Below are 121,896 nucleotides of genomic sequence, written 5' to 3' on the forward strand. Positions count from 1 at the left end.
ACTTGATTTTTTTTTGTTATACATTGTATATGTGTTGTTCATGTTGTTCGTGATTTAGCTTCATCGTGTTATATATTTTTAAGAAGTGTCCGTTAAAGTTATTCTCTTCCCCATTACTTGTCATATTTTCAGTCAAATAAATAAATGCATTAAGGGAAAATGATATGTACATTATAATAAAATCAAGAAAGACAACACTGAGATATCACCAAGTCGAAGATTCAACACTAACTTTGCATGCTGTTGAACATTTTTTTTTTCATTTATCAAAAGGATCATGCTTATGATAAGGTACACCAGACGCGCATTTTCTCTAAGTAAGACTCACTATATAACCAGACATTTAAGGGGTTTATCTTAAAGTTTCAGATGTGTAAATGTATCAGTAAACGATATCATTTCAGTTGATACTGAATGGAAAAATGTTTAAAAAGGCACTTTTTTAAATGTGAACTAAAATTTAGGAAGTGTTCCTTTTCTTAAGGACATAGTTCAGAACAATATTTATCCAATGTAAGTACATTGTCTGAAATAGACGTATTGCAGAATACATTGTTATAGTATATGCACATTTAGACATTTTACAAGAAACAAATCTTAAGTTGCTACAATAATTTTAAAAAGGAAAAGATCATGGAATACATTGAAGGAAACTATGGTAGAATGAAGGTCAGATTTTGTTACAATTAGATTAGTTTTTTAATCCAAAAAGAGTACTTGTTTTAACATTCTAAAAATATTGCTTAAGAAACGGCTTAACCGACATTAAAATTTTAAGAAAGGTTGTTTCACTTTCACTTTCGTTTCAAAATATCATGTAATATATTGATAGTACATATATAACAGAACTTAAAAATAGGATGGTCCTTGCTCTCGTGTTTGAGATAAAAGTCAATGAAAAGATTAGATTTTCCTAAATTTAACGTTAACACCTTTCTTTTCTTTTTAAAAACTTTTACAAACAAGGGCATGGATTGAATAAATTTTCAAATGGCTTTTTTTTCAGAAAAAAAAACATAAAATTAGAAGAAAAACTATGGTTTACCGGCAAATATTATTTCTTCATTCACATGGATAAACTAGATATTCAAAATATCTGACAAAATGTAAAAAAACATGAGAGGAGAACTCTTTGATATGAAAATTACAGAATATGTTATTTTGCGTTTTTTTACGTTGCATTTTTAAGTTATGAAGAGACAAGGAGAAAAGGTAACATCCAGAGTTTCAAAGATGGGAGATAAGAAATCCACAAAAAATAAAACAATCGTAATTTTTAGGGCAAACACTACAAAAAGCTCGAATAAGATCAAAGTCTCAATAAACTACGAAGAAGATAATTGAAGATCCCAAATTTCGAAACTTTTTACGAAATAAAGTAATAGGGCAGTAAGAACGCTTACGATTCTTTAATTTCTCTTATATTTTCCCTATTCATACAATATAATACACTAGCAAATGAATAATTCTTCATCGAAGGTTTTTTGGGGCATATGTACAAATATGTTGCATCAATAATAATCTTTTGATGTCAAATTAATCATATTCTGAATATGATTATATAAATGTTCTTTTTGTGTGTGTGTTTTAGTGAAGTGATCACTGACACTGATATGTTAAAATTATGAAATATGTATTATATTTTTCTATAATAGAAAAAAGCATGTAATTATTGAACACAAAATAAAAGAATATAAAAAAATATTTCTACATGTTATTCTTTATGCCTGGTTCAGAATGTCATTGCATTTATTATGTCAAATGTGTCCTGCAAAAACACAACCATAGAGTTAAAAGCCATATTGCTGTTCTCGTCTGAGTTTGTGTCATGTTGTACATGTTGATGGAACAGTTCTTTCCATCCGTTATCAGCCTATGGTCGGTTCTGAGTGTTTCTGATCTGATACCTTACATGATGACAAAAGTATGGTATGCCGAACTAATGAAATCGTTGTGTTTTGTATGATATATATTTGTAATCAAACTTTTTTATATAGGAATATGAGTTAAAACGATAACTGTGTTTGTGTCGGTAAATATTTGTTTAATTTGTTTTTGAGTTAGTATTGGCTTCCGTAAATACCAAATTGTCAAAAGTCAATCGATACACATATTAGACAATAACAATCAAAACACAGAAATAGTTTATAGTATCCACCTATGGGTGATAATTAAACAGTATGTACAACGTTAAGTTCCCGAATAATAATAATCCAATACAATCGGAAATATATTCAAAACATTTCTTAAAATATAGAGTTTAAAAGATATGCAGGTGTTTTATTCAAATCACATCGAACGAACGCGGAAGTGATTAAGTCATGAAGTATAACCGTTTGTTGTTTTATTGGAAAGGTCAGAAAAGACACCACACATTGGATAAATGATCCAAAAATTGAAAGTGACTCATGTTGTATAAATCTTAAAATCAATATTAATTTTGTAACTACATAAAGGATTCTGTAATAGTTCCACTAGAACTTCCTTGAAATTTAGCATATGTTTTATGCTTACGTCAACATTAAGAATTTTAAAAGGACACTATATTCAAATATTCGTTTTAAGATTCGTTGTCACTAACCAATGATCTATTATTTTACTAACATAAATACCAGAGCGGTTTAATGTGCTGCAGAGATGAAGATATTCAACATGGAATTGAAAAGAGAAGCAATAGTTATTTTTGTGTTTTCCATATTTTCTATTTGTTCTTCAAATGATGACAGTAAGTACTTGAGATAATAATAATTTAATATTTGCAATTATGCAATAGGAAAGAACGTTATAACTACAGTTATTATAGTCTCCCCTGTGTAAGATAGTCGCTGGCCATAACACTCTTAGTTGCAGTGTCAGACAGTCGATGACCACATTGTAAACTGGAGGCTAAGGCCGTCGCTAGACACACTGGAAATCGCTGTTTAATATTGTTTTCAAATAACTTTGACTATATTCTTTAAGGAGAAAGTCAAGGGTTACTTTAGTAAACATCAAACAGAAACACAACTTGTAGAGTATTGAATGAAACAATGTGAACCTAATAGCAAAGCGAGCCTTTTAAAAGAGAGTATTTACAAGAGATAAAAAAAAGGTTATCAAAGGTACCAGACTTATAATTTAATACACCAGACGCGCGATTCGTCTACATAAGACTCGCTCTTGACACTCAGATCAAATCAAAATAGTTATAAAGCAAAACAAGTACAAAGCTGAAGGCATTGAGGACCCAAAATTCCAACACCGACTCAAGGTGACATGTCTTCTATAGACTGTTACATTGTGAATTACTTGAGGTATGTTGCAAATGACAATAACAATCAAAACTAAGCAGAAAACAAAAACTCAAAAATTCAAAGGACATTTACATCAACAGTTATAAAGAAGAAATTAAAAACAACACGAACTCCACTAAAGACTGGGAGTGAAATCCGGAATGCTCCGGAAGGGTAAGCATTTCTTGTACCGTATACGGTACCCGTCCTGTTATTTCTTTATTCAGTTCGGTAAATATGGAAGGTTATTATGACTGAGAAAGGAAATAAGTGTCGGCGTATCGGACTTGTACAAAGCAGGGTAAATATTAATATTAGATTTACATGTTCTCGTCAGCCGTACGACGTTAAGCAGTCATCCATCTTCATCATCAATTGGAGCATGATCGTGTATTATCATACAAAAGCTTTATAGTATATAAAGATGCATAAAAACGTTTTTTAAATAAAAACATTCTATTATTTAACACATTGTAGATTAAAACATGATTACGCTAACCATTCTCAACTTAAATTTGTTTAAAACGAACCACAACATTTGTTTTTATTTTTTGGGATTCAGCAGAAACGCCTATAAAAGTTTGTGACCTTACAGCAGATATCTGTTCAAATAAGTGTGGTGAAGGAAATCAAACGTTTCTTGGAAAATGTGGTTCAGATGAGCAAAGCTGGCGAAGATTTACAATCAATTGCACAGACTATTCCGAATGTAAAGGTAGATAAATACAATATTTAAGTTTAGGCGTAGTGTATGTTATGTGTATGAATATACTGCTGTATCCTGATGAATTGTTGATTCGGTTGGAAGTGACCGGCTATTATCCTGTCCTTATTTTATCACTTGATTTCTACGACGCTCCAGATCATACATTTCCTATCATAATTTCCTTGCCAATGAAGCGATTCAATCAGAGTTCCAAGTGGTGAAATTGAAATCATGCCTTCAACTCACGGACGCCATCAGGGACTGGTTGACTGTTATGGAAGGTTTAATAAAAATAAATCAAATAAATTTTACACTTTTAAAGGTATATGACAATGAAGTCAAGGTCAGATAAATCCTTCTTAACAGACATGTACACAATACAATTATTCCATTCACCAAATATGGATGATCTATTTATAATAGTATTTGAAAGACAGACCAACACACAAAAATCAACATTGAACAATGCAAAAAACCATGAAAATGAAAACCTGCCAGACAGATATGAACACCTTGCATGTGCAATCGTAAGTTGAGAAACAGACCAAATCGTGTAACTTTAACTTTGATCATTGATTAATGAAATTAGGTTAGGTGAATCCCATCTATAGGACATGTAGATGTTTCAAGGAACATAGATACCAAATATAGTTTTCCTACTACTCACATTAAATGAGAAGTTAACTTGAAAATAAAAAAATTTAAGTTGAGAAGTCGCTGAACTTTAAAAATGATGTCAATGGCCATAGAATTATGACAGACTGAAATTTCATAACATAAGGTATCTGCATACAAGGTACGAATAATCTAGGTATTGTTCCTTCTGAAATAAAAGCTTTATACAAATATTTACATCTACAAAACCGTATAGTAACTTATTTTTAGTAAGCCTTGCAATTTTAATACTGCCACAAAACCATTCTAGACAAATGATCAGCCGGAAAATATATGTTACCTAATACAACATAGTATGACCATACCCCTCAAATGATTGAAAATCAATCAAATCAGAACATTAGTACAACATCTCAGGATAAAAATATTTAGAAAGCAGCTGGAAATTGTTCTTTGCTTGTGTGCTTTTTTTTCATTTATGCTTTTGTTTGAAGTTGAACTACCAAAGAACAATGTATACATACATAGACTGCATGTTAGTTCCTAGTCTTTTTATTTAAGCTTATTTATTTTTCTGTTTTAGTTTAAACCATAAATACATGTGTTACTTATCATCTTTCTTTGGTACATACATGAAGACCTGAATAAGAAAGAAAACGCCTTATTTACTGAGTTCATTATAAAAACCGATGTTTCAAAAAAGGAAAAAAGGGAAAATATAATGTAATAGTGCTTTCATATATGACCAATACTGTGAGATTTGAACTACAGGGACAACAACCCAACAACACACCGTAAGTCAAACAAACACAAAGTGTTAAACCTGTAGTTTTTTGGACTTTGAAAGGGATGTATTCTTTGGACTTTACTTTTGATATTTCATTCTTAAAATTTTCTTAACCTAGTATGTTTTACATCAGCATCTGCACCCTTTGATCTAAATTAAGACTCCATAGTACTGTATGTACTAACCATATTCCTCTTGTTACATGTATGTTCAAAAATATACTGTTAAAATTATTAGTTTTAACAGGATTTTTGAAATGCTATTCATTGCTCTAAAATAAATTAATGCTTCCTTATGCTGTATGTTTAGCTTTCACTTTAACTGTTTTGTGCTATTTTGCTGTACTTAGGTTTAACATGTGCATAACAAAAGCCACTACTTTACAAGTTTCTTTACTACATATATACATGCACTATTTGTAGTCTGGTCAAAATCAAACTATTTATTGTTCAAAGATAAGAAATATTAACACAAATGGTTAAACAAACTATGAACCTAAATGCATAAAGTACCAAATTTCTTTCTCTATAAAACATATACAGCTGGGCAAAAGAGTAAAATCTCTATGCACACAAATCATACATACATAGCTGATTTTTTTATTTAAAAAAGAAATAAATTGTTTTTCTTCACTATCTCTAACTTGTTGAACAAACCTCCCTACAATGTATTTGGATATATATTTGGATGAATTAATATAATAAATATATTAAAATGACTGAGTTAACAATCATATCAATCAATGACTCTCACAAATCTTTCTATTGATTTATGATGTAAGGGAGATAATCATCTCTATTTTTAATAACAAAGATATCACACATAGAGAACATCATTTCTGTTATTTGAAAGAAAATAGAACACTAGTGGATATGTCATTTTTTTAACAACATAATTTGTTTTTTACTATTTGATTTTTTTGCTTTGTCTCTTTTTGATTATATATGATCTCTTTTTTTTCTTCTTTCTTTTTTTACATTTTACAAATTGTATGTCTTTTTTCTCTATTTCATTGTTATTTTTGTTAATTACACAGTAATTTATAATGACATGACAGATGAGATCAGACATCTCAAAGATATTTTCACATTCACACATTTTTTAAAGTACACAGCTGAATGGCTTTGTTATTTTTTTATGCATTTAACACAATACATATTTTTGTTTTTTTAAATAGAAATATCACATGAAAATGAGTAATAATAGTATAAAATTTCTTTCATACAACTGCCAAGGATTTAATTCAATTGAGAAGCGAAGAAATGTTTTTGATTATCATAAACCAAAAAACTGTAATATATATTGCTTAGAAGACACACATTTTTCAGAAAATAATGAAATATCATTAAAAAATCTATGGAGAGGAGAGTGCATTTTTAATTATTCATTTTCTACAAATCAAAGAGGGGTAGCAATTTTATTGCCAGCAAACTTTAAGTATATAATTCAAAAAGTAAAAAAAGACGATCAAGGAAATTTGTTGGGAATCGATATGGAAATCGAAGGAGAGAGAATGACCCTGATAACCTTATATATTCCAAACAAAGATACACCAGATTTTTATATAAAACTTAGTGAAATGATAGAAACTTTTAACAATCCATCAGTTGTTATAACTGGAGACTATAATTTAGTACAAAACCAAAGTCTTGATACATATAACTATCAAAATATTAATAACCCAAAAGCTAAGGAGAAAGTTCTAGATTTAAAAAGATCTTTATAATTTAGCAGACCCCTTAAGGGAAATTAATCCACATTTTAAAACAGTTCACATGGAGAAAAGCTAATCCCAGAAAACAAGCAAGAGTAGACTTCATTTTTATATCCCAAGACCTTAATCAAAATGTAGTTGATGTACAAAATCACAACAGCTATAGATCAGATCACTCCCCAATAATATTAAATCTGAAGATGAATGATTTCATACTTGGAAAAGGATTATGGAAATTTACCAACGCACTTTTACAAGATATTGAATACTCCAAAACTATAAAATACATTATACTTAAAGTAAAAGACCAATATGCATCATTAATATATAAACGAGAAACGTTAGAACAAATTAATGATTTAGACTTTAACATAAATGACCTTACAGAAATCAGAGGAGAACTATTTCCTACGCATCTTATAAAAAAAAAGGAAAGATATAAAGAGGAAAATATATTTTCAGAAAAAAATCAGAAATTAGAGGAAAGCATCTTAACAGAGGAAATATTAAATGAAATGGACCACCATAAATCTAATCTTCAAATAATATGAAAAGAAAAATGAGGGGATACTAATTCAGGTCAAAAATAAAATGAATTGAAGAAGGGGAAAAGCCATCTAGGTTTTTTTAATATGGAAACTAAACATTTTATAAATAAAACCATCCCTAAACTAGTTAATGAAAAGGGAGACAATTTGTACACAAGATTAATTATAAGAAGAGGCCAAAAATAACTATAAAAAACTGTATACTTAAACAGAAAGCTTGAGTAAAAAAATTAAATCTTAATATTGAAATACCTGATTCTGATATTAAAAATTTAAATGATACTTTAAAAGAATCTTTAGGGGGAGATAACTTATAATGAATTGACAACAGATATACATAGAATGAAAAATGAGAAAAGTCCAGGGTGAGGTGGCTTTACAAATGAATTCTTTAAATTCTTTTGGACAGATGTAGGAAAATTTGTTTTCAGATCTATAATTTATGGTTACAAAAGGGGGGAATCATCAATTACTCAAAAACAGAGCGTTATGAGTTGTTAAACAAACGGTGATAAACCCAGGCAGTTCATTACAAATTGGCGACCAATAAGTCTTTTAAACACAACATATAAACTAGCATCAAGTTGTATAGCAGAGCGTATCAAATCTGGTCTACCCATTATTATTAGAAGTGATCAAATAAGTTTTATTTCTGGAAGATATATTGGAGAAAACACTCGTCTTATATATCATGTGTATATGACATTTTATTCTATACAAGGTAAATGATCTGCCAGGTCTCTTCCTTCTTATAGATTTTTAAAAAGCTTTTGATTCGTTATCATGGCAATTCATAAATGAAGAATTAGACTTTTTCAATCTTTTAAATTTTGGATCAGATTTCTTTTAGATTCAAAGAGGCTGTAGACAAGGGGGTCCTTTATCACCTCATATTTTTCTTTAATGTGCTTAAATTTTAGGAATTTTAATCAGAAAGAACAAAGAAAATAAAGGAATTAAAATTGATGACACAGAATATCTTATCTCCCAATGCGCAGATGACACATCAATAATACTTGACTGTACACCTAAATCTCTAGATGCATCTCTTAGCTTACTGCAAAAATATGCTGAAATGTCTGGTCTCCATATAAATTTGGACAAAACAAAGGAGGTGTGGATAGGCATAAGAAAGTATAGTCAAGACACAATGTGTGTAAAATGGGGATTGGAATGAAGTTCCAGTAGGTTTACATTACTATGAATATACTTTTCTGTTAAAAATTGATAATATAATAAAAATGTGGTCTAAACAAACATTTCTACATTGGCTAGAGGTATAGGGGGAGGGTTGAGATCGTATAAACATGTTTAAACCCGCCACATTTTTTAGCTTGTCCCAAGTCAGGAGCCTCTTGCCTTTGTAAGTCTTCTAATATTTTACTTTGAGTTTCTTGTGTACAATTTGGAAATAAGTACGGCGGTCATTATCTCTGAAATTGTATATATTTGTTTAGGGGCCAGCTGAAGGACGCCTCCGGGTGCAGGAATTTCTCGCTACATTGAAGACCTGTTGGTGACCTTCTACTGTTGTTTTTCTATGGTTGGGTTGTTGTCTCTTCTACACATTCCCATTTCCATTCTAAATTTTATTAACACCAGTTGGAAAAATAATTATCATTAAGAACCTAAATAATCAAAATTGAACCATCTGTTTTTACATTACAAGCACAATGCAAAAATACTTTAAAACAACTTACTGACAAAATTTATTCATTTATGTTTTGGGAAAAAAAAACTGACAAGATAAAAAAAAGAAACATTATGTTCTGAACACAAATTAGGAGATAACCAAACACAAAGAATTATTTCATTAACATGGATATAATTTTATTCGGAATTTTAGAAAAAATAGAAAACAATAAAATAAAAAACTTAATAATACTTTTATCAAAATTCTTCATCTATGGAACAAAACTGTGTGAAATAAAGTATTTTTTTTCAGGGCTAAAAAAACTATCTAAAAGAAAATCTAATACCAGAAAAGAATGTATTTTTAAAACAAAGCCTCTTCCCATTGCCATCCTCTACTGGGACCCCTGGCTTCAATTATTAGAATAAATTAAACTTAAGCAACTTAGCTTTACCCTATGTTAGGTTATTGTGTATATTGTTTTCGGTCTTCTCAACACCATCATATATGTTTTTATATAATATACTGTTATATGTTGTTTATTGATTTTTGTTTTTGTTTTGAGCCTAAAATGCATAATGGTTAAACTGTTCAGTTATATAACAAAAATCTTGATAATTTATTATATAAATCAAAATATTTATAAAAAAAAAATTAAAAAAAAAAAAAAAAAAAATTTGTCTTTAGAATCATTTTTTCAAATGAGCCATTTAAGGTGAGATAACTCTTTTATTAAAGCAAAATGAACTGGACTAAAAGGGAATGTTTTGTTTTTACTTGTGGCAAGAAAAATGAGTTCGGTGAAACCTCATAGAATTATAAGACAATTATGTCTCCAAAAGTGTTTATACTAATGCATTTCTCATTGGAAAATAGAAATTAACATGATGGTCACTGCTGTTTTCCATAGCCTTCCTACTCACTTTTAAAAAAAGACATAGCTACAAATGATAATAATTTTGTTTTGTAAATGCTATGAAATGCTATCAACCTAGTAATTCTTTTCCTCAGTATTGTTCTTTTGTAGTTGTTAACTGTGAGTAATGTTATACTCTATCTCATGTTAACCCTTGTATCTCAATAAATTTTAAATTAATCATATTGTATTATATTCTAATATATAAAGAATAAAGCAATAGTGACTAGAAAAAATATCATTATCATATCAAATAAAAACAATCAACCCATTCAATCTTGCCATGCTGAAAAAAACTGTATTACTTTTCGAAAATTTCAAAATCGGTTTACATTTTACTAACTACTTTTTTTTCTGGATAACTTTTATGTGCCTGACTGAAAAAAATATGATATGCATTGTCCGATCAACTTCTATTAACTACTACACACTCTGCCTTCCCTTTGCATTTATGTGTCAATCTTAATTACAATTATTGAGCAAAAAAAACAAATAAAGTTTGAAATGCCTTCATTTAAACTCTTGATAAACATGATATATTATTTTAATTTTATTGTATACGATTTAAAAGTGAAACTTTTGATTGCTGAAATAAAGCAACATATATATATTATAAGTAAACAAGTCTTCATAAACAATAAATACACATCATAGTTTCAAACCGATCCGAAGTTCAAATATCAGTCTTTGGCGAGTGTAAATAAAATTTAAAAAAAATACGACAGGCAACTGCAATTGTTCTTTTAAACAAGCATTTAAAAAATACAAAAATTGTTAGCTGCTAAAACGTACATATTATAAAGAACAACTATACTGACTATTTCGTCTCGTGAATAATTGACCCATAAAAATAACATCTGTGCTGATTATTTAGTCGCTTGACTGATTACTTCATACAACACAAGAACTGTACTCAACTGACTATTTTGTCTCTCGGCGTATCAAAACAAAAATAATGACAAATGGAACAAGTATTACGTTATAATTGATGTAGTAGTGGATTTTTATCTATTCATAATTTGGGTCGAATCTATCGATTCAGGCTTTACAGAAAGTTAAAACTTTGGAGACTTAGGTTTCTAGTCAATGGAACCATATTTAGATCTGAAATGTCTATATGATATGACTTTTCTCCCCGATATCTCAATACCTACTTTCGGAATTACAGGGAAAAGACGGAAAACTCATATTGTTTTTAAGAACTTTTGACGAAGATACATGTATTATAAATGTTACGAAGCTGAAACTTTATCTGTAACTTCTTATAAAATACTATATGTACATGTACATGGAAAACTAGTAAGTGACTAAAAAGTAAAACTAAGAGACACGATATTGATATTTGTGAGAACAGAAATATCAATTTAATAAATTCAGGTGGATGGGGAAACTGGAACTCTTTTGGTCAATGTTTTTCCACATGTAACGAATGCATTCAACTTTACACAAGAAAGTGTGATAATCCAGTACCAGGGAGTAATTCCACTTATTGTGAAGGTGACTCCATGAAAAACGAATCATGCACCCTTCGTGGATGTCCAGGTATGAAGCTAAATTGTTATCAGAATTGCTAGTGTCAATATCTAATCAATATGTCTACGTCATCAGAATTATTGTAGATCGTTCATATGAAAAAGGAATACAATTTCTTTTCTATGTGCAGGTTTAATGTAAATTTCTAGAATTGACTGGGTTTGCTCGCAAAGTAAACTAAAGGCATCTTTGTTAAAATATCATACTATTTTCCATCGGTTCGATTGTTAAAGGTGTTGTTCTGTGGACAGAACACCATAACTGAAACATAAAAGTAAAACCACTGTGGATTTTATCTAAATGACCGTCACCTTACTTTTCGATTTTTATACCTTTGAAAACAATTCTACGTTGGATAGAAAATGAAAAATAGGAAAAATAGAAAATATGAAAAACAAACTCACATTTGCCAAAAAAAACTTTTTTCAGTTGATAGTCATCTACGATAACATCACTTGTATATATTTAGCTTGAAATCCTTGTAGGATCATGGAGTTGTTGGGAGTATGATGATCACTGCTCAAATACTTGTGGCAATGGGACACAAATAAGGCGCCGGCGCTGCGATAATCCAGCGCCAACAAATAATGGAGATGAATGTCCTGGTGACAATGTTACTTACGTTCACTGTAACATCAAAGATTGTCCAGGTATATTAAAACTGTAAAACTAAGATAAAGTTTTATATAAAGTAAAAGTCAAGTAATAATTTGATTTCAATATTAACTTATTATTGAACTTTAACTAGCTTATCAATCAACAAAAAAGAAGAAAATAAACACTAACACAAACCTTTAACCTCAAGTGTAAGCCATTGACAATTTGATGAAAATTATTTGGTAGTTAAATCGTTCTTTTAAGTAGCATTATTTTTTAAATTAACATAACTTTTGTTACCGAAGTTTATAGTATAGAAAAAAATCCGTCGGGTATTTTTAAAACGTTTATGTGAAAGCCACATATAACTTATTCACATTATTGTTCACGAAAATAAGTCAATTTTGAACTTTTCATTGTAAAAGGTTATCCTCTTGATAACATCTGACATTTTGTCTTTTAATCTACAAAGAATATGACTCTGTCTTAATGTATTGTATTTAACATAATAGTTATATTTCTATGGGAATAACATGCATTGTATTTAACAAAACAAAATCTAAATTGGAATTCTTACTGCGCTATACATTCACAAGCTGAAATTTATATTGTTTTCGGCTGTGCGATGTGTATAGATACATTATCACATAGGACGTCAGAAGATGAAATATAATACCCGTTTCTGGGAGCACTGAGAGTTGGAATGTTGAATTTCGTAGAGGTTTGGTGGTCATCTAACGTATATTTTGCATTTATTTACATAATCTTGAAATAACTGGCATATATTTAAACTACTTAACTAGCTGATTTTGAGTTATTGAGATTAATCATAGTTTCATCTGGATTTTTTTCTTTGTGTTTTAGCTTTTGTTACGGGTTTTTTTTCTGTTCGACTGATATGATTTTCGAAATTTACAGTCCATTTTTGCACCATAATACTTCCTTTTAAAAATGAATGGCTTGAGTAAAGTAATATTAACTGCCTATCAAGTCGTGCGTATATCAGTTCCTCATCATTTGCTCCATCAGTTGTTTTGTAATGTATAGTACCTTTACCTTTTCAAAGAGTATTACATTTTTTGTATGGATGCACGAATTCAATGTCCCTCTAACAAATAGATTTTAATGATATAGACTATTTTCTTGAATAAAGACTAGAAATATTATATTGTTCATTACGAATATTAGGAAATGCCTGTACCAAGTCATATATTTAACAGTTGCTTTGAGCATTCATGATGAAGGTAAATCCAGAAATCAGCTTCGAACGCATAAAATTATTAAACTCGATGTTTTCACTTTTGTACATCCCTGGGTCGATACCTCTATTGATGGACTATTACCCCTCCTTCCTCCCGAGGATATCATCAACTCAGTAGTCAGTACGTCGGTACTGAAATGATTAAACAATCGTTTCTAAAAATTGTCGTTTTTAAATTTGAAATTATTAAGAAACTATGGTTTCAACTACCGCAGGCAAAGTTGACTTTAGCTGAATTTGACTATTTATTTAAGGTATTTTTTCATATAGCTCCTTAATGGCTTCGGTACTTATATATGTTCGGATTTCAAATGTTTGGCTTTGAGCGTACCTGCAGGTAAATCCATAAAAGCGCTTCGGACACATGCAATTTTTAAACGTGTTGTTTTCACTTTTATGTCGACCATTCATTTAATGTGTCTGATCTTTTGATGTTGTCAGTTGACCCTTTATTTTTGACATTTGTTCCTATTATATATAAAAAAAGAAGATGTGGTATGATTGCCAATCAGACAACTCTGTCTATATGATGTAACTGTATGCCATTCCAACGAAAGGTTAAGATAGCTTTAAAAATAGGGTTACTCCATAATTTACTATATAAAAAAAGTCCTGTACCAAAACAGGAATATGACAGTTGCTTTATATTTGTTTAATATGTTTGAGCTTTTGAATATGCTATTTGATAAGGGCCTGTCTAATAACAATTCACCAAACACTTCGGTCGTCTTGGTATGTAACATTTTTTTATGTTTACTACGATCTTTATCAGCTTAAAATTAATCTACAAGATACATTTAATTATATATTTAGTTTATAAATGGGGACATCTGAAAGAGCTAAACCTAACAAAAGACGATCTTAAAGAAATTATGAAGGAAGAGCTGAATGAAATGAAGAGCAACTTAACTATCGACTCGACAAACATATCTGCTACAATCAGGAAACACATATCAGCACGTGACGACAGACCGTCGGCTGCATCTGTAGGTTATGTAGGTGTCGCTCTGCTGTTGGTTCCATTGATGATGATTGTTTGTTTTGACGCTTCAAAGTTTTTCGCCACAATAGCAAAATATTTTAAAAAAGTGTTTTCAAGGAAGTCGGCGCAAATAACAAATGCTGACTATGAAACGGATGAACCAAATGGTGCATCCTCTGACCGGTTATGACCACAAAAACGTGAGAAATATGAGCAAATAAATACTTTTATTGTGACAAAATAAGAGCAAATAAATACTTTTATTGTGACAAAATATGATCAAATAAATATGTTTATTGTTTGAAGACGACGGACCTTTTAAATGTTTTTGCATGCACGATTCTAGAAAGATAGTTAAAAATATTTGTTTTCATATCAATGATTATTTGAAATAAGACTTAATTGTACAATTTAACTGATGAACCTTACTAACACTGCATAATGAATGCACTGGAGTGATATATTCACAGCAATATCATCACTAGGTTGGCGGAATACGAATTTTATTGATATAAAACGACAAAACTTAATTTGTCTTAGTAAAGTAACTATCATGTCTTCTTTCCTCGATTATAACTGGTGTCGAATGCAGTTTTATCACAGTGTTTTGTCTTTAGCTACAAGTACCAGTAAGAGGTACCAGTCAAGATAAATTTTTAAATTAAATTGCTGTTTCGTATGATGTGATATTGATTAATGTGATACCCATGTTATCACTTTTAACAATTTGAATTATATTGGTGTTTTTTTATATTCATATTATTATAATTTCAATCATACTAAACGCCAGGTAGATTGTACCTTCATGGATTATGATGTTTGTGAATGATATGAAAAATAGTCAAACTTATGACTCAAGATGATTTTTTTCTTAAATTCGTTACTTCTCTTCTTTGATTTCATTTCAATAAACTCATCATAGATACAATGACTATATTTTGTATATACGCCAGACGCGCGTTTCGTCTACAAAAGACTCGTTAATGACGCTCGAATCCAAAAAGTTAAAAAGGCCAAATAAAGTACGAAATTGAGGCGTATTGAGGACCAAAATTCCTTAAAGTTTTGCCAACTTCAGCGTAGGTAATCTATGGCTGAGGTAGAAGAGCCTTAGTATTTCAAAAATTCAATATTTTGTAAACCGTTAATTTATAAAGGTAACCATATCAATGATAATTCATGTCAGCACAAAAAGTGCTGACTAATGGGATTGTGATACTCTCGGGGAATATGCGTCAAAAATTCGAAACAAATACGATATTGTTCGTTGAGCACTTTGTTTTAATTTTTCATATGTTGAATTTTGAAAAAGAAAGTTTTCTGTTTAAGCATTGATACTTCAATTTTTTATATACATCTCAAGGGTTTGTCGTGATTTACCACGCAAAAAAGAATAAATGCAAATTATCTGATGGCCCTCCTATAACAAAGCACAATCACTTATAGTTATCAGAGGTACCAGAATTATAATTCAATACGCCAGACGCGCGTTTCGTCTACAAAAGACTCATCAAATAAAGTACGAAGTTGAAGAGCATTGAGGACCAAATTTCCTAAACGTTTTGCCAAATACAGCTAAGGTAATCTATGCCTGAAGTAAAAAAAAACTTTAGTATTTCAAAAAATTAAAAATTGTGTAAACAGTTAATTTATAAATTTAACCATATCAATGATAACTAATGTCAGCACACAAAGTGCTGACTACTGGGCTTGTGATACCCTCGGGGAAAATAATCTCCATAAGCAGTGTCATTCACCCAGTGGTTGTATATAAACTCATCATAGATACCAGTACTAAATTATATATACGCCAGACGCGCGTTTCGTCTACAAAGGACTCATCAGTGACCCTTGAATCCAAAAAAGTTAAAGAGGCAAAATAAAGTACGAAGTTGAAGAGCATTGAGGATCAAAATTCCTAAAAGTTATGCCAAATACAAAGTTGAAGAGCATTTAGGACCCAAACATTCAAAAAGTTGAAACACAATTTTATATTGATATTCTTGTACTCGTTATAAGAAAATTCAAATAACATAATTACAAACCTTAACCTTTACTTTTTGTGGCGTTGATGCATTCGTGTGACACAATTTGTAATTATATTATGCTGTTTTGGAGTATTGGCCTAAATCAATTCTAGGTTTTCGTTGTTATGCATGTCAAAATGTACAATTATATTATCTATTTGTGCATTTATTTGTATTGTATTCTTGTCATGTAATAATGTCATTTTAGATGTATATTTCACATTGCCATAAAGCGTGGGATTTTGATAGCCACAACACAAGGTTTCAAAATCAGGAATATGGAAATTGTTATCTAATAGTTCGTTTCTATGTTTTTTTGCATTGTCGGTTTTTTTGTGTGTGTTTTATGTTTTATGTTTCGATGTTTCCCTTTTATAACTAATGTGTATCCCTCGGTTTTAGTTTGTTACCCTGGTTGTTTTCTCTCTCAATTAATTTATGACTTTCAAATAGCAGTATACTACTGTTTTATTTATAAAGGAATAATAGTGCACTTCCTGCAATGGATATATATAGTGATTAAGGTTCAATTGTAATTTTTGATCGCCATTACCATAAAGTAGAAAAGGAAAAATACAAATTGAAGAAACTATTATAAAATAACAACAGGGTTTTATCTTACTAGTGAGGACGTACATTGTCATCAAAAAGCAACATCACAACGATATGGAAAAAATAAAGAAAAAATCTTATGCAATATTAAACGAAAAGCATGCAAAAGCATACTTAAATGCTTAAGGAAGAGATCTGAATATGAACGTAGTTGTTTCTGATCCAATTGATCCATGTGTGTAAATTGCCGTCTACGTGGTCACAAGGCTGATGAAAGTGTTCTCTCTCCCTATGTATAGATTGGAGAAAATGCAACTAGAATGACTGACATGCTGACGACATAAAGGAGTCGAAGCAGATAGACATAGACATTAAAAGTGTTGGCAAAGACAATGAGGACCTTAAAACAGATTAAGTCAGAACATTATCATTTGAGAAAAACACAGGAGCATCTCTAATAAGTGTACTGAAGAAACGTTTAAGGGCTTCGGACAAATTGAAATACCTAAACACAAACATCTTGATAAGGAATGTTATAGCCGTTAAATGTCATTTTAAGAAAGAATGAAAAGTAAAAACACAAAAATACCATTCCATCCACTTTCGTGTTTTCTATGATTCTAAGTAATCAGGTTTATAAATCAACTTCTAAATACCAGGTGCCTAAGAGTCCTCTATCTGAAACTGATGAATCTCCTCTGAAAAAGTCTAAAAAATGATCATTTATCTGCCACTATCACATGTTCATCACCTTTTAGTATGTAAGATCCACATTCCGTTTCCCAGTAATCAGCAAATTGCACAACTTGTTTTCTTGTCCACTTCAACAGCAAATCAAAATCAGAGTGTAAATTCAACAAAGTCAAAGATTTTATCCATGTTGTTATGGATTGAATCTATCTTATTATTCGTATGCATACTAGCAAAATATGCATGTTAAGCAACCAGGGTTAATATGAAATTTTAAGGTAGATATAAAATTTGTTTCATGGTGTTTTTGATTCATGATAATATGTTGGCAATTTTCATAACGATAAATTGCATATTTTTCAAATGAATGTTTTTGTAGGCCACGTCATTGTGATTATGTTTTCTAATGGGATATCTTTTCCTTTTACGATTCCAAAAATGGAATAAATAACAGTATTTTACCGCTGTCTAGAAGTCATAAATCGATTGAGAGGAGGGACATTCAGGTAACAAACTAAAACCGAGGAAACACGTCAATTCTTATGAAAAAAAACAACGGAACATCAGAAACAGTGAAAAGTTATAATAGTTTTCTCTTATAATTAGGATCTACTTCAATTAGAATATACATCAGCACAATATCACAATGAAGGGATGTATAAGTAAATAGGTAAATCATATGTTACAAGGGAAATTAACCCTGTCTGTGTAGATAAAATAAAATTAAGGCATATCATCTACTATCTAAATGCAAAATAAAAATATTTAAGGTTTAGGAAAGATATATTCTTTTTGAATTTGCTAGGCATTTTTATTTGTGTGTTACTATGCGTTAGATTCACCCTCTAATGTTGTATTGATTGACATGGACAATACTAGACAATAAATGCCATACACAAGTATTGGTAATTTAGAAAAAGGAGTAATCATGGTAATTGATCGGACAATATGCAATGTAATTTGTTTTCTTTATTCTAACATTATCTGCTGTGATAAAATAAATGCCCGGAAAAGAAAGATTATACTTTTACTTTTTAGAAAAAACAAAATGTATTTAACGTCAATTCTAACTGTACACATTTATCTGGCCTTAATGTGATTTTTACGTGTAAAAGCATCCATATTTGTTTATTTGGTTTTGATAACACGTAGGACATAAACAAATGCAAGTTAGCATACTGCCTTCGACAATGTGCATTGTGTTTAAACGGAATGTTCGGTAACTGTCTAATTCGTTAATAGTCTTCATCCAGTTATACTCATTCACTACATTTAAAATAAATGGTATAATACAATTTTTATGTTTTGTGAAGTTGTACTGAGGAAAACACATTTTCAATGAACAAGTGAATAATGATCTTAAATATACACCAACTTGTATAATCATCATCTCTGTACCTTTGGTATATTATACGTATACAGCTTGAGAAGCTATTAAAAAAGAAAATTAAACATTTACAGTAACTTCAATGATATATAAAACTAATATGTGTATAAAAAGTTCATCTAGATTTTATTCCATTAAAATATAAGCCGGTAATTCTACAAATATATTTCATTAACTGAATAACAGTTGCTATATATATAATAAAAAAAGTAAAATCACGAAAAATATAGAATTCCAAGGAAAAGTTAAAACGGAAGATCTCTAATCAAATGACAAAACCAAAAGCTACGTTCCCATTATATTGATAAAGATCTGAACAAAACAAACAGACACAATAGGTAAAAAAAATTAATAAATGTGTCAGTCAACATTGTGTGATTATTTTAATCACTATAAAAACAAACAAATATGCAACAAAAAACACAAAATGGCATGTAGATAAAGCACATAAGAAATAATGAAAGACAAGATTACTTAATTTTACTTCGCACAATAACACATTGATGGGATTAAATTACAGAGCCACGTTAGATATATCAAAAAGACACAAAAAGACATATGGGCAAAGCATATCAGCAAAAAACGAAAGACAACAATACAAAAATTTACAAAAGCAACATTAAACACCAAAAATAAACCGAAGAGTAAAAGTTAAATTCGAAAAGACAAATAAATGAATACTTTAACACGTCATTAAGATGATAAAAACGTCAGTACACATAATAAATATTTCAAAGACCCTCTGGTATTATCAATGAAGTTGATACGGAATATTTATCGACCAGGTCCAATTATCTTAATGAAAATCAATTGGGAATAAAAACTTTGACTTCAGACACAGATATTTTAGTTCCGATTTAAACAGTTTTACATTAAACCTTTTGTTCCTGTGCCATTTTCTTTATCAATTGCTATTAGCAACATGTCATATAAGACAACATGTCATTAAAGTAGGAGGATAAAAAAAGTTTCATCTTATATTGCACTTGCTATATATTTATAACTTTAAAAGTAATCTCCTGCTATTCAATTATTTCTCTTATTTTATTCCATTAGAAAGGATTCAAACTGCAAGCTTGACATGAAGAAGTTGTTTGTCAATTAGTATTGTTAAATCCGCACAGGATGTGAAATAATTTGAATTTTTATCTTTTTCTTTTCAATTTCCTATATGGAATTTTTCATCATCCAATATTGCCGAATGTAAACTGCACGTACATTTTAAACAAGCAGGTGTGGACACTATTACTTGTAAATGGACTTACATCTACACAACTTTTATTTTAAAAAACACAAGCATTTAAAACTTAACATCGCGTAGTATAAAACAGAAAACAGAAAGCATTATTTACATTTATCAAATAAACAATTTCCTACTCCTTTTAGATTATACATATTGAAGGCCGTACCCTGACCTATAATGGTTTACTTTTATAAATTGTTAATTGGATGGAGAGTTGTCTCATTGGAACTCATACCACATCTTCTTATATCTCTATAAAGAGTATAGACTACAAACCATTATAAATTGGCTTATCGATTAAGAGTGATTTTGAATCTAAAAATTTCAGTGCCACGCATACAGCTCTGTTTAAACTCCATATATATATATATATATAAGTAAATATGGTAAGATCACTCGTGATACATATATCCATCAAAAACCCAACACCAAAACAAAGATTCAATCAACTACACAGCATTGTCTCCAAAAGTGAACCCATAAAATAAATCAAAGGCTGAAAAAACTGCAGGGATGTGAAATAATACAACAAAATACCAATAATCTTTCACAATATGCACATCATTATTAGTAAACATAAACAATAACAAATGACAGCGACTATCAACAAATAGTTGTGTGCAGACTACTGGTTCGTCCTTTACATAGAAAATAGTAATTTTGTAGAGTTGAACATATTTGTCAATACTTTACATGAATCATCCTGTTACAGTACAAAATAAACACATACTGCTGTTTAAAAAAGCTTGACGGGATTTGACTTATCAAAAGGATATCAGATTACCTGCAAAAATAATCAAATTGAAAAGAAGATAAGAATAGTGAAAATATTGAGAATTTTACAATTGATTGCTGAATTTAAACTTATAAATAAACTATATTGTACATACTTAAATATTAATCAGATATCATACTTAAACCACTAGGTCGATGCCACAACTGGTGGACGGTGCGTCCCCGAGAGTATCACTAGCCAGTGGTACGCACTTCGATGTTGACATGAATATCAATTATATGGTCATTCTTATAAATTTGCTGTTTACAAAAGTATGAATTATTCAAAATACTAAAGATTTTCTTATTCCAGCTATAGATAACCATAGCCGTATTTGACACATCTTTTTGGAATTTTGTGTCATCAATCAATGCTCATCAATTTTGCAGTTGTTTTGTTTTCTAACTATTTTCATCTGAGCGTCATTGGTGAGTCATGAGTAGACGAAACGCGCGTCTGGTGCATTATTAAAATCATTAGTCTGGTACTTTTGATAACTATTATATAAAAATCAGGAGATGTAATATTATTAACTATGAGACAACCATAATCCACAAAAGTTCAAACGAAGTGGATGATAGCAATAATTGGCAACCGTTATACATTTTACAATGTGAAATTTCATATTGTACTGTCGGTTATGAAAGACCCTGAAATGAAAATTATGGAACAATTCAATTGAGAAACCTAATAGCATAAGTTATAACAAACCAATTTACAAAAACATATATGACTGACATGAGCAAAGTCAACCAATTAACTACACACTCCTTACTTCCGACAGGCAAAAAGAATATGGCAGGATTAATCATGTTTATGCACGCTTAATCCTCCCCTATCCTATGAGATTGGTTCTGCAGCACAAAATCTTGATAATTTTTCATCTGGGTAAAACAAAAGATATCACACAAATATAAGGATAAGATAAGGACAGTAACATGCTAACTTTTTGGACGGTTCAGTGTGTTTCCGACAACATGATACCTATCATAATGACAAAAGTATATCATGCTAAACTAATTTTAATCGTTTGGTTTTGCATGATATATATTTGTTATGAAACCTTCTATCTATCGGAATATAAAAAAAAACAAAAAAAAACTATGTGTTTGCTTCGATTGATATGTTGTTCAATTGACTTTATGGTTTCCAACAGCCACCGTGAATATAAGTTTATCAAAAGTCAATCAATTTACATATGACTTGATCAAACACAGTAATTGTATAAAGTTTCAACCTGTTAGTTATAATTAAAACATGGTGTTCAACGCGTAATTTTCTAGATAATTATTATCAGATACGCTTGAAAATGAAATTTAAAAAGTTTATTTTCATTACAGAGTACATAAAGATGCAGGCGCATTATTTAAATCAAATCAGACGAACGCGGAAGTAATTAAGTCATCAAGTATAACTTTATGTTTTGAGAGAAAAGGGCGGAAAAGACCCAACATATTGAATAAATAATCCAAAAACTGTAAAGTAGCTCATGATGTAGGATTGTTAAAATCAATATATACCTTGCATTCTAATAAAGGATTCCTTTAATGTTTCAGTAGAAATTCCTTGAAATCAAGCTTATGTTAATGCTAAAGTCAACATTTAGATTTTCAAAAGGACACTGTATTGAATTATTCATTTTAAGATTCATTGAACGTTGAATCATTTGATATATAAATAAGTGTAACTAACCAACGAACTATAACATTTTGCTAACAAACTTATTAATCAAATGTGCTTTAGTATACTGCAGAAATGCATCAATTCAGAATGGAATTTAGAATAGAAGGAACACTTGTTTTCATTTTTTCTATATATTTTGGTAATTCTGCAGCAGCAAACTGTAAGTATTAAAGATTTATTTTTAATATTTTGTATAATTCAATTGAAAATAAAGTCATCATAGATACCAGGATTAAGCACATATCCAATTAAGATATAGCAACTTCGATAATCGCAGTGTAAGATATATTGTCGCTTGCCACACTGTAAATCACGATGTATAAAATCCGCTTGTCACACGGTAATTAGCATTTTGAAATTGTTGCCAGTCACACTGTAAATCGTAGTGTAAATACGTTGCTACCCACACTGTTAAACCAAGTGCAAGATAGTTGCTGGTCAAACTGTTTATTGCACTTTGAAATAGTTGATAAACTAACTGATAACACTGGAAATATCTTTGAACGAAAGTCGCCACCTACATATTTTAAATAACTGATTAAGATAATCGTTGATACCACTTTGAATTACTCTGAAAGATATTCGCTCACCACTTTATAAATGGATGTGTAAGACAGACCACTCTGTAAATCACAGTTTGAGGTAGTCACTGTCCACACTATACAACACAGTGTAAAATTTCCGCTGACCACACCGTAAAACAGATAGATTGTCACTGTCTACACCAAAAATCGCAGTGTAAGAACGTCGTTCACCACAATGTTAGGATGGTCACTTGTCGATCTATATATTGCAGTGTAAGACAATTACCGACCACTATCTTCATTGGAGTGTAAAATAGTCGCCAATCACTCTATTATTCATAGTGCAAGGTAGTCGCTGATCACATTGTAAATCACTGTGTAATTACTGGCCACACCATAATTCGTGGTGTAGGATAGTCGATCCCCACACTTAAAATAAAGGTGTAAGTTATCTATCCCATCGAATTGGACATAAAGAATACTACAGATACAGTTAAGGCGACTTCATATCTTGACTTACATCTATCCCATCGAATTGGACATAACGGATACTACAGATACAGTTAAGTCGACTTCTTATCTTGACTTTCATCTAGAAATTGACAATGAGGGTCGGTTGAAGACAAAACTTTACGACAAAAGAATTGATTTCAGCTTTCCAATTGTGAACTTTCCATTTCTAAGTTGCAACATTCCAGCAGCACCTGCATACGGGGTATATATCTCCCAATCAATTGATACGATATTCCCGTGCTTGCATTTCCTATCATGATTTTCTTGATAGAGGGTTACTGCTCACAAGAAAGCTATTAAACCAAGAGTTCCAAATGGTGAAGTTGAAATCATCCCTTCGTAAATTTTACGGACGCCATCACGAGTTGGTTGACCGTTATGGAATAACCGTTTCACAAATGATATCGGATATGTTCCTTACGTCGTAACTACAATCCCCTTCCCTTTCATGAATGTGACCTACCGAATTAGACTATTTACTGGATTTGTAATCACATAGGCAACACGACGGGTACCACATGTGGAGCAGGATCTGCTTACCCTTCCGGAGCACCTTAGATCACCCCTAGTTTTTGCTGGGGTTCGTTTTGTTTATTCTTTAGTTTTCTATATTGTGTCATGTGTACTATTGTTTTTCTTTTTGTCTTTTTCATTTTTTGCCATGGCGTTGTCAGTTTGTTTAAGATTTATGAGTTTGACTGTCCCTTTGGTATCTTTCGTCCCTCTTTTAGTCGCTGGCCATACTTAAATTAAAAGTGTAAGATTACCACATTATAAATCGCAATGCAAAACAGTCACTGACCCCACTATATTTATATAGCTACTTATCGCTGCGCAAGAGAGTCTCTGGCTAAACCGATGATCGCTGTGTATGTTAATTAACGTTTACACTATCAGCATAATATTTATATGTTGTTACTGACCACACTGAATATCAATTGCTGAGTAAAATAATCACTAAACACACTTGTTATATCGATGTGTAAGGTAATCTCTGACCACTCCATAAATCTTAGTATAAGGTATGAACTAACCACACTGTAAATTGTTGAGTAAGATATTTTCTTAACATAATCTAATATTTATTTCAATTAATGGGTTGTTACAATATCCGTCAGGTGTCCAGGCGCCTCTTGATGTTCCCTTTAACATTCCACTAATCACTCAGGGAAGTGATTAGTCTTTAAAATCATATTACATCAAATATTCATAATACATAATTTCCCTTATAATGATTAACCATATGTTTTCTTATGGTTGCAAAAAAAACTTTATATTGTCAAACATACTCTTCTGAGAAATAGTTGAAGTCAAAAGATTTTTTTATCAGAAGTTTTATAACCAAGTACCAAATGTCTTAATTTTATCTTAATAGAACTTTTTTTTAAATCATTTATTTTTCAACAAACGTTCTAAATGCGGACAAAGTATTAAGAAGTGTTCATAGTCTCCTTGTTGTGTACAAATGTCCCAAAAACGATTGTTTACAATTTTCCACCTGAATAAAAGTTTGTTTGTAGGTAGAAAATGTTTTAGTAATTTTCATCTAAATATTTTAAATTTATAAATGTGAAAGATAGTTGCTGACCACACATTAAAACTCAGTGTCAAGTAGTCATTGGGTACGGGATATTACAAAATGGTAAGTTAAACCTGGTTTTAAGGCTAGACAAATCTCGGACTTTTACGAAAATATCAGAAATACTACTAAATTGACAAAATTACAAGACATATGAAATAAATGAAAGACAAATACACTACAGAGTAATTACGAGCACGTAAAACAACCTAAGGCAGCAAACTAAATATTGATCGGTGTGTAAGATATCTTGCCACGCATTTCTTTAGGAATTTATAAAATCAATGTAATTAATGCCAAGATTGTGGACCTAAACGACAGGTAATTGATATTAAGTCAAACATGTTAAATACTAGTACTAGACACTTTGTATGAAAGAATGCTGCTGTTAAACGAGATAACGAAGAAAAAAAATAGCTGGCGATCATCAATCCACAACTTTTACCTTATAAATTCTAGAAGTATTTAGTTATAACGTAAATTGAATAAATAAGGGAGGAATTACCAAATTACGGCAAACAAAAACAAACGTATAGTAAATTAAAAGAGACAGAAACAATAAACTTAATATTAATAATTTCACTAGATAAGATTTTAGACGACTTCTGGCGAAGTGGATATTGCTTAACTTAAAGGAAAAGTAGACTTCCGTACATAAATAGTAAAAGGAAATAAGGAAATCAAGACGTCGAAGATGTATGCCCTGCTGACTGCAAATTTTGAGGTCGATTGTACTTGTAGTATCAGAGTACATGTGGACTTTTTTTTTCAGAAGTGACGCAAGAACAATATTAAATTTCAATTTTTCATGAAACATGGTTGATTGAATATGATCATAATTGATTGATTGATTGATTAATTGATTGATTGATTGATTGATTGATTGATTGATTGATTGATTAGTTGGTTGGTTGGTTGGTTGGTTGGCAAACACACATAAAACTCTTCAAGAAGTGCCCCAAATCACATATATACATGACCTTGACCTTTGACCTTGTGACCTTTGTCAAGGTCATTGCTTCACAATGTCATTGCAAAAGACCCTATGGGTCAAGGTCGTTTTGTTTTAGAGTTTTGCCTAATAATGGCTTTATATAAACCATCTATGGGGATCATGTCCCTTACACAATGGTAAAACCAATACAGCCGAAATGTAACAAAGTTGCCCCTTGAGGTACCAAACATTTTTCACTATGTAAATTTTCTGTTTCTATAACCATTCCAAAGTGATAGGGAAATCAAAGACCAATAAAAATCTAAAATACGACCTTGACCTTTGACCTTGACCTAATTTTCATTTTTTTGGACCAAAATCAAAAGACCCTAGGTCTCTATCACATATGGTTTTCCAGTTTAAAATACATTTCAAAATTAAAAAAAAAGGGGAAAATAACTCTCATATGGAATCTCTATACGGCTTCTGTCAAAATAAAACAGAACATCCTGAGGATGTAACGTGCCATTTGGAAATATAAATTTGTCAGTTTCTTACACGGTTGTGAAGATTAAGTGATAACAAGAAAAATAGTGTTCGGGGAGATAACTGTTACATGGGAAAGTATTCGGTTTAGCAGGGTCAGTCTCAAAAGCGCATTAACTGTTCGATATCATATTTTATTTATCTAAGCGACATCTTGCGAAACAAAAAACAGCGAAGGAAAAAAAAGTTGGCAGAAGAAAAAAAATAATAATTAAAAACCAATTGTTCTTTGAAGGTCTTTCCACCAATAAGGATCTATTTTAATATGAAAATATTAAAATTCAGTTGAAATTGTCAGTTCCTATGGCTAAATGATATATAAATATGAATTTCAATCAAAGGTCGAAATCTAGAACGTCCAATTAACCTATGACCTTGACCTCAATTTCAAGGTCATAAACCAATGATCCCAAATTAAAAGACTATAGGTCTGTATTATGTATGGTTCATGAGTAATATCACTTTACGCATAATTCTAAATATAACAGGGGCAAAAATCCCATTTATTCTCTTCGCACCCTTCCAATCAAAATTTATAAGTTACGACATGTCGCAACTTACAATTTAGTAAAAATAATTTGTTGAAATCTTATAAGGTTAATGAAAAAGAGTGAAAATAAGCCAAAATCAAAATTTAGAATTTGACATTGACCTTGGACCTTGACCTAATTTTCATTTTTTTGGACCAAGGATCTTAAGTCAAAAGACCCTAAGCCTTTACTTTATAATGGTTATGAGTTATATTACCATACAACTAATATAAGATATAAAAGGGGGAAAAGTCGCATCAAATGTTTACGTACCCTTTTAACTAAAATTTACGTGTTACGCCATGTCATAACACACATTTTGTGAAAATATTTTGTCGATATCTTATAGGATTTCTGAAAATAAGAGATAACAAGCCAAAACCATATTTTTGAACCTGACCTTGACCTTTGACCTTGACCTCATTTTCATTTTTTTTGGACCAAGGACCTCAAATCAAAAGACCCTAGGCCTCTATCACTAATGGTTTTCCAGTAACAAATTTATTTCAAATATTTCATTACAAAAGGGGGAATAACTCTCATATGGAGTCTTCGTAAAGCTTCGGTGAAAATAAAACGTAACATCCTGAGGATGTAAGGAGCAATTTGAAAAAATAAATTTGTCGCTTTCTTTTACGGTTGCGGAGGAGATCTGATAACAAGAAAAACAGTGTTTGGGGAGATAACTCTTAAAAAGAAAAGTGTTCGGTTAAACAGGGTCAGTTTCAAAAGCGTATAGACTGAATGATATCATATACAAAAAAACTAAGCGACATCTTTTGAAACATTTTTACACCGCAAAAAAAAATTAGTCGGAAGAAGAAAAAAAAAATCAGAACAAATTCAATAGGTCTTTCCACAAGAAAGGTGGAAAGACCTTATAAAAAACAATTCTTCAGAGAACAATTGAATGTCTTTCCACCTCGATAATAAGAATGAAATTTAAAAAACGATGTTAGAAAATGTCACTCCTTGTTGTTGTAATTTGGTATCTCAAACTGATATAAAACAATAAGATTAAGAGGTATATTCAGAAGACTTAATATTTTTATAATGAACAAGAAAGAATTTTTAGCAAAGGTCAAAATCTAGAAATCAAATGTACCTTTGAGCTTGACCTCAATTTCAAGGTCATATGTCAGTGATCTCAAATCAAAAGACCTCAGGTCAATCACTTCTATGGTTGTGGAGAAATACCGATTTCAAATACAAAAGGGAAGAAAACTCCTATAAGGGTTGACCAAAACACTTGGACTGAAATCGGTTAAAGTTGCGCCTTATCGTAAACAGTTATTTGGAAAACACATCATTATCTGTTACAGTTTCTTTTGAATATAGATTGCAAGCAAAATTCAAAATTCAAAATTTAGAATATGACCTTGACCTGCAACCTTGACCTAAATTTCAAGGTCATAGGTCAGTGAACTCATATCGAAAGACCCGAGGTCAATCACTTGTGTGGTTGTGGAGAAATACGGATTTCAAATACATATTGGGAGAAAACTCCTATAAGGGTTAACCAGAACGCTTCGACTGAAATAGGTTGAAGTTGCGCCTTATTGTGAACAGTTGTTTGGCAAACACTTCATATCATTAACTGTTACAGTTTCTTTGGAATAACGATAACAAGCAAAATTCAAAATTTTGAACATGACCTTGACCTTTGACCTTGATCCTAATTTCCTTCAAATGGACCAAGGATTTCATATCAAAAGACTGTAGGCCTCTACGACTTATAACGTATGAATTTATCCAACATATCGCCTATCTTAAATTTTCAAAGGGAAATAACTCCCATAAGATGTCTTCCGATCACTCCAGTCAAATTAAACCAAATCATTCTTAAGAGTAGATGAACAATTTTGTGAAAACAGTTTGTTAACATATTTTACGGTTTTAGAGATATAGCGATAACAAGAAAAAGGGGACGCGGAGAGATAACTCCTATAAGAATAGGTGTTCGGTCACACAGGGCGAGTTTTGAAACCTCCATTACTGTACAACATCACTGCCCAAAAATCCATTCGATATGTTGTAAAACAAAAAAGCATCTCAGACGGCAGAAGAAAAAAAAATAATCAGAAGAAAAACAAGAGGTCTTTCCACGAAAAGTGGAAATACCTAATAATCAGAACAAATCCAATAGGTCTTTCCACAGAAAAGTGGAAAGACCTAATAACCATATGGTGTAGATATAAAGACTTTTACTTGATTTGCAGATGGTTGTGAACTAACAGCAGACGTTTGTACAAATGATTGTGGTCAAGGAAATCAAACGTTTCATGGAATATGTGGGCAATTAGAGCAGAGTTTTACATTTCCATGCGCAAACTATTCAGGATGTTCAGGTACAAATGTATATGAATACAATGTTTATTTGAATACGTTACTGATATAATTTGTACGAATTTACTGGTTAATCCTCGTGATTTTTAATCTCCATTGTTTTTAAAGAAAATATCTTATACCATAAGATTATAAGATGGTGTCACCGGCTGTAAAATGGACAATACATCACATCTCAGATAAATATGTATAATGTATCACTACAAAAATATTTAACTCCCAGGAAAATTCAAAACGAAAAGTTCATAAGCAAATAGCAAAATCAAAAGTTTAAAGACACCATACTAATGGGAACTGTCATATATCTGACTTGGTATAGGTTTTTTCGTATGTAGAAAATGATTGATCAAACCTGGTTTTATAGCTAGCTTAGCGATGTGTACAAAAAACGAACAAACATAAGAGGTAAAATATATCTAATAGGCTTTATTCAGACATTTGTATTCAGATATCGCAGATCAAATTTATTCGTTTATTGTGTAATCATACTTTTTTTTGATTGAGTTAAGTCTGCCAATTGATATTTTATCGTGTGTTTTTCTATCTTGTGATGTTATGCTATTGTTTCAGAAAAAGGGAGAAGGTTTGGATCCATTAAAATATTTAATCCCGCTGCAAATGTTTGCACCTGTCCTAAGTCAGGAATCTGATGTACAGTAGTTGTCGTTTGTTTATGTACTATATACGTGTTTCTCGTTTCTCGTTTTGTTTATATAGATTAGACCGTTGATTTTCCCGTTTGAATGGTTTTACACTAGTAATTTTTGGCTCTTTATAGCTTGTTGTTCGGTGTGAGCCAAGTCTCCGTGTTGAAGACCGTACTTTAAGCTATGATGGTTTACTTTTTAAATTGTTATTTGGATGGAGAGTTGTCTCATTGACACTCACACCACATCTTCCTATATCTAAATAGCGTTATTATCTTAGAAAACATATAAGAAAAAGGCATATAGACAAAGCAATTTGCAATTCGAACCTTTAACGAACTTTTTTCTTTTTGTTTTACTGTTTATACCACTGTCCCAGGTTATGGGAGGATTGGGATCCCACTAACATGGTAAACCCCACCACATTATTTATGTATGTGCCGGACCCATGCGAGGAGCATGTAGTTCAGTGGTAGTCGTTTGTTTATGTGTTACATATTTTTTTTTCGTTATTTTTTTATTTAAGTAAGGACGTTAGTTTCTCGTTTGAATTGTTTTACATTGTCATATCGGGCCTTTCCTAGCTGACAATGTGGTATGTGCTTTGCTCATTGTTGAAGACCGTTTTTGAACCAACCAATTTATCTGAAAAAATACACTGCTTATATAGAAGTTTGACAAACACTCATTTTGATCATTGAAAACTTTAATATTCCTTTAACATCGCAAAGTAATTAAAACGTTTAGCTGACTTTACAGAGTTATCTCCCTGTAGTGGTAGGTACCACCTTAATGTACTATATGGAAGAACTGTTGCTCTTTGTTGAAGACCACATGTGCTTATCTTGTTTTACGTTATTGTAGTACAGTTACATTCGCTTCTGATTTGTGGTTTTCCATTTGGTGGATACGACCTCTTCAAAATGAAAATTGGTTTTGCCGTATTGGTATCAAACTATAACCATCTAAGCGTATTTCCGTATGATTTTACTCCCCAAAATATCTAACAAATTTATTAAATAGTTCATTTGGCTACTAGTTATTATTTGAAAATGGATGTTTGATTATCAACTAGGGTGTGATGAGAGGGGAATAGAGGGGTCAGAAACGAGTCTTAGACCTACTGTTAGGAGAAGTAGCGCAGAAGAAAAACTGAAATAATGGTTCATTATTTTGCCCAAAATTACTGGAAATTTAAAAGTTATCATACAAATTCTTAAATAACTGAAAACTAGATAAGGTACAAATTATTCAAAAGCACATAACAAATTTGTCATTGAACAAGTTTCCATAGCAACAAAACATGACTTAATTTGCATATTTTGTAAAATTTCATGATTTTCCTTGTTTTTCATCATATTTTGAGTATATTTTAGATTGAAAAAATATATGCACACCCAAGAACCAACTTTATATGTGGTGAGATTATGTCAATTAACATAGTAAAGCTTCAGTTAAGTTATTTTGTTTGTTGTTTGTATTTTTCTTTAATATTTCTTGACCTTATGCATTTCTAAACATTATGTGCAAGTTTGAAATAGTTATCAAATATTTTATTTTCTTGGGCCATAACCAGGCCTTAATGCTCCTTTAACGTTTGGTTATAACAAGGTTAGTTTTTTTTTGCATAAAACATCATTGATGAATTTATAAGTAATAATTAGATTTAAAACAATAGATGAAAATGAATGTTTAATATATTCAAGATGAATGGAGTACCTGGGAACCTTTTGGCACATGTTCTACAACATGTGACGACGGTCAACAAGTGTTACAAAGATGGTGTAATGCTACGAAACCGAAACCTGTTTTAACTAGTTGTGTTGGCAGCCACGTCAAATATGAAGTTTGCAATCTAGGTAGATGTCCAGGTATGAAGCTTCATTATACCAAAATCAGAAGTGTTATCATCTAATGAAACTGTCTAACTTTACAAAATTTAGGATCCCAAGAGCGGTGTTTTATACTATCTGAAAGTGAAACTAATATTTTTTCAAATACTTTTAACCAATATCTTTTGTAAAATGGTAGTTATAAACCCTATACACATATTTAAACGATTTGTGTGTTTTAATGTTGAAATGTTAATGTTGTGTATTACACTTAAGTATATGAGATAAAAACTGATGTAGAAGGGAATTTGCGTTTTATTTTTAGTTAAGCCAGAATATGTGTTAAAACAATAACTTACCTTTCATAAAAAATCATTCAACTGAAAATTATTTAAATCTGGTCTTCAACTTTTTAAATCATGATAGTATACGGAAAATCTGCTTTAATAATCTATTGATTCATGTATATATGTTACAGTGAATTTGTATAATCAAGGATTATGTAGAATCCCTGATTTTGCAGGGAATATGTAGAATCACTGAAATCATTAGTAATTATTTTTAATCCCTGAAAATGACCACTGATTTTACATAATCACTGAACATTTAAATAATTGTTCTACATATTCCCTAATATGATTTCAGAGATTATCAATACTTTAAGGATCCTTTGTTTGTCAAATTAATATGCATGTTTTATTTGTAAATCCACAGAGCTTGGTATTTGTGGTAAAGAAGATTATCTGTTTTGTGTTTTTTTTTTGGTTTTTTTTGTCAAATGAACAAGAAAATTCAAACTGAGAGAACTTACGCATCTAGATGTCATAAGGCAGAACTAAGGATTGATACATAGAACAAAATTTTAAAAGAAGCTGGAATTTTGTGTATTATTCTAATAACAATTCCGCAGGGAAACCCAAAAAGGTTAATCATGGGTAATTGTTCACAAAAAATCTGAAAAAGAATTTTGCCTGGCCACAAACCATGGTAATTTGCTCGAACAAGTTTAAGGTTGCTAATTCCCTTTTTGTCGGGATACCTTGATATGGTTTTACTGAACACTTTATTTTTCTTAGGTGTGTCGAAAAATCTATGTGTGAAGGAAAGTTTTTTTTTTAATGTGGATATTGTGATAGAAACAAATGTAAAGCATATTATTTTAATATATTGTGTTAATCATTTTAATATATTCTGCCTAACATTTTTTTTAAATGGGGTTATCATTTTGTTATATTGTGCTTAACATTTTACGATTTATGTTTATAATGATGTTTTAAGATTCATAGAATAAAACTTTTTTTATAAATAAAACAATTTTTTCACTTCAATTATTATGTATAATCTCTAACGTTTTTTCTAGTGATTATACATAATCCCTGAAAATTTTAGTGATTATATATAATCCCTAAACAAGCCATTGATGCTACATAATCCCTGAAAATTTCAGGGATTCTACATAATCACTGATTATACAAATTCACTGTAACATATATATAACATAAACAAGTATGAATTACTGAGATTTTTAACAAGGGCAATAACTTCGCAAAAATACGCTTAACGGAATTAAAAATCTAACTCGATCTGTAACTTTTTCATGAAATTACGTGTTTCATAGTATCTCAGTTATTGATCTTCGTATTACAGAATAAATGCAGAAAACGTTTTGTATTTAATACATTTCTCATGATCAAAACCTCGGTAAAAAGTAGGTCAACTGTAACAAAGCGCTTTTCTGGATTTACCTTCTTCAGGAACGCTCAAAGCCAAACATTTGAAATTCGAAGATGTATAAGTACCGAAACCGTTGAAGAGCTATATGTCAAAATATCTAAAATAAATAGTCAAATTCTTCTGGAGCCAACTTTGAATGAGGGAGGTGAAACCTTAGTTTCTTGATAATTTCAAAATTTAAAAACGGGCAAATTTAGTAAAGTTTGTAAAGCCATGTCAGTTATAAAGTACTGACTACTGGGCTGATAATATCCTAGGTGACTGATAGTCCATATCAGAGGTATCGACCCAGTAATGTAAAAAATTGAAAACAACACCTTTGATAACTTCTTGCGACCATAGCGCTTTTCTAGATTTACCTTCATCATTAACGCTAAAAATCAAACATTTAAAATCTGAAGATGTATAAGTACCGAAACCGTTCAAGAGCAATATGTCAAAAATACCTAAAATAAACAACCAAATTCATCTATAGACAACTTTGCATGAAGGAGTTGAAACCTTAGTTTCTAGATAGTTGCAAAATTTATGAAAGGCAAATTTAATGAAGTTTAAAAATTCATGTCAGTCATAAAGGACTGACTACTGAGCTGATGATATCCTAGGGAACGGATAGTCCGCCAGCAGAGGAATCGACCCAATCATGTAAAAAATTGAAAACAACACCTTTGATAATTTCTTGCGTTCGAAGCGCTTTTCTAGATTTACCTTCATCAGGACGCTAAAAGCCATACATCTGAAATCTGAGGATGTATAAGTACCGAAACGGTTGAAGAGCAATATGTCAAAAATATCTCAATAAATGGCCAAACTCATCTAAAGATAACTTTGCATAATGGAGTTGAAACCTTAGTTTCAAGATAATTTCAAAATTCATCAATGGGTAAATTTATTACAGTTTGTTAAATCATGTCAGTACCAAAGTACTGACTACTGAGCTGATGATACCCTCAGGGACTGATAGTCCACCAGCAGAGGTATCGACCTAGTGATGTAAAACATTGAAAACAACACGAGTAATAGTCTCTTGCGTCCAAAGGGCTTTTCTTGGTTTACCTTCATCAGAAACGCTCACATCCAATTATTTGAAATCCGAATATGTATAAGCACCGAAATCGTTGAAGAGCTTTATGTAACTTATATTGTCATTATTTGTTCCATCATTTTTGGGGGGAAAAAACATTACAACTTTCATAGATTACGTGCTTGTATTGGTGCATCAAAACGTTACGAAAATTGCTTCCATAGAAATTTATGTTTACGATTTATAGCAGATGCTTGAATGAATGAAAAAAGATTATAATAGTGTACATTTTATTGAATGCATGACATAAAATTGTTAACTATTATTCCAACCAGCCCAAACTCACTTTAACAAGATTTCTATTTTAATTCAGCTTATAAATGGGGACATTTAAAAGAGCTTAACCTAACAAGGGCTGATCTTAAAGAACTTATGAAGGAAGAGTTGGATGAACTGAAAAACAACTTAACCATCGACTCGAAAAACATATCTGCTACTATCAGAAAACGCATATGTGCACGTGATGACAGGCCGTCTGCTGTATCCGTAGGTTATGTAGGTGTCGCTCTGTTGATGGTTCCATTGGTTATTATTATTAGTTTTGACGTGCCAAAATTTGTGGTCGTAGTAACAAATATTTGCAAGAGAGTTTCTAAAAGAAAGGATGTCAACAACGCAAAAAATCAGATGGAAAACAATTAGTCGAACGTTCTCCTTTTGTCAATTTTGACCACAACAATCGCGTGAATAAATGTTTTAGATACATCATCCTAAAAATGGTGGCTTGCAGAAATTTATCACAATTAGAAAGAAATTTTCAAACATAGATTAAGTGATATTGAAAAAGAATTATGTATGAATTTATTTAGTAATGTATGATTTGGAAATAACAAAGATAGTTTTGTACAAACATTTCATGCGTATAATTTGAACTATATGTAAATGTATTTCTTTGTACCATTAACTTGGTTTTAAAAAGAATCTGAGTCTATCTAATCTCTTTAAATAAGCAATAAAAATTAAAGAATTTAGTTAATTTCACATGTCTCTATCATTTATTTGGTTGAGTAATATCACTTAGAAAAACTTATCACATTTTGAGGCATGAAACTGCATAAAAACAATATTACAAAGAATTACCTTTCCAAACAAACAAATCATGTGTTTACCTATCTATTAAAAATATTCGAGTCAAATATGCCAAATGAAAAAAATAGAAACAGTGTCAATGATCTTTAAATTGAAATAGATAGTCACAAACATATGTATATGTATATATATATGTAATCAGAATAGTGACTCACATTGGAATCAGACTATATATGTTACAAATATTATAAAGGATATATATTATCTATATCATTTTTTTGTACTTTTATTTACTTGTATTTTTATTACTATTGTTGCCGTATTATACACTTTTATGCATATTCATAATGTACTATTGTGCACAGTACCGTTTTCATACAGACCCATTGCCCTAATATATAGACGTTTATATTGTTTATATAGGTTCACTTATCACAATATTTTTGAACTTTTTTCTTTAAAAAAGTTATATAGTCTTTATAGTGTAACCTTTTTATTACCAATATTGAAATGTATGTAGTTGTCACTGGTCATAATTGGAATGATAAATTAATAATATTTCGTTGTCTATGTACATGTCTGTTGTGATTTGTTATATTTCAATAATCGTAACCTGTTCATAAATTCATATCCCTAGACCGGAACTTTGTTTCCACAGATAAACATTTTTTAATGTGTTCGTAAATAAGATGCTCTGATTTTAGTTTTTCACATATGGGATATTATATCCTCAAAAAGGCTCTATGGATAAACCAAAAAGGCAAAACATAAAAGGAAGCAATATAGATCGTAATCATACCCAGCAGTGCAAGCTAGTAACCTGTTAAATATTTGTTTTTGATGTACGACAAAAAATGTTCTCATCTATACGCTTGGATTTTCTTTTCCGAGGAGTAGAAAGTAAAATTACAAAAATACTGAACTTAGAGGAAACTCAATTCGGAATGTCCATAATCACATGGCAAACTCAAATAACAAAACGCATAAAAAACGAATGGACAAGAACTTTCATATTCCAGACTTGGTACAGGCATTTTAAAATGTAGAAAATGGTGAATTAAACCTGGTTTGATAGCGTAGATTACCTTAGCCGTATTTGGCACAACGTTTTGGAATTTTGGGTACTCTATGCTGTTCAACTTTGTACTTGTTTGGCTTTTTAAGTGTTTTGATAAGAGCGTCATTGATGAGTCTTATGAAGACGAAACGCGCGTCTGGCGAATTTAATTATAATCATGTTTGCCATGTAATTATAATCATGGTACCTTTTTTTATGTACACATCAGAACACGAAAAAAATATAGTGGTAATTTAAATGAACATTAGATAGGTTTTAACCGAAATATTTCTTCTTCAACTTCTGCTGCAATTACATGACTTCCTATTTGTTTAAAATATTTTTGTTTCAAATCAGAGTTTTTATTACAATATTCTTTTTCGGAAGAAAAGTGATTAATCGTATATTTCGATCACTGATGAGTCTTATGTAGACGACCTATTATTATGAACACATCAGAACACGAAACAAATAGTGGTAATTTAAATGAACATTAGATGGGTTTTAACCTAAAAATTTCTTCGTCAACCTCTGATGCAATTAAATAATTTTCTATTTGTTTGAAATATTTCAAAAAAAAAAAAAAAAAAAAAAAAAAATACTGGTTTTATTACAATATTCTTTTTCGGAAGAAAAGTGATAAATCGTATATTTCGATTGAAAATAAGGACAAAAATAATTTAGATTCTTGTTCCCTGTATGTTGTGGGAAAACTTGCCTGCTTTTGAAAGGTAACAATTGTAAAAACAACTTGCACTCTCCTTACACTCAAAGATAAACACTAGAATCACTACAGAACTAACCATGTGTATTTGATTATAAATTGTGATCTGCACATGTATGAATGTTTAGATTTGATGAAGATCAATCTTGAACAGCGTATCAAAAGCCAAGAGTTCATAAAGGTTTTTTTCGTTTATTAACAATTATTATATGAAATAGTTTACAAATTTGTACACATACAGGACTTATATTTCGAATTTCATATAGGCGATAATTTCAATACAAGAATTTGTGAAAAGCGAGACGATTTAATTTTGAAACTTTAAATGTTCCTCTCATTATCAGCAATATACCAACTGTACTTACATATGGGATGTACATTTCAATACCCATTCGGTATTCAAGATATAAAAGCTGCAACTCAGACTTTATAAAACATCTAGTGTCTTAGCAAAAATTTATGACCAATCAAGTTTATGTCAATGCACATCTCGTCTTGTTTCTAAAAGGCTCATTGGAAGACACCAAGATGTTGTCGATAAATATTCCGTATAACTTCACAAAGAATACACGATGGTCTCTAAATTATAGTCTAGGTACTGCTGTTTTTTTTATCATCTTGATAACGTGTAAGTTATTGGTGACCTTCTGCTGGTGTATGCTCTATGCTCGAGTTCTTGTCTCTTTGACACATTCCCAATTTCCATTCTCAATTTAAAAGTATTCTCTTTAGTCCTTGTATATTTGTAACCTTTACTTTTGATTATATCCTAGCGGCGTGGATCAATACTTTTACATCATTCTTTTTGTTTTATCAGTTCACAAACAAAACGAGAGGGAATACATGTTGTCTTAATCTATAAAAATAAATAACGGATTGGCCATATAAAGGCAACAGCAGTATACCGTTGTTCGAAATTCATAAATCGATTGAGATCAAATTCAAATCTGGGTTACAAACCAAAACTGAGGGACACACACCAGATATAAGAGGAAAACTACGACACAACAGAAACACAACATTAAAATATAACACACACAGAAACGAACTATAATTCAACAACGGCCATTTTCCTGACTTGGTACATGATATTTCAAATGGTGGGTTCAACCTGGTTTTGTGGCATGCCATACCTCCTGCATTAATGGCAATGTTAAATATACGATTAAAATGACAACATAAATTGACAGGATTACAATACACATAAATGGGGGGAAATATTGGACAGAGAAACACATTTCAAAATTATGTATTCATATTGATATAGGAATATGAGGTATGATTGCCAATGAGACAACTCTCCATCCAAGTAACAAGTTATTCAAGCAAACCATGAAAGGTCAACGTACGGCCTTCACCACGGACAACAAACTTTTTAGGCCCCTGAGATTACTAATGTTTACTCAATGCTATACATCAACTCCATACTCATACTCATATGAAACTTTAATGTTACAATTTTGATACTAGTATACCAAACAGCAGTTAGGAATATACACATGATTCACATTCTTTTCTAATTGTATTTTCAGAAAATGCAAAATTTTCTGGTTTTTATAGGAATATGAACAAACCACATAAATTGAATTTATGTTCAATACCACAAGATTTCTATTTTAACACAATTTGGAAGAAATGTACATTCACAGTTTTACGGCACTGATACTAGTATACCAAATAGCAATAAGGGATATCCACATGCTTCACGTATTTTGTTAATTGTATTCTCAGAAAATGCTAAATTTTCCATTTTTTTATAAGAATATGAACAAACCACATAAGATGAATATAGGTTCGATATCACAAATTTATCATTTTAACACAATTTGGAAGACATAAACATAATTATATAGTTTTTACGGCACTGAAATTCAAAAATTAGTTATAATTGATTAAAGTAATATTGATTTTTAAAGACAGCTAGATACCATAAACATACGATGTATACAAAGTCTGAGCTTAATTTGTATTATGATGAGAAAACAAAACTGACGAAAAAAGGTCATTTATTCAAAATCATACAAATAAAACATTTAACGATTTATATGAAATAATAATACATAAGTGATACGAAATTAAATAAACTAATATCATAGCAATTGAATATACGACATAAAAAAGCAAATATAAGGAGAAGGATCTGCCCCACAAATTGACATAAATACATATCTATTTTTACAGATAACGTTAAGGGATGTTTATTTGTATTAATTTTTCACAACACGTGCAGATTAAAGTGTCTTTCTTGAATTTCGAATACTGACGTAAGCAATTCCTAATTGTTTAACCTAAAAAGTCTCCTAAATTCTTGACGAATTTCTGGTATTCTCCAAGCATAAATAAATGGATTAGATAACGAATTGATGAGAAATAAGATAAAGGTAATTAATCTTGCTTGGTACCCTAAGGTGGAACCTTGGAACACTTCTACCCAAATAGAACACACGACAGGTCCCGTACAAATGATTGTATGTAATGAAATAATAATACAAGTAATAAATGCCTGGATTTCCCACGACTGTTTTAAGTGACCGTTTGTTGTTTTTGTAGTGATGGTGGTATTTCTCCTGGTTTTAGAGTCGCATTTCAAATCTGTCATGGTGCTTTTAGATGTGCTAGGCGTTTGTGTCTGGTGATTGATATCTTGGGTTTTTTTCTTTGAACTTTCTACTGAGACTTGTCTATATATAGTAGTATTGTCAGTATCTTTCGAACCTTTGTTGCCGTTGTTATGATGTTGTCTGGTGTCAATAACTTGAACGTAAACATCTACATTGGATACATAAGGACTATTGTTGTCATTGCTTTCACTGTTCATGCTTCCATTTTGTTTTCTTCCAGACGAGTCTGCATCTACCTGGAATTGTTGTTCAGTGAATTTGTTTTTGAGTGTATGCTTATTCTTATCATTTTCATTGTAATACTTTACTTTGAAATCCCTTCTTGCCTTAGATAACGGTTTTGGTTCTTGTGTCAATTCATGTAACTCTGTCTGTGAACTGATTCTTTTTGGTGTATTTTTGTCCTGGGAAGGTCCAACTTTCCTGTTAGCAAAAAATATTTTCCATAAATTCACTCCTGTAACTATAGACATAAACACTAAAAGGGTAATAATCACTGTTACTGGAAAAAATACAAGAGTAGCATACACAGGATAATTATTTCTATACAAAATAAATCCTCTGCATTCTGATATTTTCTCTTCGTGAGGTATTGATAAACTTGTGCAAAGCACAAATATAAACGATGAGAGTACAGTTCCTCCAATATAATAACACTTTTTCCTGTCAAATCTTTCAACCATTCCAAAGTTGTACGTCCTTACTGTCAAATACCTTTGTAGACATAGAAGAAATATTAGGCTGAAGTTCAAGAATATTGAATAGGAAAGGATAAATAATTTGAAGTGACAGAACTCGATTTCTGAATTTCCTGTGGACAATATGGCAGTGAATGTTGATGGACCTGCCAAAAATGCGTTGCTAAAACACAGAACCAGGATTGTAAGGTTTTGGAATGTATTCTTCAGAGCTTTGAAACAAACAATTATGTAGCTGATGTTGATCACGACAGAAATAGCAGCAACACTAATAGAAATTACAGTGGTGACGTAACTTGAATCTGTTGTCTGTGTTTCTGTTTCTGTTACCTGTAAACAAAAAAAAGTAAACTTCCAATCTTCTTTTTCTAAACACCTGCATTTTTTCATTTAACTTCGATATTGATTTTTAAAAGGTTTTTTTTAACTTTTGTTAAAAAATTAATGTTACAGTACTAGTGGATGAATAAAATAATAGACGGTTTGTTTAGTATTTGAAAACAAAAATGATAAGTAGAAGTCGATGAAGACAGGACTTGTAACATTATTCGTTCAAAAAGTACAATTTTCTAAATACACACCTCACATCACAGTTACCAAGTAGCTAAGTCAATTCTGAGTATGACTGTTATATGAATGTTTATTTTCTGAAAATTATCAAAGTAATAAATTTTACTGTTATATATTTAAACAAATTACAATTAGTAACAATATTTCTCTTTTACTTATTGTTTTACAAAAACTATAGACGTCATGTATTATTTATAACTATACTGTATGATTTAAGGTAAAATCAATTGAGTATCATTATACTATTTAAAATATTGCAAATCAAGGGTTTCTATTCTTTTATAAATAATCTCGCGTAATGTAAGGTACTAACACGTGGTAGAGATACTTGCCTGTTGTTGAAACCCCTGCGCGAGCCTCAAGATAATATGTGTTGTAACATTGAAAATTTCCTCATATTATTTTCACTAGAATATATCAATTTGTCATCTTCCTTACGTTTTTAAGTATTTTTTTGTACATTAATTCCAAGTAAATAATGCTAAAGAATTAACGGTGCATAGATATTTCATGTGACAGTACCTTTATATTGAGATTTATTTTATATATTAAGACTTTGTTATTAAAGTTAAACGAGATGCCTTTACCGTTTCGAATGGTGGAATGTCATGCTTTTTTATCATTGAAAGTTTATCAATGTCTTAGAGAACGGACATAAACTTATGACCAGGATTATTTATAAAATTGACAAATGATGTTCTAAGCCAATTCAAATTTATATATATTTCAGATGACAACCGTTGTATGAAAAATTATCTCATATTTTAAGTACATGACTATGTAAATAAAAAGAAACGAGTAGCCTTTACAGTTTTCGAATGGTGGAATGTTATGCTTTTTCATCATTGAATGTTTTATCAATGTCTTAGAGAACATGCATACACTTATAACCAGGATTATTTACAAAATTGAAAATTGATGTCTTAGGTCAATAAATATATATATATACATGTCAAGCAGTTATTTTTTTGCCCATCAAAAATTTTCAGTTGTTTCAAGTTGTCTTGCATAAACCAGGTATTTTTTTTAATATGGATATTTTTACTTAGATGGTACGTTCTCGAACAAAGCTTAAACAAGGAAGCTACTTAACCAAGAGTTCTAAATGGTGAAGTTGAAATAGTATCCCTTCGTAAATTTGACGGACATCATCGTGAGTTGGTTGAACGTTATGGAATAACCGTTTCACAGATGATATCGGATATGTCCCTTACGTCGAACTACAGTTACCTTCCCTTTCATGAATTTGATCTACCGAATCAGACTATTTACCGGATTTGTTATAACATGAGCCATACGATGGGTGCCACATTTGGAGCAGGATCTGCTTACCCTTCCGGAGCACCTGAATCATCTCTAGTTTTTGGTGAGGTTCGTGTTGCTTATTCCTAAGTTTTTTATGTTCTGCCATGTGTACTATTGTTTGTCTGTTGGTCTTTTTAATTTTTAACCATGGCTTTGTCAGGTTTGTTTTTCGATTTATGAGTTTGACTTTCCCTCTGGTATCTTTCGTCCATCTTTTTCAAATGGAATATTCTTATTTTTTTAATTTATGCGTTCCTATGCAAATAATACGAATCATATTAAGGCAACAAAAACATAATGCAATCAACTAGACTAGGTGCTTGTCCAAATAATCATGCAGGTTTTGACAAGTGAATCTCCACTAAATAATAGTTATCAAAGGTACCAGGATTATAATTTAGTACGCCAGATGCGCGGTTCGTCTACATACGACTCATCAGTGACGCTCATATCGAAATAGTTATAAACCAAACAAATACAAAGTTGAAGAGCATTGAGGATCCAAAATTGCAAATTGTAGTGCCAAATACGGCTAAGGTAATCTCAATAAAACTTTCATAATTTCGAATAAGACAAAAATGATAAATGTAGCAATAAGACGGTGTCGTAAAGTTATTTTAGCACACAATAATTGATCAAATATGTTTAATGTGAACACACAATATTGGTAACGTATTATATAAGAAATGTAAAGGCCAAACGATGGTGAAGAGGGTATGTTGGAAGATGGAAATTGAAGAGTTGAAAACTTCACGTGTATCAACTTCTAGTTTGAAGATGTGTATTGGTGTCGATATCGAGTAAAAGATAGAATAGAAATAAGAAAATCTTACTAATTCAATATTTTACTATATAGCGAACCATTGTGAAAGATCTTTTGTTAAAATGAGTATTGCTATGTTCATAAAAAAATGTATGATATGAAAATTATACAAAAGACTGCGGAACTTGTAAAGAAAAGTGAAAAAATATACCTGTACTGTTATATAAACATAATTCTCATTAGAAAAGCACATGTTACACAATTTAAATGTACAGCAATGTTTATTATTTTTTATTATGATTGATACGATTTTTAACAAGACTAGTTTTCGTCAACGTCTAGCATACAATATTTTAATCCTGGTTTTTTTATGAGCTAAAATGGTTTTTTTTATAAGTTTGTATATGCTTTGGTATCTTTTCTCTCCTTATCACTGTTGTACTCTTCGCATATTGATTAGCTAGCCAAGCGTTTTGAAATGCACTATTCACAGCTTGCACTCATACATTAATTGATTAATTTTGTTATGTGCTTGCAACTGAACAATTTATTGTAATTTATAGTTCTACATCTCACATTCCTGGATAATTTTCTAAACAAACTGCATTATTTGAGTATTTCACTCATCAATATTATTTCAACTTACATTCATCGTCTGTTCTTTACACTGTACAGTTATGTCTTCACCTAAAATGTTAATGTAAAATATGATCACATTCTATATACTTTCTATGTCACAAATGATTTTTTTTATCATAATTGACCCTACTTGACTAAAAGCGCTATATTCACAAACCAACAAGTGTTAAAAAAAATCAAGGATGGTCAGCCATTTCTACTTTGATTTCTTTCACCCAATAATCATAGGTACCAAGCTTATATATTAATACACCAGAAACGCGTTTCGACTACAAAAGACACATCAGTGACGCCATAATAAAAAAAATTATAAAGCCATACAAGTACAAAGTTGCAGAGCATTGAGTATCCCAATTTCACAAAAGATGTGCTAAATACGACTTAGGTTATCTATCCCTGGCACTTCGAAAATATATATTTGTGAACAGAAAATCCATTAAAAATACCATAAAATTGATATGCATGTCAACACTGATGTGCTGGCTATTTGGCTGGCGATACCTTCGGGACCACCAGCAGTCACATTAACATTGGGTTTCCACACACAAAGTCAAGTGTCGTCAACAAGCATATGTCCCTAATCCAAATTTAGAACATTGATTTTAGTTGTATTTTTGTTATTATCTTGTACCAACATATAATTTCATTCATACTGAAAATAACTGATTAACCAATGTATTAAATTCAATAAATCTCATTTAAAGTAATGATTAAATCGTATTGATACATTATGTATATTCAAATAAACATGACGTGAAACAAGTAATGTATCAACAATAATCTGTTATGTTAACTTATTTATAAGCATCAGTTCATATAATGACTTAGAATTCCAACTTCATCCAAGGTTAACAAAATGTCATTTATATATTTCGTTTTCTTATAACTGAGTTTGATTTCAATTTTTACAAAACATAAGATAGAGACAATGTTTAAGTAGCTTGAAAAAAGACTGCGTTCCATTTCAACGCAATCTTATTGAAGGACGTGATGTGTTTAGTGCATAAATTGTTTAGAAGTTGCATTTGATAACCACTTTTCTAAATCCCCATTTTTAAAAATACCATAATTCATGATTTTTGTAGTACGTAACTTATTTATAAGCATCAGTTCATATAATGACTTAGACTTCCAATTTCATCCAAGGTAAACAAAATGTCATTTATATATTTCGTTTTCTTATAACTGAGTTTGATTTCAATTTTTACAAAACATAAAATAGAGACAATGTTTAAGTAGCTTGAAAACGAGACTGTGTTCCATTTCAACGCAATTTTATTGAAAGACATGATGTGTTTAGTGCGTAAATTGTTTAGAAGTTGCATTTGATAACCACTTTTCTAAATCCTCATTTTTAAAAATACCATAATTCATGATTTTTGTAGTACGTAACTTATTTATAAGCATCAGTTCATATAATGACTTAGACTTTCATTTCATCCAAGGTAAACGAAATGTCATTTATATTTTATATATTTCGTTTTCTTATAACTGAGTTTGATTTCAATTTTTACAAAATATAAGATAGAGACAATGTTTAAGTAGCTTGAAAAAGAGACTGTGTTCCATTTCAACGCAATCTTATTGAAGGACGTGATGTGTTTAGTGCGTAAATTGTTTAGAAGTTTAATTAGGTTACCATTTTTCTAAATCCGCATTTTTTGAAAATACCATAATTCCTTTTCATCAAAATTGATTGCCTAGCTTTAGATGGGCGATGTCACGTTTTTAGTAAAATTTGCAAACAACTTTTTGTATTTAAATCAAATGTAATTTCATTAAGTGGTTTAATTAACAAAAGTTTAGATATATTTATATATTTCCATAGAATACCTTTTTATAAAACTCGAATTGTATTGGAATATTTAAAAAAAAATCTTTTCTTACCAAATGCAGATCTAATAGATTTAAATCTTGTGAGAGTTTTAAATTAAGTTTAATTTATATATAAATTAAGGTGGTTTTTGTTTTACTTTCTTTCTGTACGTTTACATTGCTTTGATAAGCTTAACATGCAATATGTTCGTAATTGTTTTATGTAGATTTCATGTAAAATTAGATGGATATAAAAAATCAAATACATATTGGTAAATTTCTATGAGTATAAATTGTCATGTTTCTCGAATAAGCTTTCTCTTTATAAAATGTAGTAACATACATTGTAAATAAACTTAGAAGCTACTTCGAAAATGCCTTATTTTGAGAAAAAAAAATATACGGATAATATTTCAGATTCATAATAATTCAATTGAAATTTTAGTACACTTTATTAAAAGTGTGTGTAAAACAAATTCATGATTCAAATTTACTACCTGTATACTTCTACTAAATGGTTCTTTACTATGAATCATATCAGATAATTGTGTAGTTATTTTAACTCATTGAGAATATGACCTAATTTATGAAAGACCTGTTATTTGAAAAGGTGTCATAATAATAGTACAAATTTAGGACACAATGGATAAGTGTTGAATCGTAAAAAGCAATCTCCGGTTCTTGGTATCTTTTTAATGAACCAACGCTTATCCCTTGTATCTCCTTTAGTTAATCCACCGAGTGGAGCTTTTCGGATTGTATTGCTGTCTCAGGTTGAAAAATCATATCGTATTGTTTATAAATTAAATGATAAAAAGAGGAAATCCTGCTATATCAGCTATCGGTGATGATATCGATATCAGTCACAAAAGTAGTGGTTCTATCAAATAAACTCATCATAGATACCAGGACTAAATTTTGTAAATACGCCAGACGCGCGTTTTGTCTACAAAAGACTCATCAGTGACGCTCAAATCCAATCCAAAAAAGTTTAAAAAGGCCAAATAAAGTACGAATTTGAATAGCATTGAGGACCAAAATTCCTATCAAATCCATTGTTGTATTAGGTCATATCATGTGAAACACATGGATGCTTGAGAAATAGAATAAAGTGTATATAGTATGGCTATTTCAAAATCACGCCTCGTATCAACTGTTGACCAATATGATCCCTTCAGCAGAGCTGTTAGAATCATAGCGGAATCTCGGACTGATACGGGAAGGTACAGAAAAGCCATATAATATATTCAATTTTTCCTTGAAAAAAATGACAAAACTGCCAAATTTCCGTATACTATGAAGTATGTCTTAGTGTTTAAACAAACAAAAAACATATAATTGAAATCAAAAGCAAAAATATTTTAACCATTGAAAAATAAAAAATAAGTTAAAAACTTATAGGGGCTTGTATTCCATAAAATTGACTAGCTCTGATCATGTAGGCTATTTAGATGGATGACATCTTTAGGTTATTTGTCGTAGTGGTGTTGTTGTTTTGGAAATAAAGGATATTATCTTCAACTTTTATAAATAGTTTGCATTTTTGATGCACTGATTAAAGTATAATTCACTTGGCCTTTCGACCCCTCGAGGCTGGAGTTGAACGGTAGGACTTATGTGGTAAACAGCTATGATTCTTATTGTATCATTCAAATCAAAGAAGTATAAAGGAAAAACAAGTATTCAGATTGAAAAATGCGTTACCTTCACCACGAAGGCTCAAGGCCAAATATTTGAAAGCTTGGAATTATAAGAACCAAAACAATTGAAGAGCTATATGATCAACACAAACCTTTGAAAATAGCCAAATCTATTTAAGGTCAGCTTTGCCTGAAGGAGTCAAAACTTAGTTTCTTTAATTTATAATTTATAAACGAACAATTGTGGATAGGATTGGTATTTATCCTGTCAATACCGATTTACTGACTACTGGCTGTACATATTTTACTGCACTAGGTGTTCATTTCGATATACAATATCTCTATAAGGGATAGTCAAGGACAAAATATTTGTAAAATCCGGAATAATAATAATTATATTAACGAATATTGACTCATCACTATTAGAAGTCAATTATTAAAATATATTATCGAGAATGGAACTTTTATTCACATATTTTCATATTTTTTGTTATATACAAAAGTCTTAAAGCTATACTATCTTCACAGTAGCTTTTATTCTATGTCGTCATATTATGAATAGTAGTCATTAGATAAAATTAAGGTAATTTCGTATAAGAGTCGTTGTTGCAAATTTTTTTAGTTTGGCCTGATATTTTAATCAGCCATTTGAATCTATTGGAAAAATGAAATGAGGAAATTATCGCTTACTAGATTACAAATCTTCATCCGAATACGTGTCCATCATTAAACGTCAGAAATAGGTTAATAACTTGAAATCCTATCATAAGAAAACAGTTCAATACCAGATATTAAATAAAGTATAAAGTAAAATAACAAATATTCCGAACTCAATGGAAAATTCGAAACTGAAAGTCCCTGATCATAAACCAACTAAACGGTAAAGGTTAGAATTATCAAAGACAAATAGAAAGAACCTTATAGATCATTATAACACGTAATTAAGATGATAAACAGCGTCATTATTTAGAATACTTCAAGGGTATTGTTTATAATGTGTGACGTTGATATAGTATATTTATGAACAAGGTCTTGGTTTATTTCAATAAACTTTTTATTATATCAATCACAAAGAGGAAAATTTCTGTAAAACTATTAATACACAATGATGATATGCAAAAAGATCATTAAAGTTCGAAATCTTTGACCTTGCTAGAAGGACCTTTGAACGAATATAAACGAGCAAACTGAAATAAAATAATCGGAATATATAAAAGATGAAGAAAAAAAAATAACAACAAAATACGAATTGCGAGAAAGATCTTAAATGGAAAGTCACATAGAAAATGGCAAAACGAAAAGCTCAAATACAAATGGATAACAACTGTCATAGCCCTCACTTGGTACAGTCATTTTCTTACGTTAAAAATGGTGGATTCGACCTGGTACGATTCGATTTTACGTACTAGTAGTTCACTCGTGTAAATATGCATTTGAAGATCAACTGTAGTATTAAGAGACGATTCAGTAAGCTGGTTTATTCAAGAAACAAACAAAAGGGTTTACATTTAATAAAAGAACAATTTGAAGTTTACAGAAATGGACCAGTATGTGCCATTTCATACACCACACAACTAGAAATAAATCAGATGTATTTTGTACTTCTGTGATAAGTGTGTTGTGTTTACATTTTTTCTTCCAGAACAAACACAAGAACATACAAACATGTACTTTCTGCTGTTGTATGTTCTATGGTCGGGTTGTTGTCTATTTGACACATTCCCCATTTCCATTCTCTATTTTTTTCACTTTGTACATTTACTAGTGCAATGTATTTTTAAGGTTATCTCCAAAACAAACACAAATCCACACACAAATCCAAACATGTATTTTTTGTATATCTTTTGAGTGGGTTCGCTGCATTGACATGTTGGGATTGTTTTTGGTTGTTTTGTTGTTGTTTTTTTTTTTTTTTTTTTGGGGGGGGGGTGTTTTAAACGTGGTAGTCCAAAAGTTAAATATAAAAGTCATGATAAATACTATTAACAATATAGAATAATGTCAATTTTGTTTTGTTTTTGACTTTTTCGGACTATCAAGCGAGCACGCTAGAGCTAAAGTCAGTATCAAAAAATGAAATGCCACCACTCTGTGTATGGTCACTGTGTCTTAACGGTATATTTTTGGTTAAGAAAATGGGGTTACTGCACTGATAAATAACGTCATTGCCAAATATTTTTGATTATTAAATAATACGATTAAAACAGCCCTAATACTACCAAAATGGCATGTGTCATACAAGTGACGTCGTCCTGGTCATATAAATCACGTGATATATATTACGTTTCGGCCCGGTCCAATACTTCAAAAGGCCATACGAGCCCTAGGGCTAATACAGTCTGTTTACTTCCAGTCTTTGTCGGAATTTTTCAGTTCCCTGTAAACATATATTGTGCATGTAATTCAGAATTAATTGCCAGTCCGGATTGGAAATATTGGCCGTATATTCACATCATTGCCAGTCCGTATTGGAAATAGTGGCCCTATATTCACACTTGATGTAGTTAATACAGCATTCAAAACAAGTCTGTATTGAAAAAGTTGGATTATTTAATAAAAGTGTTCTCCTTTCGATTATCCTGTTTGGTGATGTTTTTCCCTTTGCTGTCAGCTGAAATTGTGGAATCAGTTTTTGTAAAACAAAAATGATTATTTAAAGACAACAAAAGGGAAATAAAATTAAATCATTCATAAATTGACAAATTCATACACCAAATAAATAAATGGTATATCCAGAGGTTAACTTTGGCTGCAACAGAGCATGTGTTAATGGTTGATCATTGAAGATATTTTATCGAATCTGAAAACTTACAAAGGACAATTATTATACATTTTATAGTTTTTTTAACATATCTAAATATTTCTCAACTTAAACATGTAAATAGAATTAAAATAACTTACACGGATCTCTGAAAAGACCGGCAACACTGTTTCCTAGGCTAGTAATCCTCTTTTAATGTATACACAATTTCATATATTAAAAAAAATATATCACATGATAAGTTGTCTATGTAATTTGTTTCCTTCTGTCTTCCAATTATTTTATTTTACTTGAACATGTGTCAATTTATAAATACTATATAATATATATGATAATAGTATCTGATTACAATCATCAGATGGTGACAAAGCTTAATTTATTTACCTACGCAAAACTTGTTCTACGAAAATGGAAAAGAATTCGGTCTTCTTTCATTCTTGGATGAAACTGGAGCTGCAGAATGATTTTCAATCAGAGAAGTATCCACCATAGTTCAAATTACGAATAACAAAACAATTACTGGTCACCGGACGGCTTTTTACCTCAGAGTGGTCTTTGAACGACGCGTTTCATTAATACCTGCTTACCTACGAGAGCTGTCTTTGAACGGCGTGTTCCATTAACATCTCCTAATTTTTAGAGGGTTACTTGAACGATGTGTTTCATTGAAACCTGCTAATCTTCAGTAAATATTTTCTATCGAATCAATTTTCAAAATATGGCAGCACTAACATTTGTTTAGCTTACAAAACATAGATAATTAATAAAAAAGTTATTATTGATAAAATTTTATTTTATGAAAAAAATCATAGGTATGCGTGTGGTTTAACATCCCGTGAAGTTTGAAAATTGTCATGCAATAAAATAGTGTATAGATGACAAGAGAAAAATGCTTTCAATTATTGTTTTTGGGTATTTTTTTACCGAAAAACTAAGGATTTTCTTATCCCAGGCATAGATTAGCCGTATTTGGCACAACTTTTTGGACTTTTGGATCCTCAATGCTCTTCAACTTTTTACTTGTTTGGCTTTATAAATATTTTGATATGAGCGTCACTGATGAGTCTTATGTAGACGAAACGCGCGTCTGGCGTACTAAATTATAATCCTGGTACCTTTGATAACTATTTCATAATGTGTATTACGCATTTACAGTCAGCATTTTCATATCCAACAAATTGGATCAAGAAATTGTTATATTTTTTTTCCACTCTCATTTGAACACCCAAAAAAAAGAATCCAAATTTACAAAAACCTGAAGTCCAAAGGTCTGTGTTTTTTTGTTTCATATTTTCATACTTTCAAGAGAAATGTGAATCATTTTTTTTTATTCATTGCAAATTGTATTGGCACGAACCCGTAAGCATACACCAGTGGTTAGGTTTTGGCATACATAAAACAATCAGGTTTTGATCTTTAATCAGAAAAAAAACAATCGAAATTGGTGAATACCTTTTTCTTAATAAAATAGATTTAATGTATGTAGAATGTATGTAACGAAAACTGATACAGTCTGGAAAATGAGATTGAAAGCATACCCTTATAGAAACGGTGTAGGAAAGACGGATAAAGTTTTTGAATGCGTAATATTTGATTACAGGCACTTAATATACTGGTATAATAGCAACTATCGCTGTGGTTAGCAAAAATGTATGTCCACGCAGATCATTCACTTGCAAGGCAATAATTCATCATTAATGTTTCTTACAATGCAGCTTAATTTCACTAAATTGAACCACATAATACTGGCTGCTAAAACGAATTATCATTTTACTTTAATTAATGATTGAAAAAGGCAAATCGTAGTGTGACGGGATTGCTTCCGTTAGAAAAACTTAGTAGATACTTAGTCAGTCGTAAGCGGTTGAGTAATTTTGTAATGAAATTCGTGCTCTCCAGTTACATTGGCGCCCAACAATAATAACCCACGGTTAGAAGAACTACCTAGCCAGGTTAAAATATAAAGATGAAAATATCATCATTATAGAGTATAGTGACTCTTGAGGTGGGGGAAGTGTGACGGGATTGCTTCCTTTAGAAAAACTTAGTACATACTTAGTCAGCCGTAAGCGGTTGAGCTAAGGAAGTACTTCTTTAGCTGAGTCGGTTAGTGCGCTGCCTTGTAACACAGAGGTCCCGGGTTCGAGTCCCAGTAATTTTGTAATGAAATTCGTGCTCTCCGGTTACAATACTTTACATTTTTCAAATATCTCTGAGCCTTCAGATATCCTAGTATCATTATTTAAACTATGTATTATCATCGCTGATAGAAGACACCATGTTAAACCATTTGTCTTTTTACGATCTCAGTCATTAAAAACATTGTAACAACATTAAAACCTTTGTTTTTTCAACTCTTTATACCACTATTCCATATACTTATTTTAAAGCTCGACTGAAAGAACTCGTCAGATAATGTTCCTTTAACAAAAAGGGCACTAGACATTTTAAATATCTAGTTTGGGGCAATTATTCAGCTTACTTTGTAAAAAATCATACAGAGTCAAGCAAAAATTACACCGAAGAGGATATCACTGTCATGCTTTCGGTATATTGATGATTTACATTTAATGATCACTTACATCTAAGATATCAAAGTAAACTTATATAGAGTTAGCTCAAAATACGTTGATTTTGTTGAACGAGGAATACTGCTTTCTCAAAAGTTGCTAAGACAGGACTTTGAATCAATCAAATCAAGGTCATCGCTCAGGACATTTTACGGTCGACATCATAGCTGATTGGCCATTATGATAAAAGTGTGTCAGAAATTATATCTGATATTCTTCCTCAGTCATAATAACCTTCCAGCATTACCGAACTGAAAAAAGAAATAACACGACGGGTGCCGTATACGGTGCAGGAAATACTTACCCTTCCGGAGCACCTGATTTCACTCCCGGTTTTTAGTGGAGTTAGTGTTGTTTCTTATTTATTATTTGTAACTGTTGATGTAAATGTCTTTTGGTTTCATGAGTCTTTGTGTACTCCTTGGTTTGTAATTGTCTTGTTAAAGGCCGGTTTTCTTTTTTCGAATTTTTATAATTTATAGTTTTCTTGGAATGACCCTCGGAATTCTGAAACAAATTCAAAACCTTCCCACCAGCCACTAATTACGATATACAGTCTACAGAAAAATGAAAATCATTACAATTGGGTACTTTCAACAGGCCTTAGAAAACAAAAAGCGCATATTAAGCTATGGACCCAATCTGAAAACCGAAATTGGCGAAATAGGCGGCCATTTTAACATGGCAGCCGTTTGATCTTAATAGATTAATAATAGAAAATCATAAAAATGATATTAGAGAAGATATTGCCATGAAATCTGTTTGATAGAATAACATCGCTGAATCCAATTGTCTTGTAGAACAAAAGTTTTGGAAATGTTACCCATATTGAATGGTGGCCATCTTGAAAATCTTTTTTTTAAGACAAAATATGTAGTCATAATTCGGTACACCAAAAAAAATCATTGTGGAAGATATATACAAATGTATTTGTTTGCGCTATATGAACAAGCATATGTTAACAAATAAATGTTATATACAATATAAGTTATGACCACTATCTGTTGAAAAGGAATATTACGTAGGTATTAAGTCAATGGGGCTGACAAAATAATAAATAGACTGGAAAGGATTCCGTAACGCAGAGAGAGGACACATGAGGATTTACAATGCAAATCAAATACAAAAAGAGCAGACATAGACCTTTGAGCTGATAATCCGTCATTTCGTGTAAGCATACAACTGTTCCAAGTTGATGAAGGCCATGTAATGGAGGAACCACAAGGCAAACGGTACTTGTTCTGTTAAAGCAAATCTTAAGATCAAAACATATTTTGTCAGGAAAAACGAAAAAAATCTAAGATGAGTCACGGATTGAAAATGCCAGCAAAATACTAGTAACCAGCCAGAGTTGTGAAGAATTAATTATATATAACAAGAACAATATGATTGCAGGATTTCTTTCATTGTGACGAGGTATCTGACTATCATAATGCAGCATTGACAATTATGATTGACTTACCCATTGTTCTTTCAGCAAGACTCAGTGCTGGAGATTAATATTTCAGGAATAGATATCATGCTAAATGTTTGTTAAACGTAATTGCACGACAGGGCAATTAGACAGAATTTGAGACACAGAAAAAAAAGTCAAGAATCTGTTATCCATGGAATGGGGCTCGCCAAATTGATAGAAAACAGTGACGGCTCACTCTCTGGAACAGATATTGCTTTAATATTTGAAATTGGTGATATCGGTAAATTCTTAGTAAATATGAGTTGTCATGGAAGAAATGATTAATAAAACACTTCTGAAAATTTGAATACTAGCTGCCATAGATGATATGCAAGCACACATGAAAGGTTTTGTCTTTCTTCAGATTCTCAACGAATATGTTGGTGAAGTTCTGAAACAGACCATGTATTTTAGTCGTGATGATGAAGGTCTCTTCATCGTCAAAGTAACTAGAACCGTTTGAAGAGTTAAGCTTGTTACTATAAAAAGGTTTACAGGGACATTCAATGCAGGCTTTCCAAATGAATCAGTTCCACAATCTTTGAGACATCTAACTCTCGGTCTGAGGACTGATAAGTTGCAGTTGTATCCTTTTAACGACGAGTTGCACAATTGAACTATTATACCTGAGAATTGGTAAGTCTTGTCTGCCGCTCAACCATATGTTTGGACTGCGTCTTAATATTACAATGTTGTGTAGAAGATTGGTAACTGTAATGTTGTGGCATTACATTTGTGACTCTCGTTATTGTGATGCTTCTATTATTTGTTGATGTATATAAGAAGATGTAGCTGTCAACATCTTTATACTTACATTATAATATGGGTTGTGGTCTAAGGTTGATGACTGTCAATACCATGGTGCTTATATAACAATGTTTATGTTATGTTTACACCACTGGGTCGATGCCACTACTGGTGGACGTTTCGTCCCCGAGGGTATCACCAGCCCAGTAGTCAGCATTTCAGCACATATCAATTATGTGGTTCATTTTTATAAATTTTCTGTTACAAAACTTTTAATTTTTCGAAAAACTAAGGATTTTCTTATCCCAGGAATAGATTACCTTAGCCGTATTTGGCACAACGTTTTGGAATTTTGGGTCCTCAATGCTCTTCAACTTTGTATTTCTTTGGCTTTACAACTACTTTGATATGAGCGTCACTGATGAGTCTTACGTAAACGAAACGCGCGTGTGGAGTATTAAATTTTAATCCTGGTACCTTTGAAAACTATTTACACCACTGGGTCGATGCCACTGCTGGTGGACGTTTCGTCCACGAGGGTATCACCAGCCCAGTAGTCAGCACTTCGGTGTGACATAAATATCAGTTATGTGGTTCATTTTTATAAATGTCCTGTTACAAAACTTTTAATTTTTTGAAAAACTAAGGATTTTCTTATCCCAGGAATAGCAGAGGGACCAAAGATACCAAAGGGACAGTCAAACTCGTAAATCTGAAACAAACTGACAACGCCATGGCTAAAAATGAAAAAGACTAACAGAAAAACAATAGTACACATGACACAACATAGAAAACTAAAGAATAAACAACACGAACCCCACCAAAAACTAGGGGTGATCTCAGGTGCTCCGGAAGGGTAAGCAGATCCTGCTCCACATGCGGCACCCGTCGTGTTGCTTATGTGATTACAAATCCGGTAAAAAGTCTAATTCGGTAGGTAAAATTCATGAAAGGGAAGAGGTGTAGTTACGACGTAAGGAACATATCCGATATCATTTGTGAAACGGTTATTCCATAACGGTCAACCAACTCGTGATGGCGTCCGTAAAATTTACAAAGGGATGATTTCAACTTCACCATTTGGAACTCTAGGTTTAATAGCTTCCTTGTGAGCAGTAACCATGATTACCTTAGCCGTATTTGGCACAACGTTTTGGAATTTCGGGTCCTCAATGCTCTCCAGCTTTGTATTTCTTTGGCTTTACAACTATTTTGATATGAGCGTCACTGATGAGTCTTATGTAGACGAAACGCGCGATTGGCGTATTAAATTATAATCCCGGTACCTTTGATAACTATTTATGTATAAAAGGATGTAGCTGTTAAGATCTTGGTACTTACAATAAAATGGTGTTGTATAAGATTGGTGACTTTCAAAATTAGTATTTTCTCCCTCACTACGTCCGTTCGAATATAAAGTAATTATATTATATGGCCTTAACAAAGAACAAACGACATAATGTAGGTGTGCTACTCGCTATAACCTTTCATTCTATATAATACATCAATGTATGTATCAAATACAAACATAATAACAATAATATCATAATTCCAATTACAAATTTACATTTAATCATCCGTGAATACGTGTGTCTTCTTTAGGCTATAGCGAGAGTCGATGGTCAGAAAGGTGACCGCACGGGTTTTAAGTGCGGACAAATGGTCACATGTCATGAATATTCATGAACGTACGACGAACTAAATTGTATTGATACTTACATTACAATGATGCTTGTAAGATTAGTGACTGTCAAGATCCTTATTCTTACATTACAATGGGGGTGTTTTAAGATGGAAAACTAATAAGATCATTGATCTTTCATTACAAAGGTGATTTATAAGATAGGTGATTATCAATATCCTTGTGCTGACATAACAATGAAAAAATGAGAATGGAAATAGGGAATGTGTCAAAGAGACAACAACCCGACCAAATAAAAAAAAACAGCAGAAGGTCACCAACAGGTCTTCAATGTAGCGAGAAATTCCCGCAGCCGGAGGCGTCCTTCAGCTGGCCCCTAAACAAATATATACTAGTTCAGTGATAATGAACGCCATACTAATTTCCAAATTGTACACAAGAAACTAAAATTAAAATAATACAAGACTAACAAAGATTAGAGGCTCCTGACTTGGGACAGGCGCAAAAATGCGGCGGGGTTAAACATGTTTGTGAGATCTCAACCCTCCCCCTATACCTCTAACCAATGTAGAAAAGTAAACGCATAACAATACGCACATTAAAATTCAGTTCAAGAGAAGTCCGAGTCTGATGTCAGAAGATGCAATCAAAGAAAATAAACAAAATGACAATAATACATAAATAACAACAGACTACTAGCAGTTAACTGACATGACAGTTCCAGACTTCAATTGAACTAACTGAAAGATTATGATTTCATCATATGAACATCAGGCACAATCCTTCCCGTTAGGGGTTTAGTATCATACCATCATAACATATATGAGAAAAACATAACCCGTGTCATGCCAACAACTGTTTTCAGAATAAATGTGTTTAGTTCCGATGCAAAGAGCTTATCAGTGACTCAATATTAACGGCAAAATATGCAATCTTTAATGACTTGACAACAGTATCATAATTATATCCCTTCTTAATAAGTCTATTCGAATGTTTTGTAAGTTTCTGAGGTGAATACTGACAACTTTGTGCTTTATAAAGAATATTTCCATAAAAAAATTGGATGTGAAATACCTGAACGTATAAGAAGTCTGCATGTTGAGCTATATTTACGAATGATGTCTTTATACCGATGATAAAATTTAGTAAATGTTTTGACTAGTTTGTGATATCGAAAACCCTTGTGTATTAATTTTTCAGTGATACATAAATTTCTCTCGTTAAAATCTAAAACAGTGTTACATACAGGAGCGAATCGTACAAGTTGAGATATATAAACACCGTAAGATTGTGACAAGGGAACGTCACCATCTAAAAACGGATAATTAACGATAGGAAATGAAAAATCATCCCTTTTATCATAAATTTTAGTATTCAGCTTTCCGTTAGTGATATAGATATCAAGATCGAGGAAAGGGCAGTGGTCATTATTAGTATTAGCTTTATTTAAAGTAAGTTCAACAGGATAAATTTCATTAATATACATACTGAAGTCGTCATTATTGAGAGCCAAAATATCATCCAAATATCTAAAAGTATTATTAAATTTGTTTATCAGATGTTGTTTCGATGGGTCTTTGCTTATTTTTGTCATAAATTGTAACTCATAACAATACAAAGACAGGTCCGCAATAAGTGGTGCACAGTTAGTCCCCATTGGAAATAATCTGACGATATACGGAATCTCCAAAGCAAACACAAATGTTATCTAGTAAAAATTCAAGGGCATATATAGTATCAAAGCATGTCCAATTAACATAGTTTTTTTGTTTATTGCTACTAAAAAATGACCTTAAAGAGTTTGAACATATATATTCACATTCTGATTTTTTGAATGCCCATTTAATTAGGTGTGTGAATTTTTCTTAATGAGATTGTGATGCAATGTGGTATACAGGGTAGAAAAATGAAAACTTTGAAAAGATTCAAAATCACGAATTTAAGCATGCAATTTTTCAAGTACTTCCAACTAGTTCTTGACACTCCAAAAGTAATTTATTCCACTATTTTCGAAGGCCTTATTCGAACAATTTATTATCAGGTTTTTAATTGTACCAAGTGTGCTGGTAAGAAGAATAGACAATTTAGTAGTTGAAGATGGCTTGAAGACGAAATAAATCTATATTTGTAAGGGGTTTTGTGTAGCTTCGGAAGCCAATACAAAGTTGGGACTTTCATTGTATTTGGCTCTGCTTGTAAAGCGGTGGCTAAATGTTTATGTTTGTTACAGATTTCGTTATCTGAAAATGGAGTCAGTTGGAATGTTGGTGAATTGGTGATTTCCTTTTTCAGAACCTCAATGTAAAATTTACGTCAAACAATAATAATATTATTAGCAGCTTTATCGGCCGGGACAAACACAAATTCCCTGTCTAGTTCTTTTAGTTTATGTTTGATACGAGAAATAGGTTTATTGTGGTTATTGTTAGTAGTAACATGTTCATTAAAATGTTGAATACGTATATCAACTATCTTCATTACTGAATTAAAAAAAGAGTCCAATGATTTTTTGTCAGCTTTTTCCCGTTTTATCCATTTCATACAGTAAGTATGGAGTGAGTCGTGGATGATATTACGACACTCATTCCAATTAATAATTGACAGGGGACGATATTTAGGTCCTTTAACTCTCGGTCTTGAACGATGTTAAGATCTCCTGTTATAACATGGGAAATGGGTCCAAAAATATATTCGGAATTACTGCAATTACATGAAGTAGGTGTATTTTCACTGATATTAACATCTTTACACAATGGTTTCTTATAAGATGGGTGACTGTTTAGATATGTGTGCTCCTATTACAAAGGTGTGCTATATGGTAGGAGACTGACAAGATCATATTGCTTACATTTAAATGTTATGGTATAATCTTGGTGACTGTCAAAAATCTGGTGCTAACATTACAATGTTGATGTATAAGATTGGAGATCGTAAAGATACGGGTACTTACATTAAAATGTTGTTATTAGATGGATTACTGTCAACTTTATAAAAAAAAACTACAAAAATGTTTTTTGTTGGCATGCATCTTTGACAGATATTTGTATATTTGTTTGAACTTTTAATTAAGTTTTTATGTATGTTTGTGATGTATGTTTACACAATGGTGTGGTCTTACTCCAATTATTGTCACGCAAACCAATTATATATGTTTGGGTTGCGCACCCAATTTTGTCAATATAAAAGAGGAATGAAAGATACCAGAGGGACAGTCAAACTCATAAATCGAAAATGAACTGACAATGCCATGGCTAAAAAAGAAAAAGACAAACAGACAAACAATAGTACACATGACACAACAAAGCGGTACTGTAAACATCTTTCTGACAAGGGTGAGTGAGAGGGTTAGCGAGCTATCAAAGCTGGCTTAAACTACGATTTCTCTCTGAAAAAACGGTTCTTACAGGTTAGGAATTATACATGTTTCTATCATCATCTCCATTGGTTGATAAAGTCGAACGTTCATTTTATCAGGTTTTATCGACGTCTCTTTTTTTACATGTTATAGTTGGATAATTTTGTTCATATTTTTTCCACAGAAGTTTACTTCGTTATGCATGCAATGTAGTTTTAATGTGATTTTTAATTAACCAAAACAGCTGTATCACAAGTCGAATCTACGGAATATACTTTTTCATATATATTTATATGTATGACACTAACATTAAATTCATTTGAAAAGTGTAAAGAATATGAAAAAACATAAACGCATTGTGTATTGTTAATTTTACTTGTAATATTCTACAAAACTGCTGGGAAAATATCTGATTACAAATAAATTTTATAACAAATCATATGATAAGACACCAAGAAATTTGCAAGCCATATATGATATAAAAAAAGGGGAAGGTAAAAAGATATATAAGATACAGCGTGGACAACATCATCATGAGCCCAATTTAATTCTTGCAGTGGAAAAAAAAGGTAAATAAATGTTATTGATAATACAAAACAAAAGAAAAGGAGTAGGTCCGGTAAGACCGATTTTGGCCTCAAATTTCAGGTTCATCTGACCAAATATGTTGACCACTTTTTAAATACTTAAGTGTATATTTTATTTGAATCAATTAGTTTATGTGAAAGATTTGAACTGATTAAGTCATTAAAAACCATCCGATTCAAACTCAAATATGCAAAATCTACCAAATATGCCGAAAAATGTCACTTTTCAGATGGTTTTTGTCAAAAATGAAAGTGGCCGCATCCGTGTCCATCCTCAACCTTTATATATGTTACGTATTATCATAAAATACAACTTACATTTCAATATTAAGGATGAACACAAATGCGGCCACTTTCGTTTTACACGAAAACCGTCTAAAATTTAACTATAAAATGCTAGAATTGTGAAGATTTCAATAATTAAGCATGACTTTATGGTGCTGGTACCTGATATATGTACATTGTATTGTTAAAAACAGCCCATATTTATGTAGCAGAAGCATTCTACTGTCCAATGAATAACTAAAAGTTTATATTTTTACAATTTTGTAAAACTGCTATATTTTGGGGCTTTTTACTCCTTTGTGTATCCCTTACAAAACATAGGTTATATAGATTAGACCGTTGGTTTTCCCGTTTGAATGGTTTTATACTAGTAATTTTGGGGCCCTTTATAGCTTGTTGTTCGGTGTGAGCCAAGGCTCCGTGTTGAAGGCCGTACTTTAACCTATAATTGTTTACTTTTTAAATTGTTATTTGGATGGAGAGTTGTCTCATTGGTGGCAATCACGCCACATCTTCCTATATCTATAGGTCTATAAAAGCGCTTTGAACGCATGCATTTATAATAAAGCACTATTTGCATAGATATCAATGATCGTTCTTGTTAAACGTTTTTTTCATTGCCATAATTACTTTTGTTTTATAATTTAACCAATAGACTGCCTAGCATTTTGAGAAAACAGAATGTAGTTGAAGACCTTAGTTTGGCCTATATATCATATATTTTTTTGTAATATCAAGTTATTTCCTTTGACCCTACGTAAACAGCTTTTTTTTATTAGAAAAACAACGTACCTTCATCAATCTGAAATTACAGACGCCGCTTTCTCTATGAATGCGTAGATAGACGTAATAGATTTGAAATTGTACACGACTAGATTTCACAGCTTCACAGACAGATTACGAAAAAACGATATCAACAAGAATTAGTCTGTGTTGTCCATGTTGTCATCAAGATCTTATTGTTGTCGTTTGTTGCCCGGGAAGTCCCAGTTCAATAATTATAAGATATAATAACCTGACGACAGGTGTTGTGTTTTGTACACAGCTATGTTCGTGACAGAAAAGTAATTAGTTCATTAAATATTATCATCATCTTCTATATAATCATATTTTCCTACCGTTCGGTAATAAGAAGAACATTATCTGTAATACAAAGTATAACTTAAAGGGGCACTACCTACGAGATATGAAAAAATAGAATATGATTTCGTTTGGTTCAATTATTTAAAAAAATATAAGTGAAATAAAGATCTATAATAATAGTTTAAGCAACTAATTACCGGGCAACTAATTTGGTTCAACTTTGTCAAAATAAGCAAAGACATATTGCTGATGAATTATTTACTTGTAAGTTAATTATACGTGTACCTATGTTTGGCTTTATAACTATTTTGATCTGAGCGTCACTGATGACAACATATTAGCCAAACTAGGCAAAAAGAGATTTGTATCCTCCACATTTGCGTCGTTTTTGGCAGTTAACAATTCCTCGGTCTTCTGTTAATCACTCTGATCATTTGAACCAGCCGAGGTTACTGACATAGTGTGCACGTGAATAATTCGACCTTATTGAATACATATTCGCGTGAACTTTGATTTATTTAAACCCCGTAGCAAGAGATTGATACCGCATGCATTTTGCGTGTTCAATTCTTTATAAACGGAAAAGAATTTCAACATTGACAGTGAAACAAAGGTAAATCATTTGATTGACTGATTCGATCCACAAAATATTCTTATACATTGTCAGGTAAAACAATGATTATGCATAACATAATATAAAATTAAGAAGACCTATAAAAACCTATCATTTCATGACACGAGTTCCCAATCAGGCTATAATTTATATCTATTGGTATATTTATATCTACATCTTTTACAAGACCATCGGAGGTCTTCGGAGGTCAACTCAATAGTAGATGGTGTCTAGACTGAAATATACACGAAAAGAAACTACATTTTCTCGAGCCCATGTCCTGTTTATTGTTTATTCTATATCTGTAAGATCGTTGTTGGGCACATATGGAATATCTTTACTTTTTCAATGATTTTGATAAATGTTTTACATTTCGTTAAAAATCAAATATGAAATTTTGAGTCAAATTGGTAGACATGAATTTGACGGCAATATATCATAGTATATATATAGTATCCCTTTTATTTAAACAAAATCAATCATAGATCATCACATACAATCAGGAACATATATATTAGAATAATCATTTCTTGTCAGATAGGCTGTTCCCAGATACAATTAATGTAGCCTCAAATTATAAAGTTTAAATTTGATAAAATTGGCTTTAGAAATAATTAGCAGTTGTTTGGGTATTGTCTACTGTCAAAACTAACTTCCGCTTAACCAAAGCCGATAAACATAGCATGGGAAACACACTACACTACAGTCAGATGATATTTGGTCTTTTCATTCCACGTTCAGTTGGTTTTTAGGCAAATCATTCATGGTTCCCGGTCCCAACAAAAAACCGCAACCGTTTCATAAACCATCATCGAGGGTACAGTCGTTTCGTCGGAGAAAAGGATAGAAAAGCAAAAAAGTATAAATCTTCTTTAGGTTTTGGTTTTATAATATCTGTCAAGCTTATTTTAATATGAAAATTATGGTCACTGCGATCTGAAATACATTTCCTTCGAAAATATTGTTTGTTAATCAGAAATATTTTAATAATTAAAATGCAAAGTTTTGTTAAAATAAAAATAGCTGTCATATTTCTAAAAATAAAGAGGCAGCCAAATAAAAAAGATATCGTCGAGTGGCGGATACAGATTTTTTTATGAAAGCAGGGGTACTGACTGACCTAAAAAAAAAGGGGGGGGGGGGGGGGGGGGGGCTGTTGCAATTCTACTTCAGTGATTCCCATTATCATCAACTTAGTTTTTTTGCACCGAAGGGGGAGAGCTCCCTCTCTTGTGCATGCATAGGCTATGTTCCCCAGCTGGGAACAGTATATACTATACATATGTAGGACTCTAAAGTGCGATGGTCACAGGCACTTGTTTCTGTCAATGTTGGGTTTACTATCCATACCAGTACAAAAAAAAATTTTTTTTTTGTACTGGTATGGATAGTAAACCCCACATTGACAGAAACAAGTGCCTGTGATATTTTATAAACAACTTTTACAATAAATGTCCATTACTTTAATACAAGTAATTGATTTAAACATAACAGTTCTTTGTCAGCTGTAGCGCAATGTTTTTATTTTTTTCCAGTGCTGGAAGGTCTTGTATTCTGTAGTCGAACAAATTTACTAAATATACATACAAAACAGTATACGCATACTTATCCTGCTTCTATTAGAAGCAAAGGGACACATTTGAAGCATTGTTTATGTGGCAGTTTAATTTGTGATCCTCGTTAAAATGCTGTTGATTTTAATAAAAGATTCATCCGACGGTAAAATAGACATACATGTTTTCATGTATGAATTACAAATTTTCTGCTTTAACATTTGTTTGTACTGTACATTGTAGGAAAATAAAACATGTATTTGTTCTCGCTAAGATTAAGGAGAAAGCTAGGCGAACATTGCCTTTCTCTGGCATTTGACATGATTAAAAGCTTATAAATAAAAGAATAAATGTTGCATATTTCGACAATGAATGAATTTTGTATTTATAATTTTTCAATGACGACTGTAAGGGAGGTTGTAACATTGGTGTGAACGACAATATAATATACCAATTATCCAAATGTTCATGAATACGCTCCAAATTGTTAAAAATTCATTTTACATGAAATTTAATATTTTGCGACACATAAATTAGTACCTTTATAGCAATTATTACTTGGTCGAACTTGTTTATTTAGAAACAATCACTTAAGCCTACTGGAAAATTATAAAGCCTATCACATATGTTATACCTTAGCATACTAGCTTTTGAAAAACTTTTTTTAACCTCAATGTTTTAACCCCTCGAATCTTACCCTTTGGACCATCGCACTTTAGTGTAATACACCATCGTACTTTAGCGTATACCATCGCATTTTAGCGTGACCATCACACTTTAGAGTCCTACATATATATGTTCCTGGTCCCAGCATTTGATTTTATAATAAAATGTCATAAAATTGGAAATAAAACAAGAAATATATCGTTGATGCTTGCAAGTTCGTGACATCTCCGGATTTCCAATTAATCATTGACGTCCTGCAAAATATTTATCATCGACAACGTACTGCTTCAAAAAAAACTTGGCCGCATATTTTTCATGGCATTTTCACTAGTATGGACTTTAAAAAAAGAAGTTGAGAATGTTCTTGCATATCAATACACTATCAACTCACACCACATCTTCCTATATCTACTAATACAAAAACAAATATTTTTATTGGCACAAACTCATTAAACAGTAAATGGTTAAGACCTATGGCATTACATATAACTATAATGATTGACATGGTAGAATGAAATATCATGCATATTATTTGTTTTAAGGTCTATTTCCACTATAACTTGTGATCTATTTTAGGTTATGGGGTGCTCTTTTTTCCTTTTTAAGGCCATGACTACTATTTTTTTTAGGTCAATCAGGCTGTAAGCGGATTTTTTATGATCAGAAAATGTTTAGATATATATTGTGATAAAACGAAATGTGCCAAGTATTTGCTCGTAAATTAAAAGTTATTTAATTCTATCATTGTTCTCCACAAATTTTTGAAATAGCACCATAGAAATTTTCATAACACTGGAAAAACCCGAAATATATAGCACCATGGCCCCTGTCCTGTATACATTCTATTATAAAATGTTCCAAGATACCACCATCAGGGGGGATAGGATCTTTATCAGGACACCGGGATCGGTGTATTTAAGCTCGGGATTTCGGGATTGATCCTTTCGGGTTCCGGAAATTTCAGGACATCAGGATTTACTTTATTTAAATTCGGGACCTTGGGATTTCGTGTTTTTAAGCCCAGGATTTCAGAATGAGGACCCCTCCTATCCCCCCTCTACCATGGTAGAAAATATAGCACCAGGGTACCACAGTGGTTTAAGGCCATGGGGACAACACTGATTCTATGCCATTCAACACAAATGGAATATAAAAAATACTTTGATGCATTTATGACATTGTGACATTGTTATAGTTATCTTAAACATGTTTAAAGTGTTAAATACTGAATTTTCAAATTGCCCATCAAAAGGCACATGGAAAAATTAAAATATATTTGTATAAAGGATAAAAAAAAGTCAGTATGTCCTAATTACTCTATTTAAAAAGATATTCATTTGTTATTTGATCTCAAATTTATTCTGTAATTTTAAAATTCATAATACAATAGGCCTGACCTATGTATTGTTGCACATGCGCAAATGTCACTGTCCATTAAAAAGGTCATGAACTTACAAGTATGTCTACATAGTTTACGAAATCAGGTCACAATACCAAAAAATATAGACAGATTTGCCATGTTTCTGAAACTATCTATCAATTAAGAGTATCAGATTGTTTGCAAATAAGTTAAGAATATTTCCATTCACAGTGGATAGCATTTCCTCTAAGGTTTTGCTTTTTTCCATCCGTTTCGAATGAGGGTAACGAAATTCCAATGGGAATTATCTGAAATATGCAGATTTTGTGAATTCAGAGAAGAGAATGGCAAATAATGCTTTTATTTTTAGTTTGTATTTATTAAATTATAATACATGAGTCATTATGAACATTGCAAATTAGATGCACCCTGAAGGAATAAAACTGTAAACTTCCTGTAAAAGGAAACAAACAATGTGATAAAATGTGAATGTGCATTAAAACTTTAAAAAAAAACTTGACTTCTATTAGGCCTTTTCCTGTCGAAATTTGTTTGGAATCTTTTGGCTTCATCATGTACATGAGTCTATCAAACTTTAATTCCTTGTTAATTTTTCTGTTTCAAAGTCTTCTTTTTCTAAAAAGCTGCAATTGATTCAGAGTTTCCTTTATACAATTGCATGTAGTTATTTGATGGGTATAAGTTTTGAACAAATTGTTCCAAATAATTATAAGTTTTGAATGCTTTCCACACATACATTGTACATGTATTTATAAATCACAATCTTCCATTTTAAGAATATTTGTAGTGCATTTGTGAATTAATGTGTTGTTAAGTCACTTATTCAATTTTTTTCTCTATTTGAATTTATTGATTAGTTTTTCTATAAATAATCACTGCGTTAAATAAATTATTTATAGTCTATGAGAAAAAGAATATTTTTGCTATAAAATGCAAATTAATCATGGTTGAAAATCAGGGTTTTTTTGTGACAGGAAAGAAACACTGAAAGTTTAAACTGATGCATACAAGATATTGACTAGATGGATGAAAACGGAGAGGATTCAGACGAACAAAATAAGAATACAGAGTTAAAGAACAGTGAAGAGGTAAACGAACAAATTGAAACAGAAAGACCATTAATTGAACTATTCTCTAACGTCAGCTATTTCAATATTATGTTGTTCTAATTCAAACAGCAAGGGAATTATAGTCTGAGTTCAAGTACATGATGTAGTTTCAGAAAAAAAATCTGAAAACATCAATTTCATTTTTCATGATGTCTCTTAATATATGATATATATTTGATACATATGAACTCTGACTATTAATTTCATTAAATGTAACCTCTAAGCAACTTTGGATATTTATATATGAAGGTAGAAAGGAGATTTTTTTCAAGTAATCACATTATCTATCTATGTAATCTGCGATCAATAGACTGAATCAGAATGTCATACAGCAAATACAAAGCTGTGTCTGTCTTTTGTTATCTTTGTTAGAAATTATTGTTATGCAGTGTATACATCTCATCTGTTTTAAAGCAGGGGCAAAGTAATATAGATAAAGCCATAAAAGCTAGGGAGGAAAACAGAACAGCAGAAGCATTAGATCTATATAAAAAGGAGATACAGCATTTGATTGAGGAAATCAAAGGTAATATATGATTTACTATGTGCAGTTTCATCAGTTACTTAATTTCTGGAAATTCCTAAAAGAATTATTCAATTGTATCTTTTATTCACCTTAACAGGATTTCTGCTTCTTTGTTCTATCAACTTAGTGTAATCAGAGTTTTGGGGATACGATTGCTTTCAAGCAATCTGTAGACTTATACCGTTGACTCAGGACTCCATGCCCTCACGTCAGTTGTTTTATTCTAAACATTTAGCAACATCTCAGATTCTTATGATTGTCTTGCTTTAAAAGGTAAAATTTACAAAATGATTGAACTTACATGTGAACAACTTTCCTGTAATGTTCTTCTCATAATCTTCATGTTTGATATTTCCCTTAACTTATATACGTGTATTTAACAACACGGAAAATATCAGAATTAAACAGTATTTATATTTAGTGTTTTTATAAATTTAGAAACACGTCAGAGGGAATTCCCCAGTTTTGATAAATGCAAGAGTTCTCTGTATTCCAATAATTCTATTTCTGAACTGAAGTGGAGTTTTTCTTATATGCTACCATTATGACTCTCATATTTGATACAGTACTCTCGTAAAGAAATGGAGAACCATCTAGGTCGTCTAATTATCATTCAAATAACATTCTAGTTCCAAATCGCAAGTCACGGGTTTGTTTATGTATAAATGCGCATGCATATAGTTTTCTTGATTTCAAGGGGTATCAGATTGAATGGTTGCTCTGGATTCCCCACTCCATTGATTAATTTGAAACTAATGGGATCATTTCTATGTCTGTCTGCTTTTGAGGGTTATTGTGGTGGCATAATTTTAAATCATATGCATCATTTCAATTGAAATAAATGTAGTCGTACCTACAACACCCCTTCAGCTGAAATGAAGTCTTCCATATTATCGTTTCAAGTTGTCTCCCTGCTGGAAGTATTTTCGGTCAAAATGGAAATATCGTTGAGAAAAATTAACTCGTTAGATGTCGATTAACGTCGTATTATATTTAGAACGATCTCAATTTAAACAGAGGAGTGTGTACGGAAAGGAGTCATGCCCATTGACCAAAAGGAAATTAATATTTATTTAGTTAGAAATGGGGTTCCTCCTAGAATTATTGGTGATAAGATACAAAGTGAAATACCTTCTCTCACTCTCAGTGACTGCTGTGGAAAGTAAACTTGGAATTGATAGTACAGAAATAAAACACAATAAGTACATTGCTCATACAATTGGATCTGGGATTGGATATTTTTAAAGTAGAGTAACTATTCAGATTATGTAAATTATATTTTGCATGTACAGTTGAATTAGTTTTAAAAATAATACTATCCAGCTGTACCAGGGCTGCCAATAAAATGTGTGAGACTCACGCATGTTCATGCTTTTTTGCGGTAGTATCCTTGTATCTATTTTTTTCCTCTTTGATCTTTTCAATATAGGCCAAATCTCATGCATTTGCTTACTGAAAAGTTGGCAGAACTACTATACATATGTCAATGAAAACTATGGCAATTGTACCCCTCAGAGCATTCTGCTCTTTGATTTTGCATATTAATACACAATAATAACATAATGACACAAAATATAAATAAAGTAAGTAAATATTGTGAATTCATTATTAATTGTTGGATACCAATTTTCATGTGTTTTGTTGGTATAGGAGAACCACGAATTCAACTGTTCCTACAAATTACAAATTTTGTGTTTTGATCTGTTTTCAAGTACTATCATGACTATATGAAGCAATAGGTCAACTATATTTGGTGTATAGAAAAATTGTAAGGTCTGTTTTACAGGATTTACCTGACCTTGACCTCTCTGTCATATATCTTTAAAAAAAAAAGGTTTCTGTAATGCTTTAAGTAAAACTTTATCAACATAAAATTATAGGTCACTGTCAGTGAAACAGGCGAGACATGTCATCGTGTACACTCTTGTTACATTGTATCATATGTGTGGACATATGTTTCTTAACACATAAATTTTCTATTTTTTTGTAAGATGAATCCATGGTAACAGAGGTAAAGAATAAATTAAAACGACAGTGTTCCATTTATCTCTCTGAGGCCGAGATCTTGCAGAAAGAACTAAATGATGAAAATGGAGATGGAGAAAAAGAAGAAAATGAAGAAGATACAGCTTGTAAAGAATCTGAGGATCATCTCGTAGAAAGATTAGTCAATGGTATTTGTCCTGTATAGAGCTTTATAATTGTGCTTGTCTTTATTTTGTTCTTTAAGCTGAAAACTCCCCATAAATTTTAACTACCACATCATTTAGATATCAAAATGTTGTGATATGCTTGTCACAGCATGCCTGCAGGTTTCTTAAAACATATAACTTTGTAAAATTTGCCCCACATCTTTCTTCAGACGTTGTCTTATCTTGCATTTCAATATTACTAGAACAATTTCAATAAAATGTACATTTCATTTCAGATATGAGCGAGTGTGAAACTCCTGATATAACTATGAAAGATGTCTGTGGTTGTCAGGATGTTAAAGACAAGCTTACAGAAAGTATCATTTTACCAATCAAGTTCCCTCACTTATTTCAAGGTTTGAATAGCTTTTTTACAGAAATTAAGATATACTCTGGGATTATCTATTAAAACATAAAACTTTCTTATTATGGTTTCTTAAAAATTATTCAAATGTCATTTTCTGGTAGTTGTATATTATTATACCATAATCTAGTAGATTGTATCAACATTATTTAATAATTTCTCCAATTATTCCGATAGTTATGAAAAAAATATGCATTGGTCTTGTTCAGTCAAATAAAGTTCCTAAAGAAGAGGATTTGTCATTCAATGTATGACTTAGTTGACAGTGTTTTACATCTTGTAAAAAGTTTAGAAGTATAATTAGATTGTTTGATATCAAACACAGGAGATACCAACACTAAATATTATTTTTTTCTCAGATCATTTAATTTAACATTACATGTTGTTATGGATTTTCGCTATAGATTTTCATTTAAGTCTCTTTTTTTTAGGGAAGAGAAGACCAATGTGGGCGGGGATACTTTTATATGGGGTAAATATCATTCTCTAATCTTTTCATCATTTTTGAATTTCATTATGCGAAAATGAATTCAAACACCTGAATTATATGCCAGTTATAAATTAAAGGAGAGAGGAAAGATAGCAGAAGGACATTCAAACTGAATTAAAAATAAACTGACAATGCCATGACTAAAACGTAAAAGACAAACAGACAAATTATAGTGCCTAAGACACAACATAGAAAACTAAAGACCAAACAACACCAACCCCACCAAAAACTGGGGGAGATCCCAGGTGCTCCTGGTTTTATTATGGAAATTCAGTGAAACATGTTTGTTCTGCAGATGGTTGATAAGCTACTCCAGTTGTTTTCTTCAGTAACTTGTGAAAGCTTTTCAAATTTATATACAAAATTGGAGGTCACTTTGGATATAAATTATTTTTGTAGTTGCCTTTCAGTAGTTATGTTAATTGATTGATTGGAAAATGTCAGGTTGAGTTGTTTCATGTAATCAACAAAGAACTATTCCAACAATGGCTTTAACATCTTAATATTTTGTTTATGCATGTTCTGAGGAAAAAATTGAGATAAATATTGATTTTGTCATTTTAGACTAAAATGCGAATTTAAATTATTGCAATCATAATAAACATGTTATTTCTCTGAAATCCTTGCTGTTCATAGTCATAACTAAAATTGAGGTATTTATTTTGAAATAGGCACCAGGTTCTGGGAAGACAATGATTGTTAAAGCTTTAGCTGGAGAAAATCCTGATGTGTCATTTCTCAGAATAGTTTGTTCAGATTTAGTCTCTAAATTCTTGGAACACCAGGAAAAGTAAGTATTCTGAAAATGAAATAAGAACATGATATATGTTGAAAGGGATATATCCTGAGGGACTTGATTGATTTATAACTGTTAAACATTGTGTCAACACCATCAAGGCCACTGGACTTGATAATGGGAACATTGATACAGATTCATTCAATTCATCCAAACTTCCTAGCAGCTTCACTTTTGCTGTTTAGGAGTTATTGTCCTTGATTCATTGAAAAATTGTTATTTATAAGTATATATTTCCCAGCAATTATTTGCAAACTGTTCTTTGGATGCTTTTTAAATTTTAGAATGTTGTTTCTGATAACATCAATGAGGTTTGTATCCTGTCATGGGATATTTATTAAATTTTCAGAAAAACTGCAAATGAGGGTCCTTATTCTGTGTAAACTCGTACAGTTTTTAACTCAAATATCATGTATACCTGAAACTTTAAAAAAAGAACATGAAAATAATGAAACTTAGCACCTGCATTTAAGGATTTTTTCCTAAATTTTCCAAACTTTGGAAATTAGTGAATTTGATAACTTGGAACATTTATACTGCATGTGTATGGAAGAAGTTATTGCTTAAGATTTACATCGTTAGCCTATTGATAGTAAATCTTTATACTGAACAATATAATTATTTTAAATTCAATAATCTACAGCATAATTAAACAAATAAGACATGTAAACAAAGGACCAGATTTTAAGGGAGGATTTTTCTAACAATTGAGAGTGATTTATGATGAATATCTTGAAATATTAAATGTTATTAATGGGGAGTGGAGGTGCCAGTTCTTTAAACAAGTTCATAATTAGTTTAATTTAAATGGAAATGAATCAGTGGTAAATTAAATAAAGTATTTTTTTTATTATAATGCAAATGATTTGTTATCTTTAAAAAAAAACATGCAATGCAGAGCGCTGATACATCTCTTTTTGTCAACAGTGTAATTTTAAGAAAGGAGCTTAGTGTCCTCACTGTCAATAGACAAACTATTTTCATAGTTAATATACTTATTTTCCAAAAGTTAACAGTTTTGTCTGCAAAATATTCTGCTGGCATAATTCATAATTTCGTACATGCGTTCTTTCATAGTTAAATACAATGGCTAATACATGAAAATATTGCGTTTTATTTAAATGCTTATCTTTCAGATTAATTAAACAATTATTTAGAAAAGCTCAAGGATTGAAACCATGTATTGTTTTCATAGAAGATTTTGATTGTTTATTTAATGAAGATGCATCCATGATAGATCGTAAAGTTCTGACAGAACTCATGGTTCAAATACAAGACATTGGTCTTGATAACGAAGGCATTCATGTAATACTAAGTGCTAGAAAACCTTGGGCCATTCAAAGAAGTGTTATGAGGAGGTATTCAATAGAACTTGTGGCACTCTAGTTTAGTGATATGTTATTGCTCCCTTCGTTAAAGGCATTTTTATTGCTGCTTCAAATTAAGCAAAGGAAAAAGATCATCCTCATTTGAATGTGAATTTTGTGTAATTTTTTTTATTTTTTTCTTGTTTTCATTCTGTAAAGGAAGTTTATAATTCATTGTTGTAAAAGTGAAAATTGACATTTTGAAACTGTCTTATCAAAGATAACATGTAATTGCTACGAAGGAAGTATAAATATGACATTGATACTGCAGCTTCAATATGTTTTATTTTATAAATTATTTATCATTGGTACAACCTTAAAAGCATGAATCATATCATAGAGCTATTTCATTTTTGAAAACATCTCAATACAAAGGCATGAAATTGAAACTGAAATGGAATATCCTTATTTCATTCAAGTCTTTTGAACAAATTATTTTCATATTTTGATAAAAATGCATATGTTGAGGTAGTGTTATTTTCAAAATCAATCCTCTTGATTGTAATATATGATATCTGTTTCATTATACCCTAATCCTTGTCCCTTATTGATTTCTGAATGGATTATTACTCAATCATGTGAAATATTTGTTTATAAATTGGTAATAATGACTAAAAATAATGATTATTATTACCAGTATAACTTTTTTCAATTTTATGCCAATAACTGCTCTATGATTCATTGCTTTGAATTTGGTGTTAATTTCCAGTGAAAGTGTTTATACTAAAACTATTGAGCTGCAATAAAATGGGATACTTGTGTTACAAATGTTTTACTTATTTTACATCTGGTCTTCCTAGTTGACTTATTTTTCTCTCTACAATTATTTCTTAAATTTTAAAAAAAATTGTGTTTTTTAGACTCAATATGATCAATGCCACAAAAAAAACCTTTTAGCTTAAGTAACAAAATCATTTACAGTACATGTACATAGTTTTTGTCGAGCCTGCAACTTTTGTTGCAGAAAGCTCGTCATAGGGATAGTGATCCAGCGGCGGCTACGGCGGCGGTGGTGTTAGCTCACTTATTAAAAGCTTTATATTTTAGAAGGTAGAAGACCTGGATGCTTCATACGTTGTATATAGATGCCTCATGTTACGAACTTTCCGTCAGTCACATGTCCAAAGTCCTTGACCTCATTTTCATGGTTCAGTGACTACTTGAAAAAAAAGTTAAGATTTTTTGTAATGTTAAATTCTCTCTTATTATAAGTAATTGGATAACTATATTTGGTATGTGCGTACCTTGCAAGGTACTTATGCCTGTCAGACAGTTTTCACTTGACCTCGACCCCATTTCATTGATCAGTGAACAAGGTTAAGTTTTGGTGGTCAAGTCCATATCTCAGATACTATAAGCAATAGGTCTAGTATATTTGGTGTATGGAAGGACTGTAAGGTGTACATGTCCAACTGGCAGGTGTCATCTGACCTTAAACTCATTTTCATGGTTCAGTGGTTATAGTTAAGTTTTTGTGTTTTGGTCTGTTTATCCTATACTATATGCAATAGGTCTACTATAATTGGTGTATGGAATGATTGTAAGGTGTACATGTCTAGCTGACAGGTGTCATCTGACCTCGACCTCATTTTCATGGTTCAGTGGTCAAAGTTAAGTTTTTTAGTTTTGGTCTATTTTTCTAATACTTTATGCATTAGGTCAACTATATTTGGTGTATGGAAATATTTTATGATCTATATGTCGGTTAGGCAGGTTTTATTTGACCTTGACCTCATTTTCACGGTCCATTGCTAAGTTTTAAGTGTTTGTGTTTTGGTCTGTTTTTCTTTATTTATAAGCAATAAGTCAACTATATTTGTTGTATTGAAGAATTGTTAGCTGTACATGTCTGCCTGGCATGGTTCATCTGACCTTGACCTCATTTTCATGGTTCATTGATCAATGTTTCATTTTCTTGGTTAATGTTGAGTTTATGTGACAGTTGAAATAAAGCTTTATATTTAGGTCTATCAAGATAGTATCAAGGATTAGTAAAGAAGGCGAGACATTTCAGTGTGTGCACTCTTGTTTACATTGATACATATTTATTACTTTTTTTTTAAATGAATGGTCAACTCATTCTAATTGAATTATGGCAGTATAAAAGAAAAGATAAGTCAATAAGCAAGACAAGATACTTTATTTATTGAAAACATTGTCAGACATTTTCAAATTACAGCCCTTTTTTGTATTTTCAGAATGGTGCAATATTTATTTAAAAGGGCCGAGAATCAGAGTCGGCCATGTATTTTATTTTTAGATGACTTTGAACAATTGTTTGAATATGAGGAGAGTGAAAATGATCGTATTCCAAGAATTAGGTCAGAACTTCTATATCAAATTGATCACTGTGCAGAGAATGTACATATAGTGGCAGGAACATATAAACCTTGGATGATTCAGTCAACTTTTCTGAAAAGGTGATATATTCATGCATGCTATCCATAAGATGCAACATTATATTATTTTTTGTTTCCTTCCCTTACCTTCTTAAAAATATTTATTCTTTAAAAAAAAAATTTGAAATAAAAAGTTTGCAGTTGCTGATTCAGCATGGGCCTTATAAGGGTACACCCCTTTTTATCACCTTTTATCATATATTTTTCATAATATATGCGATTTTAGCACAAATCATCTGAAAAAAAAATGTAAAGGTTTTATAGAATAAGACACCCTTCGAAATCCTAGATCTGCCCCTGGTTTGAACAATTCATTATAACTTTTAAAACAGTACACAAATCTTGTCAAATGCCCTTGGGATTTTTGTATGACCTCCAGAGAGGCAGACAGATTTCCACTGAATAAGGCCTGTTATAACACACATGGAAAAGGCACATCATTCCAACTAAACCATATTGAAAAAATATGACAAAAATTTTGTAATGAATTTTTCTTAATCTGACAATGTTTTCATGATGGTAGACATATACAGTACTAATTTATTGTTTAAAATTAGACATATTATTAAAATTACCGTGGTGCAACCATCTTATTTTATCCTGTCTCTTAGATTGTCTTTAAAATCTCAAAAGAGCCTCAAACTAATCATAAAGTTATGAACTAAACAAGACAAACTAGAAAATTCCACCATTTAAAGCTGCAATATTTGGACTCTTTCAATGGACTGAAATATACATATACACACATAAAATCATACATTAAAGAGAAAGTGACAATTACAGGCCAAAAAAAATTTACGAAAAGACGAGCAAGTCCACAAAACCTTATTAAACAAAATAATCATTTTGATAATAATTAATCAATAATTGTTATTAATATGTTTGAAGATCTGGTCCAAAATGTTCCACAATTAAATCTAATAGAATGATGTCGAAAGGGCAAAACAAGGTTATAAAATTATCTTCTAAAAATTACCCATGAACAAAAAAAAATAGTTTTTTGAATTTACAGCTCTCATAATTGTTTCAATTTGGAATTCCTGTTTCAGTGTTTTTATCTTAACTTAATTTTACATGTATACAAAGGTTAAAAAGTTAAAATTATTATTTAGATTATGTAAAAGAGTGCTTGTGTCTTTGCCTGATCATGAAGCAAGAAGACAGGTTTTTATGAAAAACATGAAACCGATTAAAAATGATGTAAAGGATGAGGACTATGCGATATTTGCTGATAAAACTGAGGGGTAAGATTTCTGATATGTATATCTGGTCAAATAACTGACCCCAAAAATCATAGTAATCTTGAATTTCAACTTTTAATGTCAAGTGTTTGTTTTGTTCAAATGGCAGATACCCCCATTTCATGCCTTTATCAATACAGGGTATCTGGACAGTGTGTTGTATCTCCTTTTTTTGTATATCTGATATATTTACTGTGGGTGGTTGAAATGTTTTGTTCTGTCAAGTATTTTAAAAAAAATTTATAAAAATTTTAATGTATAATTTATAATTTTCAGATATACAGGGGCAGATATAAGTATTATAGTAAGAGATGCTTCAATGGCACCTATACGCAAAATTCAAAATGCTTCCCACTTCAAAAAGGTAAGAAATATTGTTAATAATGTACCCTAAAATATTTCTCTTGCATAAAACGGATATTAATTTCTACGTTTATCCCTTGTAGATAGGTACCCACATGATATGTTAATACTGTAAATTCAGAAATTATTGCATGCATTTATTATTGGAATTTTGTCATTTTAGACTCAAATGTGATTTTATTTTTTACAATTTTGAGTTTAAATTATTGCGTTTACAACTCTTTCGCAATAATGAAAACCTCGCAATAATTTCTGAATTTACAGTATGTGAAAATGATGTCAAATCTTATAACACCAATAGTTATAGTAATTTTGTGTTACAAATGATTTCTAGACTGTATTAATGCTGGAAGAACTTGAGCAGAAAAATATAAAGAAAGTAAAAAATTGTAGAAATGCAACCAATAAAAATGTTCACCCCAAAAATAATCATTGGGGATTCATTGTTTTTCGTTGAATACCAACCTTCGTGGCTTTCATGGATACTGGTGAACCACAAAAATAAATGTTCAACGAATAACAAATTTTCTATAGGCTTGTATGCAGACATAGGCAAAACCACTAAATTAAATATCCAAGAAGTTTTCCTTAATCCATAAAATTTGGTACCCATAAAAATTAAATGAATCCACTGTATTATTGTTTCAAATGTTTTTTGTTTATGTAGGTACAAGGACCAAGTTTAACTGATCCTGATGTTGTAGTAGATGACCTTTTGACACCCTGTGCCTCACAAGACTCAATGGCTATAGAAATGTCCTGGGAGGATGTATCAGAAGATAAACTGTCAGAACCAACAGTAACAACTGTAAGTCTATCATGGTAGATGCACTTACAATATCTGAAATGTTATATTCTCAGCTGATTTAATATTTTGCAATGAATTATGATACCCTCGCTTTAAATAAGTGGGGTTTAATGTTTAAGCTCTGTATTTCCGTCAATCCATCCATCCGTCAGTCAATCAGTCAGTCCATCTCATGAATATTTTTTGTACAAGGATTTCTGAAATTTGGTTTTGGAACTTATATTAGTCTGCTATATGTGATGAGTTTTCAGATTCATCACTCAAACAACCTGTTAACTGTCAAGTATTTTAGCCAGGGTATCATCAGTGTCCCAAAGCTAACAGTTTCACTTGTTATTTAACATTAATTTCAGAAATAATGGCATGCATTTATTGTTGGGATTTTTTATAATCTTTTGTGAATGCACCTGTCCTAAGTCAGGAATCTGATGTACAGTAGTTGTCGTTTGTTTATGTAATATATTCTTGTTTCTCGTTTCTCGTTTTGTTTATATAGATTAGACCGTTGGTTTTCCCGTTTGAATGGTTTTACACTAGTAATTTTGGGGCCCTTTATAGCTTGTTGTTCGGTGTGAGCCAAGGCTCCGTGTTGAAGGCCGTACTTTAACCTATAATGGTTTAATTTTTAAATTGTTATTTGGATGGAGAGTTGTCTCATTGGCACTCACACCACATCTTCCTATATCTACATAAATGACAATTGACCATTGGATTTTAACAAAATCTACATTATGGTATGTGTATCAGATAGTCGAAATGCAAGTTCTTATTATTGCTATACTCACCCAGTCACATTATTCATATTGATTAAAACCTGGCACTATTTTTTTTATATACAGTATTGAGTTCTATTTTATTACCTATAGGTTATTGACTGAAGATGACTGATCAAATATGTGGTGTCTGGTTACAGCCATGCTTTAATATATGGTCAAATAATTTTTGTTAAATATTTTTTCAAATCACCGGAAAATCCTAAACAAATCAACCAAATAGATTCAGTTGGCATGACACGGGTTATGTTCTTCTCATATGTGTTATGATGGTATGATACTAAACCCCTAACGGGAAGGATTGTGCCTGATATTCATATGATGAAATCATAATCTTTCAATCAGTTTAATTGAAGTCTGGAGCTGGCATGTCAGTTAACTGCTAGTAGTCTGTTGTTATTTATGTATAATTGTCATTTTGTTTATTTTCTTTGGTTACATCTTCTGACCTCAGACTCAGACTTCTCTTGAATTGAATTTTAAATGTACTTATTGTTATGCGTTTAATTTTCTTCATTGGCTAGAGGTATAGGGGGGGGGGGGGGTTTGAGATCTCATAAACATGTTTAACCCCGCCGCATTTTTGTACCTGTCCCAAGTCAGGAGTCTCTGGTCTTTGTTAGTCTTGTATTATTTTAATTTTAGTTTCTTGTGTACAATTTCGAAATTAGTATGGCGTTCACTATCACTGAACTAGTATATATTTGTTAAGGGGCCAGCTGAAGGACGCCTCTGGGTGCGGGAATTTCTTGTTACATTTAAGACCTGTTGGTGAGTTTCTGCTGTTGTTTTTTTTATGGTCGGGTTGTTGTCTCTTTGATACATTCCCCATTTCCATTCTCAATTTTATCAAATTGATTAGAACCTTTCATTTGTTCTTCATCTAAAAAATGTGAAATAACTCTTCTAACAATTCTGAAAGATTGTTAAGAGTAACATTTTAGATCATTTGTAATAAAACCTTTCTTCTTTTTTTCTTTTCAGGATGATGTATTGAAATCTTTAAATGGAACTAAACCATCAATAGATGAAGAGTATCTGAAGAATTTGAATGACTTTGTACAGTCATGGGATTGAATTGTCTTTTAAATTAAGTTATCAAATTATGCATTGATACTCAGTAAGAGTCAATCCTATGAACAATACCTCTACCCAAGGAATGTAAACAATTAACAAGTATGTAGCCTGTCATTGAAATTATTTCATTTAACCTTCCAAACAAACTGGTATTGTTTAAATGAATTAAATTAACCATCCAAATTAAATAAGGTAGTTTTATTGTTATCCCAGTGCAATATGAATATTACAAATTGAACAACAAAAATACCTTTAATTTTTTTCATTTCAACCAACACTATAATCACAGGTTTCCTTTCATCTTTGTGATGACAAAATCCTTAAATTGCTGCATGAATGCCGCAGAAATTTTTTAAACAACACCATAAATAATTTTATATCACGATCATTTGTAACCTTTTAGTTATCATTGCTGATTTTCCTGATTTGTTCGAATCTAATAATTTATTACTGGTGCATCTAAATTATTTATTAAATAACAAAACATAATTTATATACAATTGCAAACTTCAATCATAAATGTACTATTTTTATTATTTAAACACCCCCTATCAAACTGATGCATTCAAAAGTTGTTACATATACTTTAATGAGCCTTACTACTAATTTACATTTGATTTCTGTTATATTTGTTATAGGTTATAAATAGATTATAGAATATAAAGAACTTTACTATTTGTATGTGATTTTGAAACTGTGATAAGTCAGTCATGTATACAACTTGATTTTGCCTTTAGATATTAGTGTGCTACCTGCAGTAATTTGATAATGGACACTTAATCTTTGTTGTATTTTTACTGAAAATGGACAAATTGGTTATGTTTATAGATATGATGAATAGTTGAATAAAATCATGTGTTTTTGCTGGCTTTATTGTTTAAGAAAGAGTTTTTTTCAAATGTTCCAAAGGAAACAGAAAAGAGTTGCACCCCTTCTTTATTGGGCTACCTAGAAAATTGTAATTTATATTATTTAGTTATGGACAGATGTAGTTTTGATCAAATGAATGTATTCCCTTTCTCTATTGAGCATGTATACCATGCTTAACATTCTGCCTTGTTATTTATTATGTTGTTGTTATTTATTAACCTTACCTTTATATAGCTTTGATACATTTATGTAATAAATTATATATCAAACAGTGAAAGTCTACTTTGTCAATTAAAACATTTAATTGTGATTCATATAATGTCTCAAGAGGTAAACCGTTGCCTTTAAACACAACAGTTCTGTAAAAAGTACCATAGCTATGACCATTACATCAATATCAACAAAACAACGGATATTTATTATAAATAAAAACATAACTAAGATTAAAGTAAACTCTTAATTGTTCTGTATTCTCAAGCCATCATCAAAAAGTGTAGATACAAAGGCACCAGGATTATAATGCCAGACACGCATCTCTTCCACACAAGACCCACAAGCGATGCCCATATCAAAATATGACAAAGCCAAACAAGTCAAAAGTTGAAGAGCATTGAGGATCCAAAACTCCAAAAAGTTGTGCCAAATACAGCCAAGGCAATCTATGCCTGAGACCAGAAAATTCTTAATTTTTCGAAAATTTAGATTTACTGTTTGATAGATTTGATAGCATGTCATTTCAACCAAATGAAGATGTTAAAACTAATCAAACAAAACAACGTCATATGTATAATGTTCATATTGGGGTGACAAAGTCTCTTGTGAATTCTTCTAGTTTTCTCAGTTCATCTTCAGTTACTGTCGGTTTATAGTTGGCTAGAGATTGAAGGATATCACCCTGAAACCAAATCATCATATAATTCAGAATTTAAAGACAAAATGTGGTTGATAACTAACGTTAATTAGATCGTCTTTTGATGTACATTTTTTTTTTAGCATTTTGATGATATGCCAACTGTTTAAAAACTTATTTGCGACTACAAGAACATCAACATCTCTCAGAATAATTTAATTTTTATTGAAATTTTCCAGTAGAAATTGGCTAGAACAAAGACAATGTGTGTATGCTTTTATATTTACATGACAATTCTGCACATCTTAAAACTACAGACACAAATAATTATTGAGGTGATTAGCAAATTGCTGTATTGTATTCGAAAAACTAAGACCAGATAATTAGCTTTGTAAAGGAGTTTTCAAAACACATACATGACATACAATGAAAATGGACAAGTATATTTATAAAAATATGTTCAGCTAGACTACTTGTTGATATATATATATCACCCTTGAAATGAACTCACCATGGATACGTTGGTCTCAAACAATTTGTCTTTAGGCACATCTACCCAGCTCATCTCAATAGCTCCTATCGCTTTAGAAGAACATGGGATAAAAAGGTCATCCACTGTATCGCTTGCCGAAGGGTTTTCATTACATGCCTCTTCAGCCTATAAATGTGTGATAAACAGTCTATCTATCTTCATTTATTTGTAACATAATTCAATTAAAATGGCGATAATCAAGCCGATAAATCGAAAATAAACTGAAACCTCCATGGCAAAATAAAAGACAAACAAGAATACACAAAACACAACTTAGAAAAGACTGGGCATCATGAACCCATAAAAAAACAACACGGGTTACGTTCTTCTCTTATATTTTATGATAGTATGATACTAAACCCCTAACGAGGGGGATTGTGTGATATTCATTGGATGAAGACATAATGTTTCTATTAGTTTAATTGAGGTCTGAAGCTGGCATGTCCGTGAACTGGTAGTAGTCTGTTGTTATTTATGAATTATTGTCATTTTATTTATTTTTATTTTCTTTTATTACATCTGTTGACATTGGACTCGGACTTCTCTTGAACTGAATTTTAATGTGCGTATTGTTTTGCGTTTAATTTTCTGCATTGGCTAGAGGTATAGGGGGAGGGTTGAGATCTCATAAACATGTTTAACCCCGCCGCAATTATGCGCCTGTCCCACGCCAGGAGCCTCTGGCCTTCGTTAGTCTTGTATTATTTTCAATTTTAGTTTCTTGTGTATTATTTAGTTTAGTATGACGTCCATTACCACTGTACTAGTATACATATTTTTTAGGGACAAGCTGAAGGACATCTACGGGTGCGGGAATTCTCGCTACATTGAAGACCCATTGGTGGCCTTCGGCTGTTGTCTGCCCTATAGTCGGGTTGTTGTCGCTTTGATACATTCCCCATTTCCTTTCTTACTTTTATTGTTTTATTTAGGATAGTGCCTTTTTTGCCTGCTCCGTGAATCACATTTAAAAATATGATACAAGAGCAAAGTGTGCCTATAACACTAACCTACAATTTATAATATAATTAAAAAGTATGAAAACATGTTATGAGCAGTAGCATTATAGAAAGTAATTGTACCGTTGATGATTCGTGTCAATTTATTAGAATATTGGTGTTATCTATTACTGTAAAACCCCACAAATACAAGTTGCTTGGCTTATAATAAAGTATGCAAAAGCCCGTTCCTTTAACGAAACTGAACCAGGTGACCGAACCCACAACAAAATTGAAGATAAATGAGCAATACGATTCAGAAAGTTGTGCTATGCACGTGATATTTGCCGATGTATGAGTCTTTTTCTTCATGATACTTACTAGTAGACCTAACACCAAAATATAAAACCAACGACGAAATTAAGAAAAAATGAAAAACCAATAGGTGTAAAATTGTGTTAAATCCTGCCGAGTCTATCTCTGACTTGCGGTAGAAGAAACTCAGTGACGATTTTTTAACATTCATTTACAGAACATTACAGAATCGAGGAATTCTTTTCAAGAAAATCTGGACGTTTGCTAGATTTATACCAGCTATGTCGTCCTTATTCAATTATCCCGACAAAGGTTTTGTTCACAAAGGAAAGTAAAATCACAAAAAAAAACCACACACTCCGAGGAAACTCAGTTCTCCAGTAAATGGCATCATCATAATATTGAAACCATCAAACGAATTGATAACAACTGTCATATTCCTGAATTGGTACAGAAACTGCGCAAAACTTTTTTTTAACTATATGATAATATTTACCTTTCTGAAATGCGTTGCTGTCTGTACTTTTCTAACAGGTTTCATCAAAGCCTCTTTCACAACGACTGATATGTCATATCCAGAAAATCTTAATATTATGAATAAATAACTTTTGAATAAGTTTTAGCGATACGATATAACATTTTATTAGTCATTACTCACTTAACATTCCGAAACGTACAACAACATCTGTCATTATTTGACATTGATATAATTTATGATTTTTATGATTTCTTAACCAGTTATACTGCAGTAACAACACAAACGGTACAAATTTATCTACACCAGATGCGCATTTCGACAATGAAAATAGATCACATGATCTTCCAATTCACAAATAAGCCTTTTAAAAAGCTTTGCGTTTCTAGTCTGAACAAAAGTACAATGATCAGCAGTATATTGTGTGCTTATTCGAATATATTGATACATATTGATTTTTATTCAAACTATGATTCCTAGAATCAGCAACACAAATTGCGATTCTGTTTGTTTGCTTCATCGCTTTTGTTTTATTTTTGTTTAGATTTCATATTTCCTTCGTACTCTTGGGGGCAGAATACCTAAAACTCAGCGCTGTAACATTCCTCACAATAAAGTTTTGTGATATTTTAAACATTTTTTTGTGTATTCTATTATGCAGTTAAAAGAATGTATAGCCAGCCCAAATATTCTCTATTTATAAAAATTAATGCCTTGGAGGTGTGTTTCAACCTACCCATTCGTTCTTTTTCCTAATTCTGTGAAGTCTTCCTCTGATAGAGAGTGAACAGCATTGCCTAATTGTATTTTAAATATTTCTGTTCTGACCGAGGCTTCTGGTAACGTGATGTTTATTCGCTTCTCGAATCTAAAAATCATTATTCTAACGCATGTATTATTTTTCAAATCCGAGTGTAACATGTAAATACCAAACCAGGTTCAACCCACCATTTTTTCCTTTAAAAATGTCCTGTACCAAGTCAGGAATATGGCCATTGTTATATTATTATTCGTTTCTGTGTGTGTTACATTTTAACGTTGCGTTTCCGTGATGTCGTTTGTCTTCTCTGATTTTTGAGTGTGAATTCACATGACTATAAGACGTGTCACGGTACTTATCTATCCCAAATTCATGTGTTTAGTTTTGATGTAATATTTGTTATTCTCATAGGATTTTGTCTAAATTAATAAATGCTTAGTCCGTTTCTGTGTGTGTTACATTTTAATGTTGTGTCAATGTTTTCCGCCTATATTTAATTCGTTTCCCTCAGTTTTAGTTTTTTACCCCGATTTTGTTTTTTGTCCATGAATTCGTGAGTTTTGAACAGCGGTATACTACTGTTGCCATTATTGGATCAACAAATGTATTAAAAGTAATACTATTTACTAGCAATCTTTCCGAGACGGAAACAAAACGTTTTTTTTTTACTGTGGCACAATATGGAATTATTTTGATGTAGATATGACAAGAAAAGATTTTTAAAGTCAAGAAAATTGAAAGCTTTAGCTAGATATAACCAGGTCTATTCCAACATTTCCTGTATTAACATGTCTGTACAAATGCGGAATATGACAGTTGTTTCCCCTTCGTTTCATGTGATTGAGCTTTTGATTTTGCTATTTGAATAAGGACTTTCCGTTTATAATTTTCCTCTGAGTTCGGTATTTGTGCTGTTTCACATGTTTTTATTAAAAGATCAAATGAATTGCTTAGATTCGCAATTGAGTAAGGTAAACATATATATCAGATTCAGTTAACTGATGTTTAAGTAATACAATTTATAAAACTACACAATACTAGTCTGTCGCAATTCAAGAACTTTCTTAATGTCGAACGACCAGATGAGTTGATGTATTTTCTTTTAGAAAAATGCAATAAAATTAAAATCTTGACATGAGCTTAACCATGTTAACAATTGGACTTTGAAATACCTTTTCCGAATAGACGCGTCTATCATCCAGGGTGTATGTGTTGCTCCTAATACCTGCACGTTTCTATTTTCACCACTCATCTGGATTAGGAATTCTGTTTTTATTCTCCGTAATGATTCATATTCACTACAAGTCCCACTTAAAGCATCTACTTCATCAATAAAGATTATACTATTTGTGTGTTCTCTTGCTGTAGTAAATAATGTTTGAAGTATTCTGAAATTCATAAAAATTCATAAAATGCCTTACACCTTACATTTGCCCTAACAAGTCATATACAGTTATCGGCGGTCCAATATAAGTTCAACAGTCAAATCGTTGACCTTTTGAATTAATTTTTCAAAAACAAAGTATATTATAATTTTTTTTTTCATTCGGCAGATTTAAATATACAATAACTCCAAGAAAGGAACAAAAATGAAAATAACCACAATTTTCAGTTCCAATCCTCAAATGTCATCAATCCCCAGAAATTAATTGATGTTTCAGTATTGGTGTTAGAGAGTGAGTAATCATTTTCCAGGTATTTAATACCACGCTTTATTGGGGTAATATAGTTATCAAAGGTGCCAGGATTATGATTTAGTACGCCAGACGCGCGTTTCGTCTCCTTAAGACTCATCAGTGACGTCATATCAAAATATTTATAAAGCCAAACAAGTACAAAGTTGAAGAGCATTGAGGATTCAAAATTTTTAAAAATATTTGTGCCAAATATGGCTAATGTAATCTATGACTGGGATAAAAAAAAAATCCTTAGCTTTTCGATAAAATTCAAACTTTTGTAAACAGGAAATTTATAAAATATTACACATTATTGATATTCATGTCAACACCGAACTGTTGATTACTAGACTGGTGATACGCTCGGGGACGAAACGTCCACCAGCAGTAGCATCGACCCAGAGGTTTGGCAAGTATTTTGTGCTTTGTTCTTTGTTCTGTTTTATCTATATTTTAGTATTGTTTATATACCCCTTTTCTGTTATCTTGATATTCTCCTTTGTTTTCCTAGCTTATGAAAAAAAATACATTCATGCGTTTAATTTGATGTATGTTTGTTTTATTTCATAAATAACAATATAAAAAAGAAGATGTGGTATGATTGCCGATGAAAAAACTCTCCGTATGAGACTTAAATGACCCAAAAATCAACAATTATAGGTCACCGTACAGCCTTTAACAATGAACAAAGCCTATATTCTTTTCACTTACTTTTCACCGTCTGACCATTTAGATGATATCTTGCGTGACGACACATAAAAGAAGGACGTATTGGTAGCCTCAGTAGCTAATGCTTGAATGAGATCGGATTTACCAGTACCTGGTGGCTGAAATAAATTGATAAGAGGTACCGTAATGTTGTAACTGCAAAAATGTTTATCTGAAAGCACAGGAAAAAATAGGTAAAATATTAGTACCAGTAGACGGAAATGTGGCGTTTATTCAATTTATTATGTTAACAAAGGCAAATAAAAGCAACAGTAGTATATGGCTAATCAAAGTATAAAAATCAATTAAGAGAGAGAGAAAAAAAGAGTTATAAAATGAAACCAAAAGAAACACATCAACTATAACAGAAACACTGAATTGTTACAAATACAAACGCCAACATACAAAGAGCGGATTGTTTGATAACTGCCATATTACTGACTTGGTATAGGACATTTTTGTTGTGGTGGGTTGAACCTGGTGTTATGGGTAGCCAAACATCCCTGACTTAAACGTAACTGTTTTAATCATATTGTTCTCCTGGATATAAAGTTGCAGCTAGTATTTTTCTCAATTAATTTACGTAAATTTTACATGAAGCATTTTCAGATGAATTTTAAATTTCTTGTTTAAGAATGATTATACTGTTGTTTCTTTTTGTTGTATTAGAATGCAAAACTTCTAAATATTGTTTACCTTGAGCATAACTTAGAATATGTGTTGTCAAAGAGTATCGGTTGCAGTATCATAAGAACTGGTTGACGTAAACATAAAAAAACAATTGAATATTTAAAAAAATAGACGTAAACCACCATGCATAAGGGTGCTTGGAGTGAAATGAAAAACAAAGAATAGATCTGTTTATTAGGATTAACAAAAAAAACTATGGCAAGTCGTTTTACTATGTATTCAAAATATCTCATCAACTTTATTAGATATATAATAAAGTTTATAAGATATATTATAGAAGTTTATGAGATATCATATACAGTTTATAAGATATCTTATATAGTTTATGATATATCTTATATAGTTTATGATATATCTTATATAGTTTATGAGATATCTCATATACTTTCTTTTATTAGATATCTTATAAATTGTATAAGATATCTTATCAACTGTATGAGATATCTTAGATATCTTATAAAATATATTATTATCTTATAGGCTTTATGAGATATATCTTATAGACTATATAAGATATATCTTATAGACTATATAAGATATATCTTATAGACTATATAAGATATAAGACTATATAAGATATATCTTATATAGAAAGTATTAATGAAATATCTTAATATTAGGTTTATAAGATATGATTTCTTATATATTATATAAGATTTCTTTTTAAGATAATATTTATAAAATAGCTCATAAACTCAAGAAGATATCGAATAAAGTACATAAGACATCTTATAAACTATTTAAGATACCTTATGAAAATTAAATTATATAAGATATAAAATAGAAATTAAATTATATTAGATATCTTATATTTTAAATGAGATAACTTATATGTTATATAAGATATCTTATTTGTTATATAAGATAGCTTATATGTTATATAAGATATCTTATATGTTATACAAGATATCTTATATTTAATACAGTTATCTTGAAATTCAAATAATTGTAAAACAACTGACTGACCATAAAAAAAACTCTCTAAACCTAGTTATGAAAATGCTATTATCGAATGATTAGTTGGTGTGTCATATTATACATCAGGAATATATTAACTGAGCTGTATTTGGCAAAACGTTTAGGAATGTTTGGTCCTCAATGCTTTTTACCTTCGTACTTTATTTTGGCCTTTTAAACATTTTTTTTTATTCGAGCTTCATTGAAGAGTCTTTTGTAGACTAAACGTGCGACATGCGTAAATACAAAATTTCAATCCTGGTTATCTATGTATCTACGATGAGTTTATATACAATTTAACAGTTGAAACGTTTTTCTCACAGTTGTCATGTTGACATGAATCGATATGGTTTCAATTGTGAATTAACTGTTACAAAAATTGATCTTATCAAAAATGGTTAGGATGTTCTACTTAAGAAATATATCACATTCGATCATCTTAGCTCCATTTATCAAAGGTTTTTGGAATATTGGGTCCTCAATGTTCTAAACTTTATTTGGAATACTTTACATTTCTTATTCTAGCGTCACGTATGAATTTGTAATCGAAACGCGAGTCTGGATTCGGCTTCACACAAAACAAACTTACGACTAAGATTGATCGAAAGTATTGAATTGGTAATGACTAGACTCACAATCTTAGTTTTTGGTATAATCGACTCTTTGTAAGACTGGCATCTATGAGTGTATTTTCATATGTGCACCGTTTGATTTAGGAATTTGATCTAGTCTTGCGATAACTCTAAATTCTCGGAATTTCAAATACCAGTTGCAATATGTCTTTTAAAAGGTTTGCAGGTGATCGTTTGCAGAAATAAAAATTATCTCCCTTTTATTTCATCCCTTAATGGACCCCTAATTGTGGAGAAAGTGTTCCATAATGAATTTGACATTATACAAAATATAGCTTTGTTACTATTTTTAGGAAATAAACACAACTAGGTGCAGTAAAAAAATTAATGTATTTTCAGTATTTACCAAAAGATGTTATAATGTATAAAAGACATGTACGTGGAAAACATATTTGTTTAACACAATTATTTTTCGTATAATGGAATACATACACCATACAGCAGAATACCATTCCAAGGACGTCGGTGTCTTCCTAAAATAAATAAAGTTTCAATATTATGATCTATAATGAAAATCAAAACAACTGTATTTGTAACTTTAAAAATGATCTTCAACCTGTATGTTTCAAATTTGTCAATTCAGCTGCTTTAAAAATGTGGTTTGTTGGCTTATTTTATACTATTGTGCACCTATCTATTTTGCGTAACATACGTATCTTAATAATTACATTATTCTAAACACAGTTCAATTTGACTCAGTTTATATATATATGTAGCCTTAAATTATTGTTTCTGTCGTTGTCGTCCCTATACGTCATACAAATAGGGCATCTATAGCTGAACGATATCCCTGGAGCGTGAAGCGCGCCCTCTCTTATTTTGTTTTAGATATTCATTAGACAATAAGTATTGAGAAACAACACAAAACAGGAAAAATAAGGGTTTCGCACCAAAAACACCTTCGAATGATTCGACATATACTGAAAAAAACTGCTTATCATTTGACGATATATATTTGTAACGCATTTTGTTAAAAAGTATTATCTCGGTGATAGTGACTTCATCATCTCTCATTTTCCAGAGAAAACTATAGCACAGAGATTGGTGATTCGCGTTTTCCCACTATGAATACTAGTATAAGTAAATTCATACCGGAAAACAAATCTGGATATTTGAGAGGTAAAATAACACCTTCTATCAATGTCTTTTTTGCTGAATCTAATCCTGCAACATTATCCCAGGACACATTGGGTCTTTCCATTAATATAATACCTGCAAAAAAGAAAATATTCCCGTTCAAATCCAAAATGCCATATGCGTATCTTTTATGTTAAATTTGAGGGTGGTCAACGCATCAATTTTGCTTCCTTTTTTTAAGTTCTAACTCAATTACCATGATAACAGATAGTTTTCTTTTGTTCTGCTGTGTTTCGTCTGAAACAGTGTATTTAATGGTTCGCGTCTTCTTTTTTTGTCATGAGATTACTAAATGCAGGATGGTTAAGAAGTATGTATGTTAAAAAAAAAGGTGATTGCGCTAAACAAAAAAAGTGTAACATGCGAAAAAGATCATCGTTTGTCAATCCTGTGTACCTTAAATGAGTTTGATCGCATTTTAATTAGCGCAAAAGCTTTAGCTGCATTCATTTATTTGCTATTCTTATAAATCTGGTTTTCTTAGCCCGAACACCAGTCTATATTAGCTTGATTTGCTTGATATCTGTCTGTCATCTGGGTCACACTTTTATTTCACTTGTGACAAGTTTTAACTTGTGGACATTCTTTTAGAGCATGTAAAGAAGCTAGAATGAAATGAAAGGTTTGAGAACGTGTTTATTGAATATGTCACATTGAACTAAACATAAAGAATACCTCAAATACATATGATCTTCATGTCTGGACTAAACCGTAGAGATTATCTATAATGTTCGGTAAAAAATTTAAGTAAAATGGACAATTTCCATTGAGTACTTCCAATTGTCTGTAGGCAGATTCCTGCACTGCATGTATATAAAGTACATTTGTCTCCAGGTTGAAAAAAAATATATTTAAGACCTTACGTTTCTTTTCAATCATGTTTTCTTGATAGATGATTGCTGTTTACCAAGAGAATTTTAACAATATCTTGAAATCAATGTTTTCAAACAGTCAAGTTAATGACAGCCCTTTTAGAATTCATGATTAAATTGATCATTCTGGAATGTAAGTACTACAATAACCAAGTATATGTTTTACTTTTCATATCTTCACAAGCTCGTTCTCTTTACGCATTAACTATAACGTCACCAGATTTATGTTTAAAAGGGTATGTTTTACTAATCTAATGATGAATATGCATGTTTAATATATAAAAATCCTCTTAATTCACTTCTATTTAAACATCTGATTTAATTTCTGTAAATACTTTTTGGGAGTTTCTTGAAAAAAGAAAAGGTACTAATGCTCAAACAGGTATAAATTACTTATGTATGACATATTGTTTTGTACTGAAGACGAGCTTCACTCACCTGACATTTGATCATTGAATGTGTTTGCCCCTGTTGGCTGTGTGGAATTAACATCACTCTTCTCAATTGTTTTTTTCTGTCATGGTTCTTCATGTAAAACCATAAACCATGCTAATATAACTACAAATAAGTATGATATAACTATAGCTTATCTTAAATACGGATAATAATATACTAGTAGGAAATATATAGTTCTCAACAGTTTGTGACATTTGTAAATCAAAGAAGAAGCGTGCACTAACAAAATTTCATATAAATTATTCATAATGAGACATTATTATGTGCTAGTTTATTCAAAGTAAACCAAAGATGTTTGCATTATCAAACAATTGCATGGTAACGATAATTAATAAGAGCAATGCATTATTATATTTCGTGCACTTTATAAAACTGCAACAGAGGAGCATGCAAAAGTGAACACATTATTTCATAGTATAGCATGACAAAACCTGTACCATGGTTTGTGGTCCATCCTTTCAATAAAATGCATAAAGTCTATATTTTTTCCTTTCGTTTACTTCCATCAGGAATATGCCTTCATACAAACTGTTGATATTTTTATGATAAATCATCAATTGCTTTGTAATAACAGGAACATATGTATTTCGAAGATTGAACTAATATTCGAAGAATACCTTTGAGATTTGCTTTTCAAGTGCAACTGCTCTTATGTTTGTTAGGGAAACCCAACACCAATGTATTTTCGTTTATGAAACATAAACTCTTTTTCATTTTAAAAACAAATATTTGTGTCTACTTCTCTGTATATATTTATGCCTTGATTTATTTTTATGATGATACTTTTATTTAGAATAAAATATACATTGTATTTACCATCTGTTCATTAATAATTTAGTAGGTTTTGTAATAATTCAACTATGTTTCAAAAAGTAAAATAATAAAAAAAAAAAAAAAAAAAATCCGAGGAAAATTCAAAACGGAAATTCAATAATCGAATTGCATAGTCAAAAGCTGAAACGAATGGACAACTGTCATATTCCTGACTTAGTACATCCATTGTCTTATGTTAAAAATGGTGTACTTAATCTGCTTTTGCTAGTATTCTCACTTGTATGACAGTCGTATATAATTCCATTTGACGTTTGCTATAGATATACGTCATAGTACTGATATATAAACAAACATTTTCGTCAATTTGTTTTAGATTTGATTCTATATAAATATTTGTTTTCTCTCTCTATTCTTAAAAATATACAATGATAAAGATCGCTTTTTCGCTTATTATGGTGCTTTATTTAGTCAAGCATCAATATTATAATCAAACACAGTCTAAAAAAGCATAAATCAGCTTCAAGATCTAAGTAACTTACATTTGACTACGTTTTTAAGTGATATTTAATTACGTCTTTATCACAGGGCTTTGGTAGATAAATAAGAATGGTAAAGTTAAAAAAGTTAAAATGAAATTCATTTGCAAAAATATTAAACATAAAACAGTTGCCGTGTTGAATGTCATCTTATCTCGATAACTCTTTTTCAATTTTGAATATTAGTGGAAGATGTTAGCAGGCAAAATCGAGGGAATTGTGCAAATGATGATACAAGCATGAAAATTACCACAAAGCATCATTAGTATATACTTTTAAAGAAACAACTGCTGGCCATTAAAAAAAATCATTTTTTTTCAAGATGGCCACCGCCGTTTTCTAAAATGGCTGTTTTTTTCAGTTTGAAAATACTGATTTTTTTCTGGAAAACTTTTCGTTTACCTTCTTTTAGTGAAAAGCAGCTGTCAGGTTTGGTAGCTACCTTCTTAACATGCGAATAATTCACTCAGGCATGAGTATTTGACACAAACCGGGTTTGCGCATGCGCGAAAATGTAACAAAATTCGTTAAAAATATTTTAACTATTTACTATAAAATAAGTGATTTGGGATTTTCAATGATATTATGATTTGGTTTGATAACATTTTTCAAGGTTATAGCACACATGATTTAACAATTTTGCGCATGCGCAAACTATTTTTAGACATAATGAGTGATTTGTATGCACTACCAGGCAAACTGGTATAAATCGTAGTTCATCATTACTCTAAAAAGCAAGTAAGTGTAAAATATATGATGCCACTGTTTAAAAACAAGCCAATTCAGTTGCAATGATCAGGTATTTGATGGATAAGACGGAAAATGTGGTTAAAACGAGAAAAACATCAATAGTAACGGCAGATCAGCCACTTTTGGTAATGGATATTCAGTGGGAATTGCCTGATTTGTACAGAGAAGATTTGTTTATCGTCATGTAAGGTGGATTTCACATTGAAATGACTTGTTATAAAATTCTGGGTGATATATTACGTGAAGGTAGATGGACACATGTGTCATGTGTCCTCACTAAAACCATTATTGCAACACCTAGAACGGCATATTCTTGTATGTATGTTCAAATGTACCTAGGACTAGACACGCGCATCAGATAACTCTATGTGTTTTAGCTTGAAAGGTATATATCGGCTTAAGAAACCTAAACACAGAAATTATAATCATGTCATGACTCTGTGACGTTCAATGATTTGATAGACTGGCGTAAGAAAATATAGTCATCTCTACCACAGTTCAATTCCTAGCGTTCAATTATAAAATAAGAACTACTTGTGAATTTGGTAGTATGCTTATTTCATGAGTCAGATTTTGTACAAACAGTCCATATAAAGTATGATACTGTATTCATTTAGGTCTTGATCGTGTAACATATTCTCGATCGCGACCGACCTTCTCCGAGATATGGCTTCCCTTCTCTTAAGTCACCCACAGTTGGCAATTGATTTTGAAAATGATAATTTTACTGAAGGTAGGACCAGAAAATATTTCTCTTATAACACAATTGATCAGACAAAAACAGAATAATGCAATTGTAAAGGGCGATGTGTTGTCATAGGTTTAATCGAAGACCTCATTTAGACGTATTGATGGTAGCGAGACCAGAAGTCAGTAGACTATCAGATAAATTTGCAAGATCTAGTGGTTTGAGACATTCTATAATAGATGAACGACTTAATGAACACACAAGGGTTTCTTTAAAAAGACCAAAGGCAAATAATTTGAAAATCCTTTGAAGTAAATACAAAACGAAGGAGAACCGGTTTCTTATAACCAGATTAAAAAGAACAACTCCTATTATGTCGGTAAAATAAAACTGTAAACGTTTTCGTTAAAAAAAAAGCTAGAGCACTTAGATATCTTTTCTAGACTTTTATTTTTTTGTCGCAGTGGACAAATTGATTTGGAATATTTCTGAATCCATAAAGACAAACTGCTCCTCCGTTTTTGTCTTCGGATGTCATTTTAAACAGTGGTATCAAATCGGTGCAAATGGATAAACTTGAAACATTTTGTAATTTACAGATCCAAATTCTGACGCATTTATCGTTGATAGAGCAGCAATGGTTAATTCCAGGCCACCTTGTAGGGAATCAATATTGGATGATTTTGCAATTGTGTTATACGGCCTTAAATAAAATCTTGCATCGATAAGTATTCAAGAGTAGATATTGTTTTATACATTGTATTTACTATATGAATTATTGAAAGGCTAGATGTGAGACGACAAAAGTTGGGTTCTGGAGTAGTTTTCTCTATGAAGATGACAACGAAACGACATTTTTCAAGAATCTTGCCGACAGAAATGTTTCTGTAGAGACTAATAAGGATACTTTCCAGCTACCCCTTGTAAGCATGGAGAAGCAGAAATACGAATGTTTGTCCATGTTCGGCCTGATTATGAAAAGTGTTTTGCACCTGTCCTAAGTCAGGAATCTGATGTACAGTAGTTGTCGTTTGTTTATGTAATATATACGTGTTTCTCGTTTCTCGTTTTGTTTATATAGATTAGACCGTTGGTTTTCCCGTTTGAATGGTTTTACACTAGTAATTTTGGGGCCCTTTATAGCTTGTTGTTCGGTGTGAGCCAAGGCTCCGTGTTGAAGGCTGTACTTTAACCTATAATGGTTTAATTTTTAAATTGTTATTTGGATGGAGAGTTGTCTCATTGGCACTCACACCACATCTTCCTATATCTATATAGGACGGTAATTTAAGGTAGCACCGACACAGATGTAGTAGTATTAAGAATTGCAGCACTCCAAAAATATGGTGGAACAAACTGTGGATAGGTTTTGGCAGGAATGAATACTTTTGATGGCTTCGTGTACGTGATATGTCAAATGCGTTTGGTCCTCGTGTAGCTACTCTTTCTTTCATTCATACATTCAGTGCATGTGACACTAAGGGTATAGGTCAGTTTGGATGACATAGGAAGTATTTCAACATGTCAGGGACGTACGTATTTCTTTGCTGAAGTATAAAGACACATACAAGGACATAAAAGAAGCATTTGTTTGCATCATGTATGACAGAACAACATCACTATTTGCTGATAACGAGGCACGATGTAAATTTTTACCCAGGAAGCAGTAGTCCGGCTGATTGGTGAAATAATTGTGGGTTTGATGATAAAAGCATCAAATTTGGCACGGTAGTAGGGAGGTGTATTCTTAACATTATTAGCTATGGACCCACCTTGAAAATTCAAAATGGCGGCTTTTTTCAAGATGGCCGCCATCATATATACAAATTTACAGCTGAATGGTGAAATAATTGTTAGGTTCATGATAAAAACATCAAATTTGGCATTGTAGTAGGGAGGGGTATTCTTAACACTATAAGCTATGGACCCACCTTGAAAATTAAAATGGCGGCTTTTTTCAAGATGGCCGCCATCATATATCCAAATTTACAGCTGAATGGTGAAATAATTGTTAGGTTCATGATAAAAACATCAAATTTGGCATTGTAGTAGGGAGGGGTATTCTTAACACTATAAGCTATGGACCCACCTTGAAAATTAAAAATGGCGGCTTTTTTCAAGATGGCCGCCATCATATATCCAAATTTACAGCTGAATGGTGAAATAATTGTTAGGTTCATGATAAAAACATCAAATTTGGCATTGTAGTAGGGAGGGGTATTCTCAACATTATTAGCTATGTACTCACCTTGAAATTTCAAAATGGCGGCTTTTTTCAACATGGCCACCAACAAAGGTATTGGTAAACTTGTAGCTGTATATTTTGAGATATATAGTGTTAGCAATGTCAAAATGGTATAAAATTTGAAGATCCTGAATTACCATCAACATCTTATATATCTGGAAAAATGTATTTTTTGCCAAGAACAGACTATAAAGAAAATTTACAGTGTCCTGCTAATAGCAAATCATCTGAGATAGATGTAGGAACAGGATACAAAACAATTGAAACAATTTTAAACGATGTTAGCTAATTGAATGGTTCCTGATTACAATTAGATTAGAACATTTCATTGACGAAAATGGTTTGGCTTTAAACTTGCAAATGCACAATGCAAAATGGAACAAAGCATGTAGAAGTTTTCACAGTTAAAGATTTACAGGCATGAAAGCAGAAGAGAAAAGGAGAGAGTGGTGAACAGGTTGGGACTAAAAGTAAATTAACACGACAAAGCGTTGGTTCTGCATCAATGATAATGACCGAAGTTTACTTCTTCTGTAGTGAGTCTTCAGGAGATCTACACAAAGCATCTAATTAATTTTATTATTTTAATTGAAAATTCTCCTGTTTGTATGCACATATGCATATCAGAAAACTGTACGGCTTGTTACTAACAAAATATAAAGTTAACAACATAATGTTACAGGTGGCTTGATCATGTGAATACCAAAATTGAAGCAGATCACATTGAAGACATGGAATATTGCTTGCACCTTTCCACGCTAGTCAAGCCACGGAAGATATCAATGCACCTTTAGATATCAGTTCACTGTTATCCATGTTTCAGAAAGAAGCTAAATCGATCGTAATGATTAGACATTCAGTGAATGTATCAAAACAATGTGTTCAATTTCTAAATCCTGGACAGATACCCGTGATCACTTGTGATCAGCCTCTCTATGCACTTGCGAATTTGGTTCAGTGGAATTGGCCAAACACATTTTCCGAAAAAAAATTGTTGTCCTGTTTCGAGGTCTTCACATAGAAATAACAGCGCTTATACCATAGGCAATTGGTTAGACTATAGTGGTTGGACAAGGGCCTTAAGTCAAGCAAAGATGGTATCATCAGGAACAGCAGATTCATTTTTGAGAGCATATTATGTCTCTAGAACACGACACGTCCATGAGGTAACTGCAAGTGCACAGTACAGTCTTATGCCACGATCATAATGGCTGTGTATGGAAGCACGCAACCCTGAAGTAGATATTGATGTTACTTTTAAAGAATGGCGTTAGCTGAGAGAAATTGAATGTCCACTTTTTCACTTCTGATCATTGAGGTTTGAATTGTACATTCTGGTGTTTGTAAGATCATTAAGAGAAGGGAACTTCAAGTTATACAAAGATTCTATGACACAGATTATTCCATGGTTCTTTGCTTTAGACCATTCACACTATGCAAGGTGGCTTCCAGTACGTGTACGGGATATGATGGCATTAAACGAATCAGCCCCAAGTGTTGCAACAGAATTTAGAAATGGCAAGTTTGTGTTGCATAGTAAATTTTCGTCTATTGCTATACAGCAAGCATACGACCAAACAATAAACTTGTCAAAGGAGAAGGTGGGGCGCTAGGCTTGGCTGAAAATATGGCACAACTTTAGCATTGGATGGTGTCTTGACCGGAAATAACCAGAGTAATCAACGATTTCCAAACTTCACAAGAATGGATCAAAAGAGATCAGAGTAAAGAAGCTGATATTCGACATCATGAACAAACAAAAAGTAAACAGGCAGTTTTCTCAAACCAAGTTAAAGCTTTGTGTGCCGTTTTAAAAAAAAAATGAGCAACCCTTTTCAGGAACAAATATGGAGTGTTGCTGATTCTAGATTTACGAGACATTGTTGATCCACGTGTCTGTAAGACAATCTTGGAAAAGAACAATACCATCAGTTTGTAACTGAAAGACTCGAACATAGATCAAAGTCGTTCTTTGTACTAATAAAACAAACCAAGTTCTTGCTGTTTAGTCAACAACAACCGCAGATAAAAACAAAATACAAACAGCAGATAACAGACAAACAATAGAAAACATGACACAACATAGAAAACTATTAAAGAATAAACAAAAAGAACCCCACCAAAATGTAGGGGTGATCTCAGGTGCAGTACAAGCTACTAAACTGTTCTTTGTTTTCACAATTATATGTGTCATGCCAAGTGAGAAAAGATGACTCAGATGAATTCTTTCGACATGGCAACCAATCATATCCTCCAGCTCTTTCACAATTTGGAGAAATGTGTCTTAGATCGAAATATGACCTGTTAGTTCCATTGGAACGATTGTCAGTGCTGCACAAGGAGGCACCAAATGCAGACTTGGTCATAGATGGCGCAGCAATCATTAATATGTTGCAACCCCGTGGAAGTTATACATTTGAAGAATATTTCAATGACATTTTTATGTCTTACATACATGATCAGTTGCGTTTTGTAAGTCGACTTGGTGTAGTTTTGGATGAGTACTTCTCAATTAGTTTGAAAGCCTTAACAAGATGTAAAAGAGGCAAAGGTGTGAGAAAACGTGTCCTACCAGATTCAAGAGTTCCAGCAAACTGGGTGGGCTAATGACAATGAAACGGAGCTGTTCATATATTTATCTGAACAATTAGTAGCTTCACGATCAGCAAGAGGGTATGTTGAACAGAAACGGTTGATAACTACGAAAGGAACTGATGTTCTAAGCAGATTACCAAAAAATATAAGTAAATTATCACCGTGCAAATACGAAGAAGCAGTACACGGATAATGCTGTAGTGGATGGACTAAACCGATTTACTGTATATTGCAGACTGTTGATACGGATGTCGTAGTTATTGCAATTTCCATTGTCCATAAAATTAAGATTTATGAGTTTTGGATTGCTTTTGTAGTTTCAGGTTGTGATCAAGTATCGTCGTTTGCTATCAAAGGAAGGAAAACTGCATCGGATACCTGGACTTTTTTTGAAAGTATAACTCCTGTGCTTGAAACATTAAGTAGAACAGCATACCTAATGTTGTTTCCAATTTCATGCCTCTGATAGAGTGATATGCTACTCTGATATAGGATAAAACTAGTGAAGATACGAATGTGAACAACACGGAAAGATCTTTTCAATCGGAAAGGAAGGGCAGTACATAACTTTCTTTCATCAGAATCTGCTTTACTAGAACATCCAAAACGAGCTGCAGCCGTTTACACGGTAATCTTTGTTTGGGGAAATGTCTAGAACCATCTCCCCAAACAGATTCACCGAGTGGATGGGGGTGGTATAAAGACAAAACACAGATGTGCGGGATACCCTATTGGACATCCTTGCAACAAGCTTCAGTCTTTTGTAATGAGCTGATAAGTGTGGCTGTAAAATTGAAAATGAACGTCGTGGAAGATGCAATTGCATGAATGCCATGCTGTTATGTACAGCACTTTGTAAATGCGGTGTAGAATATAACAGAGACTTAATGGCCAATCTATTGTGGATATGATTTGACAACTGAAGAAGTGGAATTACTTCGGTGAAGAGATGTGTTTGAACTTTGAAGTACAATTTGATAGAGAAAAAAAAATAGTTAAAGTATTAAGAAAAGTTTTGGTTTTGTTCATTTAAAAAAAATATTTTTGGCGGCCATTTTTTAAATGTCCACCATTTTGAAAATTATTAAATAGTTTGAAATAGTGATAGCACTTATCTGAAATGATTCCTTGTGTTGTATTTACTCTAAAAAGATAAAGTTACATATTTCCTAGCTTTGTTTTTTTTATATTTGTGCAAGTTATAGCATCTGTCCGCCATCTTGAAAATTTCCGCCATTTTGAATTTTTCAGAGTGGGTCCATAGCTTAAATTGACCACCATGTACATGTTGACCTTTGTGCAAAGTTTCATGCTTTTATCATCAAACCCACAATTCTGTTGAAAATATGCACGAATCAGCTGGACTACAGCGGCATTGTGATGTAGTTCCGCCTACAAGAGGTTTTTTTCGGAGCACATCCAAAGAGCAGCGTATCAAGGAGGATAAGTTTGGGCTCAGCCTGATTTATATACCAATTCATGAACACTGGGGTTGGATGAAAGAAAAAAATCGAGGACTTCTTCGGCTACCGTTAAAGTTGCATCCTCCTGTCGGGAACTTTTGAAATGAGGAGGCGAAAAATCCAGTTGTGTTGGTGACTGTAAATGCTACCGTTCTGTCCTTCCTTGTACGGGTTTTGTTATTGGCTACTGTCCGATAATTTTAAGATAACGAACCTGTCTTTCTTACAAAACTTACGATTTGCACAATTATGTTCATAATATCTCCCACTATATTAGTTTAGATCATTGTGTTTGCATAAATTTACAAACTGATACATGTAATATTATAACTACAAATAAACCCTAGTTTAATAAATATGAATATGTAGGCCGTGTCTACTTAACAGGATACATAATTAAAATACAATAAAATTTATATTAACAACTGGGGGAAAAAAAACACCAAGTATTAAAATGAACATGCATGGATATGAACCGACATTAAAAATCAATGAATGATACCATATTTTTTTGTAATAAATAATTAGAAAAAACAATGTTGTGTACATTGCGTTTTATTGGTTTAAGCTAATTGTATATACTTCGCCTGTATATATCATTTTGTGATGCTGCAGCCTGTTAAGCGATTACCAATCAATCAATCAATCATTATATATATTCCATTCATGAAACTTTGTACGTTAAAAGCTGGTTTCGTCTAACAAAAGACTCGACATGCACGTCCAGTGACGCTCGAATGAAATAATCTATAGAGGCTATAGTACAGTTGAAAAGTATGGAGAACACAAATTACGAAAGGTGCTATAAGATAATTTACTTATCAGATATAGAAGTTCCTTGGTATTTCGGATTTTTTTTCCATAAAGTTGACTTTTTATTATGGCTATATCATTATTAGTAATAAGTCGTGACATGTCACAGAAGTGCTGAATACTGGTGATCAAGTAATCTATACTGACAACATACCTTTATTACCAAAAATATTAAAATCCTTCTTGTTTACAAAAACATTGTATTCATTAAGAAAACCCGGTAGTAACTATCGTCGTGTATTTTTTTATGGAAACACCTTCAACATAATCGGTAAAACTAATGTTGTAAATCTATATAAAGCTTCTGGTTTGAAATCTTACAACTGAGCTTGGGTAAATTCATGCATTAGACATGTTAGATCAGTCGATACAATTTTGTTTCGAGTCACATGGATAGTCACGTGACTCACTTAAAATAGATATTACTTATTAGCATTATTTCAGTCATTTAAATTCTTTATAATACTGTATTCGTGTTTAAGAATTATGTCAATCTTATTTGGGATCACATGATATTTGTTGAATCATATGACGTTTGCCGTAATAAGGAACTGTCTCATGTTCCTGAAACAAACAAAAATATATGCAATCAGTTGTACTGTTGGTTTTTTTTTTCTTTTTCGATTTCTATCATGATCTATCATGTGATGCCAGTCATGTAAATGAAGTTCCGTCCTAACAATACTATGTATTTCAAAAAGGAAGTAAATTAATATTCTTTAGTAGATTCCTACCGTACAAAATGGTAAAAAAAGTATATTTACAAAAAATACTGAACTCCGAGGAAAATTCAAAGGGAAAGTCTTATCAAATGGCAAAATCAAAAGCTTAAACTTATCAAACGAATCGAAAAGCATATTTTTTCCAATACTATTCCTTTGTTTGTATCAACTTCTTTTAGGAGGATTAAATATACACTCCAAATGCCTTAGTCGAACAGTGTTACCTTACATTTTTCATGCAGTATTTCTAGCTGTTTCATGTCACATTTATATATCCGTTAAAAAATACGTAAAAATTATTAAACATGCTTAAGTATTGTTTGACATTCTTTATGCAAAAAGTTATTTTCTCGATATTATGAACACCCATATTTGATACATCAGGTCAGTAGGTAATGAAGGGTATCAACTTAAGAACTAGGACAGTTGACAACATTTGCAACATAAAATAACAAAAGCATATACAAACCGGATGTATACAACGTCAGGGGGAAATGTCAATTTTAGGCGGGTCAAAATACAATCCACTAAAAAAATCATTTACCGTTGACTGCTGTAAGGTATTATTGACATTTTCACCTATTATGTCCGTTTGTTATGGTTCACACATCGTTGTCAATACAATAAAATGCGACGGTCATACAAGTCGGAGGTTTGGCAAGCTATAGCCCCATGTTTAAGCCACCATTTTCTACATACGAAAATGCCTGTATCAAGTCAGGAATATGACAGTTGTTATTCATTCGTTTCACGTGCTTGAGCTTTTGGTTTTTGCTATATAATAAAGGGATTTCCAATTTGAATTTTCAACAGAGTTTTTTGCCTTACTTTTTACTATCAACCTTGCACTATGTTTTCAACATTTCATTCTGATCACAATATGTGTGTCACAGGAGAAAATATGAAGTGCAAAAACCTTTAATTTTTAACCTTAAAAATAAGTCCGAAAAGAAAGGTATGTCTACCCTCAAGCATAGATAGCACAAGACTGTCTGGGACTTTTCGTAATTTCCTGTTTCCAAATGCTCTTCAACATTCAGTTTGTTTGGCCTTCTAACAACACGTTTGGTTAGAGGGCAACAACTGATAATTCCTACGTAAACCCACGTTCGTCTCGCATAAGAAATTATTATTATCATTGTTTAAAAATTTGTTAGAGATAAAATCTAATAATGTTTGTCTCACGATAATAACTAAATTCCAAGTTTTCTACCCCAAGACAAAGATTGCTTAAGACGTAATTGGTACAACATTTGGCGTTTTCATAATTGATTTTGCCTTTAAAAATCTTTGATTCGTCGCAAGTCGTGGTTTTATTAAAATGAAATTCGCGCCTGGCATATAAAATATAAGTCTGGTATTTTGATGACTTTTTAAAACTCTTGGGTCGATACCACTACTATTAAACGTTCATTTTCTGTATATCTACTGTATATAAATAGTTCAATTTATTCTATACACATGGATTTTTTTCTCCTTCCCCTATGTGTAGATTGTCATGGCCGTTTTATACATGTCTTTTCCAAATTTGGGATTTTAAAAAGCATTCAACATCGTTTTTGATTTCCAAATGATTAAATTCAGGCGCCACAGATGTGTCTTATGTGGAAGAAACTTGTGTCTAGTGTACATAATTCTAACCCTGGTATTTTTGGTGACATTCAATCTAGAGTAGAATAAGAAAATTAAAATGATGAATACCATGCTTATAATATGCAACCATATTTGCTCATTAATAGCAGAATAACATACGCATATAAAAATTGGAAAGACAGAAAAGGCAATGTCAGTTCACCAAAACAGAGGAATACCTTGTAAAATTATAAATTACTGTTAACAAACTTTTTATTTTTGAAATACTTATGCTACCTCAGGAATAGATTACCTTAGCTGTTTTATGAACTTTTGGTCCTCAATGCTCTTTAACTTCGGACTTTATTTGACCTTTTAAACATATTTTGATTTGAGCCTTACTGGTGAGTCTTTTGTAGACAAAATACATAATTTTAATTTACCAGTTACACAATTCAACAATAAATGTCTCTTCAGTTACGCTCTAGGTCAATACCAATTGGCTGTCCTAGGAATGAAAATCTGCCTTGAAAATTAATTCAGACTGTCTGTAACAAAGAATATTCAGACTTTATAATTAAAGGTTTTGATCAATATCTGCTGGACATTGTGCAATCCTCCATTTTTTTTGTTTCTATGTATAATAAAATAACTTAAAATATTTCAGAATCAATTTATTAACAACAGTATAATCTGAACTGTCTACAAAGATTAGAAAAACAGGTTCAGTAATTGGAAGATATATAAATGATATTTACATGCCCATCAAAATATCACAATCTTACACATTGTTCTTTCTCAACCTACCATCCCATTTTATTTCCGTCTAAATATTGTAGGATTATTTAACTGTGTTTGATATATCTTAAACATCCTCTGTATGATAAGAGTGCTAAGAACCATTCATTAATCAAAGAACACTTAAGGTGCTTCAGATATATCTATATAACTAAAACATCAATCCCTTAACTCCCATTTTGCATGTTCATTTCCACTGTTTAAAGTCTTTATTTTTGATGACTTTTGTCTTCCATCCAGGATGTCTCTAATTTATGACATGACCAATAGAAATCATCCTTAAGCATACTTAAAATGAAATATTTTAATCACATTGATCAAGAACTTTATTAAACAACCAATTAATGAGTGAAATCAAATTACTAAATAAATTTTAGAAGTAAAAATTTCTTACTTCATTTCATAAATTCATGAAACAATGATTGTGCATGGATTTAAAATTGCTGAGAAGACAAATTATGAACCAAATATATAAAATATATTGTTGTACATACAAAACAGAGAAAAAGAAATGAAAGACAGAATAATGACAAGAAAAGAAAAGAAATCATAAGAATACACCAAGAACATAGGCAGTAAGGAATGCATGGTTTAACCTAAACTTTATTGTTTGAAAGTGACAATTCAGTGTATCAATCAACCTGTAAGATCCATGTTTAAGGAACTAAAAATTATGTCATGTAGAATTTTTACTTCTAGAAAATAGATAATGTCATAATGACCAGACACACTGCATGCATTTGACAGGCAACATTTGGAGATGATGAAGAAGGCTTTGAAAGGTTAAATGAAACACAATATCTTTACAATATATTGGTTAATTCATAATTGCAAATTTCTGTTATTTCTAAGATCAAAACAGTCTTTGTTGCTTAATAATATGCCACTGTAAGCATTCTAATTTCTGAAAAATCTACACATCGGATTAAAAAATAATCAATAGAACACACAGTTACATTTCAACAAATGAAGAATAATTTAAGACCTATTGAAACTCAACAGAACAAAAGCAGTCACAATTTTTACAATGCTATAAAATGTACATAAAAAACATAAAAATATCAAATACCCAAGTGTTTTTAAATATTGGTTAACTCATAGCTCACATACAAATAAATATAATCTAAATGTACATTTTTTTTTATTACAGCACTTAAACAAAACAGTATGTAAATAGCACTTTGATGAATGATCTCACTTTTAACAGCAATAACATTGAGCCTTTTTAATGGTATTGTTTTTTGCAATTGGCCTTTGAATTGAAAAAAAGCATAATGATTGCTAACTCATGCTTTTATTTAAAACTGATAAAGTTTTAACAAATAATTGACTCTACAGTTGGAGATTACAATCATTTCAATATGTGTTAAAAAGTCAGAAAAATTGTCTACTATATGAAACAATTGTTTAATTGAGAAAACTGCATGAACTGTGATATTTACCAAATTACTATTTAAATTAAGACATCCAATGGCAGGTTACAAGGATTGAATCCCATATCCATGGGATTATTTCAGTTACTTTGTACTAAACTGAACAGCAGTTTTATTTTTACATACAATTTTTACAGTAAATAATACTAGATAAATAATGGTGTATGATAAGATATTACAGATTTGTCAAATAAAAGTCAATAATTTAACAACTATCACAAACAACTATCCTTCTGAACCAAAATCATGTGTAAATTCTTCCAGTTTCTTCAAATCAGTGTCATTAACGGTAGGTTTACTGTTTGCTAGTGATGCCAGCATGTCATTCTGAAACACAGGAAAGATATACATGTTAACAAATGTAGATGGCTGATGCTTTATGGAGTTCAATACACCCGTAACAATCTAATTTTTTTAAAGAAAAAAATGCATGTTTTGAATTCAGTATAATTCTTCTGTCAATTTGCAATTCCATGAAATAATGGCAAAATAAGAACACTACTTCTTGAAATTGATGAAAAGGAATATCTTTTTATGAAATTAATATGTGTAGGCAAGTATTGTTCCATAAATGTAAACAATGAAAGAATGTGACATTTCATTTCTGATGTTGTAGTGCTATTTGCATCATTAACCATAGAAATTCAATCAAAAATATATCTTCTTTATCAAATGTGCAATGAAAATTTAATTTAAAATTCAAGTTTTGAATGACGATATCAAAGTCAAGTTAAAAAAGACAGTTAAGGTATGTTAGCTTCCATTTAACCTGCCAACACTGTTAAAGGCAATTAAACCTATCTACTTACCATAGATACAATAGGTTCTAATAATTTTTCTCCAGGTACATCCATCCAACTCATTTCCATAGCTCCTGGAGCTCCGGGGGAACAGGGGGTCAAAAGGTCATCTACTATAGTATCTGGATCCTTCCTACATGGGCCTCGTACCTATTGTCAAAATAAAACAAAACAAAAAATGTTAAAACTTGATTGTTTCTATGAGAAACGTAATTGAAATGTTACAAGTGTTTTGCTAATTACATTAACATTCAATTTATCTATAAGCTATTGACAATTAGATATGTCTTGCCTGTAAGAATTTTGATAGTATCATAGGAATGACAAAAATTAAATGATTCAATGAAAACTTTAAAAGTCAAAGATTGAGAGGAATGTACAAATTAAACATTGTGGAAAAAAGATAGGCAAATGATGATACTACTACATACCATATATCATTGACTTATAATTAGTGGTTTCTCTTAAATCCACCATATTATAACCTTCAACATTTAAACTATGTCAAAGTTTAGTCAAACATGTATTAAGATCATCTCTATTACTCTTACCCGTCTGAAATGTGTTGCATTTTGAACTTTTCTGACAGGTTGCATTAAAGCATCTCTCACAACAATTGATACATCAGCTCCTGAAAATCTACAAATCAGGAAACAAGAAATTGTAATGCAGGTTAACTGTTTAAATTTCTAACCAGCAAACTATTTAGAAGATAACTGTATTGTATTTTAAGCTTGGCCTTTTTAAAATGTAGATTTTACTGCGGCAAATTGAGTTTACTAAACAGATATTTGCGATATTGGAATAAATTTTTACAAAGGCCAAGCTGAAAACATTACACAGTTATCTCCATTCTAATTCAGCATATTAAAATAAATACCATTTGACAAATGTTATGGACATAAATGAAAAAGTCAAACAAAACTGTTGCATTGTCTTTAGCAACTTAACAATATGACATCATCAGTTTAATCATTGACGTCATCTGTTTAATCATGATATCAAACATAAAAATTGAGATAAAACTGAGAAAGGATGTATTTATACCTTTCGTACACTTCAGAATGGTTTCAACGATGACAAAAAGAACAGTTTGAGGCTCAAAATGTGACTTTCACGTTTATTTTATGAGAAATAGCATACCAAAAATAATCTGAATTGGAAATGGTGGCTTTTAAGTTACAGACTGGTAGTTGGAATTTACCCCTTCCAAATACTTGAGAAACGTCCAATAAAAATGATCTGTACAAACAAAGTGCATTAGAATTTTTTTTTAGTGAGAACTTTAACATGGGAAAATAATATTTATGTTTTTATCCTGTAATTCAATTGATTTTTCTTCCTTTAAATATTAGACAAAGTATTTATATACCAGAATAATTCATACACAATGCATTATTTTATCTATGTATCTTAATACAAAATTAAATATTTCCATATGTTTATGTAGCCTATTGCTTTTTAAACAGCTCTAACAATAATAGTATGACCTTACATCTTAACAAAATGATCATTCATCAAAGGAATATGAACACAAAGCTATGCTCTTAACTCTGTAATAAATGTTTTAGTTTTTTTTTTAAATTCCAACAAAATACTATTTTTCCATACATAATTATAAACTTACCCATCAGTCCTCTTTCCTAACTCTCTGAAGTCCTCCTCTGATATAGTGTGTGGTGTATTACCCAAATGTAATTTAAACATTTCTGTTCTCGCAGGAGCTTCTGGTAATGGGATGTGAATTCTCTTCTCAAATCTAGAAAACAAAATTTTATAGTCATTCTAAGGATTATCAATTTATTACACATATTTATTTTCGTGCTGACCTTTTTTCCTCATTAGAGGGATCTTATAAACTAGGTTTCAACTTGTTACTGTGACTTTTTCTTGCATTGTTTCAGTGATCAATTAATTAAACTGTTTTGTAGTAATCCGATTGCAGAAGTAGAAGGATCTTAGGAAGTATGGTTATAAAGAGCTCCAAATCTTTTGCATAGTTTTTGTAAAGATAATTTGTATAATAATATTGCACACAGACAAAATATTATTGATATAAGTCCTGCAGTAACATTCACATATAGTTCATATATATGCCAGTTAAACAATTTTGCAATAATATTAGTTACACAGTGTGTAATTGTCCTAATACGAGAATTTATCGGGTAAATAAAATTCAATATAATGACAACATCAACCAAATATATTTTAGATATTTAATCAAAAACTGTGAAAAATTAAAATATTCGGGCTATGAAGCAACTCATTTTAAAAAAAAAAGTATTATGTCAATGGTAGAAGGGAGATGATCCCAATTGACGTAATAAATAAGGGAGATAATTCCTATTGACGTAATAAAAAATTGTACTGAAATTTATTATCAGCCAATCAAATTGCGAGAAATTACTCTAATTCAGGATAGTTATAATTATTACTTTAACATATCTGTTTCCCACTTAATGATTGAATTTTTGAAACACCATAATTATAGTGAACAAAATAAAAAATAACATAAATCAAACTCAAATAGTTTGATTAACATACCTTCTTCTAATAGCGGAGTCTAACACCCATGGTATATTTGTAGCTCCTAATACAAGGACATTTTTATTATCTACCCCAACCCCCTGCATCTGGACTAGGAATTCAGTCTTTATTCTCCTGGCTGACTCAGATTCATTTTCACTACGAGATCCACACAATGCATCTACTTCATCTATAAAGATTATACTTGGTTTGTTTTCTCTTGCTGTAGCAAATAATGTTCGTACTAATCTGAAATAGATTTAATGTTTAAAGTTTCATAAAAAAAAAGCCTACGTGATATCCGGGATGTTTATGTGAGTTTGAAGATACATTACGTAAAATTATCCCAAATTAATCCCAACAATCTTAGAATTGCATTCTTGAGTATTTTTTTCCATGTTTTCATATCATTCTTACAAAAGGCATCAAGCCTCAGACGACAGATGTTGAGATAACTGCAACACAGCCTGTACTTTTCCAATGCCCAAGGCTACATGAAATATATGAATATATAGCTTACTGTAAATTCATAAAATTGTTGCGTGCATTTATTATTGCAATTTTGATATTTAAGACTAGAACGTGATTTTAATTTTTGCAATATTAAGAAAGTTCCTGTTTTTATCATACAAGTTTTTATGAAATGAGACTTTCAATTATTGAGATTGTAACCCAGTCGCATTTTCCACATTAATAAAAACATCACAATAATTTCTGCCAATTTACAGTATTACGGTAGAGTATTTCCTTGTCGGCTTAATCCAGGTTTGTAAAACAGTATATAATGTTCAGTGGTGTTACTGTATAAATAGTATAGATGCTTTATTCAGCTTTTCTGGGCGTATTAGAAGAACGATATATATTCATGTATTTTCTATCATCTTTTTACTTGAAACCACTCTGACACATTTGTTAAGTGTCCACACATTACCAGGACACTCATTCATTATTCTATTCATCTAAAAGATGACATCACAACATAGAAAAACATACAATAAAACATCAATTGGCAGACTTAACTCAATCAAAAAAAGTATGATTACACAATGAACGAATTGTTACTTGTAGTCATATCTAGTTTATACTTACTTTTCACTTTCTCCCAGCCATTTAGATACTAAATCAGCTGATGACACAGAAAAGAAAGTAGAGTTATCAGCCTCTGTTGCCACTGCTTTGGCAAGATAAGATTTCCCTGTACCTGGAGGCTAAAAACAAGAAAATTGAATGGTTATACAGCTTTAAAAGGTGGAATTTAAATATATATACAGTTACAGAAACAAACACTGACATGTATGTGATATTAAGAACAAGAGGCTCTCAAGAGCCTGAATCGCTCACCTTAATTCTTTTGGTTAAATCTCTCATCAATGATTATTTTGGCTTTTCAATTTATTTAAATGTTCTTTGGATCGTCCTATTTTCTTCAAAAGCCAAAAAAAATAATCATTTTTTCCTATGTTCTATTTTAGCCATAGAAGCTATGTTTCTTGACATACAAGGAAATAAAATATAAAATTTATACTAGATACTCTGAAACTAATTATTTAGCCTAAGTTTGGCTGAAATTGATACAGCAGTTTCAAAGGAGAAGATTTTTTTTAAGTAAGTCAACATGATGAACAAATTGTGAAAAAAGTCTTTTAAAGGGCAATAACTCCTTAAGGGGTCGATTGACAATTTTGGTCATATTGACTTATTTGAAGATCTTACTTTGCTGAACATTATTGCTGTTTACAGTTTATCTCTATCTATAATAATATTCAAGATAATAACCAAAAACAGCAAAATTTCCTTAAAATTACCAATTCAGGGGCAGCAACCCAACAACGGGTTGTCTGATTCATCTGAAAATTTCAGGGAAGCTAGATCTTGACCTGATAATCAATATTTCACCATGTCAGATTTGCTCTAAATGCTTTGGTTTTTGAGTTATAAGCCAAAAACTGCATTTGACCCCTATGTTTTATTTTTAGCAATGGCGACCATGTTTGTCGATAGATCAAAACTTCGGATACAATTTATAAACTAGATACCCTAGGGAACATTCAGATAAAGTTTGGAAGTATTTGGCCCAGTAGTTTCAGAGGAGAAGATTTTTGTAAAAGATTACTAAGATTTACGAAAAATGTTTAAAAATTGACTATAAAGGGCAATAACTCCTAAAGGGGTCAACTGACCATTTCGGTCTTGTTGACTTATTTGTAAATCTTACTTTGCTGAAAATTATTGCTGTTTACAGTTTATCTCTATCTATAATAATATTCAAGATAATAACCAAAAACAGCAAAATTTCCTTAAAATTACCAATTCAGGGGCAGCAACCCAACAACAGGTTGTCTGATTCATCTGAAAATTTCAGGGCAGATAGATCTTGACCTGATAAACAATATTACCCCCATGTCAGATTGCTCTAAATGCTTTGGTTTTTGAGTTATAAGCCAAAAACTGCATTTGACCCCTATGTTCTATTTTTAGCAATGACGACCATGTTTGTTGATAGATCAAAACTTCGGATACAATTTATAAACTAGATACCCTAGGGAACATTCAGTTGAAGTTTGGAAGTATTTGGCCAAGTAGTTTCAGAGGAGAAGATTTTTGTAAAAGATTACTAAGATTTACGAAAAATGGTTAAAAATTGACTATAAAGGGCAATAACTCCTAAAGGGGTCAACTGACCATTTCGGTCTCATTGACTTATTTGTAAATCTTACTCTGCTGAACATTATTGCTGTTTACAGTTTATCTCTATCTATAATAATATTCAAGAAAATAACCAAAAACAGCAAAATTTCCTTTAAATTACCAATTCAGGGGCAGCAACCCAACAATGGGTTGTCTGATTCATCTGAAAATTTCAGGGCAGATAGATCTTGACCTGATAAACGATTATACCCCATTTCAGATTTGCTCTAAATGCTTTGGTTTTTGAGTTATAAGCCAAAAACTGCATTTGACCCCTATGTTCTATTTTTAGCAATGGCGACCATGTTTGTTGATAGATCAAAACTTTGGATACAGTTTATAAACTAGATACCCTAAGGAACATTCAGTTTAAGTTTGGAAGTATTTGGCCCAGTAGTTCCAGAGGAGAAGATTCTTGAAATAGTTTACGACGACAGACGACGACGGACGCCAAGTGATGGAATAAGCTCACTTGGCCCTTCGGGCCAGGTGAGCTAAAAAGAGAAAAGAGCAAATGTAATGCCTACAATAACTTTAATGGCCACTCAATATTAATCAAAACCTGTACTTATTATTTCCTATATTTAAGCTCCCTTTTTTATTTCATAAGCAATTCATTTATTCAATAAATATTAAAATAGACATACTTTCAGACAAACTGGTATTCCAAGTTATATTTAGATATATTATTTTGAAGAATTATAAATGCCGTATGAAACCTTGACTGGAAAACAAATATTGTTTTAATAAAATACTTACTCCATACAGTAGAATTCCTTGCCAAGGCCGTCGTTTTCCTACAAAACAAAAATATTTCTGTAAAAGTAAATTCCTCGATCTTGCTTTAAAAGAAAGTTGATTCTTTTTTTCAGAAGCATTTCTATTTTTGATTAGCAAATCCCCTGCCAAAAGCCTTCAATCCATATACCTTGCTCTTTTCTTTTGATAGGTGTCATTGATGTTTTATGTTTTGTTCACTGGATTTAGATTTTCCAATACATATCTTTAATGTATTTTATTCAGTATCTTCCTAAATTGCAAAATTAAACACCTTATCAAAGTTTATCTACTAAGGAATTCACACCAACTCATAGTTTATGTGGTCAGAGATATTTGTCATCTTATCATTTTACTATGCATTACATGTATATATTGAAAAAACTGTTGTTGTATAAATTTTGTATGTATATATATATATATAATATGTTGTGTACATATATATGTGTGTGTTTATATTGAAAAATAGTCAATTTCATATTGATGAACTCACTAGATATAGCAATTTGCAACATGTTAACTTAAAATGGATTTTCAATCAAACTTTCAATTGTATTGAATGGAATCAACTATAGTTCATTTATTTTTCATTTGAAACCGTGAAGAAGTAAAAAATAATGTGTCAGGGTATGGTGAAGTGTCTTCCTGGGGATAGTTGCCTTGAGAACTAACAACTAAAAATCTGGATTAGTTTAGTTTAAACATATTTATTTATAGTGGATTGGGAAACAAGTTTCGAAACTTATATTAATCCCTATCCACTTTGCGGGTGCGAGTGCTGCCTTGTAGCGGCATTAGTCTACTCTCTTTCAAAATCTACAAGGGTGTCTTTAACGTGCAAGAGATATGGCTCTCTCTTAACACAGGTCAGCCATTTATTGTCTCCTTCCGACGGACTATCATCGATTCCTCAAAGACCATACTCGTAAATGGTGTCAAAGGAGAGCCATAAATTGGGTTCCTAAAATATTCATCCCAAACGGGAATTGAACCAGTAACCTTTGTGTTAGTAGTCCAATGCACTAACCACGGCTCTCTTGGATTAACAAGTCGGCCTAGTACAGAGCAGGGTTTAAGCTCATATTTTATCATATTCTCATCTTGAATATTCATTCAAACTGCCACTTGACATTAATCAGCCAATACTTAGTCGGAATATTTACAGAACTTATTGTTGTACAAAAACCATATGGTACCAAAATTAATAAGATCAATACATAAAAGTTTATTTGAAAATCCCTAGTCATGGCAATAGAATCATACCTGTGAATAAATGAGGAAATTTTACGGGTAAAATAACAGCTTCTTTTAATGCTTCTTTGGCCTGAAATAATCCGGCTACATCATCCCATTTGACATTGGGTCTCTCCATTACAATAGCTCCTACAAATACAATTACAACTTCTTTCAATTTTTATGTACATGTGTATGTTTTTCATTTAAAACTTAGTTAAAAGTTCATATCATAAACAAACAAAAAATAAACATTTATATTAATTTTCAACCTTTCAATCCTAAATGTAAATGTCTTTTGTTTCTAAGTCTGGAAAATGATAACTTCTTTTCAATTTTTGAGAAGCCTAATTTTGTTTTTTGCCATGTTGCATATTGGTTTAAGCTTTTTTGAGTTAATGGCCGACAACTTAACGATGGACAGATGAACGGTCAATGGTATACCATAATATGTCTTAAATGGGCATATAAAAAATGAAACTGGAAAAAAATTAATGATATTACTTTATCATTTCAAAACCTAGCAATCATTTAAGTCCTTCAAAATGTTCCAGTGATTAGTATCCATAACAGAAGAAAATAAGAAACTAAAAATTACACCTCTAACTGGTTAATTGTATTTTTTAGAGACCAACCCTTGTCTTACTTCCAAGCACTGCTCACCTGAAATTTGATCACTGAACTTTTTCTTCTCAGGATCCTCCTCTGAGTCAGAGTCACTCTCATTCTTTTTATCTCCATTTTTCTTTCTGCAAAGGATTTGAAGTTTGAAGAATATAATAAATACCTTGTGAGTACTAGTTGTATAAAATTAATAATTAAAAGTTCAATTAAAGTTTCAGGTTGTACTTTGTAAAGATAGCAGTTTACAAACAACACCTTTTCGGGTGGGATACTTAATATTCAAAGATATTTGGTTTAATTACTGTTAGTATTTGAGTAGAGTCAATTTGCTTATAAGTTGGCAGACGTTTTCATGTCAGAAATCCAAGACTTTAGCTTTGACCTTCATATAAGTCTAATAATTTTTAATGCACAAATTGCAAATAAGTGTAAAAACTTTTATTCATTTTCAGATTTACAGTTATTCCCTAAAGTTCTATTTACTGACTTGTTTGATGTTTTAATTTGCATGTCCAGTAAATAATTGTCTTTTTTCAATGGACCGTTACTTTGTGTAACTTGTACCTACCCTTTACTTGAGCCAGGTGTACCACCATCAGGAACAGCCTTTTTCTTGCTGCCTTTAGCAAGGTATTGTTTTAATTTTTCTGCTCTGTCTAAGTACTGGGCACATTTTGATCGTATACTATCTTTAGCTTTATCACTTTGTGCTTCATCTAAATAAAAGGATCAAAGACTCAAATTCATAGTTGCACCAAATTGTTTCATACAACAATCAGACATGGTCTAGAAAGAACATCAAAATATAGGTAAATGGTACTTGTATAATGTTTAGCTTTTAATGGACTCTTATCGGGCCTTTTATAGCTGACTATATGCGGTATGGGCTTTGCTCATTGTTGAAGGCCGTACGGTGACCTCTAATTGTTAATGTTTGTGTCATTTTAGTCTTTTGTAGATAGTTGTCTCATTGGCAATAAAACCACATCTTCTTTTTTATATCTTAACTCTGTTTCAAAATACAACTGTAAAGGGATATATATCATATCAGAACAAGAAGTTAGGTTTAATTACTAGTTGAGAATAATCAAAGCATACTATATATAAACTTGTCTTATTTAGGCAATTTTAAATCCTCTTGTAGGCCTTCATGGACAAATAGATAAAGATCATGCAACTCTTAATATCATAGGCAGGGCATAAAATATTAGACCCTACTATTTTTAACTAAGCATTTTTACACAACCTTGTTTACGTTGTATCTATAGTATTTCTTTATTTGGTGCTACTTTTATCTTTGAGTGATCTTTGATAATTTGAATCCATACTACTATAGGCTAACTACTTACATTTCATAGCATGAAGAAAATACTCTACAGCATGTTCATATAATCTTAGTGCTTCTTCATAATTCTTGTTTTTATCTTCTTCTGTTGCTTTTGTCACCAAGTCAATAGCTTTCTGGAAATATACACAAATAACATCCGAGAAATGGAGGAAAATATGAAAGTGCAATATTAAAAATTCATAACAATGATAAGTTTTCTTAGTTTAAAGTATAAAGGCTGTTCCCTAAAAATGTAATTATGTGGAACTTAGAGATGGCAATTTGAAATCTTAAATGTTGGTGGTGTCAGATATGTCAGGTACAGGAAATTTTCAATTTTCCCTCTACAGGTGGTTCAGACCGTTGCACCATTTCAAAAGAACATCCCTTGGATACCCTGTTTGTTTACTGTTGATTTCTTTTTTTTTTCATGGGGACTAATTTAGTAGATTGAAGATTTTCATGGATACATGTCATATTTTGTGGTTCTGCTAAAGTCTGTGTACAACCTGATAGAAGTTTGAATTTCATAGAGCATGATGAGCATTTAAATTTGCAACTCACCTGTACAAATGAGGTGCACTGTCATCCATGTCATCATGATGATTTGATTACCATCAAATTTTATGTCTAATCTAAAGTTGCTGCATATATACGCACCAAATTCACTAAAAATTGGTACCGTTGAATTAAAATGAATCTACATGAAATAGGTTTTTTACAATCGAAAAAAAATAAATGAGTTTAACACATATGAATCACAATTACTGTAGTCTAAATATATATATATATATTTGAAGTTGAAGATATTGGAAAGAATTGAAGGATCTTGTTAACTGAAAATGGAAATGCATGTATTCAATTTGGTAAATTACAGTGATTGTTATGCTTTGAAGTATCAAACTTTTCAAATATAAATAAATGAGGATTTGAAAGACAGCAACTTTAGATTAGACATAAAATTTGATGTGCCGCGCATTTCTACCTGTTTTGAGCCGAGTACAAATAACAGATTGATATTTCAAGACAATGTATGGTTATTCTTTATATACTGCAACTCTTAAAACTGTTCTAAATGAAATATTATGGGTAAAAAACATCATTTCTTTATTTGAAGAGGAGGACATTAAATTTCCGCGAACCTGTATGTTTTGTTGACGTCATAATTAAAACTCTACGGAAACACATTGTCAACGTCATAAACAAGGTGATATACGGTTAGTGACTGTATATCACATATGAATATACGGTCAATGCAATTTGACTACTCAAATAGCACAGCTGCAGTATATATGTAGTTTGCATGCAGAGTTAGTAAATAAGAACAAAAGTAAAACTGGTACCCCGAAATATAAGTTCATACATGGCACATGTATTACATGGATTATGGAACTTTTAAGCATACCTTAATACAAAGTGTATCATGAATATCCAAAAATTAATTTACCTTAACAGTAATTAATCCCATGTTTTCAAGTATGGCATTTAACTTACTAATTACAACATAACCAAAATATTTCCTGTATTTTCAAAAGATAAGGTAAACTTATATTCATTGTTAATTAATAACCTTTTCTTTCAGAGTCAAATGACCATGATGACTGTGGATTTTTCAAATCATATGACTGATAATATAAATAGACATTGCTAATTTGGCACTGACACATGAAATGAAAAAGTTTTCTTTGACGCATTCTGTAACAACGGAACATAAAAACAACTACTATTGAAAATCTATTATTAGGAGCTTAAAATCATGTAATTTTTGTTTACTATATAAACTGAAATTGCTTAATTTGTTATTTATCACAAGACTCCAATACCATAGAACCATTGCTCTAGCATTGTAACTAAGGAACAAGAAAAACATTTTTGTTTGTTTTGAATCACAAGATACAAGTCAAGTGAGTGTTACTATAAATATAATTTGCATTATTGTCACAAGACGTAAAAAGTACCTGGTATTTTCAAAAGATTAGCAGATTACTTAACTAATTGATGGTTATTTAATTCAAAGGATTTTTCAAATCAAATGTCTTATTATGTATAAAGCGTATTACTAATTTAGGTGTACTCAAGACCAAATTTTGGGAAGTCAAAAACATTAAAAAAATGTTCAAAATCAGTCAAGAGTCAACTTAAATTATAAGACTAAGAAAGTGACAACTCTACAACCGATCCAACCCTTGGATCACCATGGCCAGTGAAAGTGATACATGTACATGGCTGATTACACATATTATATTCATAATTACTCCACATATCAGCACAACAATGTTATATCTGCAAATTTGATAATTAATACACTAAAGAATTTGCAACCTTATCATTTTAAACACTGACATACTTTAATGTATAATGAGGCAGAAGAAAAGATTTCAGAAATGTCATCATCTCATAAAAATCATCAACTCAATTTTGTTTGGAACATAAGCCATCAGTCTAGGCCTTAAAGTGGCTCTTAGTAGAGAGATATATATAAAATAAATTGTCATGGGACACAGATGATGTCCCTGTTTGCCTATCATATAAAGTGATAAAGGGGCATTACTCAAGAAAGATAAATGCGACACCACTCAATTTCAATTCCACATTTCCATTCTCAATTTTAGATCTGCATTATAATAATTTATTAAATGGCCCAAAGCATTGTGTATAATTATCACAACATTTGGTTGTGGCAAACTAAAGTTAAAGAACAGAAATGAAAAATTCAGCAGGGTTTATGTTTATAAAGGGGCATAACTCAAGAACTGTAAAATTGATGCAAACCAATTTCAAAACTGGATTTGCATGAATTGTATTATACGGTAAAAGCATTGTGTACATACAAGTTTCATAATATTCACGAAGTTTAAATGTTAAACAGCAATATGTGCAATAAAGAATCAATTAGAGTGTAAAAAAAAAAAAAAAAAAAAAAGTTGCATAATATTTGGTTGAGGCAAATTAAAGTAAGAGAATGGAAACCGAAAATAAAGCACTTTTAATGTTTATTAAGGGTCATTTATAACTTGTTATGTGGTAATATGCACTGTGCATAAGTTTCATAACATTTGGTAGAGGCATACTAAAGTTACAGAACTGAAACCAACTTTGGGGTGTATGTACGTACATTTTTATTGTACCTACAGACGAAAGAGTAAAACTTAATGCTACCACAGCTTTGACAGAGGCATAAAAATCTAGAATCTATTTTTTTTTGTTCAATCAAAGTCAATCATTAATGAAAGTAAAATAGAGAAATAATACATCGCTTTTAGCAGCCAGTATCATATGGTTCAATCTGTCAGATTTAGGTAAGATACATACATTGTATACATTGATGATGAACTATTCACTTGCAAGTGAATAATTCAAACCTCATTGAATAAGTATTTATGTGAACTTCAATTCAACCCCTTAGTTGGGGATGGATAACGCATGAATTGTGTGTGTTAAGTTATTTAATGGAAAAAAATGTCAACATTGAAATGAAACTAAAGTTAATCATTTGATTGACTGATTAGATCCACAAAAAATCATTCTTAAACTGGTAAAATCAATGATTAACATATATTTGTAATCTTTAATATGAAATCAAACAGACCTATTAAAATCCAATTGCATGAGTTTGCTTAATCCATTTGTACATGTACAACATGTATCTATATTTATTTTTATATTACATTAAATTGCTTATATGACCATCAGAGGTTAACTCCATGGTTAATTAGGCCAAAATTAAAAATATGTTTGTTTCCCCTCCCCCCCCTGTGTCAAAAATAAGCCCCCGGGTCAAAAAAAATATTTTCCACAAAAAATTGAAATTATTTTTTTCCTGTAAATAATTTGTTTCTATTTTTGGAAAGTGCTTGAAAGCAGAAGGATTGATAGTCTAAATAAATACACTCAAATTGAGCACAAACAACTGATAAGTGGCCTGGACTGGACAAGTCAAACCATTCATGTGACCATGTTATGACAATCACATCCAGTTGAAAAAAGAAAAAAAAAAGAACCTGCCTTCCTGGTCTGTTTACAGAGAGTAGACCCGGGGGAGGGGAAACAGACATTCTTTTAAATGTGGCCTTAGATGGTGCAAGTGTCTAAAATAAAATACACATGAAATGAAAGCTTCCTATTATCAAGCCAGCCCATGCCCTGTAAATTGTTTATTAAAGACTTTTTGTAGTTTAGATAATTGTTTAAAATTCTTATAAATCAAATATGAGAATTTGAGTCAAATCGATGAACATGAATTTGATAGATCATGTTGTAAGACCCTTTAAATAATCTGGAATTTACTTTATATTTTTTAATAAATTGCATTTCCTCATTTATTTAACACCCTATCAAGCATAATTTTGATATAATTATTATATGACGGTTGCTGATAACAGATAAATGTATAGAAGTCTCTTCTTACCATTAAACCCATGCCAGGTATATAGGCTTTCCGATTTGGCAAATAGTTAAATATATCCGAGTTCATCTTCATATTAAAATAAAGTTGAGATTGGGGAATGCAAGCAATAAAACTTGTATGTCAGATCTGATTTTTATTTAATCGCTGTCTGTTTTTAAAGGTGAATGAGACTAGGCATTTAATGGTCATGTGAATATTCTATTTATAATTATTCTTTTTAGTTCTATTTATAATTCATATGGAATAAGACAACTACATTACCTGCATAACCATTTTCCTTGTGACTTACAGTAAGGGATAATACAATGTTTATTTCTGGTTCATAGTCACACCTTTACTTAGTCATGTCTCATGATCACATGAGTACATTTTAGACGTTTTGTGGTTTTAGAATGAAATCAGTTTTGTACTATTATGGCAAGTGGGTTCCGAGTTTGTTTGTTTCTAATGGTGAATGTGCATCGCCACTATCAAGTTTGTTTATTTTGGTTGGCAAAACTTCTTTTCCTAAAACTATTGAGGACATTTTTGGTAAAATCTATCGTCTTCTTTGACTTGTTCGTTAGTTAAAAGTACCTGTAATGTGCCGCTATTAGACATTGATAAAGTTAAGTGGCGTGTTATCAAATCATGAAGCCTTATTGTTGGGGAAACAGGATTTTCTTTTTATCAATTCCTCTTTTGCTATTATTTTACAACATGGAGAAAGTTGATGTTCCGGGTCACATGACTATACAATGGGAGACAACTGTAGCTTATTTTCGCGCGGAAATATGAAAACTTATCAAGCGTTGTCACGAAAAACAAGTACGAGTAGTCTAAATAGTGTACCATCGGTTTGTCCAATGAAGCGTTCCCTCATTTTTGCAGGCGGTTGTGGAATGCCCCCGTTTTCTAACTGATCATATGTATTGTTCGTTAGTACTATCAAGGATTTGTAACTATACAAATCCTTGGTACTATACAAATCTTTGGTATGATATATATATGACCTGATCAGT

General features: G+C 31.3%; 3 protein-coding genes across 8 annotated transcripts; 1 reads left to right on the plus strand and 2 right to left on the minus strand.

Annotated features, from left to right (window-relative positions):
* Positions 1 to 63,891: 63,891 nt before the first annotated feature.
* Positions 63,892 to 80,433, plus strand: LOC134721727 (vacuolar protein sorting-associated protein 4B-like). Of its 5 annotated transcripts, none has more exons than XM_063584905.1 (12): positions 63,892 to 64,009; positions 67,725 to 67,838; positions 68,274 to 68,385; positions 70,377 to 70,559; positions 70,814 to 70,933; positions 71,373 to 71,413; positions 72,103 to 72,221; positions 73,364 to 73,585; positions 77,106 to 77,237; positions 77,511 to 77,598; positions 78,265 to 78,405; positions 80,163 to 80,433. In XM_063584905.1, the coding sequence occupies exons 2-12, from the start codon at positions 67,773 to 67,775 to the stop codon at positions 80,253 to 80,255; spliced, it is 1,317 nt and encodes a 438-aa protein (XP_063440975.1). In that variant the 5' UTR covers positions 63,892 to 64,009; positions 67,725 to 67,772; the 3' UTR covers positions 80,256 to 80,433. The 5 variants fall into 5 exon arrangements, with proteins under 5 accessions (XP_063440975.1, XP_063440972.1, XP_063440976.1 ...); XM_063584902.1 differs by lacking the exon at positions 73,364 to 73,585 and adding an exon at positions 75,793 to 76,014; XM_063584906.1 differs by lacking the exon at positions 73,364 to 73,585 and adding an exon at positions 75,793 to 76,014 and having other exon boundaries at positions 68,277 to 68,385.
* Positions 80,434 to 82,415: 1,982 nt separating this feature from the next.
* Positions 82,416 to 93,123, minus strand: LOC134722958 (vacuolar protein sorting-associated protein 4B-like). The gene is made up of 9 exons (XM_063586592.1): positions 93,118 to 93,123; positions 92,106 to 92,181; positions 90,751 to 90,870; positions 90,091 to 90,131; positions 87,383 to 87,498; positions 86,168 to 86,383; positions 84,972 to 85,103; positions 84,257 to 84,344; positions 82,416 to 82,633 (listed from the first exon to the last, which is right to left on the minus strand). Exons 1-9 carry the CDS (start codon positions 93,121 to 93,123, stop codon positions 82,466 to 82,468), a joined length of 963 nt encoding a protein of 320 aa, XP_063442662.1. The 3' UTR covers positions 82,416 to 82,465.
* Positions 93,124 to 104,940: 11,817 nt separating this feature from the next.
* Positions 104,941 to 121,630, minus strand: LOC134721729 (vacuolar protein sorting-associated protein 4B-like). Of its 2 annotated transcripts, none has more exons than XM_063584907.1 (12): positions 121,472 to 121,630; positions 116,510 to 116,621; positions 115,729 to 115,876; positions 115,200 to 115,285; positions 114,567 to 114,686; positions 113,286 to 113,323; positions 110,928 to 111,046; positions 109,857 to 110,087; positions 108,940 to 109,071; positions 107,864 to 107,951; positions 107,322 to 107,462; positions 104,941 to 106,839 (listed from the first exon to the last, which is right to left on the minus strand). In XM_063584907.1, exons 1-12 carry the CDS (start codon positions 121,493 to 121,495, stop codon positions 106,738 to 106,740), a joined length of 1,341 nt encoding a protein of 446 aa, XP_063440977.1. In that variant the 5' UTR covers positions 121,496 to 121,630; the 3' UTR covers positions 104,941 to 106,737. The 2 variants fall into 2 exon arrangements, with proteins under 2 accessions (XP_063440977.1, XP_063440979.1); XM_063584909.1 differs by lacking the exon at positions 121,472 to 121,630 and adding an exon at positions 121,157 to 121,261.
* Positions 121,631 to 121,896: the final 266 nt, after the last annotated feature.

The sequence above is a fragment of the Mytilus trossulus genome, chromosome 6 (genome assembly GCF_036588685.1).
Source record: "Mytilus trossulus isolate FHL-02 chromosome 6, PNRI_Mtr1.1.1.hap1, whole genome shotgun sequence".
NCBI lineage: Eukaryota > Metazoa > Mollusca > Bivalvia > Mytilida > Mytilidae > Mytilus > Mytilus trossulus.

What these genes read in the sequence shown, in the direction of transcription:
- LOC134722958 (XM_063586592.1), bottom strand. An exon ending in ATTCAATGATCAAATGTCAG is followed by an intron (nt 90,871 to 92,105) that starts GTGAGTGAAGCT and finishes TCTTTTTTGCAG; the next exon opens with GTATTATATTAATGGAAAGA. An exon ending in AAATGGTCAGACGGTGAAAA is followed by an intron (nt 86,384 to 87,382) that starts GTAAGTGAAAAG and finishes TATGAATTTCAG; the next exon opens with AATACTTCAAACATTATTTA.
- LOC134721727 (XM_063584905.1), top strand. Translation starts at nt 67,773, where the DNA reads ATGGATGAAAACGGAGAGGATTCAGACGAACAAAATAAGAATACAGAG. An exon ending in TTTGATTGAGGAAATCAAAG is followed by an intron (nt 68,386 to 70,376) that starts GTAATATATGAT and finishes TTTTTTTGTAAG; the next exon opens with ATGAATCCATGGTAACAGAG. An exon ending in GTTCCCTCACTTATTTCAAG is followed by an intron (nt 70,934 to 71,372) that starts GTTTGAATAGCT and finishes TCTTTTTTTTAG; the next exon opens with GGAAGAGAAGACCAATGTGG.
- LOC134721729 (XM_063584907.1), bottom strand. Translation starts at nt 121,495, where the DNA reads ATGTCTAATAGCGGCACATTACAG. An exon ending in CTAATAGCGGCACATTACAG is followed by an intron (nt 116,622 to 121,471) that starts GTACTTTTAACT and finishes GTATATTTCCAG; the next exon opens with AAAGCTATTGACTTGGTGAC. An exon ending in GACTCCGCTATTAGAAGAAG is followed by an intron (nt 109,072 to 109,856) that starts GTATGTTAATCA and finishes TTTGTTTTCTAG; the next exon opens with ATTTGAGAAGAGAATTCACA.